General features: G+C 47.1%; 4 protein-coding genes and 1 long non-coding RNA gene across 24 annotated transcripts in view; 2 read left to right on the top strand and 3 right to left on the bottom strand.

Annotated features, from left to right (window-relative positions):
* Positions 1-10778, bottom strand: part of LOC106863656 (ferrochelatase, mitochondrial) — a 12672-nt gene extending 1894 nt beyond the window's left edge. Inside the window, exons 1-11 of the mRNA XM_014893178.2 lie at positions 10675-10778; positions 8300-8405; positions 7152-7271; positions 6697-6845; positions 3822-3956; positions 3483-3589; positions 2709-2807; positions 2507-2614; positions 2010-2174; positions 1545-1604; positions 1-1307 (exon numbers count right to left, since the gene is read on the bottom strand). The exon at positions 1-1307 is cut by the window's left edge and continues 1894 nt beyond it. Of these exons, the coding sequence (XP_014748664.1) occupies positions 1167-1307; positions 1545-1604; positions 2010-2174; positions 2507-2614; positions 2709-2807; positions 3483-3589; positions 3822-3956; positions 6697-6845; positions 7152-7271; positions 8300-8405; positions 10675-10723 (1239 nt within the window). The 5' untranslated portion in view covers positions 10724-10778 and the 3' untranslated portion in view covers positions 1-1166. The remainder of the gene's footprint in view (positions 1308-1544; positions 1605-2009; positions 2175-2506; positions 2615-2708; positions 2808-3482; positions 3590-3821; positions 3957-6696; positions 6846-7151; positions 7272-8299; positions 8406-10674) is intronic.
* Positions 10779-10821: 43 nt separating this feature from the next.
* On the top strand, positions 10822-16099 carry LOC148219995 (uncharacterized). Its single transcript, XR_015799019.1, has 2 exons — positions 10822-11053; positions 12994-16099. It is a non-coding gene; the product is annotated as an uncharacterized LOC148219995 (long non-coding RNA).
* Positions 11623-18944, bottom strand: LOC148219994 (asparagine--tRNA ligase, cytoplasmic). The gene is made up of 15 exons (XM_088155586.1): positions 18806-18944; positions 18110-18192; positions 17860-17925; positions 17661-17753; positions 17399-17488; positions 17171-17249; positions 16684-16754; positions 16350-16436; positions 15281-15502; positions 14979-15178; positions 14684-14819; positions 13968-14081; positions 13395-13526; positions 13078-13209; positions 11623-12945 (listed from the first exon to the last, which is right to left on the bottom strand). Exons 1-15 carry the CDS (start codon positions 18846-18848, stop codon positions 12814-12816), a joined length of 1680 nt encoding a protein of 559 aa, XP_088011712.1. The 5' UTR covers positions 18849-18944; the 3' UTR covers positions 11623-12813.
* Positions 18945-19221: 277 nt separating this feature from the next.
* Positions 19222-40959, bottom strand: LOC148219993 (phospholipid-transporting ATPase IC-like). 2 transcript variants are annotated; one of them, XM_088155584.1, is made up of 29 exons: positions 40802-40959; positions 38464-38565; positions 32215-32407; positions 30046-30143; positions 29641-29754; positions 29027-29125; positions 28860-28921; positions 28444-28516; positions 28279-28349; positions 27853-27935; positions 27556-27714; positions 27302-27390; positions 26858-27048; positions 26567-26775; positions 26098-26141; positions 25771-25927; positions 25107-25295; positions 24762-24874; positions 24375-24539; positions 24168-24279; positions 23889-23964; positions 23650-23782; positions 23135-23420; positions 22303-22526; positions 21835-21918; positions 21315-21560; positions 21024-21162; positions 20815-20945; positions 19222-20303 (listed from the first exon to the last, which is right to left on the bottom strand). In XM_088155584.1, the coding sequence occupies exons 3-29, from the start codon at positions 32393-32395 to the stop codon at positions 20073-20075; spliced, it is 3759 nt and encodes a 1252-aa protein (XP_088011710.1). In that variant the 5' UTR covers positions 32396-32407; positions 38464-38565; positions 40802-40959; the 3' UTR covers positions 19222-20072. The 2 variants fall into 2 exon arrangements, with proteins under 2 accessions (XP_088011710.1, XP_088011711.1); XM_088155585.1 differs by having other exon boundaries at positions 40807-40949.
* Positions 40960-53477: 12518 nt separating this feature from the next.
* Positions 53478-131335, top strand: LOC106863658 (NEDD4 like E3 ubiquitin protein ligase). Of its 19 annotated transcripts, XM_088155578.1 has the most exons (33): positions 53478-53624; positions 53714-53903; positions 76795-76868; positions 85678-85759; positions 89236-89274; positions 90202-90255; positions 105732-105782; positions 106773-106834; positions 106948-107050; positions 107283-107449; positions 108332-108464; positions 108989-109165; positions 110437-110511; positions 111963-112022; positions 114617-114748; positions 115212-115331; positions 115994-116191; positions 116570-116647; positions 117994-118048; positions 118138-118194; positions 121930-121988; positions 123250-123315; positions 123772-124001; positions 124588-124709; positions 125460-125530; positions 125661-125756; positions 126227-126300; positions 127314-127374; positions 127665-127724; positions 128161-128268; positions 128569-128665; positions 128936-129008; positions 129979-131335. In XM_088155578.1, the coding sequence occupies exons 8-33, from the start codon at positions 106788-106790 to the stop codon at positions 130079-130081; spliced, it is 2622 nt and encodes an 873-aa protein (XP_088011704.1). In that variant the 5' UTR covers positions 53478-53624; positions 53714-53903; positions 76795-76868; positions 85678-85759; positions 89236-89274; positions 90202-90255; positions 105732-105782; positions 106773-106787; the 3' UTR covers positions 130082-131335. The 19 variants fall into 19 exon arrangements, with proteins under 19 accessions (XP_088011704.1, XP_088011706.1, XP_088011708.1 ...); XM_088155580.1 differs by lacking the exon at positions 111963-112022; XM_088155570.1 differs by lacking the exons at positions 53478-53624; positions 53714-53903 and adding an exon at positions 55196-55438.
* The last annotated feature ends 8823 nt before the right edge of the window (positions 131336-140158 follow it).

Here is a 140158-nt window from a genome sequence, read left to right as displayed (position 1 = left end):
TGGCATTTCAGTGCTAAGGACATCAAGTAAACGTGTGCCCCCAAGGAGGTGCCAGCTGGGCTGCCACACGTGGGGGTCAGTGCCAGGGTCACAGCTCTGGGGGGACCCTGTGGGTACGAGGGGCACACTCAGTGCCAGGGCCCTGCTGTGGGCTGGCAGCCTTCCAGGAGAGCCCAGCACAGGGCTTCCTGTCCTCAGGCATCTGCAGTGTGAAACTGGAAATTACTCCTGACTGATCACCTCCATTGAAACAACAGCAATGAAGCCAGATCAATCCTACCTATGGCACTCCACAGGTATCCCCACAAAAACCACAGTAGAAAGCACAGAGTGGATCTATAAACCTCCTGGAGAACAAGCCTGACTTCCTAAACTTACTTCACCAAACAGAAAAAGCCCTTTTTAATAAAAATAAGAAGAATTTAAATAGCCATTCTGCTTAACAGATAAGCCAGCATGTTTCCACACGTGCTCCTGCTAGCCTTGAAACATGCAGGTTCAATGGAGTAAATTCTCCAGTATCACCCAAGCAGGCTAATTCCTTTCAATTTATCCTCTTCAAACACTTGCCTGCAGATAATGAAAATGTTTTTCCTAGAAAATGTAAACAAGTTTTGTGCGTTCTACTATCCCAGCTAAGCTTTCACTGGAAGTTTCTGGCAGGAGAAAACCAAACCAAACCAAACCAAAGCCTTATCTTTATGTCCTAAAAAAAAAAAAAAATATATATATATATATCTATAAACATTATTAAAAAGCATTAGAAGTCACCTGATCTCCAAAGTCCCTCTCAGACTGTTCTGGTCAGGCTGCACCTAAAGCAAAACCAGAATAACTGCACCTTTAACCTGGCAAGTTAATGCAGTCGTGCCCACCCTGCATACAAATCAATCCCTGCATAGAAATAGAAGCTCATTGTAAAAAAGCTGTGTGAGTTTTTCAGTGCTCACTGCTGGGCTCAGGCTAAGTCCCACGGGGTCGGGTGAGATCTCCTCACACGTTACAGGATAAATGCCCTTATTCCCCTACCTCCTACAACTCTTCTGAAACCAAGACAACAGAAGGAAAATGAAGCCCAAGTCAAGTGGTGCGTGCTGCTCGGGGGACAGCAGCACTGAGCCCAGCAGCCCCTGGCTGTGCTGGGCAGGTGCCCAGGCTGTGGCACCTCAGGGCTCGCAGGTCTGGCTGGTGAAGAACGCCTTGGTCTCCCTGCACACAGGATTGACACACAGCGGGCAGCACAGGGTCAGCTGGCGGGAGCACACCTCGTTGGACTGCAGGTGGGAGCACACCAGGTCTGCCAGGGCCTGCAGGGGGGAAGGCAAGGGTCAGAGGGAGCAAATCCAGCTGTGCAACCCCCCAGGCCAACCTGGGCACCCCGAGCCCCCTTCTGACACACGTACACACACACACACATTGTGGTACAATGAACCGTCTGTGCTACACAGGTTAGCTACAAGGGGTTCCAACTCAAAATATCTTAAAGACTACCTGGAACACAACACAACAGCAAACCTTTACAGCCACTGCAGCACAGCAGATACCTTGGAGAACAGTGGGTTTCCATTGAGAGACTCTGCTCTTCTGATGTTTTCAACGCCACACTGAATCAAAAATAAGGAGGAAAAAATTAAACCTGTTAATCTGATCCTTCAATGATCCTTCAAAATCTTCCCACTTCATTCAGAAGTTGCCTCAAAATGACAGCATTAAATGCAGTGTCATGGCTTTTAGTACAGCAAGAATTACTTTGAGGCGACACTGCATTTTGCAGCCAAAACATTTGTCCTTTTTTAGCAATATTTGTAATGATTTAAAGACCTAAATCTAGAAAAACAAACTCCCACCTGTTTTGTGGTTAAGCCAGTTCAGATTAATCTTTGATTTATAGGAAAATGAAGCTAATCCCAAATAATACTGCAAGAAGCAACTGTAAAGCAAATTGCAATTGGAGAAATAATAACAGAGCAGCCCTACCCAAAGAGGGACCAAACCCACAGAGCATTCACCTCGTTGGCTAAAACCTGGGCATACTCAATGTCCAGTTCATAGAGGGTTTCAATGTGGTCACTGGTAAATGCTATTGGCACCAGCAGCATGTTCTTCTTTCCCCGCTGGCACAGCCCTTTAATGGTCTCATCTGTCTGGGGACCGAGCCAAGGCATTGGCCCAACCTGCAACAGAAAAGTGGAAATAAAGGAAAAACACTCATTAAATCATTCTTACAAAGAACAGCCACGTTTCCTTAGGCAGGATGACAGACCAGGTTATGGATGGGACAGAAGCAGTTATTTTTATTTCCCTGCTTTTGGTTGGACTTCTTACTTTCCCCATTAAATGTTTAATGAAGACATACTTCTCACCATTACATCTCAAAGGAACAGAACTTGGGCTGGCCTGAACAAGACTGAAGAAAATAACTGAAAATGTAAATAAAGGTGTATTTCTTTTCAGTCCAGTAAGACTCTGCACAGGTTTTACCTGCTCAGCTTCCCTGAGCACATACCTTGGACTGCCACACCAGCCTGTAGGGATTGGAGTAATTGAGCTTCTCCATGACCCTCTGCACAGTGGCTCCCACCTCCTGAGGGTACGGATCACCACGGTTTACCACCTGCAGCAGAAACACAGCACCCCTCTGTCACCGGGGAAGCCTGGGGAAGGAGCAGAGTGCCTGGCACTCCCACAGCCTGCCCTGAGGGACTCACAGACATGGGCAGCGAGTGCGCTGAGAAGAGGATGACCACCTCTTTCCTTTTGTCTGGTGGGAACAGGTTCAGCTCCTTCTGGATGTGGTCAGCAAAGCACTGCTCAGGGAAACAGAGACAAAGATCTGAGCCAGGAGCACTGGGAGGCAGCTCTGCTCTCAGTGACCCCATGTTCTGTGCTGCCGTAAGAGCTCCCGAATTCCCCCAGTGTGCACAACACTCAGGCAGTGTGTCCCGGGAACATCACCCAGCACAGGCAGCTCCTCCCTGCCTGCCTTCAGTGATTTCTTCATCTGCTCAGCACACCACAGAAACTGCAAACCCACACCACAGGAAAAGCTCCCTGATAAAGCCTAAAGTGCCATTTCCTCTGCAAAGAAAGCAACAAGCAGGCTTCCCTTCATTGCTCTGCCACAGCAAGGAATGACTCTTTGCTGCCACAGGGGAATCTGACAAACCAGCATAATCTGTGTGTGTGCTGATCACAGACTTGCTCTGAGCAGGAATTTGGACTAATTCCCTGGAGAGGTTCCTTCCAGCCACCACCATTAGGTTAACATCACCCAGCTTTTAAAACAGCATGCACAGTGGGCACTGTCACACATTATCTTGCCAAAGCATGGGGCATGAAATAACCCTCCTCCTGTAATTTCAGACAAGGCCCAGCTCATCACACAACTAAAATGCACCCTCAGATTGAAGCCTTCCTGTTATCCTTCCTTTTTTCTATATTTTAAAAGACAAGAGATAAACCTCCAAGCCTTCAGATCACACCTGAATGAGAAGGGGATGTGTGGGCCACCGGTCAATTATGCTCCACTTCATCTTTGGCTTCTCCCCTTTCTCGTTATAGTAGCGATAAATGGCATTTAAACTGCTTCCTGAAACAGAGAATTACCAACAAAAGTTCAGCAAGCTGTCAGGTTGAACCAGCTTGGCAGCAAACTATTATCATATTTTCAAATGCTACATAATTAAAGCACAACCATAAATCAATGGAGCTGATAGTCTCCAAGGGGAACAGTTCTATCCCAGATCATACAGTGCACCAGTGTGGTCAGAGTCCAGATGGTTTCTCCACACTCACAGCTCCTGTGCCTGCCCAGGGCTCACCTGTGGTGGAGCAGCTGTACTGGGGGTACTGGGTGAAGGCAATGGCCCTCTGGATGCCATCCCTCTCCATCTCCTCGATGGCCTCCTCCGTCAGGGGATGCACGTACCGGAACCCGATGTAATACTTGTGAGGAGCTGCCAGCCCCAGCACCAGGGAGGAATGCAGCAACAGGTGAGAATTCACACTAACAAAGCATTACATGGCAAATAGACAGGAGCAGCTGGGTTGGAACTGCTGAAATAAACTGCTGATGATTTTCTGGGCAATTCTGTAAAGCACTGTCATATAAGCCCTTTCTTGGGCCAAGCAGTTTTCTGGTACCTCACTTGGCTGTGATTAGAATTTAGAAGTGATCTATATTATGGTTTATTTCTACAGGAACATCACTTGCCTGTTCCTCCTGCATTTAGCAGAGGCACGGTTCCCAGCCTGGACAGAGCCCCAGTGTCTCATGGGGCAAGTCCTGATTCTAACGACATAATGGTAAAAAAGTGTAAAAAGGTGTAACTGTGAGAAGCTAAATGAACAGCCCAATGCCCTCACAGCCCACAGCTCCAGCTGCCCTCCCTGCCCAGCACACCTGCTCCAATGGCACCCAAACCCCAAGCACCAGCACTGCTGTCTGGGGCAGCAGAGAGGTGAATCATGTGCTCTCCCGTTCTGAGTTTGGAGGGGATTTATAAAAAGCTTCATGGCTTAAACACCTAATTTTGGCAGCAATATGAGGACATCTTAGGTTCCTCCATTTTTTACCTCTAATCTTGTAGGTGTCAGCTTTGGGAGCATGGCTTGGTTAGGGGATGGGAGGCAGGCAGGACAGCTTTGCTGTTTTGGTATTTTAAGTGGAGGACAGAGGCTCTTAGGAGAACAAAAGCAAAGTTTCTTTTTCAGGGTTTCCGGGTCAGTGGCTCTGAAATAACATTTAGCAGGTTTCTGAAGGAGGCAGATGTCCCCTGCTTGGGCTCCCCTCCATACATTTAAGCAGGATTCAGAAAACAGGTTTAGTCAGCCCCAGCTCTCTGCAGGAGGCAGGAGAGCTCCCAGCTGGGAGCAGCAGCAAATAAAGACCCAACTTCAGGAGCCCTTGAGCCAGTAACCTCATTAACATCTTTGAATGGCATTAAAGACAAAAGTCTGACTAACCACAGCAGGGGCTGTAGGAGTTTAACCTGGGAAAGGACATTTTGGGAAGAACACGGCCAGCCTAGAAGCAATACCCTCACAGTGTCAGGTTTTGTTCAGGACCACGGGCAGCAAAAGAGAGGTGTTGGTGTCTGTACACAGACTGTTTATTAAGAGTAACATCCTGTCCTGCTCTTGGCTCAGACAGAGTCAGTTCCTCTCCTGGTAGCTGTGTCTTAATTTAGGATGTACAGTGTTGCTGACACACTGAGGCTTCACTTGCTGCCCAGACCCCAGATCAAGGCAAAATGGCCCTAAAATTATTTATTTTTTGCCACATTTCACATGGTACCAGCACCTCCTGCCAGTTCCTCATTAAGAGGGCTCAGCACTCCCGAAGTGTTACCTGTGAGCACACCATATTCCCAAATGCTGGCTGCAGGAATATCCAGGTGTTCCAAGCTATTCTGAAGGAACACAGTGCTCTGCAAGGTCACTTGGGGTGCTGAAGGAAATGGCTGGTAGTGCTCAGCACATTCTATTGTTAAACTGCAGCTGCTATCAAGTAAAAAAGGAAGCCTCCAAAGGGCTTATCAGGTGGGAGAGGTGCCCAGAGAAGGGTGTGACTGCACAGAGAGTGGTCACCAACAAAAGCAAGCGGGAGTGGGACACTGGGAAAAGCAGATAAACCTTCCAAGCCTTATCTGCAGAACCTGCTGCAAGCCTGACCCTTCAGGGGCTCCTGCTCCAAGAACACTCCTGCCTTGGATGGCACAGCAAGCCTCAGGCTCTGACTGCACCTGCAGGGACCACAGCTGGAACTGAGCTAGGGAGTCACATCTGAGGAGAAAGGACTGAACATCACCTGAATGAAGGCACCAGTGACACATCACATTCTGAATGGATGGAAATAAATTTGGTTCTAGCCTTCCAAGAACCCTTTTAGCAGTCCTTTTCCTCTAGCCCTTTTCTAGCCAAGCCTGAGGCACTGCCACAAAGAGCTACAAAACAGCCCTGCACGAAAGGGCATTGACAGAAGCATCTGCACCCATTTCCCATCACAGTCATGGGAAATGTCACACTCTACCAGGCACAGGGGCACAGGCTACCCCATACCAGCCAGCACTCCTTGCTGGGAGGCAATGAGCTCCAGAGAGGTTCTGTGACACAGAGAGGGGAGGGAGGCTCTATTCATGTCTGGCAAAGACAGCATGTCCCTCCACCCCAGCCAAACTGTCCAGCCTTATCTCCTGCTGTGTCCCCGGGTGGGGCTTGCTGCTATCGCTCAGCCATGTCCTGACTGCTCATCTACACAGCCTTGTCTTTCCTCCAGCTGTCCTTCCAGCCCTGAAACAGCTGCTGAGAACAGCACTCTGACCCCCTCCTCCCACACCTGCCTCAGCTGTTCACGTGAAGTACATTCCCCTTTCTTCCCATCTAAGCCTCAGCCACTTCCCTTCAGTGCAGGCTTCCTCAGGCTCAAGCAGGGCTTACAGGGCTAGGTGCAATGCCTGGCAGTGCCACACACCTTTGGACACCTGGAAATAGCACACTTAGTCTGTCTCAGTCATCTTCCCACGATCACAGGAGGGACAGAGGTGACTCCCCACGCCCAGCCTTCCACAACAACCTGAGCACCATGGTTTCCCAGCAGGGCTGAGATCCACCCCACAATGAAAACCAAGAAGGCAAAGGTGCTTTGCAAGCAGACAGAGAGCAGCAGCAGCCCGTGGGAGGCTGGGAGAGCAGTACCAGTACGAGGAGACATGCTGTCCAGCAGCTTCACCATGCCCTCTCCCTGCAGCGCCGTCCACTTTTTGATGGGGGAGCCCCCGCCGATCCTGCTGTACTGCTCCTGGATTTTGGGGGTGCGGCGCTTGGCGATGAGCGGGGCCAACTGACTGCAGCAGTGGAGAGGGACACGTTAACAGCACACCCCAAAACACCCTGGCAATCTGCAAACTACAGCAAAGCTGCAGGGTTTGTTTGTCTGTTCTATCCCACGACCCTTCCCGCTTCTCAGTCTGCAATCAAAACAGAACAACATGGCACATCAACTTCCAGAGAGTTCTAGCACTGCTTCCTGCACTGACTGCTCCCAGGATAGAGCAGTTTTAGGGAATGCTGCTCTCTACAGAAGGTAAATATCAGAGCCTACAGCTCAGACAGCAACACCCAACACCGCCTGTGCCCCAGGGGATCCTCACTTTTGAGCTGGAAGGGTCATCAGATCTCTGTCCAGGAAGAGACGCAACAGGAAATCGTGGACGTCATCCAGCCGCTCCGGGCCTCCCATGTTCAACATCAAGATCCCTGTTTTAGGTTTCCTATGGAAGCAAGAGAGATTTCAAATCCCAGTGACCCATGGCTTTTATTTTTATTTTGATGACAAAACAACCAGTTTATCCTCCTCCATTTGCCTTGTGCAAAGCCAGTTCCTATTCCAAGGTTCCGCCTGCTTATGTAAACACTTGCACTAGGAACAGGAATGGCCAGACACAGGAATCTACACTATCTTTGCTTTTTTAAAAAGTAACCCCTTTGTAACACAAACTTTAGCTGGAAACACACTGAGAGAGCTGTCTCCCAGCTGCTGGCTCTAAGGGAGGTTATAAAACAGGGTCTCAGCTGTGGAATCCAAACAAACCAAGCAGCAGCTTCTCCAGAAAACAGATGAGCCACTCACACAAGTCTTTGTCCTCATTACTGCGGGGACACATCTCCTCCAGCAGTGACAGCAGAAAGAAGCCTTTCTGCACATGAATTCATTGCAGGGCCAGTTGTGTTTGGGTTGGGTTTTTCCAGAATGGATTTTCTACCCTGGTGCAGGTCTGGCACACTGTTGTAAGGATAACATCCCACACAGCACAGCAGTACAGATGGTGATATCAGCATTTACAGAATGGCTGCTGACCACAACTCTCACCCAATTCCCCCATGGAACCTCTCACTTCCCCAGCAGAGGTTTAGATTGCACAGGGAGCTTTGCCCTCCTCTTGGTACAGACAAAGTCCTCCAGGCCTGCCCCAATGTTTCGGGACCTCAGCTTCCATTCCTTTTCTGCTGGAGTGTGTATCAAAGGCTGCTGAATAAAACCCAGGAGACAGGAACCAGAACTTCAAATAATAATGATAATGAATGTCCTTCCATTGCTCCCAGAGTGCCTCAGGCCTTAAGTGTGCCCTGGGCTCACGGAGCTCTGCAGGACCAAGGCTGTCCTTGCCCCTCAGCACAGAGAAGATGAGTGCAGCCAGGCAGATAAACAATCACACACACACACACATAAAGCAGACCAAGCCCCGTGGCTGCCCTGCTTCTATCAGGGAGAGGCAGCAAGCCCAGAGCCCGCACCTACCTCTCCTGGGGCTGGATGTGGGGCTTGGTGCTCTGGGTCACTGCAGCGGCCGTGGCCTGGCCCCTCCATCGCACCGGCACCCGCAGCTGGCTGCAGCTCCTGAGCCCTGCAGAGAGAGAGACAGCGCTGATAACAGCGCTGACAACCCTGCTGGGCTGAGGGGACTGCACCACCACAGCACAGATCCCTCCCCAGCACACAAACCCATCACAGCACTGAGAGCTCGGCGTTTCCTCACTCCAGCTCCAGGTCCTGGAATCACAGAAAGTCAGGAAATCTCAAGTTCTGCCTTTCTTTGAACACTACACTTACAGCTCTGCAGCAACCAAACCCCAACCCAAAGCCTTGCTAATCTGTGAGTTCTAATCATAACTGCAAAATAACAGGTGACAACAGAGCAGAAACAGGAATAAGAAACTGAGGAGTAAGTGTCAGACTGTGAACTCCTCGTGGGGTAGACACACAATGTAGGTTAGACATCTGCTCCTGTTTGTGTCAGGAACACTGAGCAGCAACTCCAGAATCCATTTACCTGGAGACCTGGGCCACCTCCTTTCTCACTGCCCAGCCAGGTGATGGCAACAAATCTGAATTTCAGCATCAGACAAAGCTTAGGCTTTTACAAGTCTGCACACATCCACTTCTCTCTCCAGCTCTCCTGGAACCTCTTTAGCTACTGGAAAGGGCTCTGAGCTCTCCCTGGATCCTTCTCCTCTCCAGGTGAACACCCCCAGCTCTCCCAGGCTGGCTCCAGAGCAGAAGGGCTCCAGCCCTGGAGCATCTCCACCTACTTATACTGGAGCCCTGCAGTTGAACACAACTAGATTATCCTTAAGGCTCCTTCCAACCCATTCCATACAATTCCATGCTGCTTACAGGCTGCCTTTTCAAAGGCACACTTCATTCTCCTCGGGAGTTCATTGTCATTACATGGTATTCGTTTAGTGCAAAAAGAGTGTGAATTGCTCACCGTGGAAAAAAAAGAAAAGGTTAAATTCTGCATGCCGGTCTCTCCGGCAATCATTCAGTGCGACATTTCCCCTGTCAGACAATGAGCAAATGCAATTGAGCCCCAATAGCACAGAGCTCCTCAGCAGCCGGCCCACCCGCTGGGAAGAGCATCTTACAGATCACAGTTCTCTAATAACCTCCTGAACAGATGATGAACGGCCTCAAAACCTGCTGAAAGCAATGGCAAAGAAACACACCCTGAAACCCAACCTCTTACTCTACGAGTGGCTGTGGATGCTGCGTCTGCATCTGCACTGACACCAAAGGCTGCAAACTAAAGAGCTTCGAGCATCGCTGATGCCTGAAAGGCTCTTTTCAAATATTTATTTTTTACTTCCAGCTCTTAGGTTATTGCTTTCTGAGGTGCTGACACTATATGCCAATTACAGAGAACAATAAAAAGGGGAGTTTCAATGGCTGCGTTGATATTTCTGCACTGTAAGAATGCATTTGGCCCAGAGGGTGCTCCCCAGGGAATGGTCACGGCCCCAAGAGCTCCAGGAGCACTGGGATAACACTCCCAGGCACAGGGTGGGATGTGCAGGGCCAGGAGGTGAATCCGTGACCAAGAGTCCCGGCCCTCTCAGGACATTCTGCTATCGCCTCACTTAAGGTGAGCTTCGTGCACATTTGCACCTGCATCCCAAAGGACACAGAGCAGAACGTGATGTGAGGATGATCCCAGCTGGACGGAACATTGGTAAAAGCGTTCTTTCATGTTTCAGAAAGGGCACGGTGGGACTCGTTTAAAACTGAATTCCACAAAGGACAAAATATATCAACCTATGGACAAGTGGCCAGAGGCTGAGGCGGGCAGGAGCAAAGGGCTCGTTGGGTGCGGAGACCCCCGAGCAGTGAGGGGCCCCTGCGGGGCGGGCGCGGAGACCCCCGAGCAGCTGAGGGGCCCCTGCGGCGTGGGCGCGGAGACCCCCGAGCAGCTGAGGGGCCCCTGCGGCGTGGGCGCGGAGACCCCCGAGCAGCTGAGGGGCCCCTGCGGCGTGGGCGCGGAGACCCCCGAGCAGCTGAGGGGCCCCTGCGGCGTGGGCGCGGAGACCCCCGACCGCGAGGCTCCCGAAGCCCCCTCAGCGCACTGGCGGGAAGCCGCCATTATCCCGCGCAGACCCTCCCGCACACCCCGGTAAGCCGGCCGGCCGCACGGCCCCGCGGCGGCAGCCGCAGCAGCCCCGCCGGCCCCGGCACGGGTCAGCGTTACGAAAGGCGCCTGTCGGTCATTGTGTAACGCGGTGCCGGCGGTGTCGGCGCGCTCCCGCGCGCGCAGCGCCCGCGGTGTCCGGGCAGCCCTCAGGCCGCCCGTCGCCCCCGGTCCCCCGTTCCCGCCATCGCGGCGGCATCCCCACACTCACAGTGACGCCCGGCAGCGGAGGCGGCAGCAGCCATCTTGGCCGCCCGCATTCCCTCAGACAGCCCCGCTACCGCCCCTCACGTTACACCGCCCCCGGCACCGCCCCGGCATGGCTCCGGCACCGCCCCGGCACAGTAAGCGGGGCGGTCCGAGGATAGCAGGCGGTGGTCCCGAGGCGGGTGGTCCCCTAAGTGAAAGTGAGGATAAGGAGAGATCCAAGTTCTGATTGCACATTTTCTTCTCTTCTGCAGGCTTGTTTTCCCTTTCTAATAAAAATAAAAATACAGGTTCTCTCGTGTTCCAAGCAGCTGGAGCATCTTTCCCGGATCCCGCCCCACCTCTCTCCACCAGCTGCCGAGGGAATTGCACAGCAGTCTCTGGTAAGTTCCACAGCATCATCCTTCATCCGGTCACCTTTTAAGCTCCTTATCTGATCTGCCTCTTCTATGAGCACTTCTTAAGTCCTCAGTCCTTCCTCTAGCAGCTCCCCTGATAAGGAAGCCTTTAACTTTGACAAAGTAGCTCAGCCCTGTCAGGTTTAAGGACTGAAAACTCATCCCAAACAAGGGATGTTTTTCTAGAAGTATATTTTCCCGACTCTTCTCCCTTCCCATCACTTCAGGCACTAAAGGGAAAGTATTCAATAAAGTCTTTACCGGTGCCAGAAGTTCCAAGCTGCTCCCCCCAGCACTGCTACCTCGGCTATCTTAGCACCACATTGACTCTCTCCAGGACGTTTCACTGGGCAGCTGAGGTGGTCCCTCCAAATCAGAAAAAATCATGCTTTAAAGTTAATGGGGATGTTGTTTAAAAGGGGGGGGGGAAATCTCATGCCAGTTCTTGGGATATGTTTACTGCACTTGAAAAATTCCCTTTTCCTGGGTTTTTGTCTACACTGTATCAGTAATAGGAACAGGTGTTAATGTCAAGTACTGTCTTGCACACCAGCTTCTGTTGCCATAATTTATTGGTTGCTGATTTAGACCAGTTTATATAACATGCAAGATGAAGAAAACCAATCACTTATTACAAAAATACGGGTATCCACAGCTCAGCAATTCCAGGAGTGAATGGCAAGTCCAGCTCAAGTCTCAGTGCAGGTGGCAAACGATACACCTACCTTTTTTCTCTCTCTGGTAAAGGAATTGCTTTGTGACTAGAAATGATACAGGTGACTCAACACATGAAGTATTTCATTATCCCTATTTGATAAGTTGATTACAGCCAGGGAAGCTGCTCTGCTGCAGTAGCACAAGGAAACAGGGAGCTGCTCCATGAACACACCTCAGTGTGACATGGGAAAGCACTGCTGGGACTACAGTCTGAAAATCCAACGTGTTTCAGTTACCATTCCTCTGGGTCCCAGTCAGCCATTTCTGGCTGCAAGCAGGGAGTAAAAAGCACCAGAACCCCCCATGGCTAGGAGCCATCAGACAAGTCCAGCTGGGTGTGCACGGGCCCACAGCAGCGCTTGGGAAAGGGAGCAAAGCCTGCCTCACCAGCAGCCTCAGCACTGCTGAGCAATAAATAATCTGAAAAAACCCCAAAGCCCCAGACCCTACCCACCTCTCTCACAGCGGAATTCTGTGTGCTGCACTACACACCTTGCTACTGAATCAACCCAGAGAACCCCCCTTAAAATCAGCAGGAACTAAAAACGTGCAGTGCTCATTTTTATCTTTTGCTCATGTCTCTCCATACCATTCTCACAGGGCACCCTTAGGGAATTTCAAGAGCTTGAACTCCTGACTTCCCCAACAAGAAACTCCAGGAGAAAAGAGATTAAAGTTAGAGCAAATTTAAAACAAAATGATCAAATGCCCAGCATATTTTAAGTCACAAAAATTAAAAGCAGAATTGTATCTTGTTTTTTAAATGACAACTTATCAGAATCTTTGTTTTGTGATGACTCAAGAGCATAAATGCACCTAAACAATTTTTCTAAGGCTTTTTCCAGTTAATGACTAGCACTTTTGTTTTAAAAAAGAGGTTTTGGTATTTTTCACATCCTAAATTGGTATTTGAATTAGCAACAGGTTGCAGGAAGTCTTGTTGTCAGACAGGCTGTAGTGTAGCAGCAAGTATCACTCTTTCCCAAGCATCAGCTGCTCAGTTTTCCAGGAATTCTTCCCAAGGATGGCTAAGGTTTGCAGCGTTGCACAAAGCGTGGATAGAGACAGACATCTCGGATATGGTGTCTGTTCAGAATCCAGGTCAGGAACCGCTCCAATCCCAAACCGTATCCTCCATGAGGGCACGTACCATATTTCCTCTGTGAAATTCAGGGAGGGGATATTACACATTTTCTTTTAATTTATAGCTGCAATAATACCAAACCAACTAGCCAAGGCCAAGAGGGGAGAAGGCCCTGCTCTAGCGTCAGCCCAGCAGCCCGTGTACTGACCTGATCCGTGTACCAGTAGTACGGCGTGGGATCGATGCCCTCCCTCTTGTAGCCCTCGAGCAGCTCCTCACTGTCCCAAATGCGCATGGAACCGCCAACGATCTCACCCACGTTTGGCATCAGCACATCCACCTGCAATGCACCACAGCACGTCCCACTCAGAGCAACACTGCAGCAGGGGAGCACTGACTGCCAGCCAGCCATGCTCAGGCACCCAGGACAAAACCTGGCAAAGATTCTCCAAGGAGCTTCCTGCAGCACTCGTTCTTTCCAAGGTCCCCATACTCCAAGCTACCCCAGCAGGTAATACAACTCACAGACTCGGTGAGGCGCGAGTCGTCGCTGCAGCGCTGCATGTAGAAAGACTTGATCTCTGCAGGGAACCGGCACAGCAGGATGGGCTCGTTAATGGTGTCTGTCATCAGCCTCTCGGGAGCTTCAGGAATATCCTACGGTTAGAGGAGGCTTTAGTAAGACTCAGCACCAAAACTACTCTATACAACAAGGCCCACATGAAGTGGGCATAAAACAAAGAGAGCACATGTCCACGCTTTCATCCTGAGTTACCTTAAATTCTTAAAGCAAACTTATTTTAGAAGATATAAAAACCCACATGTCTGGCGGAAAAAAAAAATCTGTTCAATTAAAATCTAAGTCTCCGCAGTATATGAGACAGAAAGCCGAGGAGGAAAAAAATTCTGGCTATGCTGTCAAGTTCTCCTGAGCTCCTTCAAACTGAAGCTGGAGAAGTGTGGCCAGGGAACTGATGACAGGTGACAACACAGGTCTTTATCCCAATGCTGAAGGACATCAGGTCAAATCCCAACCCACAGCTGCATTTCTACATGGATTACATGGAATACATTACCCTACCAGCCAGCAGGGCATACCTCCCCAAACTCATAGTAAGTGCCATCTTCCTTCTTCACATCATGTTCCTTCAGCCACTCGATGGCTTCAGCATAGTTCATGCGCCGGAAGGGACGTTTAGGGGGCTGGAAACCCTGTGGATAAGAGCAAAGACAAGTGGAGGAGCACCACTTTAAAAGAGATACTTTTCCAGATGATCAGCACATCCACGACCCTTTCCAGCTCACACATCATCAAATTATCACTTAAACGAACAAATCAAACTCAGCACTACAAAGCTAGAACCAAACACAACCATGTGAAGCCCAGTAAATCTCATAGATCACTTTGGAGGAAAGATAAGGAAGCATTTCCAGAGCTTTAGGGCTCCATGTGCCATGAGAGGAACTGAAACACCACTTGTTTCATTGCTCCCTCATGCTCCATCAGCAAGCACCAGCTGGTTGATATCCCATTTCTGGGATGGAGGTTTTTATTCCACGGGCACAACACCCACTTCCATAAATCCTGGCACGCTGTTGGCTTCTGGAGCACACTAGCAATGAACATCTTCCCCCACAGTTCCCTGCTTTGGTCATTACCAGTCTTGCAGATTTCTCATTCTTATGTTTAATATTCTTCTTATCATTACAAATAGTAAGTAAGCTCACTGCCATGCCCTGCATCTCCCAAAGGAAGGTGCTGAGTAGGAAAGGCTTAAGATGCTATTTTCTTGGCCGTTCCCATTGCTGCATACCGGGTTGAGGTCGTACAGTAAGTTCGCTGCAGGTGACTTCAAGACTCTGTCTACAACATCACACACCAAGTTCTCCAGACGGTCCAACAAATCCTCAAAACTTATAAAAGGACATTCAGCTTCAATGTGAGTGTACCTGAAACAGAGCCACACCATGGCAAAGTCACATACAAGCAACACATCTTTAGCTATGAAACAAACTCATTAAAAAACCACACACTTTTTGACTCCTTTTTACTCCCACACTGTAAAGGAAATCAAGCTTTTATTAAGAAACAAGGACAACTGTGCATACTCTGCCAAGTGCCTGCGGGTCCGGGACTGCTCAGCTCTGTAGGACTGCGCAATACAGAAGACATCTCCCAGAGCTGGCAGGCAGGTCTCCAGGTAGAGCTGCGAGGACTGGGTCAGGTATGCCTCTTCACCAAAGTAATCCAGCTTGAACAGGGTGGAGCCTCCCTCCACCTGTGTCTGCACTAAGGTTGGTGGTGTGACCTGTAGGAGAACAGGGCTGTCACTGCCTGAGTGAAGAACTGAGGACTTGGACAAGTCAGGGCACTAGAGCAGTCACCTGCTGACCAGGGAACACACACTTACTTCATAGTATCCGTTGGCAAAGAAGTGATCCCTGAAGGCCTGCACAGCCATGGAGCGCACCTTGAAGATTTTGGACATGTTCTCGCCTCGAATCATCATGTGCCTGTTGTTGAGCTGCACATCCACCTCCGAGTCCTCGTTGAGCAAATTGTCAGCCCCTCCTGCAGGGGCCAGGCCAATGAGCTCCCAGTAATCGCAGCTCAGCTCGTGGCCTCCCGGAGCCTGCAGTGGGAGAGAAACAAACACTGGGGGAAAGTCCACTCGATGCCCCTTGGATGTCTTTTCACAAGGGCTTGGAATGATGGGAAAAGGGGAATGACTTGTCATGGACAGAGGGCAGGGTAGATGGGATATGAGGATTAAATCCTTCCCTGAGAATGTGGTGAGGCCCTGGTACAGGCTGCTCCAAGAAGCTGTGGCTGCCTCACCCCTGGAAGTGTCCAAGGCTGGGTTGGACAGGGCTTGGAGCAACGTGGGATAGTGGGAGATGTCCCTGCCCATGGCAGGGGGTGGCACTATATGGATGAGCTATATGGTCTCCCACCCCAAATAGTCTGAGTTCTGCTCTCATCAGCTCCCCCGTGTGGGTCACAGCTGCCTTCCACCCCTGACAAATGGCATTTTTAATTCAATCACAGCGTTTTCAGGGTAGAAATGCAAATTTTCAAAGGCTAACACACAGATTTTTACCAAAATGTAATAGTGGGGGTTCACATTAGCCTCACCTTGGGTCGATCCTACAAACATATCTCAGTAAAAGAGATGTGAAAAAATTCTTAGCCTCACAAAATAAAAACTGAATAAACCTGTTAAGCAAAATGAAGCCATGTCATTTAGTTAACATGCTCTCCACGTTATACTCTAGGAATTGTCTATGGGTGGAAAATAGTTTCAGGCAGAAATGGAACAGTCACACAGTTCACCTGTCTCACACTGAACACTGGGTGACAGCACAGCTTTGGGAGCTTTGTTCTTTCCCTAGTCCTAATTCCTTGCACCTCTGCTTGTGCCCCCCTCAGCATACCAAAGACCCGTGAGGGAGGAGGAGAAGCCTGAGGAGCTCCTGTACCTGCTTGCCCTGGGGCAGGAGGTTCAGTGTGCCGTACACCACCACGCTGCTCTCTGTGGACAGCACCAGCCCATTGTAGCACTGGCACTGCAGCGAGACACAAAGGCACAGGTGAGCAAAGTTTTATTGCTACCTTTCCTATGGCATCACAGATTAGCACACAGTCACTTCTGAACAGCTCTCACACTGACAAACTGCATGGGAGGACATACAATTTAACAGTAGCACAACTGAGTCAGTAGGTTGAGAACTAAACAACATCTACTACATAAGAGAACACCAGATGAGGTATGAACTCTTATATTAATGACAGAACTGAATCATCACAACTTACCAGCTCATCAGAAAGGACACACTGAAGAAACCCTGTGCCATCTCTCAAGACAATAAACATCAGATTTTTCCCTAGTTCAAAAGAAAATGAATTTGGTTTCACTGTGAGCAGGTGCTGGTTATCTCCTCATTTGGCAGGGTTAGCTTACAACAGAACAAGTTGAGGAAATTCCGAAGGACTAGCCTCCAAACTGAAAATCCTGTAGGATTTGAACTAATAATAATAATAATAAATAATAATATACACTAATATATGATATATCTATTATATAGATATATATAATAATAATAACTAAAAATATCTGTAGGTGACCACATAAGGGGGAACTGCCAGTGTTGCAGTGACCATTGAGATCAACCAAAGAGGGCACCTAACTGGTTTAAAAAGGTGAGACCAGGTGCTGTCAGGCTCATTCTGTGTCTACATTCTGAAGGCCACTGCACTTGTTCTATCTCCCTGCATGGGCTCAGCAATGCTCGTGCTTTACCTTGCCTCCGTAACCTGTGGATCCAGCCAAAAATCTTCACCCTCTGCCCTCTGTAAGCCTCCAGAGCATCGATCTTCACCTGTGAGGCAGGGAATAAAAGGCATTCAATAGGGGAATGGTTCACCACCTCCTAGAGCTCATGCAGACCCCACCCTAGAGCAGCACAATGTCTGTGCTGACCAGATGCCCTAGCACAGACCATCTGCCAAGGCACGGGATCCTACTCACACACTTGGGCTCTGGAAGGCTGGGATCATTCTTGATAACAACCTTCTTGGCTTCCTCCAAGTTCTTCTCTCTTCTCAAGAGATCTTCTGCCTGGTTTGAAATAAATTACTTATTAAATAGCTGTAACCAGTCCAGTTGTAAATAACACATGAAACAACAGCACCAGTGAGGAAAACCTGCAGCTTTTTTGGAGGGGCAGGAATGATGATGACACTGTAATGTTTTTGGAAAGCAATGGTGTTCTGCTCCTTCTGCAGCCTACCTCCTTCTTCTCCTTAGCTTCATTTTTCATCTGCTCCCTGTGCCATAGCTTTTTGACATTCTTCATCTGTGATTTGGAAATGATGGCCCATCTCTAGAGAATTCAAGACAGAGCAAAAGACAGCAGATTACATTGTGTCCCTTCACACCAAGGAGCAGTAAAATAATTCACACTAGGAAACCCTTCAATGCCACAGCACCTCGTTTTCTTTTTGGGAATCCACATAAATTGTAGGAAATGGCTCTTTTCCTGCTGTCATCAATGCCTGAAAAGGGGGAGAAAATAAATGAAATTAACCAAAATGATCCTTACAGAGCCTGAGCAGGCACCTTGCTCCTGCTCAGGTTGCAAAAACAGGTATGAAACTCACATTTTAAAATACAAGGGCCATCACTTGCCCCAGAACACATTCCACACTGCCAACCAAAGCAGGTGTTTTCCACACTCACCTTCAACACGGTCTTGAATGGTTTCTTTTGCGTCCCATCACCAGTGGAGTCATTGCCCTCTCGTTCAGACACATACAGCTCTTCTGGGATATATGATAAATAGGGACAATTACTCAAAAAACATTATGAGGAAGAAAATGGAGACACATGGATGTGTCCCTGCTCACTGCAGAGGGCTGGATGAGGTAACCTTTAAAGGCCTGTTCCAACCCAACCCTTTCTATTATACCAAATCTTGATGGTTATCAGCAGTGATAAACCTTCGAAGGCACCGGCTGCTCAGCCGGGGAAAGAATTATTTCATACATTTCACTTTAAAAATCAATCCATGCAATGCGTTCGCTAAAATCTCAAGGGCTCCCGAGGTACCGAACCCTGGGAAGCCATACTGGCTGCACACCGGGAACCAGAAGGAGCAGCCCCTCACGGGAACAGCTTTGTGCAGGTGAGCAGGGAGATGGGGCCTGGGACCAGCCAACGCCGGAACCGAAATGACAAGCGATGGGTCCTCCCGTGCCTGGGGAGGGCCCGGCCCGGCCCAGCGCTGTGGCCGCTCCCGGTGCACCCCGCCGCCGCAGCGCTGCCGGGCCCGGCCCCGCACGGCCCCCCGGGGTACCGGCATCACCGGGGGAGTGCGGGGATGAGGGGGACACGGGGGGGGGGCCGGGGTGCGGGGGTCAGGCCCCGGGCTCTCACCGAGGGCCAGCGCCGCCGTCCTGCCCAGCACGTCCCCCGCCATGGCCGCGGCGCAGGAAGTGCATCACGGGCGGGCTGAGCCAACCCGCCGCTGCCTTGCGTCAGCCAGCCCGCCTGTTCCGCCCTTCCCTTCCCTTCCCTTCCCTTCCCTTCCCTTCCCTTCCCTTCCCTTCCCTTCCCTTCCCTTCCCTTCCCTTCCCTTCCCTTCCCTTCCCTTCCCTTCCCTTCCCTTCCCTTCCCTTCCCTTCCCTTCCCTTCCCTTCCCTTCCCTTCCCTTCCCTTCCCTTCCCTTCCCTTCCCTTCCCTTCCCTTCCCTTCCCTTCCCTTCCCCTCCCTTCCCTTCTTTCCCGCACACGGCACGGGATAGTCGGGCCGGTCCGCGGGCGAGTCTAACCCCCGGACTCATTGCAAGGAAATAGACTTTTGGATATTTATTTGCTTTACAGTTTTGAAATGTACATTCCATTGAATGAGAGCTGTAGGTCATAATTTTTACTATAAAACCATTTCAATAATTAGCTTTAGTTCAGGAGGGGGAAGTAGATAAATGTGAGACATTCAAACACCTCAACTTGAGTAAAGAATGTGCAAATGTAAAGAGACTCAAAAAAATACTTTTTACACTGTAAGAACTGAGGCACCAGCAAGTGAAATACATTCCAATGAAAGTAACTGATTTCTAGTTGTCCATCACTGTGTCCAAAACTGAAATGAATAGCTTGTGCCAGCTCCAGGGGCGGCTTCCAGAGCTGAGATCTATCCTGATCCCTAATCCAATCTGACACTGGCTGGAGTTTATCACCAAAGACACCCCAGCTCAGCCGTGACAGCTCCAATGGGAGCAGCCAGGGCTCGCTCCAGGTCTGGGCACCCCATGTGCCATCGTGTCTGAATTAATGAAATGGAGCACACAAGCGAAATCGCTTTCAATGACAAATATGAAATGTAGATACAGTTTTATACCAACATAGTATTAAGAACTGAAAAGTCTGCAATTCCAGGCATCACTAAAAACTGACACTGCTGGGTTTCCATTCCCAGCACATGGATCCTTCACTGTCATACAGAGTGGTCACACAAGGATCAGTAGCTCTACGGAGAACTCTTGGTCTTTCTGTGCTCCCAGGAACAAACCCAGAAACTTCTGTGATAAGACATAAAAATCTTAACATCCTTATGCCGGGCGGTTAAAAAATACGCTGAGTTTGTTTGGAACAGTTCTGTGCAGTCGCTGTGCTCCAGCTCCTCCCCACAGGCAGTCAGTCCATCAGCCGGTCTCCCCCGTGTGCCCGGAGCCCCTGCCACTTGCGGCCAGCACGGCGTCCAGCGGGGCGCGGCGCTTGCGGATGCTGCGGCCCGAGGAGATGAGGTCGGCGTAGCCGCGCTGATGCGAGAAGGCGTAGGCGGAGCGGCGGGCGGAGACACCGCGGCGGAACGCGCTCTGCCTCCGTTTCCAGTGCTGCTCCTCCTGCAGGTACTTCCGACGGTTCCTCTGGATCTGCAAACACACAGCGGGTCGTGCATTGGGACAACATCAACACAGCTTGAAGTGTTTTCATAACTATGTGCTAGTTCAAGGCAGAGCAGAAGCAGCCAAACCTATCGCCTACACTCTTAACATGTAACCCTGGCACTCTAGTCAAGGCTAAGTTAAACCCAAACTGGGGCCCTCAGCAGCCTCGTGGGGTCTCGGTGGCATCACCAGACATCAGCTAGGCACAGGAGGAAACAGCCCCCACTGAGCCACTACCTCTGGCCAGTCCTGTGGCCACTCCTCTGCCCACAGCACCCAAGCCAGGCTTGTGTCATTCTCCCAAGGGCACCATCACTTGTCTCTAACATTATAAAATCCCAGAATAGTTTGGGTTGGAAGGGACCTTAAAGCCCATCTCGTCCCACCCCCTGCCATGGGCAGGGACACCTTCCACTAGCCCACACCTTAGCACTGGCACCAGCCGCTGTAAACAAACACCTGCCTTATTCACGCAAATAACACAGATTTCACTCACTTTATCGCTCTCCGAAGGCCAGATTGTCATGAATAAGAAGCGCTGTGCCACTACAGGCAGTAAGCAAATAGCAATGGTTAAAATCATGGTAAGCCAAAGGTATGGCTGTCGCAGAGCGTTCGGAGCAGTTCCTGGGAATAAAAAGAGCAGTTAATTTATGACAAAGCTACATGAGACAGGACTGAGAACCACAAACGACCAGGACTGACCTGTGAACTGAAAGACAGAAGGGAAGAGAACATGGATTCCAGCACTGTGAAAGTCAAATGTGATCCCAAAGTAAAGTGCAATACTCCCAAATACTGAAAAAGCGTTAACAAAAGTCCAGTAAGATGTATCCAGGCCAATCTAAAAGCAAACAAAAGTACCCAATGAGTTTATTAATTCCAGATAATGTCAACTACTTTCTGCATCTTGTTACCTTTTTAGTAGAGAAATTTACAACAGTGAGCAGAAAGTGCTCTCAGAGCACCAGAGCTCAGGAAACCAAGCTTACTTGCCTGAAAATTGACAACAAATATCAGAGAGGATGCTGCTGTGACAGCAAAGGACTGATAATCTGCAGGGGCTTCCCCATCTTGTCCCATAGATTTCAGGTAGGCTCCATATGGGATGAAGAAGATGATCAGTGAAGTTAGAGCTCCATGGAGCAAACTTAAAAAGAACTTCTTGTAGTTGAAAAGTAAATCTCTCTGACCCAAAACATAAAGTCTGGGGAACCGAAGGCTCAGTTTGTCGCTCACATCCTTAATAAAGAGGAAAAAGAAAAAGAGAGTTGTGAATTGTTGTTCTCAGCCTAAGCTTTGAAGAGTGAGATAGACACCCAACTATATAGTGTCCCAAAGTGAATGGCAGATCCCTTTCTCTTTCCAACAGCAGGGATTTGCAGACTGGTGTAAAAGGAACACTTTCTTAAAAGCCACAAAACCAAACCCCTCTTGTTTCATGGACATTCAGTGTAACTTAAAGACCTGGTGGTAGACACCTTTGGATTCATCTGTTGTAACAACATGGGGATACCTGGTCGAACAAGCTGACAAGCAGGACCGGGAGACTGGAATACAGCACATTGTACAGCGTGATGAACCAGTCCTCGTAGGCTGTCTACAAAGAGGAGGAATTGCAGGACTTAGAGATTTCATTTTATTACATCCTTCCCCTCCAGTTCCTGAGAAAACTCACATGTGCTCTACTACAGCTTCCCTGTCTCAGTGTTCACCCAAAGGCAGCAGCACCTTGGCTCAAGGCTCTGCTGAAGCTCTTTAGCCTGTGTTAAGCTGTCCCACTCCTGTACAACAGTGATCCTGACTTTAGTCCTCTGGAACCATACCTAACTGCCTGTAACTAACTCACTCAGTATTCATCACATCTTCCTGCAGAAATCACTGGTGACAACTTCACATTCCTGACACTTCCCAGGTTCCTTCGCTGTTCCACAGTGAAAGCAGCATCTGCTTGTTGTTATCCCACATGAGCACACCCTCCTACCTGGGCAGAGAAGCCATTGAAGAACGAGTACCAGATGTGGACCAGTGTGAAAGCGAAGTTTTTGTAGAAGAAGTATCTCAGAAACTTGCACATCCTGATGTAGGACCAGCGCCCGTGGACCAGCAGCAGCCGCTGGAGGTAGCGGAACTGCCCGAAGGAGTAGTCACTCGACATGACAGCCTGCATGCCCTCCTGGCCACTGATCCCAACTCCAATGTGGGCAGCTGGGTGAAGGAGACAAACACCAAACACTGCGTTGGACAAAGGGACAGCAACATGACTGGGGCCACATTTCTACTGTCACCTGGATTCTCTCTCAGTGCTTGTTCTGTCAGAATGCACCTGGGAAATTTGTCCAAAGGAGAACCAAGCGATGAGACAGAGCAAGTAAAGTCCTGAACAAACTGGCCAGGCAGTTTACAAACACCCTTGGGACATAAAACCTATCCTAGATGTTTTTTCTCACTGGGATCTCTTGGGAAGCTGTTGAGAGTAGCAGGTACAATCTGGGATGGCTAATGCCACCAGGCAAGGGGCAGCCAAGCTACTGCTTTGGTCTCTATGTTACACTTCTGTAACACACAGCATGAGAACAGATGGGATTTGAGTCCCTGCTCAGGGAATGTCTACAGAAAAAAATAAAATAGATCAGGAAAAAACACTAACCATTTCCTAAAGTGCTTCCTCAGAAAGGGAAACTGGCACAGAAGCAAAAAGCCCCACGGCAGCAAAGCAGATGGAAGAGTCTTCTGACAGAGAGGGACAGTGGAGAGACTGCAGGAGCAGGCCAGAGGAGATCTGTCCTAGCCAGAGAGCTTGACAGCTGCCTTACTTTTGATCATGTTCACGTCATTGGCCCCGTCCCCAATGGCCAGGGTGATGGCCTTCTTGTACTTCTTCACCAGCTCCACCACCATGGCCTTCTGCTTGGGTGTCACACGGCAGCAGATCACAGCCCTGCACTCGCAGGCCAGATCAACAAAGTTCTTCTGCTGCTGCTCCTTGTAGGCCTCTGCCCTTCTCCTTTTCTCTGTTTGCTTTTTCTTCTCTTCTGCCGTTCTGGGGAGTTTCAGTTTAAGTTTCTTTTTCTTCTTTTTCTTCTCCAGCAGGATTTCATTCTGTGAAAAAAAAACAAAACACTTACTATGTTCCCTTCTGCACCATTTCCAGTCCTACTCCAGGCACTGCTTAACAACACACCTGAGGTCATTATGCTCCCAGCATCCATTTCTGGCATTTTAATGAACTGGTTGTGCAGACAAAGGAACAGAGTCCTCAAGGAGAGACACTGTAGCCCGGTGGTGTCCCAAAATCCCAAATACTCGGGAGAACTGCCTTTGTACATACCAGCCAGGAGCCAGTGATGATTAGAGCCCGATCTCTGCTGTCCTGGAAGAAGGGCTCGTTCATTCTGAGAGAAGAATGTGGACTGGATCCAGCCCTGTTCCTCTGGTTTTCCAGCCTGGTTTGAAGTAGAGTACTGGAAAGACGGAGAAACACTTACAGAAAAGTCAAGCAAAAGCTTTAAGCTAGGTCAGTCTCAGACTGAAAATCCTGAAAACAAACTGCTCTGTGTTTTCACTTGCCTGGTATCTTCTCCATAACAGATGGCCGTTTCCTCTGTTAAGAGTTCACAAGAAAATCCAATATTTTCAGCAGTTTCTACCAAAAAAAAATTAAGAGAGGAAAGTACTTACTGAAAGTTCTGTCACAAGTAATGGTTAGAAGCAGCCAGATGCACCTCAAGCGCTCCTATGTAATTTCTGATTTATGTTTCAGTATGAGAATTCCCTTTCAATGCCACAGTGTAGATGAACAGGAAAAAATCCTCCTGTTTTTAGTTGTTTGGCTGTAAGCAGCCCTACCCTTTTTGTCACCAGTAAGCACCCAGATTTTAATGTCTGCTTTGGAGAGTCTGGAGATAGTTTCTGGAACTCCATCCTGTAGTTTGTCTTCAATAGCTGTTGCACCAAGCAGCTGGAAGGGGTTTGAAATACAGGTGGTTAGTAGCATTGAAACATGTTTCTTTTAATATAAGAATTGAAATACACTAAAAATGTACAGCTCCTTACAATCAAGTTTTTTTCTATTTCCTCATACACTTTGTCCAGAGCTTCATTCCGGTGACTTGTGGCCAAACTGGCCTCCACAAACTTCTTATTCCAGACTTCAAATTCATCCTGGCTTATGTCTCTATAGCCCAGGCAGAGTGTCCTGAGAGTTTCCTTTGCAAAGACCTGATAAAGAATTAAAACCACACAGAAGAAAACTCTTCATTTGCAATCCAAACTTGAGGGTAAGAACACGAGCATTTGACAAGTTTGACAGAACAAGTCCAACTTTCAGAACCAATTGCAGGTTTCCATTTGTCTTAGTAGCTTAGGAAAAGGAAATTATAACACTATTGTCAGAAACAAACAATTTTTGTTTTGAAAAGAGCATACAAAATACAAACATACATCGAGTGCCTCTTCTGTGGCTTCTCTCTTTAGATTCCTGGGGTGCAGCCGCTGGTAAATCACCGTATCAGCTCCTTTGCAATACAGCCTGATATTGCCACTGGACTCTCTTACTGTGGAGGGAAACAGCAGAGATGGCACCCTTATATAAAGGAATAATTTCCGATTGGATTTTCAGCCTACTGCCAAGTACCAAAGTACAGGATGGCGTTTCTTTTTCAGTGGACTCAAACACACCCAGAACTGTCACACAGCTGTCAATTCTTGACCCCAGCTTCCTTTGCACATCCCTCTTCACCCCTGAAATACAAGTGACTTTCTCCACACAGGTGTCAATCAGCTTACCAATGACAGACATCCGCTTCCTGTCACTGTTGAAATCCAGGATGGCCAGGACATCGTAGGTCCTCTCCACCCCCATCTCACTTATGGTGATGGTGTTCTGTGTTCGGGACAGGAAAACGTACCCGAAGTTCCGCGCCGCCGTCACCAGAGCCCCCTCGTCCGGGGAAGCTGCCTGGTAATAGAGCTGACCTGGAGGATTGGAGCCAGGATACAGCTGAGGATACGGCTGGACACTGCTGCAGCACTGCCAGCAGAGCAAAACCTCAATATCCTACTTTCTCAATCCAAGCATATAAACATTTTCAAAAGAAGCTCCAAAAGACAAATCCTTGGCCAGAGGCACCAATACAGTGAGTGGAAACAACCCCAAAAACATTAGGAACAAGAAAGGACCAGGACACTGTTGGTTTTATGGAGATTTCACAAATACGGGAGTAAAGCAATACTAATATTCCATGTTTTAATCGAATCTTCCAACCCGTGAATTCAGTAATTCAATAGCTGATCACCTCTACATTTAGTTTTGTTTAATTCAAAAGGGCAGCCTAACACTCCTCCCTTATGCTGTCAGCATTAGTTGCAGATCTCTCCCTTGTGGATCTGGATTTGAATTATTGTTTTCTGCTACACAAGGAAACCAAACCAACCAAAAAGCCATACTCACCATCAGAAGTGTCAGCCATGACTGTGTGACAAATAGCAAGCAGAAAAAAGAACTTCTGCATTTCTGGCTCTTTTCCAGACTTTATTTGCTCTATCAGATAGTGATCATAGAATAAGAACTTTCCATCTGCATACGCATTCCAGCTGAAATCAACTTGCTGCATAGAAAAGAGGGGAAGAGAGTCTGAGTTACCAGAGATGCCATTGCTTTGTGCCCACCCACATCTCTCGGTGCTCTGCCGAGGGAGCAGGTACAGCGGTGGCTGCATGAACACACCTCTGGGTGCTCACATGGACCCACCACCTCTGGGTGCTCACATGGACCTACCTCTGGGTGGCTCTGCAGCTGCCCCACTGCATCCCGGCAGTCTCCTGCAAAAGCACCCACAGTCAGGGGGACCAGGCACAACAGAGCTTTCACAGCCACCACAAAGTAAAACATAGCTAGAACATGTATTGCCCTAGGACTGAAAGCAAAGAAAAAGGACAAACTGCTGCTCTTACTATAATTTCCTTGTCTGCTTCTTGACTTTGTCCCCAAAGCATTTCTAATGAAAGTAAATTTGTACAAAAAATTGTGCAAATTACCAATTTTCAGTTTTTCTGAAAGCTGAGAAGTTCCCACTAAAGTTCCTTAATTTCCACTTTGTAAGTGGGAAAACCCCAACAATTCAATCCTATGCTTTACCCAATGCCAGGTGTAAATTGTGGAAGTTCAGTCAGAACTTGTGTGTCTATGATCTCCAAAGAGCATTAAAATTCCTCCTCTTCTTTTGCACAGGCTTTGCACAACTTACCGTATCTTTGCCCATTTATGCAACACTTTTTAAAAGTCATGATGTTCTGTGTGAGGGTTCCAGTCTTGTCAGAGAAGATGTACTGGATTTGCCCCAGCTGCTCGTTGAGCGTGGTGGTCCTGGCCTTGGCAGCCGTGTCCTTCTCAGGGTAGTACATCTGCAGGTCCCAGTTGATGAAATAGCTTTGGCCAAAGCGAATCACTTCCACGCTAAATGAAAGAGAAGGAATGTTCTCAGTCCCAGCTGCAGCTCCCATTTCCACACAGTGACAGTTCCTCAGCTACTGCCTACCTCACATAGAGGGAAATGGGCACCATGGTGTTGAGGACAATGATGTATCCCCAGAAGTTGAGGAAGCCCCGGTAGGAGGGGCTCAAGTCCTGCGCATCGTAGAGGTACCAGGAGGAGTTGCCAATCTGCTGCTCCCAGTAGGTGTGTCCGATGGCCAGCCCAGCCGACAGCAGGATAAGGACCACGATGATCTACAGGGCACAGAGACGCCTCACACTTCAGAAACATTTGCTCCACTTAATTCTCGTGTTCCAAACAGAATATGACAGGTATTTGTGAGGAGAAATGCAGCAAACATTTCCCACAAAGACACCTTTCAGATTTCCTCCTACTCCAGCTCAGCAGGCCAGAAAAAAGTCAAAACATATTTGTTACACAGGAAGAAGCTGCCTAACTTTGCATTCACTATTCACTTAAATCTGAATTTTAAACAAAAGAGCGTACCGTATAAACCATGTAGTTCATAAGGGAGTCAATTTTTGTCCTTTTAAATCTTGTTTTTCCACTATTTTTCATTATTTTGGTGTCAGCACCTAAAAATGAAGAGTGAAAAATTAAAAAAGGAAAAGATAGGATATGCAAACACATGTTAGCATTAAAGTTTTACCAAACTGGGACATGAAATGCAGTTGGTGTCTATAGGATGACGGTTCTTTTCCACTCTACAGGTGTGCTTTTAGTGGGGAAATATCACACACCTGCAAATATGACCATTCCATGGCAGAAGTCTGTATTCCTCATCTTACAGCCACGCAACAAAATCTTATCAGCATCCAGGGAATAACTGGAGTTTCTCCAGGATAATGTTCCTGTAAACTTATCCAGTCGGTTATTGGGTTCTTCACATTCAACCAGACCTAGAAAATATGGAGGAGAATGTGTTTAATGTACAAGTTAAATCTAAATGCATTGATTTGTAGCTTTACTTTACTTTTATTGACTTACAAGCTACTTGAGCTATGTTCTAATAGTGTTAGGTGTAGAACTGTACCAACCATCAAAGTCTGCCAGGGCACTTTCTTCCTGAAGGTGTCTGTGTGTCACCTCTAGGGCCATTTTGAATTTTAAGTTAGTCTCACTAAGAAGAAAGGATAAAAAGGTGATTTTATTAAAATCGTGGATGCAGGAGAGAAGTTTAAACACAGTTAAATTAAAGTACCACTACTTCTCTGGGCAACCTATAGTAAAGTAAAAAATAAATCCATGTCCTTCCCCCTTTCTTCCTACGTCACATTCTCCAACACTTTTGATGTGTCTGTAGCACTCCAATGGACAATTTTTAATGATTCTTGAATTGTGTGAATCAGCAGCTGGATACAGTTCTCCAGGTGCGGCTTAACAAGCAGACTTACACACACAATCCTTGCTCTTTTCCTACTCAGCCCAAATTAGCTCCATTACATCCTTAAGTAGAACCTTACCCATCCAGTTCAGCTGTCTCCACATAGCACAGACTGTTTGGTTCTGAGCTGGACAGCAGCAAAATGTCAGCCTATAAAACAAATAAATAGACATCAAATAAAGCCAGGTCAAAGCTCCTACAGAGCTCTCTAGAAACATAAAACAAATGTATCTGAAGCACTTACAGGAACAAAAGTATTTTTCTTCAGACGAATGATATCACCAACTTTAATATCTTTCCATTTAGTGGCTTTGAACCTAATATCAAGATAGTTTAATAATGATTACTCTTTAATCTAGAATATGATGCACTCTATAAATCTTATAATACTGAACTTTCCTTAGAACAAAAATACCTCTTGGTGTGGTGTGGGTTTGCCTTTCAGAAACTGCAATTTACTGCAAAAAGCTTAGCACAGATTTAGTCCCAGAGAATTAACGTTGAATTACTCCTTTAAGCAATTCTCTTCCACCTTCAATTAGGTTTTCAGACAGGCAGTAGAGAATAGAACTGAACCTTTCCTACTATCTATAGCTTCAGATGTGTGGCAAAGCGGGGCAATGATGATCACTCACAGAGCTCAGAGGGGAACACACAAACCTTCCATCCTTGATGACGTCACATGTCCTGTTATTGACCTCATTGTCCATCCTGTAACGAGCCTGAAACCAGAACAAAGAATGTACTCCCTGCTCTGTGGCACAACAGGAGAAACGGGCCACACTGGGTGAGTTTTGCTTTTCATATTAACAGAACATGCTTCTTACAATGTCCTCCACCAGGTCTTTGACTGCAGTTATTCCCAGCACCAAGAGCAAGGGCACCAACGTTGTGTACCATGACAGGGTAGTTATTTGAGGAATCGACTACAAAAGACCAATAAAATCAGTGCAGTACAGGATCATCAAACATTTAAATCAGAGATATTTCATAGTGGCCTGACTAGAGAAAAAAGAACACATCAGAGAGAATTTTAAGTCAGGTTGTAAAAATGAACAAAAGTCTATGGGAAGAGTTTGGCCATTATACTACTTAGGAGTCAGTCCCTTGTTATACTACTTAGGAGTCAGTCCCTTTAACAATTGCACTGACTCATATCGTCTGTTCATGCTTCTGATTTGAGATCAACTCAAGAAACATCTTCCCCTCATGAACTTCATGAGCTCTGCAACGAGTTCATTCTAATTCTGTGCAACTAGCTCATCCCAGAACTCTGCCATAGCTCATCCAGATTTGTTGCAGGTTTCTGTTATGATGCCTTTGGTCTCTACAGCAGTTCAGATAGTGCCCCTCAATTCCCTGGCAGGACAGCACTGAATTGTGTCATAAATATTACAGAGCTCAAATTCCCTTCACAGTGAGTATTCTCCGTCTTGCTTACCTGCAATATGAGAAGAACAAGGAAATAGAAGTTGGCTGCTCTCTTGAATTGTTCAAACAGATTCAGAGGCAAAAAAGTGATGGGGTTGTACTTGTATGTCTTAATTGCATTTCCCTGTGGGAGAAACCCAAACATCAATCACAAAACATAGTTTCTACTTCTAACACAAATGTACAGTTCATATTTTTAAGCTCCTAATTCTCCATCTTACTTTCAACAGTCTCTTGATACCCTGATTTTCCATTCCAAAACCCCAACCCAGTTATTCTTCCCCTGCTCTGCTGGAAACACTGTGGAATTACGAACGGTGGCTTTTATACCACTCACCAGCCATTCCATACATCTTATCGGATTAAGGAATCATTCACCCGACAATTAGCACCTCATTGGCATAAGATAACTTACCGCATATTTGCTTTTCTTGAAGCACAGGAAGATTGTTCTCTTGAAGCTTGGCTGGTCATAGAAGCGCTGATCGTTTGCTTTAACTTGCCAGCTGCAGTCTGGAAGAGACAAAAGGGGTCGAAAAGTGCTATAAACATGAGGGGACAAATCTGCCACTTTCAAGTTTTCTCTCAAATCCATACTTTAAAGTTACTTTCGACTGAAGCAAGACTGGCACCTTCTTTATAGTACATATCCTTTAAAAAAACCTTTCCAAGACATTTCCAGGCTGTTTGGCTTTATTAGCAACTCAAGTGCATTCAGAGGTAGGAAGAAGCCTTGCTTAACATTTGAAATTTCTGTGGAAAACCTGCAGAGTAACATTTATTCATGTCAAATTCCCTTCCCGCTTTTGGTTTGCTTCTCTGATGCCCGTGAAATGCTAAGCACTCCAACCCGGGTATCTTGCTGGAAATGAAGAGGTCAGTTCACCTTTTGAAGGCAATTATTTGATTTAACCACACTGTGCCACGGTTTCCATTCATACCCATAAAAAAGTACAAATCTGAAGTCCTAATTTTATTTCTTCAGCCACTAGTTTTGTTCGATTGTGAGAAAACTGAGGAGCAGGAATTGCATCCATCAGGTAATTTTCTGTGCCCGCTCTTTCACGGGCCACCGCTTTCCCTGCCAGGTCCTTCCTCTCCCATTGCCTGCAGCCCAGCCACGCACTCAGCCCTGCCCACATCCCAGGAATTCATTCATCCCCGGTTTCGAAGCCAGCTCCCCGCAGCTCTGCCTGCCCGGGAAGGATGACGCAGGCAGCATTTTGAAATGCAGCTTTCCTGACTCACCCGCCAAGCATCTCCCCCTGTCCTCAGCCCACAGTGATTGTCCCTAATGGGAGCTCTTCCTGGTTTCATAGATCTTCACCCGTGGATGGGGTGAAACTCCCGGCGGCAGGGGCGTGGGGCCTGCAGGGCTGTGACTAACACTTCAAAACCCAAATCCAAGTGTAAAGACTTTTTTTTTTTTCCACCCACCATAGAGCAAATTCCAGACCGACATATCTGGACTTTTCCTGCGACTACACAACTTTCATTTCTAGCATCTTGGCTACAAGCCCAGAAGATAATAGAGAAATATTTATCTCGAAGAACCATGTTTTGAATTAACAGATTATATGCATGAATTGAGGAAGTTACTAAATTTTGCCAAATGACAGGGCATAAAGAAAATCACAAAGTCTACATAAGAATTTCTTTAACATATTCCAAAAACATTGCAGTGTTGAGAAAACTGATGGAAAACTGGCAAATTAGGTCTGAGGTAAAACCTGCAGGAAGGAAGCTCCTCAAAATTACTTTAAACTGTGGTACTAACACCTAATATTTAGCAAGCTGCTTTGGTAATTCATCAACTTTAAAGGATGTCATAATAAAAAAAAGTCTTAAACTAAACATGTGACAGGTGTTTGTAAAATAAAAACACATAACAGGTGGTTATGAAATGAGAGCTCATCAACTGTTCCCACACAAACAGGAAAAAATCTGTATAAATTACCCAGTCTCTGGTTACATTGAAAATACTCATGTTGCAGCATGAGAAAAGGGAATTTAGGGGAGCTACAGGTGTTTCTTGGGCAGAGGTTCAGAACAGGAACACCAGAAAGGCTCCTCCCACTGCTGTTCCTACACAGGCAGCAGCCACATGCTGTACCTGCTGGCTCCTTTGAACTCCTCCTACTCACCTTTTACCTTTCAGGAACTCATGAGGCTACAAAATGAGCAGTGAAGTGGAAATCTGCTCACACTGACTGAACACAGTGAAGTGTTTATTATGCTGGAGCCCACTTCCAGAGGACTGGGAAAACAAGTACAAGAAGGTCTGTCTGAACAGTTCCCAGAGCACATGTACATCCAGGTCCTGCCTTAATTAGGAGGAGGTCACCATGCAGCTCATTAACTTTACGCAAGGAGCAGTAGCACAGAACTGGGCTGCAGGTTGGAATGAAGCTGAGTTTCATCCTGACATTTGTTAAACTGAACTGCTATCAATTACTCCTCCAGAGTCAGATAAGCCATTCCAAACCTTACCTGAGAAATAAACACAGAATCCAATCGGTCCCTGAGGCTCAGCCTCTGCATCCAGCATCGTATTCTCCCCAAATGAAGTTCGTGATGTTGTTACCTTTTTTCCCAGGATCTCGGCTCTCCTCAGTGTCCCTGCTGGTTTGGTTTGGTCCCAGTTCAGCCCCAGGCTGCCGACTGTCCAACTCGTCCTCTGTTTCATCGTCACTGTACGGCACCACCTCATCGTTGGGCTGGGAATCCTCCTCGAAGGTGGTCTCTGAATCCCTTTCTGAGATCATGCTGCTAGCACCCTGCCAGCATTTTGGACAAGTTAGGAAAAGAGCTCGCATAGCAAGTGCTGGAAACCACATCTAATTTTACTCTGCTGGTGCTGGCCACCAAACCCCACATCTGAAACCAGCACAGGGCATGGGCTTGGTTTTCCAGCACTGCCCAGAGTCAGGGGGCAGTTCTTGTGCCAGCCAGCCCTTCCTTACTGTTCTGCTATACTGCAGCCCCAGCAACACCGTGTGCTCCCAACACAGGACGTAGGAACTGGGGAGAGCACGAACACATCTCCCAGTGGCCATTACATCATGCCCTGAGGAGCCACAGGAGCTGGAGCCCTGCTTGGCTGCAGTGGGACACAGAGCTGGGCACCGAGCTCCAGGTCAGACATCGAGGGTTTGGGTCACACAGCTGAACCTCCATCCCGGCCTGCCCAGCCTCACCCAAACCAGGGTGCTTCCTCTCTCTTCCCATGGGCTGAACATCAGTGTTTGTCACTGCAAAATCCCACATCTTGGTGTCCAAACACCCCTGGACACCATGGGATGCATTTTGGCTCAGAGCTGCATCAGAGGAGGGATGGTCTCCAGCTGAGCTGTGGCCATGCCCATGTTCCCTTCGGCTGGGCCTCCACTCTGGACATCTCCAGCCATCACTGGGTGTGATCCTAATCCTGAACTACACATCAGCTTCCCAGCGTGCCCCTTGACCTGCTTCACCACCATGGCATTGCCTTTCCTAACAAACTCAGCAACCAGCAGGGCTGGCACCAAACCTGCTGACATCCCTCTCAGCTTCTGGTTTTGCAAAGCTTAATCGTGTCCCCTCCCTAATATCTCCTATAAGAGTGAGATAAATATTCCATGAGCACTGACTGTGCTACTCCAGTGGCAGGCTGCTGGCAGGGAGCCCAAGGCAGGCCATGCTCCAGAGCCACAGCACTGCAGGGCCTGCCCAGCACAGACTGACACCCACAAAATACAACAAATCCACCCGGCTGGCTGTACAGGAATCCACATGACTTCTCCCAAGACCCACCCAAGCTGTTGGAAACTTCTCCCTGATGGAATTACCCAGGAGTATGAGAGCTGGTCACTAACACAGGTGTAGAACCTGAGACTTCTGTGACAGATCATGTTTTCCTAAATAACCTTGGAGTTAGAGAATACACCTCAAGCTCTAACTCAGGCTCCTGAATACCTCACTGTGACATTTTTGTTTTATTTCTCCTCTTTTCAGTGCTTTAGTTCTTTCTGTCCTGCTAACACCTCTTGTGGGGACTGCTGGGGAGAACAAGTTCCTCCCACACACAGTCCCTAGAACACAAAATGCCAGCAGATCTTTGACTGGCTCTCACTCTACAACAACTGAAACAAGCTCATATCCTTGGCACACAGAGATTCAGCTGTTAGTCTATTCAACTTTACTGATTAACCGCTTAATGATTAATGAACGAATTAGTCGTGCAAAGGGTTAGATGAGATATCAAAACCAAGCTGCTTTTGTTTTCCATTAGAGATGTGTGGCTACATGGCAATTCCTGCAATGCCTGTGATACTCACTGGGAATGCACTGGGAATGAATGCCAGTGAAGTGATGTGGGGTAAGTTAAATTAACTGTAGTCACTTTCCCTCCTCAGAGAACTAAACTGCCGACTGGGAAACCTCGTTAAGAGAGGAGATCTCATTAAGTGTTGCCCTGCAGGCAGCAGAAGTTCTCTGTGCTGCGGGCACACCATTAGCATGCTGCAGGAGGCAGTGAAATTGTGCCCGGGGCTGGCCGGGAGCCTGCGGAAAAGCTCCCGCAGTTGGGAGAGAGACTAGAGCTGCTGTGGGACCCAGGGCAAAGGAGTCCTCCCGTGACAGGCTGACAAATTGGTTTAGAGTTAAGTTTCTTGACACCTAGTCCGGAATAAAAGGGCTGCCTGGGAGGGCAGAGCCGTGTCAGAAGTTCAGAGGATGTGAAAGGGGAGATGGGAGGAACCAGGAACCGACAGCATGGAGCAGCAGAGATGCCAACTAATCCTGAGGCAGTAGGTAAGAGAGTGCACACCCAGCAGAAACTAAAGGGAAACAAACATGGCAAGAAGAAAGGAGGTCAGTACTGATTTTTCATGTGGTCACTATTCTGAGGACTGTGGAAACAGTTCTTGGAGGGCCTGAGATGGAACAATACTTGTTAAATACTGCTTGATAAAATACTCAGAGAACACTTTTAAAAGATGGTTCTGGGCTGCATGGCCCTCATTTTCTAGTTCCTGACTTAACAACAGGGGCTTTCACACTGTTTCAGATGAGTTTCAGATCAGAAAACCTTACATTAACCCTTTCAGCCTAAAGGAAGTGTCAGCTCACACTGCCTGGGCAGCTGGGGAGCAATGCCCAGCTCCCAGTTCTGCCTTCTAGCTTGGAAAATCCTGCTGATCCAACAGTAGTATGGACACATGGGGACATAAAGAGATCAAAATAGTATTAAACATAGGTTTAAGTACACCTGATCCAGTTTATTTACTAAAAGGGCAAATTCCAGTGCTTCAGTCACTCAGGTTTTGTGTCTGGTTCTGCCTCAGGGCAAGCACCAGATAATTCAGAATAAATTAAACCTTGTAAAAATTCCACTTACTGCATTTGTTTCAAGGCAGTAAACAACAACCCAGTCTTACTCTAAATTCTTCTCTGGAGAGTCACTGCACATACAGTGCTGCATGAACCTCCAGTGACTTCTTGCAAATCAGATCATCACTCAAAGTGCCCTGAAAGTTAAAGAATCCACCTAGAACAAGGGAGATGTATAGAAAAAGGATTAAAAGGCCACTAAAGCTGTTATTTTGTGTTTATTATGGGTATAAAGACCTACAATGTGAAGCACAAGACTCACCATTCCACACCTGCTGGCCACCACAGCCTGTGCACAGCCCACACCCTGCGTGTTCCTGTCCTTGGCACCACATTCTGCACTACCTCATACGTTCTGGCAGCTTAACAGCTGCTCAAACCTGGCCATGCACTGCTCTTTCAGAACACACTATTTTAAGCAAGAATCATAAAGCAAACTCAAATAGTACAAAAAGTAACTCAGAGAGACCCTTCTGAACTGCTTCAGGTCTCTGGAGTCCAAACAGGACAAAAAAGCTACAGCAAGATATTTTGCTGATTTAACTTGGCATTTAAAAAGTACTTTAATGCAAAGCCTGATCCTCATACAGGTAAGATTTATCTCTTTACGAGGTGTTACTGGAGCATCTGGCATTGCAAAACAAAACCTGCTTACAGAAGGCTGAATACAAACTCCCAAAACTGCAGCAGAAAGCTGTGTCTGACATCAACCTCTGGGACGAGGCTCCCACAGGAATATGCTGGCAGATGTATGATCACTCCAATTACATTTTCCCCAAGAGCCAGCAGCAATTATTCTGCCATCTTCAGCTGTCCCACGTTGCTCACCTCACTAGTAATGGGGAGTCAGAGCCAAAATGGGAACACGGACAAAGACAGCCAGGCAGGGAACAGCAACGGAGAGGACACTCACAGGGCTGCAACCCCAGCACCCAAAGGAGAAATCAGAGCCCATAGAGCACTTGGATGGCTCCACCAGAGGAGACACCTGTATTCAAGGGGCTCAAATCCATATCCCAGCTTATACCCTGAGAGGTTTCAGAATGATCTTCCATCCATGGGCACAGGATTAAGGGACAGCTCTAACAGCATGTGAGACCTGAAAATTGGAATTGCAAAGACAGCCCAGGAAACATTCTCGGGACGTGATCCACCCTCCAGCCTGATAATAACCCAACTGGTACCAGTTAATGCTCCCACAGTTATTTTTACCACCCCCTCCAAAGCCAAGCCAAGGCTTCCAAGAGCAGGATATTGTGTTTCTGCTCTCCCCTCAGGGATCCCAGCCAAAGGCTTTCACACAGTGTCAGCCTTCATTAAAAATGTATTCAGCAACTCATCTCCCTGGAACCAGAGCTGCTACAGGGAAATTGGCAAATCATAAACTGCATTTGCTTCCAATAGACGAGATATCCATCCACCCAGATGAGATATCACTGATTACTCAGAGCAGATATGGACTGTTACTGGTAACAAGTGCTTGGGCAGGCAGATAGAAGGGTCTGCTGAACAACTAAAACCTTCCAGGTAATCTTTATGACATTTTGAGAGGAAAAGAAAACAGCAGCTGAAATAGCATGAATCAGCACAAATGGGCCAAGGAAATAACCTTCACTCCAGACACTACTGAACTCCAGGTAGATTGCCATGTAAATTACATGCTTAAAGCTGATCAATTTATACCTATTTCACACACAATACTCCAGTTACTTCCCTGAATGACTACTTTACACCCCAAAATTATATCTGGAAGGGGATGATTTCCTGTAGCCATTTGTTCTGAAACACACTGGCTGTCACATGCACCCTAAGAAGGGAGAGCCCAGCTCCTGGGATGCCTTGGAGAAAGCTGAGCTCAGGAGTTCAGCTATGTACTTTGAGCCAGCTGAGGCTCGAGAGTGTAAGGTACTGAAACCCAACTCCTGGCCCTACACAGCTTCCCTGCACTGTGGTCCTGGAAACAGCTCCCACTGGAGCCTGCCAACACCTGCCCAACACGAGGTGACTCAGAATCACCCCAAAAGGTTCAAATCAGAGTGATTCCAGTATGGCTGCAGATAAAATGCTCGGGGGGAAGCCATGCACCCACACAACCCAGGACAGCACATGTCATACCCGAGACACAACGTGTCACACCCGAGATCTCCACACAACAGAGCCATCAAGGACTCCAGCTCTCCCTGGTATGTGAGAAACCCCTGGGGATCCTGTTCTGCTAGTGACAGGTCCCAGAGGAGTCAGCCTGGCTGCACCATCCATCGACTGCTGCCTCCACACAGCCCCTCATTTTACACACACCATTTTTAAATACAAAGTGTATCTGATTCACAGTAGTACTTTAACACAGGCACCTACTACTGCTCTGGAGGCTGTACAAACTCTGAGGATTAAAGACTAATTCCAGCTCCAAGAGACTTTTTAATTGCTATTGTGCACAGCCAACCTTGCAACACCCACAGATCTTTCCTTTGCAAGGAACCAACCCCAGTGCCTCCTCCAATGCCACAAGAACCCCGATTATCTGCACCATCAGGAGGCAAACACCACAGTAAAACTGTACCATCTGGCACCACCAAGCTGCTTGTGCCAAACCTGGCTGCAGGGAGGTGACAGTTCCTCCCCTGAACACACTGCAGACCTATTCAAGCAAGCTGAGACACCAAGACCCTGAAAACCTCTAGAGAGAGGAGAGAGGAACAATTCTGCGCTGCTGACAAACATTCAAGTCCCATCTTGGGGAAAAAAATAAAAATAGAAAGCAGGGGCTATTGCATACTCTCCAGTGTAGCTACTTATTAAAACTTGTATGACAATAAGTATGAAGGACATTCCAATATAATGAATTTATCCTGATGAGCCAACAGGATTTGACCCAATGAAGAGATTAACTAGACACAAAGAATTTAACTGAAAATCACTCCAAGAAAGAGACCCACAGCTTACAGGCCAGCTGCCTGAGGTTACACAAAAATGGTTGAAGATGGGCCATTGCAGAAACAAAATCATCATTTTCCCCATTATCTGCCCTAGGATTTCTCATTAACAGATCTGCAGAGTTCCATCATTTAAAGTCCAAGGCAAGGCAAACTATCTTTGCAGAAGATAAGAGGCTTGGTAACCTTTGCTCAAGCTGCAGTCTCCAGTGCATTCTGAAGGGGTTTCAACCTGCCCTTTACAGGGTGTTACCTTGGTCTCGAGGTTCACATTATACAACAGCCCATACTGAGGTTAACAGAGGAAAAAAGAATTATTTTTGTGCATGCTTAAACTGCATTGCTTGGAGTAGAAGATTTTTGGAACTTTGTCGATTTTTCCTGGCAATCATTGTCACCATCAAAACTAGCAGGTATTTTTAACTGGACTAAATAAAGGTTAATTCCTGCTATCAAGATGGGAGATTCTATTAATCCATCTTTTCTGGCAACATCTACAATGGACACTGAAGCCATTTTCCTAAACTGACCTTTACCCAATGGAGTGTGTGACTGAAGCCCAGACTGCATCACAGATGTTGGCACCAGCCACTCACAGAGAATCCCACGTTCAGCTTCAGATCAGGCTCCATCTGCAATGAAACAATGTAGAAAATGGTTTATTGCCAGATTCCTCCTTTTGTGCATGCAATAACAAAAAAATATTCTTTAGAAAAATCGTGATATTAATTTGCCTTGCAAAATTTCTTAAGAAAAAGAGAAATTTCTGCTTAGTTCTCCAGACTTTTCCATGCTGCTCCTCTCCCTCCTCTCAGGAATAGAGTCACTTTGGCAAATGGCTCTTTCCTTGATTTGTCTCCTGTTTTCCCCTACAGTGCTTCTTCTCACCCCCTTTTTTCTTTTAATGTGTTGTTCTACATCTCCTTGTGCATCACTGTACAGCATTTTGTACCCAAGGGCACCCATGAACTTGCTGAAATTGCCCATTGTGAGGAAAAATCATGCTATGAAAAGCCAGTGTCCACCAAGGAGACAGAGGAGTCCTGCAACTTCATTCAAATAAAGGGAGAGAGTCCTCTGGGGTACACCCCTGTGGAGTTTCTCCTGAACTCTCCCGAGTTTTATCCTGAACTCCTGAGTGCGTGTTGTCCTCGTCCTTTCCCCACCAGCTGAGGTGCAGCCTTTCCAAACTTCCTACCCCATAGCTCCCCTTGAACCTGGCATTTCACCTCGAAGTTGAGAAGCTCAGGCTGTCTGGTTTCTGCAATGGGCTTTGTATGAAGCCATTTGTCCTATTACCCTAAGGTTCAGGAGTCAAACTGGGCTCTGGGACAGACTTGTGGCTTGAGGTTGGTAGAGACATTTCAAAGACATTAACACTCTCACCTTGTTTGTAAAGACATAAGTGCACGTCTTTCCTATCACCATCAATTGTCAAATTGTCAAATGAAAAACATATTTCCAGTTGATATCAGAACACTGGGGAAAACATAGCACACGTTCCAGAAGGATCCTGTAAGCTGGCCAGAAAGCAGAGCTGTCACAGAGCTCAGCACCGAGCAGGACTCACAGATTCAGTCTCGAGTGAGAATCATGCCCTTCACCACGACAAGCACAGAAACAGAGAGGTTAAGTGACTTGCCCAAGGCCATTGGGTAAGTCACTGACAGAGCCAGGCTTGGGTTTCAGAAGCTCCTGGCCAGCGTCCTGCATTCAATTACAGCTGCACAAAGCATCTCATTTAACAGAGGCCTGACAAAGCCCAAGGCCAGGAAGAACATCAAAACCTCTCAGATCTGAAACACCACCAATCCCCTTTCCACATTTAAGAGCAGGCAGCGCTTCATGCTCTCAGCCCTCAAACAACAGCCACACAACAAGAGAGCAGAGAAATAAATTGCAGCTCATTTTCAAATAGCTTCAGTGCAAGTGGCTTTTAGAATTCACCATCCCAAGCTTCAAAGCAAAGGTCCAGAACAGTCACACGCCATCTTATATGGCAGAATTAAGTGAGAGCAGTTTAGAAGTTACTGAAAATAATCTCTGCAATAGCTACAAGTTAACACAGAGACAGAGGCCTGGGACAGGCACGAAAGCAACCAGACTCTAAGGTGATCACCACCAATGGAGAAGCTGACAAGGAAAACTTCAAAAATGGCCGGATACTTACTCGACTTCTAAACCAGGCTTTGAGGAGAAAGACTAATCAAACCCACAACCAAACAGGGACCTGAGCAAGCCTGATCCAGCAGAGACACTTACAGGGGGTTAATCCAGGGACTCCAGCAGCAGCCACACAGGTGGGGACTGCACAAGGCCACCCCAAAATCCCAGCGGCCCCGGCTCTCCACAGAGACCAAACACCCCTCACTGTTATTCATTACCAGCACCGCTCCCTGCCACAGCTCCCGGTGCTTTTGGCTCTTCGGTTTCAATCCGCTCCTGCTGACACCCGAGCCAGCGGTGAAATGCTCCATTAACTGCTCCATTTAGCACAGCTCCATCCCGACTCCAAGGAAGGGATGCTATTTAAGCTATAGGCACGAAGCACGAGGTAAGGACCAAAACACCGATTTATTTTAATTTTTTTCCCAAGCAAGTCCTGACCTCACAAGCAACTTGTCCAGTATTTTCTGTTTCAGAATTACTACTCCTTAATGCAGAAACCTATTGCTGCTCTGATGGCTGTATAAACACTGACTAATGAGTAATCACACCGCAGCCCTGAAGGCTGTTTTCATCATTTATAGGTATAGGGGGGAAAGCCAGGAGCAGGGCAACCAGCCCAGGGCCACGGGCTCGAGTCAGTGCCCGGGGGGCTCGGGGAGACCGCAGACAGCCGAGCTGCGCTGGCTGCCCGTGCCTTACCTCACCTCCCAGCAAACTCCTGCGCTTTCTTGAGACTTCCAGACTGGAGAGACTGTGCTAAGGTCGACGATCAGCGGCCGCACATCCCGCGGGGCGAGCGAGGGGGACGCTGATTCCCGCGGGGTTCGCGTCCGCGCTGCCCCGCCGGGCTTGAAAGCCTCCAAAACAACGTTCCGAGCAGGTGATGTTCTGGGAAGGAAAGAGAAGAGAAGGGAAGGCGTTCCAGGTACGCCCGGGGTCAGCTCCGGCCCCTCCTGTTCGGCGGGGCGGGCCGGGGGTCGGGGCAGGGCTGTGTCCCGGCCCGCCCCGAGCGAGGCACCTGCGGAAGTGGCGCTGGACGTCCTGGGGGTGATGGAGGTACCGCGCCCCCTGCCCTGCAGCCCCGAACCCCGCGGCCCCTCTCCAGCAGCCCCTGGCCCACAGGAGCCCCCCGGCCCCGGCCCCACCTGTGCCCGCGGGTCCCCGCTCAGCTCAGCGCCTCCTGAGCCCCGCCGGCCCCGCGCCCGCCCCGGCTCCCTGGGAGCCGCCGCCAGACCGGCCGGACGGGTTCCCCCGGTTCTCCGGGCGGGGAGCAGGGGAGGGGCCCCGGTCTGACACAGCGCGGCCGCTCCCACCGCCGCCTCCTCCCGCTCGGCCTCAGCGGGACCCTCCGGCCGCTGCTGGCACCCCGGGAGGTGCTGCCCCGCGGGGCCGGGGGGTCCTGGCACCCCGGGAGATACCGAGGGGCGTCTCCAGGCTGCTCCGGAGGTCCCTGCTCCAGCGCCGGCTGGATGGATGGGAAGGATGCGGTGAAGCTCTGGTGATAGCTGGGACCTCCCTCCTGGCGTTGCTCTAAATGACAGGATTGCTTTGTCGCTCATTATTCACTGGACTGTACAGCATTACAGAGGGCTTTGGAAGGGCTACAGGATTTTAACCTTTTGGCCTTTTAAAATCTCAGAATGGACTCCTGGTTCCCAAATCCTTTTGAAGAAGGACTGGAGAGTTGGGGGATGCACAGGAGTGATATTGTTAACCCATGGTTTTGCTCATTAATAAGCAGATAAATTAATTAACAGATAAGGTGGTCATATTTAGAGATGACAGTAGTGCTGTTCTGCCATATGCACATTTGTTCACAAATAATGCAATTTAGGGCAAGTGGAACGCAGATACGGTTACTGATCTGATTAAATATAAAAAACTGGAAAATTCTGTCTCTTAAAGTGATGATGGGCCGCTGCTCTGTACTAAAAGTGATCTTTGTTTTGGACTGGCAGGTATTGGAGAGATCACTTGGTTTCTTTTTCAGCAGCAACAATACTCAATTTTCCTGTGCCAGAAAAGTCTTGTTCAGACAGACTTGGTTTCCTAAACCAAAAATGTGATGCTGAGTTCCAGAGCTGTGTCTTTCAGCACTTTTCTGTTTTACTGCCTGCCTCAGATTCCTCACACCAAAATAAAACCAAAGTTTAATTCCTGGCCAGGGCTGAACATTTGGCTTCGACTTCAGAATTCACAAGGTCGCTGCATGCAAAGCCTGGTTTGTGGGACACTCTGTGAGGAAGGAGTTTACTGGAGATAAAAGGGCCCCTTAACAGTGACTAATGGCCCAGCCCAAATATTAGTTTTACACTTAGGTAGTACAGATCCATGTCTGAGGGAAACAGCAGCTGTTCCCTGTGCTGGGGCCATGAGGATGAGCATCCACCACTGCCCCTGCTCAGTTCCAGCACGTATTTCCAATTCTGCTTCGGGACCTTTCTCCTCCATCCTCTCCTTTATTCCTCAGTCTCATCTTTCACTCCTTCACCCCAAAACAGCAACATGCCCTAGTCGAAAATGCACTCCTTTCTGTCCCACTGCTCCTTCTCTCCTTCCCAACCTCTGTTCCTGTTTGTCTCATTTTGTCAGGGTTTGGGACACAACTGTGTAGAAATGCTCATACATATCAGTAATTCTGTACTTAAGTAGTTCTGAACATACCTATTTATTCACGTTCACGTTTATTCACATTTGACTCGTTTCCTGATATGCAGTAACCAGGGCATAAGGCAGATTGTCTTTCTAAGCAATCCTCTCCCTGTTCATCTCTCCATTGTTTATCAGTTAATCCAAACGGGGGGGAAAGAGTTTAGTTCTCTATACTTTCAGCTAATCTGGAATCAAAAGTAAATTAGATGGTAATATAATTTTAAAATAATTAGATGGAAATAATTTTGAAAATTATTAATTTGAGCAAAGGGCAGATGCTACAACTTACATAGTTTGTAGTCAGAAAATAAATGGTGGCAATTGTGAAAGAATTGTGCCTTTCTATGTTAAAATGTGGAGGGTTTCTTCTTTTTCCTTTTTTTCCTCCCCCATTTAAATTAAAAGCTTCCAGATGAACTTGATAGGTTAGAGGTCTTCCTAGGATAAAGCCCACTGTTTCAGTGTCAAGAAAGCTGAGCCCAGATCTTTTGGAAGTCTCAATTTCCTAACATCGATATCTAAAAGAGAAGGAAACAACAAATCAATAGCAGCCACAGCTGCAGAGATAACCCTTGGCAGAGGGATGGATACCTGTGCCTTCGTGCCTCCTCACACAGCCATGTGATTTCAGGTGGAATACTGGTCACCAAACCTCTAGAAGGGGTGGGTTCATGTTGTGCCAGAACTTTAGAAGTTCTTCTAAGAACACATCAGCAGGAGACTCTGTGTTTGTGGACAGGTTTCTCCAGGGAGCTTTTCTCTGCTCGGGTATTTTCCTGCTTCACATTCTGCACTGAGAGAGCTCAGCTTTAAATCAGGCTCCATTCCAACTGAATTGTTAATTACCATAGTTGGGGTTGGTGCAGCCCAGCAGAGAATTTCACGAAGACAGTGGAAAAAAAAAGCAGTGACTGCTAAACTGCATTTGGAGCATGCCTCGTTATTCCCTGGGTAGTTACTCCCTGGATAGATAAGGGATCCTCTTGTTCTTACAGACACACAGAAATCCTAACGCAGATTTCACAGCAAGGACATGGACAGGTGGAGACTTTTCCTACTCCAGCTATTCAAAAAATGTTTCCTGTGCATTCCTCTTTTTGGCTGTTTCTATCAAATCCATGGATTTTATACAAGTCCATGTTTCTGTAAAACCCCTCCACCAAGCATGGCAGGGACATTTCCCATGTGGAGAACAGCTCTTTTCCCCAGGCTGTGAAATCGGGGGCTGACATTTCTGAGGAACACAGAATGGGGCCCTTGACTCCATCTGAATGCAGATGAGTTTTCCTGAGGAGCTCTGGTGTTACTCCTTGCTTCTGCCAACAGATGGGGAAGCACACCGCTGAATTGCGGCGTGAGCTCTGCAGAACATGGACTGACCTGCTGCTTCCAGCTTTGCTGCAGCTCCTGACAGAGCACATTTGGCTTTGAAATAATGCTTTTACAGCATTAGATCTGCATGCTGTCACTCAGGATTACTTTAGGAAGCAGGAGGCAATGGAGTTACTGGGATCTGGGAAATGACAAATGCAGTGACACATTCAGAGCAGTAGAATATGCACATGGCCTTGCAGGGGTATTTGGAAAGGAGAAGACTGAGGAACTAAAAACCACTGAGCCGAGTTCTGTGCCTGTTTCCATTGTATTTCCTTTCTGAATTTCCTTTCCCCAGAAGAGCTGAACTGATTTAGTCCTGGAGCTGTGCAGTGTTCAAGCACTTCATTCCTCCTCAGGTTCCCACTTGGAATTTCAGTGGGAAGGTGAGTTTTGCTCACAGATTGGTCTCTGGACCCTTTTGAACACGGAAATGTTCCCATCAGAGTACACTTAGGAAGTCTTCTTTTTCTTGTTTGGTTCTTTGTTTTTTTGGGATTTTTTATTTTGTTAGTGTTTTTGGGTTGGCTTTTTTGGTTTGTTTTTACAGTAGAAAGTTTATTTTCTTTTTCTTTTCTTTTATTTTTCTTCCTAGGAGTCTGTGTTGCCACAAATCAAAATTGAGGGTTTTCTGGCTCTCACTCTTCCTTGTTGCACCCTGTCTTCTATGATTTGTAATGAGTCTTTCCTTAAGGGAGCATTATTCCTGCTTAGCTTTCACCCAGTGTATCCCATTGTTCAGCTCTGGGCAATTGTTTTGGGATATTATAGATTTTATGACTTACATTGTTGTCTGCACAAAACCAGGCCCATTTGGGGCAATTTGCTGCTTTCATACTTTCTGAGGGAAGGGAATGTATGTTGGCTTGACTAAAGCAGCAATGAAACCCTGCTATTATTTTCTGTGGTTTAAGAAGGGAATCCATCTCATGTTTCCCTGAAGGCACTTCTGTGATCAGGAATTACTACAGCATTACTCAGAGCCCTTTGTGCAGGCGTTTACTTTGGGATGTTATCCCAGATAGCACACATTGCTGTTCTCCTGATTGGCTGGCATGCAAAAAAAGATGGGAGAAGCCAGTCTGCCAGGCAATTCTAGCTGCAGTTCCATGAAAATTCAGAGCACTAGGGGAATCTTCCAGGAGAGAGCAAGGTACATAGCAATAATATTACTTACAAATTCAAAGCATTGTGCAAAGATTAAATCATCTCTGAAGCAGCTCCAAGTGATATGTCCTAGTGAAGTGATTCCAGTGACTGAAATACTTCTCACACACCAGCAGGCAGGGAATACAATTAAGGAGAAGAAAGTAAGAGCAGCAAGGACAAATTGTGGCTTCAGGGTATGCATCCAGATGCTCCTAATGGATTGTTCTGCCCTACAATTGCTCTCTGGCCACATGGGCCGCCTGTCTGGGCAGGGAAGCACAGGTTTGAGACATAAAAGGAACAATAAATAGGTTATGTGGATTGTTATTTTTTCTCTGTTCAGGGGCAGTTTGCAAGGAGGACACCCAGCTCTGTGCAGAGATTTCCAGCAATGTTCCCTGCACACAGGAACAGGTCAGGAGCCATTTGTGAGCAGCCAGGTCCTGCCATGGGACCACACAGTTCTGAAGGCAGCTATCCCCAGCATCCACAGGGATTATCCATCATGTGCAGCATCCCTGTTTTACCAGAGACATGCAGGAGTGAGTCAGTTTGTTTTTGGAGGAAGTTACTGCTTTTAGCCACCTCACAGTGTCATTTTATGCAACATATTCATGAGCGGGACTGTACCAAGAGCCATGCATGTATATATACACACATGCATGTATGTATGTATACATATATATATATGTGGCATTACAATAAAGTGGCCACATATATATTTATGTATTTATATATTTATAACTTGCCACAGCATCCTTTTCTTCTTTTCCTGGCTTATAGCTCCCATGGTTCTTTTCCAGGCTCCATATACACAGGAAAAAGAAATTCTTTTGGTCTTTGCACCAAAGAAGGTACCTTGTGGAAGTTGAAATGTTGTTCCCTACAGACGTGGCTTGAAGCCTGAAATTAAGGGGGAAGTATTCCAGAAAAGGAATCACTGAGAGAGCTCATGTGGAACTGTAGCAAAGATTGATTTGAAACAGAATGAGGGCAAGGAGAGGTTGTACTGGCCAGCTGGGAGTTGGACTTTGCTGATCCCTGTAGGTCCCTTCCAGTTCAGGGTATTTTATGATTCTATTCAAGACTTAAAATTAATATGCAGGGAAGCATGAGCTAACTAGAAATTCACTCACTCATCCTACTTTAAGCCCCCATTACTGCTTAAATGGCTAATTAATGATATTAATTATTAGTATTCGTTTGATTAAACTCCCAAAGTAAGCAGACTGGAAATGCCTAAGCACTGGATTGCTGGTAAATGTGATTCATGCTTTGTGTGTGTTGGTCTATAAAAATGTCAGCAATCTTGATGTAGGCATATCTGCATTAAATTTATGCAGCTTCTTCAAAAGTGCTGCTATTTGTTTTGACCAAAACAAATCCATAATATATTCCTGTTAGAGGTGTGTGCCCACAGGAGGATGCACCCAGCTCTGGCTGATAAGAAAAGATGCAGAGCCCCGCTGCAATCCGTGGGGACTCTGTAAGGATGTGCAGCCACCCACAGAGTTACACATGCTGCAGCTTTTGACAACACAGAATACCTTCCCTGATGTCTTTTTTCTCTCTCCACTAATCCTCCTCCCACTCAGCAAGAAAGGTAGCTGCACAGGCTCACACAGATGCCACGCTTTCAGCCTTACTCTAGAATAATTTAACACATCTCTGGAGAACTGTTCCTGACTCTGCAGTGTTCAACCTGTACCCTCGGATAAACATTCAGCTTCTGGTTGATTACTATTCCCTATTCTTGCTCTCAGAATTCCTGCAAATTGTTGTTTTGCCACCTCATTTGGGTGGATGGAGCTGTGCTGTCCCCAGTATCCCTCTGCCATGTGCTGCCATCCCCGTGAGTGTCGGCAGAAATGACTGTGCTCAGAATTTATAAACAGAAATGCAAAACATGTTTGTCTGTTACAGAAATGCCAACCTGCTGAACCTCAGGTAACCTCAGACAGTGTTTTTGACAGATCTGTACGTCTTCCTTGCTGCTGAAATTTCTCTCTGGATCTTTCTGTGTCAGAGAAGGAGTTTGCTCTTTTGGGGATGGTTTGAGTACATGAGGTTTGTGATCCCATCCCTGGAGAGCATGTTCTGCCTTTGGCATGAACTGCTACCTGGAGGGTCTTCTGGCAAGAGGAGGTGCCACTCACAGCACCCTTCTGGCTCTTCTTCCCAGCATACCAGATGGAGATGGACATGGAAGCACCAGAACAGTCTCCACATGACGTTCAGCCAGTTCTGGAGTGAATTTATGCATGGCTGCTCAAAGTTTAGAGGGTGCTATAAAGAAGTGTAACCTTACAGAAATAAATAGTGAGGCACATAAGGCTTTACAAAAAGAGAAAACATCACAAGTATAATCTGGCACTGGCCATTTTTGATTTGCCAGGGTAAGTGTCTCTACTCTGTGTGGTTGATTGAGGAAAAATGTTTGTGAGTGTAATTCAGAGGCTGGGTGGATTGAACTGATTCCTCTTCAGAGCCTAAGCTGGCTCTGTAAGTAAAAACCATGCTTTGTCAGGGTGAGGTCTTTCAAAGTAATCCTGTTTTTACTTTTTGGCACAATTCTTAATCCCTTTCTATTCTTTCCTTGTATTTTGGGAACATTTGGAACCTGTGCCACCACTTGACCCCACATATGTGCATCAGCTCCATGACTCACCTTTGAGCATCACTTACTGCACATGATGAACACTGGGTTTGTGTAACAGATCTCTGGCAGAGGGGTTAGTTCCCCAAGGTTTTGTGTGAATTAGAACAATCTGGGATACCCATTGTACACTTGTTTCATGCTTCAGTGTTTGACTCACGACTCTAATCTGGTGCCATCTTCATGGCTTTATGTACCTTTTACATGCCTACAGCTCAGATTAATTTTCCTCCTACTCACCCTTTTGCTCACTACTCCCCTCCCAGTTCTCCTCTAACTAATCCCTCGTGTTTCCCTCTGCTCTGTTTTGTTTGTTCCCTCTTCTTCTTCCCTCCTCTGTGTGCTCAGACTGCCCAGCCAGGGGATGCTGGGCCAAGGGTGCCATGTGGGCCTTACACCCAAGGGGGAAGTGCCTTGCTGGGCTCCTCAACAGACTGACACTGAGCACTTCCAGGAGTATTTTGGAATATGGATTTTCTTAACTGGCATTCCTTATCCTACACCAGAACTCTCTTGTACTGTTAATCCTATGCAATCAATTATTTAACCATTGGGAATCTGTTTTGGAGAGAGATCCTGCATTTCTCAAACCACCCTCAGTCTCTGGGGAAATGTTGGGTAGCTTGAGTTGAAGTAAGACAAACAGCATAAGAAAATAGAGGGGAAATATTCTGGCTGGTTTGCACATGGCTGATTTCATGGTATGCCCCTCAGCCTGGAATTGAACTGTTTATAAAGATAATTCCTCTAAGCACAGACAACAGATCCATTTCCCTATTGCAATCACACTCACAGAAATCCCAGTGAAACACTTGCACGTGAACATTGTGCAATTTTATTGCTGCAGTGCCCACTGTGGGCTAAGGCTCCTTAGGAAGTTCAGTCAATAACTTGTGCCATGACAGTTTGCTTTGGCTGAATGCACAGAAAGTTTAAAAAACAATACAAACCCAAAGGGAACCAAACAGCTCATTGAACAGGAATATCCAAATGCCTCAGTGTGAGCTGATGGGATGGGAGCCACATCCTGGCAAGCACTTCGTGGGCTTGGAGCCCAATCTTCCACCCCTTTAAGAGGGATGCTGTTGCTTTCTGTGCCCAAGGATCTTCCAGGGTCTCCAAGTTATTCTTCTTCTTCTTCTAATGAGCTTCTATTGTTTTACTAAAGAGCAGGTATTTCCTAAAAGATTTGATTTGAGGACATCACCTGAAGGAAACCACAAAAAGTCAATTTTCTCCCAAATCTTTATAGCCCTGTATAGAAATGGTTGAAAGCTTCTTACACCTGCTTTCAGGAACACCTGTCAGTACTGTGAAATGAAGGCACAGAAATGGCAAAGCTCATCACTGCTTTTGAGAGAGGGATATCTAATATCTCTCTTTTGTACAGGAACAAAGATGGGGGGCTGAGATTTCTTGCCAAACCCCACTGAAGTAGTTTGTCTGTTATTGTATGCCTGTCACACTTTAAAGGATCTAAAGGTGGGACTGTGAGTCTGACCTGCCTTCAATTCTACAAGAAGCAAAATCCCGAGGCTGTCTGGATTTGAGGTTAAGTGAACGAATTCTCCTTTAGAAAGATGACAGTAAAAGTAGGGATAGCCCATTGTCCTCGTGCTTCCAAAATCTCCCTGGAGGAGGAGGATTTGTCCTAACTTGGATAAACCTCTATAAACGCACTTGGCTTTTGGAATGGGAGAAGCCATTCCGTGCCCTGCAGACATAGGAGAAATGATTGTCAGCTGCAGCCCAAACACTGGGGCTTAGGAAACCCAAAGTTCAGGAGAAATCTCCACCCTGAAAGGAGATATGCATGCATGATTTGGAATTCCAGTGGGACGGGTGGGGTGGCTGTGCTGATTACAGTTTGAGGCAGGAATGATAGAGGATTTACAAAAGCTGGGCTCCTTCCCAGAGCTCTCCAGCTTGAACACAGCAGTGTCTCCTCAAGGGCCTCCAGAGAGGGATTTTAGGGCAAATTCCCTACTGATAATCCTGCATAGAATGAGCAACACAGGCAACAATCTGGAAACTTCCATGAGACACAAATTCCCGTGTCCTCTTCCCAGGGACAGGACTCCAAAGCTTGAGCCGACCTCTCCCTTCCTTCCAGAAAGCATTGGTGCAGGATTTTCACTGGGGCTGCGCCAGCCAAAAACACACTTGCAGGATCCTGGACAAGGAATTGTGTCCTCAGCAATCACATTTCAAGCTCATACAGAGTATCCCACCATGGTGTGGGGGGGTGGCGTGCTGACAGCTCCTCACGTCCACACCAGCTTTAGCAGGATGTGAGCAAAGGAAAGCCATGTTTGGTGGGGTAGCCCAATGCTGCAAATACCAAATCCACAGCCAAAAATGCTTTACAGGAAGATGCAGGTCTGCTGTCTCAGGGTTGTGTTTGTCACGGCTCTTACTCCCAAAGAGCCACCCTGTAACGGGCTGGGAGGGGGGAAAAGAGGGTGAGGATTGCAAAGGCACTGCTTAGAAATGAAATGGATTGTTGGAAATCTCACAGGTTAAGGACAGCTGTGGATCTTGGAGGGACTGAGTGTGCTACAGATTCACAGCAGGAAAGAGACTGAAGGAGAGGGTTATGGGTCTGTAAAAGCACAAATCTCTGGAGAAGATGGACAGCTGATACTTACTCCCTATGCACCGTAATATAAGAACCAGGAGAAATCAAATTACATAGAATTATAGAGAGGCCAACAGAAGGAGGTAATTTTCCACTCTGGCCAGTTGCAGAGACATGAGACCAAGCAAGATGAGCCTGAATGTTAATAACACCAGTCTTTTAGGTCTGGGGTTTTTCCTCCCTCAAGGCGTGAGCAGCCCAGGGAGCAGAGGGAGAGCTCCTGTCCCTGCAGTGGCCTGTGCTGTGGTGGAACAGGAGAGACAGCATTGCTCGGGAGATGCCCCAGAGATTAGAGGCTCTGGGCCTGACTCAGGCCCATGTGACTCACCTGAGCACCGGTATTCCCATGGAGGCTGTGGAAAGCTCCTGTGCCTGACTCTGTCCCCAGCCCTCAACCCCAGGTCTGTTGGATGCTCTCCCTCCCTGCCACTCACCCAGACAGAGACTGTCACACAGAGCTGGGACTCACACACTGCTCAGTGACACAGTGTAGATCTGAGCAAATTTACCTCCATAAGTGCTTCAGGCTTCATTTAATTTTTCCTCTTTCTCTCTTTTGCTGTCCTCCCCAGGGATGTCTGCCTGTGATTCTCAGTACCACAAGCATTCCAACAAACCCAGGGTTATTAACACAGACAGAATGTGAAATTCAAGTGAAAGAAACAGTCTGCAGAACAAATCTCATGGTATTTAGATTGCTCATGGGCTAAGCAAGGTAAAACGTCCTCAGGTTAAGTATTGAGCTGGAAAAAAAGCCCTGCTCTGTGGCAGCACTGCCCAGCTGGTCCCTGCCAGTGGCCCTGCTCCCTGGGGACCTGGCCCCTCTGCTCCCACACTATCCAGAGCACTTCCATGCTGTGGGAGATGGGGAGCTGCAAGGAATTGTCTGGAAAGCAGGCCACTGACTATATCAAAGGCCTTCCAGAACAATTAGCAGTCCCTGTCCAAAACCTTGTGGCACCACACCTCGTGCAATTCTATTATTACTCTTTAAATAGCCCCAAAATGTTGGGTTTTTCCTTTCCTGTAAACTACTGTAAATTACTGACACAAACACAGGGCTTCTCTTGACTTCTCCTTTTCCTGCTCATGCCTGCAGTGTTATATTGTCACTGGGAACTGAGCAACAATTAACAATTTATGTTTGTGGGAGCTTGATTCAACTTGGCTTCTAGCTTTGATGAGTTTTCTATGGCATTCCCAATAATACATTATAAAATACTGACATGTTCTAAAATAGTTAATCTTTTACTAGTTTTCTGTGTTCTGAACCATGCTGAGTCCCCAGCCACTTCAATAATGCTTCAAGGAAAGTATATACTGAGAACACAGGCAATTATGTTACTCCAACAGCAATCTGATAAAATATTAACATTTCTTACGACATTTTTCCAGAAGAAAGGAGAAAAATCATCACCAGACAGAAGCTTTGCAGTAGGAAAAGCCTTTTTTCAGCAAAACATTGTTAAGTAACACCATTAAATATTGAATGATGCTGAGGTGTGCCAGTACACAGCCTCATTTTGGCCCACTGTGATGCAGATTTTATTTCCTCCTCTGCAGAAATAATGAAATCCTGTTTTAAACCACGACGGAAAAACCGATCAGATAAAATTTGTACCTTGCCACTACTACTTTTATGATTTGTTAAGTCCACTGGAATGAGTAATACAGTGTGAATAGAACATGCTAAATACCCCTTGGCAGTCACTGAAGTACAATAATCATTTAAAAGACAGGAATTACCTAACTCCATGTGCAGCTGGTGCCACATCAAACCAAAGAGAGCCTTGCCTGGGTGATTTTCACCTCTGCACTCTCATTTTATATTTCACCAGAGCTGTTGAGAAAAAATAAATAATAAATTGAACAGCAAAAAGCAAGTCATTCTGGGCAGCTTCTGGCAGCAGTTTGCTCTCATAATGCTGTTTGGTGAGCTGGAAGCATCCAGCTCATTTCCTAAAGAGCATTTTCTGCTTAGGTCGGGGCTCTATTAATCTGTTCAAGCCAATTCTCTAAAATCCAAACCATCTGTATTTGGGAAGATCATGGTTTATTTGGATTCTCTTTGTGTCTGCTGTCAGTAGATGATTAAAAGTATACGGGATTTACAGTGTAAAGTCTCTCCACTGGCATGTTATAGCGACCTTCTAAGTAGCATCTCCCAGTATTTGGGTAACAGCTGGTACAGTTAAGTCCAACAGGGAAACAAAGAACAGCCACAAATACTGGAAATGGCTGAGCTTTGGCAGTGCAGAATGGCTGCAAGGAGTGGGGATAGCTGAGCTTTCAGTGTTTCACTGGCTGTTTTACCAGCAGTTCCTGAAGATTCCTTGTGAAACACACAGCAGCGTTCAGGTAACATTTTTATATCAGGAATTTCTAGGGAAGCAGTGAAGCAGTCACAGATCTGGCCCAGCAAGCCACTGCTCCCCACTGTCCTGCCCCCTGCCTGGGTGCCACCCAGCTATGAGCAGGGCATGCAGCACTCACAGGGGTGCTGCCTCCTCCCATTCCCCACTGCTTCTTGTTCTGCACAGGTGGAGGCAGCCTCAGCTCTCATGGAGAATTGCCAGCCCTAAGACATACTAAATCTATTTTCCTCAGAAAATTGTAAATAATTCATGGGCTTGGTTCGATAAAGAGGCCAGTAATAAATCATCCAAGCGGCACCTGGAGATTTCTGATGTCAGCATTATCACATGAATTACATCTCTCCAGGGCCATCTATTATTGTAAACACAATTCCAAAGAGGAATTATGCATGTAGCATGCACAGGCAAACAAACAAGTAATCTTCAGCCTGGATTCAATGCTAAAGCTTTGCAATCCAACGGAGTTATTAGTGGCACTAATTTTCTGCTCTGGCCTCAGAGATCCTTTCATTCTGCTCCTGTACAGGTGTATTTTTCCCTGGGGAGCACCTGTTGGTGAGAATGCTGGCTGACTGTACACCACCAGCAACCAAGGTGCTGTGAGGTGCAAGGAAAAAGCCATGGATATGATTCCAGAGGGACATGGCCATGTGCTGCAGAAAAGATCTGGATTCTGAGGTATCCATGTATCCATCCTTACCAAGCTGGGATTACAGTTCACTTACAGCTGTTGAATTACACTGTTTCTTTTTCATTCTGTAATTCAGAAACAGAAATATTCTTGAAAAGAAACCTGCCAAGGTCCTGATGGTTTCCAACCCTCGGTGTCAGCACAGAAAGATATGGAGACAAAGAACTGAGATGTGTTTATGGACTGAATGAAAGGACTCCTGAAATCCTGGTTTCCGTGGTATCCAGGGAGGTGGTGAAGATGCTTCTCTCAAAGCAACCAAGTAGGTGAGTGAAAAGCAGGGGGACAAAGCTACACCCAGAGCTGGGAATGATCTGCTGAGCTCAGAACAAAGAGGAATAAAACCGAATCTGTGTTGGCAAGAGGCCTGTGGAAGGAGCCTGGTGCTCCGGAGGACTCGCCATGCCAGGGTTTGGGCACACAGCCCAGTTTGGTGCTGGAGAAGCCCCTGCCCAGCCCAGCCCTGCCTGCACCACGTGTGGTTTATGGCCAGGAGGGACCCGTGGCAGTACAAAGGCTGATGTCTCCCCAGGCTGGACTTTAACAGTTCATGCTCAGCTCCGAGGCACTGCTATCTGGGCAGAGGTCACATCCTTCCAGCCCCAAAAGGGCTTTGGAAAGGCTGGAAAAACGCTTTTTGGCCTACAGACTGCTGTGCAATCTCTCCAGAAAAAGGGATCTCCTTTTTCCCTTTTTGCTGGGCTCTGTGGAACAGAAACAGGTACAAGGTACCTGAGCACACAGAGGCAGGCTGCTGAAGCCAGAGCCAGTGGCACTTGACATCAGTGCCCAGAAGAGCCTTGTGTGGTGACAGATGTGTCCCCTGCCAGCAGCCCCACGTGCCTTTGCTAACACATTGCATAAACGTGTCTAGGCACCGCTGCCATGGTACTCCCTCAATAGCCTGCACTTAAGAACCACGTACTGCCAGGAGATACCGAGAGATCATAAATGGAGATTAGCATAGGGAGGGGCACGGCTGGGGCAGAGCCAGCTCAGGGCCAGAAAACAAATCAAAAGCTCATTTAGAGCTAATGCGGGACTTGATTTTGCTCAGGAGTCACTCCAAGTGTCTACAGTGTTTTGTTTCCCTAAAACCCGTGATGGCGAGGGGAGAAATGACACACTGAGAGACCAGCTCCGACTGCTGCGGAGAGCCGCGGACAGCGGGGACTTCCCTCCTGCGCCTCCCCGGCCCGGTCCCGCGCGGGGACACACATCCCGGGACAGGCCCGGTCCCGCGCGGGGACACATCCCGGGACAGGCCCGGCCGTGCCACTCCCGCCCACTGGGGGACGCGCCTGCCACACGCGCCCGCTGCCCCCGCGCGCCCCCCGCGAGCGCACCCATCCCTCGCGCGCCCACTTCTTCCCTCCCTTTTTACCCCCTTGTCCGCGCGCCCCCTCTCGCGCCCCCTCAAGCCCGTCCCTCGCGTCCCCTCACGCCCGTCACTGAGGGCGGTGCGGGCGCGGAGCGGGGCTCCTCCCGCACATTGTGCCGCGCCCCGCCCGCCGCCGCTGGGCCGGCTCGGCGCTCTCCCCGCCCCGCCGGCGCTCCCCGTCCCTGCGGCCGTGCTCAGCCCCGGCCCGCGGCGGCGGCGGCAGCGCGGGCGGCCCCGCCCCCGGCCCCTTTCCGCCGGGCTTGGCTCCCGGCGCCTTCCGCCGCCCGCGGGCCAGCGGCGGCAGAAGCGGCAGCAGGCGGAGGAGGAGGAGAAGGTGGTGGTGGGAGGCTCGGCGGGCCCGGGAGCGGCTCCATGGCGACCGCGGCGGCGGAACCAGTGTACGGGCTCTCGGAAGACGAGGTGGGTCGGTGCGGACGGGCTAGGTTCGGGGTGTGCCGGAGCCCCGTCGGCGGTAGCCGCGGCTGAGGTTCGGGAGCTGGGCGAAGGTCGCCGGTCGGTCCGTGAGGGCAAGCGTTGGCCGCCCCTCAGGGCTCCGCGCCCCTCCCGCGGCGGTCACTTGCCCAGGGGCGGCCCGGCCCGGGGAGCGCTGTCCGCACCTCAGACAGGTGCGGCCGCCCAGAGCCCGCGGGTGCCTCGGCCGGGCCGGCGGCGAACAAAGAGCCACGGCCGGCGGTGTTGCGGGCGGGGGCGGCCGCCCCTCGCCGCCTCCTCCCCGCAGCGCTGCCCGTGTCCCCAGGGAGCGGCAGCGGGGCCGGAGCGGAGCGGCCGCCGGGCCGGTGAGCCGAATACTGTGTCAGACACAGCCTGGCCCCAATGCAGATGGAGCTGATAAGCGGGGTAGGACCCGCGATAAGTAATCACCGTGTGCCGGCTTTATCAGCCGATGTTTTCTGCAGAACCAAACAAATCATACAGGCATGAGGAGAACGGTGTGGTTTACTTTAGGTAAACGTTAAAAATCTTATTTAATGTCCTTTTTGTTTCATTGCCTTGGTCGGGTGCTTCTTTTCTTAGGAGCCAGTGTCATAGAGCATCAGCAATGGGCAAGGCTGCATTACTGGGCTGTGGTTTCAGGGTATCGCTGTTAGAGTGCACGTATTGCTTTTATTTTTACAGGAGTGAATAGTAATTGCAGCAGTATTGCTTCCGGTTTTGTGGGACTGAACACAACGGGTGATGTGTCAGTCTGTTTGTGGTGTAGAAGAAACTAACATTAAAAACATCTGCCTTGTGAAGCTGATAGACAATGTTTCTTACGTGGTGTGTTTCAGAGGCACCGAGTCTGCATGGCTGTAACGTTTCGTTCTCTTTGGGAAGGAGGTTCCTGGGCAGGCGTGGGTATTTTGGTGAGAGGGGCTGTCATTCTGTTTTTGTTAAATTGTAAAGCTGAGAGCTGAGGGATTGCAAATGCTGTGCCTGTGTGTGAAATTAGGGGAGAGGAGAGGGTGTCACAGGAGCCTTGGGTGATGTCGATGGCGAGCACAACAGCAAAGGAGAATCTTCCTGGGCTGTTTCTATAAGCCTTGGTGTAAGCACAGCGGTGCCTGGCATCTGTCCCCAAGCAGCTTTGGTCAGCTCCGGTGCATTGCCTGACCCTGCAGGTAGCCGGGCCCACTGCCGAGCCATCTGCAGGGCCCTGCTTGCCCCGGGGCTGCCAGAAGGCCTGCGGGAATCCTGCCTGCTCCTGGGCTGCTGGGGGCTTTACGCAGGCTGAGGGACGGCTGAAGGCAGTGGGCTTTGCTGTCCCAACATGGGCATTCCAAAACATTTGGTTGGAGGTGCTTTTGTGCTTATATTAGTAGGTGTGATCTGTGAGGAAAAGGGAAGCTGGAGCCACCCTGCCAGGTCTCAGGGAGGTGGCTGAGAACATCACGCTGGAGCTTGGCTGCTGCCTTTGCTGTTGTGCGTGCGCTCACTGTGTCTTTTGTCCCTGCCTCGGCATATGCTGCTACTTGCACAGAATGCTAAAGAGAAACGGATACAGGCAGAAATCTGCTGGCTGCTCTCACCTTGGCTTGGAGATGGAGGGATGTCGGGAGAGTAGGGGCTGTTCCTGCTATGATACTCTGCCCCAGCTGGTACTGGGGAGCTTGCCCGTGGAGCAGGGGGCAAGGAGATCTGTTTGTCACTCATCTCCCGAGGTAGAACTAAGCTGTTGGAAAAGGAGCGAGCTGCTGGGAAAAGAAACACTCTGGTCTCTCAGCAGTGACCAATATCACAGCTGCAGTGATGAGCACAGCCACACTGACTGAGGGACAGGAGACTGTGCTTTGTTTCCTGCTTTGCTGTGCAGTCGCTGATGCTGGACACTTCTCAGGAAGAACAGTGACCATCTAAAACTATAGCAGGAGTCCACAAATGGAAATAGGATGGAAGAAAGGGAAAGGGGACTGAGGGAGGGGTGGCATGGAGAAGGGTGCAGGTGTGATACTCACAGCCTGTTGAGCTGTAGTTTCATGACCCTGAGAGCTTGACCTGCTGTTGAATCTCTAGTAATGGGCAAAGGAGAGCATGGAGGGGGGAGGATGGTCTCTTTCAGGAAGGTGCCTGTAAGAAAGCTCTAGTAAAGCTCAAGAGGGCTGAGGAAGGTGTGTTGACAGTTCTCTGCATGCTGGCTTGTGTGGGTAACGACTTCCCACTAGCATTGGCTTGGACTTGGCTCATGATTTTTTGGAAAGCAGAGCTTTGTTAGCTGTGAGAGGCTGAGTTGCATATGTGGACATATTCAGCCTATTCATTTCCTTTGTTCCTGCCTGGGATTGAAATGCAGTTTGCAGATCTGTTGTAGAGGGGTTTTGGAGGGCTTTGAGTGGCCTTGTGCAGTGCTTCCACTCCTGGCACATTTGCTGATTGGAAAATGCAGTGATTTACATGCAAGCTGGACTTGCTGAGTGGCTCTCCAGAGAGAGAAGCAGCAGTGTGTGGTACAGAGCAGAGGCGCAGGCTTCCCTGCTGCTCGCACAGCTGATGTGTGTGGTAGGCGTGGAGCAGGCCTGGGCTGCGCGTGTGCCGGCGTGTCTGCAGCGCAGGGGCTGCCCTCATCCCTGCGGGTAGCTGTGCTTCACAGGGCTGCCCTCCACGGGGACATTGTCCCCTTTGCCCCAGGACTCTTAACAGGTCTTGGAACGCTTGGCAGGTTGGGGATTTGGGGATCACTGAGTCACAGGGGATGAGCCAACCATTGCAGCTTGCTATGGCGGACCGTATTGTGTTCATAGAGCAGCCTTCTTATAAACCTGAACTGCAAAGTGTTTTATATTAATTACTTTGAATTAGTTGTAAATCAGATTCATATCCTGCCAATTTTTCACTGGGCCAGGCTGCCCAGAGGGTGTTGGAGCTCCCTCCTTGAGGCTCTTTGGGACCATCGGGATCCAGGCCCGGGCAGCCAGCTCTGGCTTAAGCAGGGAGTGGGCCAGGTGACCTCCAGAGGCTCGTGCCAACCTTAGCCCCTTTGCAGTTCTGTGAAATAAGGCTCCTAGAAGCTTAGATGCTTTCATGCAATCTCTAAATATCAGTGTATATATAAACTTGCAGCCCTTTGTAGCGGAAAATATTTGTGAATGAAGTGTACCTCTTGTTTGTTTCAGTTTGGGTTTCTTGAGAGTCAGATATTGCCCACGCAAATCCACAAATATTTTGCTTTCTCAGTGTCCTTGGATGGAAGCAAAACTGCAGCTCCTTGGATCTTGTTTGCTTGAATAAAAAATGGAACTTCAGAAAAACGATCCTTTAAGAGTGTCTTTTTATACTTAAAAATATTAGGGGGAAAAGAGGTTAAAAATTAGAGGGGAAAAAAGCATATGTGAGGCTGCTCTCTGCAGTTCAGCATTCTTCTGTTTTCAAGTTCTATTTAACTTCTGTGACTTGTCATTGAGTCAATTGGAATTAGAAGCTTCCTACTGAGATGACATTTTGTCATGCCTTAGAAATTGTCAAAAGGATCTTATGTTCCTGAAAATATCTCAATGTGTGAGATACAATTCCATATGCCTCAAGATAAATAATTCTGCATGTAGTCACTGCAGCCTAACCTTTCATCTTAGTTTTTGTGTGCTGTGCTGGGCAAAGCCTTGTGCCTGAGGAATAAATCCTGAAGAATTTCAGGACCTCAGGAGCCTGTGTGGTGCTTCGCTTTACTGAGACACACTTTGGGGAAAGGGAAACAAGCCCAGTTCTGAGTGTGATGGAAATGGTTCCTATGGATAGGATGAATTCCTGTAAAACACAGGCTCCCCTGCACTGGATCTGACATCATGGTAAGGAATAAGCCAGGATTTGCCACAGTGGTGCTGGGGTGAAGTGCAGCTCGTGCTGTGGTGGATAAACTCCCTGTTCGTGCAAACTGTTTCAGACTGAGGCATATGGGAGCTTGGCTTTTGTGCCTCGTGTTTACATGTTCCTGCTGGATTTGTTGCTCTGGAATGATCTCCCTTGAGGGTGTCTCCTTCCCGATAGTCAGTGTCATGTTAACAGATCCATGAGATGGGGCTGCAGAGGCCTCAAGATGAAGATGGTATTGCTCATGATCAGCAGGATTTATTGGGGAGGAAAAGGGCCGTGATTTTCCTTCCCTCCCCAGACTTGGTGACAGCAGTGAAGTGGGAGTCCAGGGCTGGATTTCTCTACTTTGCATTTGAAGCAAACCATAAACTTTGGAACTAATGGCAGTGCTGAGTTGTTGTTGCAGTGTCTGTTGTAGATGGCTGCAGTTAGATTTCAGGTGACGTTTCCTTTTGTGTGGTTTCCTCAGTGGTGAGGCTGTACCCTGCTGCTCAGCCTGCTTCCACGCTGTGCTGGCATGGCCAGAGGTGTTTCCTGAGCCAGGCTGTTCCCGTGGAGCCTTTGGCAGAACTGGTGCTGGGAAGGGTTCCAGAGCCGTGTCCCTTCATCTCACTGGTTCCCAGCTCGGCTGCTGGAGCACCACTGGCTGCTGTGGCACTGGCTGAGGGAGCAGGGCACTGATGTGCTGGAGAAGCAGCTTGTGGCCACTGTGGCTCCTCAGCTGGGAGGTGGACAGGGGCAGTGTGGGGGACCAGTGTGCCCAGGGATGCACCCCTGGCCCCATGAACTCCAGCCCAGCCCACTGTGTACCTGACCCTGCAGGCTTTATGTGAAAAAGCCCTCGAGTTCCTTGAGAAGATGCACCCTTTGTCACTGCCACTGAACACAGAGCCTTTAAGTGAGAGCTCTGTTGTTTCTGCTCTGAATATTCTGGTTATGTAAAAGCCTCACTCTGCTATCTGAGTGTGAGAGGGGCCTCCCTTGGTCACAGCACTGACAGTGTCTTAGCAATAAGCAACTCAGAATAGTGAATTTTTTATTGACCCTCAATTGTTTTTATAGACTCTAAGTGCACTGGCTTCAGGGATAGCACGTAAAGCTTAAATGATGATTAAAAAGTCCAGGTAAGGAAGCATTTCATAAATGACAGGGCTTGCATATCTACTTGTGTGGCAGAATATCAAAATAGGCTGTGGTTCTCAGGAGGTCAATAGATCTTTCTAACAGCCTGCATTTTAAACCAGCTTTTGATGAGTTATTGGCATGTTTTGGTTACTAGTGCTGACACTAAGTAAATTCCAATTTTATTATAAAATGAATGTGAAGACATTTAAGGAGGCTTGTATTAACATGAGGGTGTGAGGTAGGCGAGGAATGTTAGTTTTAGCTATACCCCTATTCCGAGATGGCTCTGTGTGCCCTTTTGGGCAGGGGGAGTGAGCGTTCCTTGGGCTCCGTGGGAAGGGCTGGCCGCTGGAGGGCACTGCGAGATGGGAAATGGCAGCTCTGCTTTTCCTTCCCCGCACAGGGGCCATTTTCCTGGGAAGCAAAGATGGACTGTGAGCCCCACACCTGTTGATGAGTGGGCACCTCAGCCCGGGCACAGCTTGTGCTGGGAGTTATGGATAACAAACCTCTCACGGGACTTTTGTGTTTTGTTTTGAAAATATCACCAGACGTGGAAGGAGTGCCAATGAGCTTATCTATCAGAAGGAAGTCGCTGTTACATCTTAGGGTGTTGTGGGAACAATCCACCCCTGCAGCTTCTAGGCTGGTGCTGGTCTCCAGCCAGTGAAGGGTTCTGTGAGATACAATACTTATCCTTTCTGAACCAAACATAGCTCCTGCTCTGGATCTGCTCTGATCTGTAGGATCCAGAGCCATATCAGAGGTGGTGCTGTGGGTGCAGCCTATTGGCAGCTCACTGATTTCTGCTGGATTGGGCTCAGTTGACAACCTCAGTCCCAGAAGATGGGATGGGGCCAAGACCTTTGCTTAATTAAACTCTGTGCAATATAAGCTGGGACTTTCTGGGCAAGTTGGAAGCTTCCAGGCCTTGTAATAGCAGTGAGAGTTGGATTATCCAACATCTTCAGTCAACAGAAAGTCGTAGATGTGACAACAATGTGCAAAAGTAGCTTGATTTAATTACAATTAAATTTTGGTGTTGGTGAACAGAGAAATCTCATTAACTTCCATAAATTTCTCCATCTTTTGCTTTCACTGCTACTTCCTCTTAAATGTTCATTGTGTTGAATAGAGGGTTTCACTGTAGCAGTAGAAGTCTGTCCCCTTTTGGGAAGAAGTGCAGTGTAATTTTGTGTACACTGTTATTTTGGGTAAGCTGCCTAGGAATGTGGCACGGGCTGGGTCACTCCTACCTCCAGCACTGGGAGGAAGGAATGTTGTTTTACTGCTGCTAGGCAGTACTAACACCTGGCAGGGTTTACCTGAGACTGCAGCTGTGCCTTTCAGAGGTATTTAACACAGTCATGCCAACTTATTCCAGCATGGGGTTCTTAAGCTGCCCAGTTTCTAGCGCTGGAGTGTTCCTTTCCCCTGCCAGAAAGAAGGAAGAAAACCAAATCCTTAGGAAAGGGATTGTTTTCTGTAGAAAACTAGTAATTAATTTTAATATAAGAGATGTGGCTAAATTGCACAGGCCTTGGAAGCTAATTGCAGTTAAAATAGTTAAAAATAAACCAGCCTATAAAAACAACTCAAAGCCCCAACAAAACAAATCTAGACACTTGATTTCTGAGATGGATTATGGAATTAATTGAGATGTATTATGTCTGCCAGGTCATGTCTGCCAGGGCAACAGACTCGGTATGTGTATTTGTAATTGTTCATTTTTTCCCTCCTTCCATTTGACCATAATTCCTGTGTGCTGGCAGGCTGTAGGTGTTTGTCAGAATCCTGATTTCTAGGATTTAGGAACTTTGCCTGTAACCAAAATAAATATCTCCAGTTGTGAGAACACTGGCTATTCTGAGGAATCACTCCATGAATGAGTTGGGCTTTGCCATTAAGCCACAGCACCTTATTTTTGTGCCTCACTGCACGGGTCAGTGTGGCTGTATCGCTGTCCTGCCAGCTCGAGTCAGGCTTTCCTGTTTCCATGTAGTTTTATCTGCTGGAGAGGAGCAGAACGATTTGGAACAGGGAGCACAACTGTGGAGTGTGCTGTCCTTTGGCAGATCCTAGCTTGAGGGTGGAAAGTATGTTCTGTAATCTGTGTTGGTTTTAATTGAAAGCAGTTCAAAGTCTGACTCTCCTTAAGCATCTTTATGTTATGTAGATGATCACACTGAATTCATGGTGGCTTTTTGTAGGGATGGGAGCGATGAGTAGTGTGCAGGAGAAGGTGTCCTGGGATGACTCCTCATGGATGATCTGTGTGGAAACTGGTGTGGTGGGGAAAATCTGCTTTTGGCCTCTTCCTGGTGGCACTAGATGTAAGGTTTGGAGCATGCTGCTCTGGAAGCCATGTGGACAAAAATATCTCCCCACAGAAATGCTGGGATTTGGGGTGGGGAAGAAGGCGGCCAAGCTGAGACCATGTGTGATGGAGACAGCCCAGGTGCCTGGAAATGAGGCTGTACTGGCTGCTCCCATCAGAGGTACTTTAGCCTAATTTATTAAAATTAACCAAATGTGGATTTGCGGATTTATGGATTTATGGGTTGCCTGTTGTGGCTGCCTCCTTAGCAGTGGGCATTTGTGGCACAGATGGGTGTGTGTGATGTGCTAAGGACCTTCAGCTGGTGCTGGTGTTGGATATGTACTTAGGCTGAAAGAACTTGAAAATGCTCTGTCTTGGACAGATCTTGCTTACATGCAACTCCATTTTATAGCTGTGGTAATGGTGTCACTGATTAGAGTTCAGGGTTGCAGGGACACCTCCCTACCTCACTACATACGTGCCTTTCCCCTCTCCCTTTGTTAAAATGCAGTCTAAGTGCTGAAGTTTGCCCCCACTCCAGTGGATGGGAGGGCACTTGAGGTGCAGAACTGCTGGGTCCAAGGAATGGGACTTGGGCAGCTCAGGTGCTGTGTGCCACAGTGAGGGGCACGTTCTTTGTTTCAGGTAAGTGGTGGAGGCACATGTTTGGGTATTTATCCTTGCTGGCTGTTTGGTTTGTTTCAGTTCCATCTGCTCAAGTTTGGTAATTTACAATTTCATTTCTTATTTCCAGTGTCCGTAGAAAAGCATTCAGTCCCAGGGCCAGGGAATTCTTGTGCATGCCTGGCCTGGAGTGTGTGTGAATAACACCACTCCTGCTACCATGGCCCCAGGAGGCACTCCTCCTCTCTGTTCGCTGTGGGAGGGGGCCTTGCTGTGTGCTTTTCCCTGGCAGAGTAGGCTGGTCCCAGCAATGCTGTGACACACCTGGGTCCTGACAGCGTCAGTGCTGGCTGAAGGTCTGCAAACCAGGGCTGGATGCGGGCCTTTAGGAGAGATAATGGGCAGTGAAACTGAATGGATTGTTCTCTTTTTAAGGTAGCACTACAGATATTTTTTTCCAAATTTTGTTTTTTGTACAAAGTGGATTATCCTGATGCTTCTGTTGCCTCTCTTAGCTAGAAGTTACATTCTCATTCTGTGCTCTAATTAGCATGATAAAGAACGTTGCATTTTCCTCCCCTGTGTTAAGGCTGAGATTTCACTTATCCCTGTTTAGGGGTCAGCTGCATCCCAAGGGGGGTGGCTGTGACACTCTGGAATCCGAGAATGGGAGAGGTGGGTGCAGCAAAGGCCAGCAGACCCCCTGTCCTGCAGGTCTGGCCTGGCTCTCTGGGAGCAAGGTGAGTTGTTTTTTACGGGGACGTCCTGCAGCTGGACTAGAGGTTGTGCCAAAGCAAGTCACGCAGTCAGGTTTTGGTTTTGTCCTAACTAGTTTCTGTTGTAGTTTGGAAGTCAAACATTATAAACCAGACTGTGCTAAGTGGTTACAGGCCGGGCGTGGATTACCTGCCAGGTCATTTGTCACTATGTTCCTGCGTGTTCCTAATGCAGGATCCTGACAGAACCCCTTTGGAAGCTGTTGAAACCATGGGCCCTTCACAACTGTTAGAGACTGGCCTCAAATCTGCAGAGTTAAGATGCTGGAGTTTGTAGCTAATGTGTGTTTAAGTCTTATGGTGACCTACTCATATCATGTGCCTATCTGGGTCACTTTTTTCCTTGGAATGTTGTCCAAAATTTGGCTTGGAACCAGTGCGTATTTTAAAATACTTCAGTCACAGCTTTAGTCGCTGTTTCAATTGACATTGTTACTAAAGAAATGCCTCTTAACACTGCTGGAATTGATTTAGCAAAGCCCTGAGTGGTTTTTTCAGCCTGCTGACATCATGAGAATTTACCTTTGATGCCTTGTGCTGCTGTCATTTCATTTTGGGTCTGGTCTGTTCAGTTCTGAGCTACTTGTACGTGCATTTGTGTTATTTCATTTCGCTCCAGGGAGAGGTGATCAGCTGTAACTCGGTACAGGTACCTGTACCCTGGGCCGGGCATGCTGCACAGCTCCCAGCGGCTCTGAGTGTCTGTGCTCTATAGGGGGTGAAGTTGTTCTTTCAAATTCCCAAAACTTGGACAGGAAATAGATTCTGGGTGAGAGGGAGGTAGAGGTGAGTGCTGAGATGGCTGCTGCAGCTGTACCTGGTGAGGCAAGTCGCTAAGCACTCACCACTTTTGGTCACCCCTGTGTGCTGGATACCACAGCTGTGGCATTTGGGAAATGAAGTTGGGGTCCCCAGCCCAGTGTCCCTGCAGGCTGGAGCACACATGCCCATAGATAGATAGCCTTTGATGAGCTGCAATGTGCTACAGAAGCTCTGAGTGTCATTGCTCACTGTTGCTGTGGAAACGGGCTGCTTGTGGTGGTTTAGCACTCGTCTCCTGATGTTTACTGGGAAGGTGAGGCAGTGCAGTAGCTCATCCCCCAGCCCGGAATCGCCCGCCAGGACGACTGGAGCAGATTTTGCTGTGTTCAGTACAAGCAGCTGGGGTATGGGTTTGCATTCAGGACAGATACCATCCCATGGAATGTCTTAGGTTGTGTGTTGGTGTGGAACCCAGCCCATCTCCCGTGGGAGCCTGTTAAAGGAGGCAGTTCTGTGCCACTGCAGTTTGGGCTCTGCAGCTCCAAGCTGGTTTTCTCCCTTTGCTTTGTACAAAAATTGTATAGATCATCTTGTTATTTCTGGAAGGAGATGTGACTTCATTTAAACCTGCCTGGAGGAAATGGAGTTTGTTCTTCAGACTTGTGTTAATTTGTGTGACCCCAAGAGCTTTTCACTGCTGTACTTCAGTCACTGTAATATGCATTTGTGCTCTTGGAAGAAAAATCCTGTTCTTTATTCCATAGGTTGTTGACTGAGCTCTCTGAAAGTCCTTGTGGTGTCGGGAGCAAACTGCCCTGTGTGTACCTCATCATCTCTGCAGGTAGCAATGTGATACAGAGGCAGGAATAAGCAGGTGGAAGTAATCATTTTCTTGCACAACTGGTTGCTGTGGAAGCTGATGCACTGCCTGTAGCTTGCCCGAGGAATTCAGCACTGCTGTGCCCTCTGCTCCCTTCCTTTTGCGCCTCTTTGAGGAACGTGCATCTGTGCTTCCCTGGGCCAAGGTCCTGCTCTGGGATGCTGAATGACTGACCCTATTGCAGCGCTTCTGCAAAACATGGGTTCTGAATGTGCCTTTTGTCTGGGGCATAGAGCCCCAGTTTGCATCCAGAATGCCTGGCAAGACACAAAGTGCAGCCTTTGTTTTAGATAATGAGTGGTGAATATTTTAATGAGTGTTTCTTAGTCTAGTCAGTGTCAAGTACCATTTTGGGAACAAGTGACTGAGCTAACCTCTGAGCTTGTCTGGCAACAATCTATTTATTGATAGAATTTCACTAATTTTGAAGGAATTCCCCGTAAACAATTAATACAACTAAAAACCAAAACAAACTGCCACCCCAAATCCAACAACCAATGCAAGCAACACTCCAACCCCCGCTAAAACCCTTCCAAGCCTTCCATCATCAATATATATGCAGAAATTACTGATACAAACCAAAAAAGCACTCAGTATCACTATCGCTGTATTTGTTTTTCTTTAGAGTCTGTTCTTCTACACTGTGTAAAAGCCTATTCCATTAAAAGAAAAAAATGCCTTTAACTCAAGATGGTGCCTACTTTATTCCTCTTCAGAAGCACCTTCAGTGCATGTATGCATAGGAGAACTTCTGCAGCTGAATTACTCTGTCTCCTGCATTGGGCATGTTCTTTTACTCCAGTTATTTTTCATATCACCTTAAATTCTGTTCTCATCTTTGGCTGTTCATAGCATATCCCAGTATGTCAGTGGATGCACTGGAGAAGTGAGGAATTCGACTGTGGGATATGTCCTTCCAGCCAGGAGGGGCTGTGTTTGCTCCTGCTCAGTTGCCCAAATCTAGTCAGCCTTTAGCCTAGATTAGTAAATGAACAGTTTTCTGGTTCTTTGTGAGACACCACAGTTCTCAGGTGGAAGAGCCTGCTAGCCCTAGGCTATCCATTTATATGACAAATAAATACTCATAATGAACAAAAAGAGTCAAACCTTTGTCAAGAGCTGCTGTGTTTGTAAAGCGAGCAGGAAAGGAACGGGGAGAAGGAGGTGGAACATGGTGTGCCAGTAGGTTGGAAACAGCAGGCCTACAGGCAGGATCCAAAAGCCTGGCACGAGGTGTTTCTGGTGAGAGCAGATCCCATCCCATTGACTTGACTTTTTTTGTTTGTCTGTTTGTTTTTCTTCCCTGCTCTGGGCAGAGGCTGTAATGGAGTGATTCTTCCCCCACATGAGAAATTCTTGGGGAGCAAAGCCTTAATGGATAAGAGGTACTGCTAGAGGCTATGACTTGTTATTCTTTAAAAAAAGAAATTTGATCAAGATGGAGAAGCTAAAGGAGTGAACTGCTGGAGTGACTGACAACACCACTCACTGAAATGTTAATGTGTTTGGAAGAATTTTTTCACCAGGGGAGGTTAGAAACTCATACAGTAACATTAATTATTAACTGCAGCCAAGAGCTGGAAGATCTAATTTAATTTCTGGTTGGATAATGGGATGATTCATGCAACAAATCAAACTGTGTCAGAAAATGAAGTGTCTCTGTGAAAACAGACATTCCCAGCTTCTGCTCTGATTTAAAACTACTGCAGGTAAGCTGTTACAACAGGTACAAAGTGGAAAGTACAGGCTGAATTCCCTGCAGATGTCAGGCTGCGATCCACAGGAATTAGGAGTTATTGCCTTCTTAGTCTGAGCAAACTCACCTCCCTCAGCCTCTCTGCTCCTGCCCCCAGCACCCTTTGCCCGTTGAGGCACAAGTAAATCCATTTTCCAGCCTCTGCAGAGCAGTAACAGGAGCAGTGCCATGGGCTGTTGGGAGAGGTGACTTGTGGGTTCTGGTATCCCAAAGTAATTAATTACAGTGTAACCAACAGCTCTTCCCTCTGGCAAACACCTCTGCCAGGCTGGCTGAGTGTCCCACACCCAGGGTACCTGAGCCTTGTGTCTTTCTGGAGCTGAAGAAGTTCAGAGCTGTTCCAGGTCTTAAGGATCCCACTGGCATTTCCTTGTCAGTTGGTGTAGCTTTGCTGCTCTCAAGGCTTTTCCAGCAAAGCCTGTTTAAGCAGCTCCCTGTCCCACCTTCCTCCAGGTGGAGCAGCCAGCGGTGCAGCTCTGGGCTGTGGGTGTGTGCTGTGGAATCGATCCCTGGATTATCTGCGTTAGAAATGAGCCTCCAATCACAGTTTATTGTTGGATTACGCTTTTATTGAATGTGTGTTTTGTCATTAAACAGTGCAGCCACTGCTGGTTTATGGCCTGGAATCATTAAATATCTAACAAGAATATAGATTGTGGTTACATAAATATGTTTGTGCGATCTGTTGGCAACTAGCTGGGCTGCTGGAGTGAATGCAGCTCAGCCTCCCCTGTGTGATATAGGATCTTTGCTTGCTCTGTGACACCTTCCTCTAGCTCAGGTTGCTCTGAGCCCTCCCCAGCCTGGCCTCATTAACCGGAGTAACATTGCTGCTGGATTCGGGCAGGGAGTGGCTATATCTGCTGCATTCTGATGGAGGCTTTTGGATAAATCAGTGGATTTTTGTGGGAACTGATAGTCTAAAATCCAGTGTTCCACTGGATTTGTATGCCATTTCACATAAGAAAAATGAAGATGATTGTGTTAAGTGTGGGGTATAATTTTTCACTTTTTAAAAGTTTGAATGTTAAGGGCCTCGTGCATTTCATGAGATCAAAAACACCAAGGTGTTTAATGTCCTTTTAGAAAAAGAATTAAAATATAAGTGTATCAGAGGTTGATTTAGTGAAAGGTAAAAACTTTTGTGATGTGCTAGAGCAGCTGCTTTGAGAGCAAGTCCTCCTGTCAGGTCCTTCTGTGAGTTCTCACTGAAGGCTGCTAATTGGGAATTCAGACCCTTGCTAGTTACTGGATGGAGTTGTCAGACATCCACTGAGGACGTGGGTTTTTAGTGATTCCCTTTTGCCTAGTCAGTTTTGAAGTACTGCTGGACCCTGACCTGAGGATAATGAGGATTTGAAATTAAACTAACTTGCCTTGTTCTTTTGCCAGCGTTCTACTCTGAGAACCATCATTCCTTTGCTTTATGGTAGTTTGTGCATGTCAGAAACTGTGGTACTTGTTTAAATAAAACCTCGAGGTTTTAATTAATCAATCAGATTGGTTTCTGTATCTCCAGAGGGAAGGAAAAGAAGTTCTGTCAGACTTTTCTTTAGGAATTTTCTGTTGAAATTCACAGTAGATGTTCAGCTTGGATGCAGATGTTCTTGATGCTGATCTGTCACGCAATATCAAGATTGGCTGTGGTCTTGGGGTGATTTTCTTGGGTCTTTTTCATTTTTAAAGCTAAGTCCATATAGGAGAGTCACTGTCAGGTCACAGTTTGCTGCAAATGCACCAGTTATTCCCAGTCAAAGCTTTGTCGGGTTTTTAATATCAACAGGTACCAAAGGCTTTTCTTTTTCTCTGCTCCCACCAAAGATTAAACACTTCTCTTGTCCGGAGAAAAGCAGATCAAGGTTTCCTTTGGAAAGAGAATTTCCTAGACTGTACATGCGTGGGATGTACAGATGATTCAGCAAATTCACCCTCCTGCCCTTAGGCTGCTAGTGGGCATTGTGGTATCGGGTTGAAGGTTGGACTTGCTTATCTTGGAGGTCTCACCCAACTGTAATGATTCTCTGATTGCTGCATGGAACTGGAGAGCTCAGTCAATGAGATTGTGCAGAAAACAGTGTTTTACTTACATTCATTCTTTTAATGATATAAAAGGTCTGAAAGTTAAACAAGGAGAAAAAGGTCTTGTGCTGTACAAGAGGTCCATTCAATGGAAGTTCTTTTGCATCCTCTAGGTATTTCCAAAGCTTACAGGTGGCATGGTTCAACACACTTGCTAAAATTGCTCAGGTATATCTAACTGCATGGAGTGCAGTGGGTTTCTATAAAAACAGATCACAATTCACTCGGAACACTTAGTTTTTTAAAACATGTAGTACAAATACCTTGTGAGCGCATTTCCAGGAGGGCAGCACTGTGATTTGATTGTTTGTTGTTAATTGTGAGTTTTCAGCACTGGGCTGGGTTCCTGGACTCCTGGTCCCACACACTGTCACTGATGTGCAGGTGCCTTTGATTCCCCATGCTCCACTCCTGGTGTCTGTGTTCTCACTTGCTCATTCCAGTTCTGTGTGCTCTTTTCTGCTGCTTTGTCCCTGTGGAAGAGTGACATCATTATTGTGTCCCTCTAAGACAAACTTATGCCTTGATGAAATTCTGTCTGGTGTTTTTTTCTGCTGAGTGTGTCACTGCAGCCAAGGAAAACATGAATATAGCTCCTCTTCTTTAAAGGTCTGAAACAGGACCTGAATCACTACTGTAAAACATTTGCCATTTTTCTGTTGTATGAGTTTATGAATACCATAGTTCTCCAAGCTCTGCAGTTCTTTTAGTGCTTACTGGTGTTTGCTTCATCTTGATTCCTGCTTTGTGAGAATCCTTGCTCAGCCAGGAGTGCTCTGGAGGGCCAGGTATGCTCCATGAACTGACCAATGCACTGTAGCCAGGAGGGTCTTTATGATCCAAGCTGCATAGCCTTCTTTTCTCCAAGAGCTTTTAGGTGTAGTTGCTCTAATTTTGTGATCTGTGGCGAAAATAATGGGGTTTTTACAAACACATTGCATCCTGCAGCGAAGAACTCTGTGGGTAAGAAAAGGCACAGTTTGATTTACTCTTGGATTTGGTGAGGAGTGTGATGAACACATGCAAGGACAAAGTTCTGAGCTGGCTTCCTAGGCTGCTTGTGGTGAAGCTGAAAGGAGATTTTAATGTCCCTGCTTGAGCCAGATGAATTGTAACCAAGTGACCTTTTAAGTTTGTTTTCTGTGCTGAACTTGCAGAGGAGAGTGGAGATTTGGGTCATAGCCCTGGTGCATGGTTTTGTTTGCATTGCACAACTGAGATTTTATCAAACACTGTTGGCAAAATTGCCACTGACGATTTCAAGATTAGTAAGATATTGCAAGAATTATAGTGAGATTTACCACGTTCTGTTGCTATGGCTTTCAGAAAGTCACTGTGATGTCCTCATAGCTTTAGCTGTTTCCTTGGGGTGCTCTCAGCTGCCTTCCCTGAGGGTGATGGTGACAGCCCAGCATGCAGGGCACCCCACTTGGATTCTCCCTCTTGGGCTGCCCAACATTGTTTGATGTTAGGGGACAGAATAGGCAAATTTGGGAATTACTCTCTGCAGGAGGGTGGTGTGGGATAGCTCCCTAAAACACGTTTTTTTCCACTCAGCCATATGTGGATTGCTTTAATCCACCAAATCGAAGTAGGAATCAGCTCAACTCTTCTGCCATTGAACTTGGTTTCAGTTACTGGGAGATTCAGGAGAAGCCTAACATGGTTATTAGGCTTGCTATGGCCAACGCTGGCCCTTAAGTAGATGACACATACTTGATTTTGCTTTGGAACTGCAGATCCTGATAGATGTTCCCCCTGCAAATGGGGAGAATTAGGAGCAGTGTGTGTTTGGGGAACTGTGTGTGTGTAGCACACCGAGTTCTGTGTCTGAGTTTTCATTCAGGAAACCAGAAGTGCCACAGTTAAAACATTGAATTAAAGGTTTGTTGTCTTTTCCATTTGGATTTGTTTTGCCACCAAAACACTGAGTTAAAGATCTGTTATCTTTTTTAGTACGTTATGTTTTGCAAACTTGGAGATATAATAAAACTAGAGCTGAGGTGCTCAGTGGATGAAACCGGATTCACAGAGTCTCTACGTGCAGGTAACATTCCAGTGGGATCTGGTTTCTCTCCTCGCAGTCAGTGGAAATTTACCTCGCTGGCGCCTATCGTGGGTTGGAATCAAAAATGTCTCAACACAGAGGGCAGGGGAAAAAAGCCAAACTGAACCCAAGCAGCACTCCCCCACCGTGGCTCAGGTGAAGCTCTCTCCAGGTGAAACCCAAGCTCGCTGGCCTTTCCCCTCGTTGCCTTGGTGATGGTCATTGATTGCCTGTTTGTGGCTGAACTTCCGCGTGTGCGGGCGGAGGCGGCAGCTGAGCAGCGGTGCCTGGCGGAGCTCTCGGCGCGGGGTCTGCGGTAAGTGCAGCTCCCGGTGTGACTGCGGGGTGTGCTGCGGGTCCAGGGGACAGCCCGGCATCCCACACGGGCTGCGTGCAGCTCAGGAAACAGGCGAGTCCTAAACCTGTCCGTCCCGGGCTGTTCCACTCAGACATGGTGTATATACCTTTGGAAAAACATGTTAAATGCTTAATCTTCCTGCTCTGCATGACAGCTGTTCAAATATTGGTTCGTATTGATCCAGCCGTTGTGCCTTTCACACTTGTCTGTTCATTTAAACGAGTCAGCCTTTTAATTTTATACCCCCATCGATTGTTATTTCAGGCTGCTCTCAGTGTGTACACTACATGTGTCATGGGATTTCTGTCCTGGTGGGAGCTGACATCTGCAGCCTTCCTTCTTACACTAGGCTGCATTGGCTTCCTTTCAGTGCATTCACAACAGACACGTGTGTTCCAGAGCTTGTTGGGGTTGGTTTTACAGCACTTGTGTGTGGGTGTAGCTGCTGCTGCCTGAGCTGTGTCTCCTGGATCACCCTTTGAAGGGGCAGCATTTCACCCTGCCTGTGGGGGAGAAGGCAGCTCAGGACACTGCTTGACCCGTGTTCCTTCTCTTCTGCTGTCACAACTCTTCTCTAAACTCCCTGGCTCCAGGGTATTTTATAATCCAAGGGCAGGACTTAGTAAGTTTTCTTTATGTGAGTGCTTTAATGGGTCTTAGAAATTACTTGGCTTTCCAGAGCAACTGGATAAAGTTAATGTGGAGTGTGTTTAACAAAGAATTAACAGAATGTGAATCATACAGATAAATATATATACAAAAGTCTCCTAAATCTGGAAATACATCTGTTTTCTTTCATCTCTTTTGAGGTGAGTTGAGGTTTGTCCACTGTTGATGAAGTTTTGATCTATAATAGGTTTCCAGTTCCACCTAAATACACCGAGTCCTCTGAAATGGCACTGTGAATTCCAGCTAAGAGAACACAACCTGTGTAAAGGTTATCCTTCAGCAAAGAGGAGAACTCTGTAACCTTTGACATGTTTTGGGAAGGCAGGAGTATGTAAACTCCATGTTAATGATTGGACAAAGCAGGAGTCGGTGTGGACGTGAGGCGCAGTGGAGCTCAGCACTAATAGGTAACCAGGCCCTGGAGGGCACGTGCTGCAGCTGGGGGGGGCTGTGTCTGGGGGCAGGGACAGCTGCTGGAATGCTCACAGCTCCACAGCCATCCCCACTGCACACACAGCCTCCCATTCCCAGCAGCCTCACCACTGGATTGATTGGCAGTGCTCAGGACAGGCTGCTCAGAATTCCCACCTGTGTTCTGCACCGTGGGTGCTGGAATGGAACTGCAGCATCAGCTCTGGGGCTGCACAGAGCACAGCCTGGCCTCTGGAAGCCACCCAGGGTAGGGAGTGACAGCACCTGAGCCCCTTCCAGGCTCAGTATGCTCCAGGCGAGGTTGAAATAGGATAGAAAAATGTCTTTGTGGAGTGAGCTGAACTATGCTTCAAAAAGCAGCTTAGGATATGTGCTTTACAAAATAGGGAATTCAGTGGAATACAAAAAATGCAGTCAGGTGTTCACTTCCTGCACAGAAGGTGAATACAGTTTAATCTCATCACCAGACAAGTATTTCTTTCTGCTGTATAATTTGAGCTCCTAGCAGAACCAAAGATTCTTCCTTGGCAAAAGGCAACTCAAGTGGCAAGTGACTTCTGAAGCCTTGTCTCCCCTCAACTGTTCCCAGCTTGCCATTTCCTGCCTCCCGATCTCTCTGTTGTTGCAAGGAGGAATATTTGGCTGCTCATGGAAGGATGGGGGTGGGATGATAAGCAGATGAGGGTGGGTGCTGGCCTCTGGAGTGCAGGAGAAGGGAAGGAGTGTCCCAAGATTGGGTCCTGTAGTGTGCAGTTGCCTCCATTGCTTGCCGACTCAAAGGGGTATCGGATACTCTTGCCAGAAAATGGGAGTTTGTGTTGGGAAATTGCTCTTTAAGAATATGTTAGGTGGTTGATCACTGATGGAAGTCTGAGTGTGTGCTCAGCACTGTCAGCCCATGTGGGACCTGGAGCTGTTCAGCTGAGAGAACTCAGGGTTACACCACTGCTTCTGGCATCTCTTTGCTGTTTAAGGTACAGCCAGACTAATTAAACAAGTGCTTTTTTCGAGTCCCACAGAAGAGCCATCTTGCTCCAGGGAGGGACCTGTCCCTTATGCATTCCATTTGATGCTCGGGGAAGGGTGTCCGTGGTGGCTCAGCGTGCCCGGAGGTTTCCCTGCGTGTGGCTCCTCCCCAGGAGCCTCGCTCCTGCAGTGTGTGTACCTGGTTCCTGCCTGGAGTCCCACAGGGCTGTGCTGTGTCTGATCAGCCCTGGTACCCTGCTTTGCTTGCTCTTGGTTGTTTACTTGTGAAGTAGGACTCCAGCTGGATGTTTGTTATCCTTCATTCAGCCTCACGGTCTGCTGTGTCAGATCCCCACTTCTCCTGAATCCTCCTCATCTGTCTGCTTATTCCACTCTGCTTGTGCTGGGGATCACTTTATTATTTGGGGTTTGGATGCTGGCTCTTCTCCTGCAGAATTTTTCTGTGGTTAGTGATCTCTGTCATTGGGTTTACAACAAAAATTAACCAAAATTCTAATTTTCTTGTACAGTCTGTTCAGAGAGAGCTGGGTGGAAACCTGCATCAGGTAATTGGTACTCTGTGAGTTTCAGGCTGTGCCCAGCCAAGCAGTCCTCTATCTGATTTTTTGGTGGACAATGAGGTGAGATCACTTCGTTATTGCTGAAATAATTTACCTCTTTTATTTACCTGGACACAGCACACTTGGAGATAAAGGAAGAAATTGCCATACAAGGAGTCAGCAAAAGTTAATACATATGGCATACCTCATCACTAATTGAGGAGATGGTTTAACTATTTTTTTTAAACATTACATATATATGTATATGTATTTCGTGCATATGAAAATTGGAACAAACATTTGCAAAAACACTTGTTCTGCTTGTTAAATTGGAATATTGAGAGGCTGAGAGCCTCCTCACAGGAGGGAACAGGGTCATAGCTTTTGGGATATTTAAACTGGATATGACCCTTCAGGTATGTTTTTGAGAATCGATTTAAATCATCTGGAGCATCATCTTTTGTATCTTGCAAAACTCAGTTAGGGAACCTCCAGTAGTGGGAGCTCCTCTTGCCTTTTTTTCTCTTTTAAAGATGGTGGGAGGGATTGTTTGTGTTTTTCTTTGATTTCTTTTGAATCAGTTAACATGCAGAGTGCAGGAAGAAGATGCCACTCTAGCAAGGTTGATGTTGGACTTTGCTAGAGGGAATCTGAGTAGTATTGATAATATAGAAACAGCTATTGCAACTTCTCCTCTAGTTCTACTTCAGTGAGGTCTGAACAGTCTGAGTTTCTGCTTGGATTTTTCTGTGCTGTCTTCTCTTATTGAAGGAATTCTCTTGATCACAGTTTGCAAGTTTATTGCCTTTTGTATATTAAAACTGCTCCAGAAAACCAGGCACATGGTACGTAGGAAAAAGCTTCAATATCCACTAATGTGAGTCCATTGAATCGTTCCTTTTCACATGCTGTTTTGTCCACCTCTCAGGTAAGCTTTGGCCTCTTTTGGTGAAAAAAATCCAGTTCCCTAATTAGAAAGTGCTGCTGGGGAGAACAGCACATGGCAGGTTTACAGGAAGGATTTGTGTCTCCAGTGTTGTTTTACTGCAGCCCAGTTCCTCGGGCAGGACGTGTGGGACCTGCCCTGCAGACAGGCTCAGTGGGACTGTTGTTTTCTGATCCCGTGTCCGTGTGTCCGTCCAGAGGGATGAGTTGGGCTGCCCAGCTATGGCTTTACTTTGGGACTGGTCCTGACCTTCCTCACAGTCAGAAAATCTGTGCCAAGACAGCTGACAAAGCTGTGTCTGGCTTTCAGCTGCCTAAAGCAAACAGACTGGGAGAAACCTGTGGGAAAGTGTAATTGTTTTCTGACCAGGCTTCAAGGAACGGAGTGTCAAGTTACTGTAATTGAATCCAGTATCTTGCAGCTCTGGGAGCCTTATCAGAGCAGAGAACGGATCACTGATACGGGGACTGCAGAACCTGTTTCTGCTGAAGACTTTCCAGCTTTCATTCTGGTGGCCTCTTTGTGTTGCTCAAACAGGGTAAAAAAAAAAAGGAAAATAAAAAAAGGCCATTTTTACTGATGTTCCTCAGGCACTTCATATAATGAAGTGATAAACTGAGCATCAGGCTGATGCTCCGGTGATGTGCATCTGCAGGACTTGCCATCTGTCAGTGAACGCTGATTTGGAGCTCTCCACGTACACCAAGGTGGTGAGACAGGCTTAAAAAAATGATTCTAAGGATTTGTTTTTAACTGTGCACCCTGAATTTTTACACCACAGACATCTCTCATTACTAAAATGTTATTAATAATTTCCCTCGTGTTTGAAGAACTTTAGTGTCAATGCAGAATGAATTTGTGGCATATGGATTGCTTAAGATGTGAAATGGCCCTGTTCAGCAAATACTCTTCTGCTTTTATTGCTATTATGGTTACAGTATTATTGCTGTGATGTTATTACTGTTATCTACTCGTACTCTGTCTTTATTGAACTCTTAACAGCTCTGACTGGACTCAAATAGTCCTCATGGCTGCATTCAGATAAGCCTTCCAAGAGGAGGTTCTTTTCCAGATCCTCCCTAGGAGAGACTCCTGCTCTCTGCTATCCTCTTGTTGCTCCTGAAAATTCTCTACAGCATGAACACTAAAGCCACTTTCTTTTTTGTCACAGGAGGAGTCTCGCATCCTCAGGGTGAAGGTGGTTTCTGGCATTGATCTGGCAAAGAAGGACATCTTTGGAGCCAGGTGGGTGTTGTGCAGTGCCTGGATCCTTGGAACAGGATCAGCTTGGCAGGGCAGGGGCCCTGTGAGGGCTGCAGCCCCCGCAGGTGCTGGGTGTGCGTTGGCACAGCAGCCCTGCCCGCCCCTGCCCCCTCTCTGTGGGCACAGGAAGCAGCTCAGAGCCCAGGCTGCAGAACCCGACCAGGTAATAGCTGGGGACAAGCTGCTTCTGAAGATAAAATGAACCCCAGCCCAGTAATTTTCTGTTTCTGAAGGTTAATTCAGGCTTGACACTGCTGCTCTCTTAAGCCTAAGCATGACAAAATGCTCTACTGCAAGTGTTCCAATCTACTTAGAAGGGTTTTATCAGTTTGAAATTAGTGGTATCCAATTTTAGCTTTTATTGAAGTGACTAATTTCTTAATGTATAAATGAGCTTCCCTGTGGGTTTTCCTGTATTTCTTTAATGATGCTTACAAATTGTTCATTAACTTGTGTATCCAGCTTAAAACTACATGAAAGCAGCAATTAAAAGGTTTTATCAGCTTCAGTATTTTGGGTGAAATTTGCAACAAGCGTTCCTTTGGTAGCTGTGTGCAGAATGTGGTATGCCGAAGCTTTGTTATTTTCTTTCTCCAAATGTGTTGTTTTGAAGAACAGGTTTTGATGCTGACCATAAGCAACATAACTTTTATCTTTCAAAATGCATGAAGCTAAATCCGAGTGTAATTTGTTCTGAATCCTATTGATGTGGTCCTTAACGTATTTTAAGGAAATTGATTTCGAGTCAGTAGGATTTCCATAAAAGCAGAGTTAAAAACATATTCCCTACGTGTATTTTAAAATTTGTTTTAATCTTTCAACTGAGTTAATGTACAGGTGTTTGAAAACCCGTGTGTATTGACTGCAGACCTGCAGTTCCTGTGCCTCCGTGTGGTGGAACTGTGCAGGGCTTCAGACTGGGGCAGAGCAGTTGCTTGTTCCACAACTGTGGAAGATGAACTACGGGGCATAAGTTGTGTTTTGCATCTCGGTGGGTTGTCCTGACCCTTTTTAATCAACTTTACCATTATAAAACACTGCCTGTGGGCTTGCAGAGTCTCAAAGCCATTTCCTTCTTGATTAAATCTAAGGAAAGTCTCTTACCAGTGTAGAGCACTGGAGAGACTGTAAAGAAATCTCGGTACTCTTGAGTTTGCTTTTTTGGGATTCTTTTTGACCTAGGAAATCATTTTAATAGCAAGTAAAGGTACCCTGGGACACTCAGTGCTGTAGGATACCCTGGGTGCCTTCACTGCTGTATTTTGCCTTTTAAGTCAGAAGGTAAGTGAAAATTGTGGCTGTCTGGAAGTTGAAAATGTAAAGTGCTTTTCAGTTAAAATTGCAGCTGTTTTTCAATGTCAGGGAGCTGTGCTTCTAGTGGTGTAAGAGTTTGTTATGGGTTTATTGCTTTTACCTGCTCTTTTCTGAAAAGCACTTTTCTGGTTTGATTTCATGTGTCCAGGATCTGTGATGGAGCTGGGGAAGGCAGGCTCCAGGCAGCTGATAGGATTGTAAGTCGTGCTGTATAGTCCTGTTGTGAACAAGGTTGCTTGAAATGTGGCTGAATTCTTTAATTCATGTGTGTCCTGTCACTGTGGTTCGTGATGGGAGGAGAGCTCATGTGGCTGTGGCTTTGCAGATGACAAAGATGGCAGGTGTTTACCTTGTGCCTATTCTTTAAAGTCCTCTGTCACTGCTTCTAGTTAAAGTTCACTTTGAGTTAGGGTATATCTGGTTTGAACTACTGGAAACAGTGTGGAGATAGCTGTACCTCTGGAACTATCTCCTCCAGCACCGCACTGCCTTGGAGCTTCATTGGCTAACAGCCTGTTCCCCTTCTGGTAATGATGGCTTCCCTGATGAGCAGAGACAAATCCATTGAAGGCAGTTGCTTTCATAAATTATTCACACCATTAAAAAAAATAATCTGGCTCCTGAGTGCCTCTTCAAATGAGCTGCCTCTTCAGCACTTGCATGTGTGCCAGAGGGAGAGTGCTCTGTGCCTCCTGGCCCAGGGAGGCCCCGAGGTGGAACAGAGCTGTGACTGAGTTCCCAGAGCCACCCAGACTCCGGGGCAGTTGCTCAAGTAGGAGAGAGTTCATACTCTGTTGTTGCTTTTTCCTTATTCTAGCTGATTGGCAATTGAGGTTTTTCCAGAGTAGTGGAAATGGGATGTTATTAACAGTGTGGGAAAGGAAAGAAACAAGATGAGATCTTCCTCTAGCCCTAGCTGGACTTGGGAATGCAGAAGCAGCATCTGCACTGCTCAGCAAGCACCCGTGGCTCGTGGTTTGGCTGTGGAATGAAGTGTGGGGTGCAGGTGTTGAGGGGAGCACAGTCACTGCTGGTGCAGCCAGCTGTGTGCGTGCCTGCCTGGGTGGGAGGGGAGCGGCCCCGCACAGGCAGAGCCCGCGGGTTCCAAAAGCTGCTGTTGTCAGTGGCAGCACAGCCCAGGGCACTCGGTGAGCAGCCCCGGAATGGCACGGGCAGAGCTGTCTGCTTTCCGTGGAAAATGCTCCGAGATCACCCAGCCCTCTTGTCTGAGGTGTGCGGCCAGTGCACGAGAGGGTGCTGGCATAGAAGAGATGAAAGGCTGCTCAGCAGAAATATGCTGGGTAACGGATAGTTTTATTTGTGAAACCCTGATGTCGGTGCTCGTACAAGTGTGTGAGATGAATTTTGGGCTGCCGGGTACGGGCGCGGGGTACCGGTGTACCCATGCCGTTGGTGCGGGGCTGTGCCTGGCAGCAGAGGGCATCAGAGAGTTTCTGCAGCTTCCCCCGATGGCTTTCGAGCAAATGAGGCCGCAGGTTCTTCACCAAAATTAGCGGGTTTTTACCCTTTTTACATGTTGTGTTCTTTAGGATGCACTGGGTATATATTTCAGGAGCTGTACATGGAGAAATGCTGTTTATTTGAGGATGTGGTCCTGCTACTTAGTAAGAGGACTTGGTAATAATTCCTGATGGTTATAATATCATAGTAAAAAATAATTCTCATCAGATAATTGCTCAGTTGAAAAATTTCTTTGTACAAATACAGAAAAATAAAATGTTCCTTGTTACTTGAAGAAAGGAATCTTCTGTATTCAGCTCCTCAGCTTTCCTGCCTGCCTGCTATCTGCTGTGATCTGTGAGTTTACCTGGATCTGGTATCTTTAAAAGAAAAAAGTGGCATGTCAATAAAATCATCTAAAGAAAACCTTTTGATCTTTAATATTTAAGGCAGAACTACTGTGCTGACCTTTTCTCTTCCTCAAGCCATGTGTCATGGAGTTCTCTCGCTCCTTCCCCAGCCTGGTGGATTTTGGAACTTGTTAAGATAATTTGGGAGTGTGAAATGGCATAGAAAGATCTATGTGTACATCAGCCCCTCAGCTTCAGAGGCTGATGTGTGCATATTCTGTTAGGGCATTCATTTAACCTTTGCAAAAAAAAATGGCCTCAGGGAGGAAAAACCCCCATATTTACACTTCCATCTGTTTTGGAAGATTAAAATATTCTTTTTGCTCTGGGAGACTTCCAAGAGAGCAAGAACACAAAAGGAATCCATCTTGCTACCCTTTATTAGAGCATACCATGGTAAAGGAAGGTGGAGACACTGGAGGTGGGGTTTTAGGTATCATTTTTATCTCCTTTTTTCACCCACAGGCACTTTGCAGCTTCTATGATGTGAGTCATTATCTCTAGCAGCTCTTTGGTAAAGCCTTGCTACATTTCTTGTACAGTCAGAAGAAGTGTGAGCCTTCCTTTGCAAAATAAAACACTAGCAGGGAAATGGGAGGTGTGTAAGATGACTCTGGGATTTGGTATGGAGGAGTGAGATTTGGGATGCTTAGGCACAATGGATTGCAAGTTTGGCTTTGCGGTGAAGGGTAAGGTAAGGTTTTGTTTTCTTTGCAGAAGCTGATGTTCCTTTATCCTTGTGTGATTGGACATTTTGGGCTTTGCTTTAGTCATAGGACACGAGACTTGTGTGACAGTGAGGTCAAAATCTTGCTTCTCTTTGAGGAAAAACTCTTAATGGATGTTAGTACAGGCAGAAAGGTGAAACCCAGAAGGCTCGTGCTAAAATAAAGCCAGGGAGCAAACACAGCCAGGGTGTTCTGGAGCATTCCTTGTATTTGCTGTGCATTCTTATTGTACTTCTCCCTTCTTACTGTGCAGGGATGGGGAAAGTCACCGGGGGAATGGTTGTTGGGATAAAATGACAGTGCCTGTAAGAGCTTCTGCCTTAGAACATTGTTTTTACTGCTCTCCATAAAACTTGGTTAGAAGTATCTCTTTATTATTCTAATCTTCTTTATCTTCTTTAATGATGCATATTTTGGCAGTTTGTTTCCATTTTGAATCTGAAAGTGACTAAGCAAAACACTGGAATTTTAAAAAAAATTTGGAACTTTTTAAGCTCTGCTAAGTGCATGCACAGACAGTTTCTCTTAAGTGTTTAAATGATTCTGAAAAAACATTTTCACGTTCACAGAATTTCCCCTTGTCAAGCATAACCTTCTTTTCAGCCCTGAGGCTCCCATAATTTTGTGGAGACTCCTTTAGATGAGTGTTTTTGAGGATGATGTGTTACTGATGTGAGTTTGTACATGGTGGTTTTGCAGGCATGTTGTCTGTAAAAGCACTGTATTTCCACCAGAACAGCCTGCAGATTTCCCAGAGTGTCTGTGCAGAGCAGGTCAGTTCCCACAGCACTGAGTACCTGGGCACGTTCCTCTGTACCTGCCCACAGGTGGAGGGACCCCAGAGCAGGCAAACCCAGAGCCTCAGCCCTCCCAGACCCCAAGGCAGGCAAACCCAGAGCCCCAGCCCTGCCAGACCCCTGGGGAGGAGGGGGCCTGAGGTCTTGCACTGTTCTGGCAGCAATGTGAAGGGGTCGTTTGGGGGGTTGTTGGAACATTGAGCTTGTCTGACTCCGGAGCACAGGGAGGCAGTGCCTGCAGGGCTCATTTAGGATGCTGTTCCAGGTACACCTGCCCTGAGGAGAGTGCAGGCAGGCTGGATGGAGTGAGGGGGTGGGAAAAGGGCATGGATGTAGATTAACTGATAGCCGAATAGTGGTGCCCTCAAGAGCAGGGGAGGAACCAGATTGGGATGTGGCTTTGAGGGAGAGGCTTCTCTGCTTTCATGTTGGAGTGTGCTGGTATTTCTGTAGCCAGAATTACAGGGGCTGTTGATCAGTTCTCTCACGTATGTGAGGCAGAAAAGTGGCAGCACAAAGGGAATGGTTCTGTGTTTCTTACAGAAGCAAAATTATCTTGTGCAAGACTGTTCCAAAGAGATCCAGTCGGGCTATTTTGAAATGCAAAGTTTGCCTGCATGTGACAAGCCTGGCATTCACGCACTTGCATAACAAGTGTTACTAAATTTTATATGTGGGGAGGCGGTTTCAGCTTTTAAAATAAAAATAGAGCCATGTAGGCCTTAGTAGTTCCATTGTTCTTCCACGTGTGCCTGTGCTCTCCACCCCCTTCTTTTGGAGCTTAAAATAAGTAAATAATACATCACATCACTGGCAGAAGCTAGTTTGAGACCTGCTTTCAAAACTGTTTCAAAAGTATAGAGCAAATGTGATTCCAGACTCAAGTGAACAAATGGGGCACTCCTCCTGAGCCCCAGTTTCACAGTGCTCTAAAGTAAAGTGATTTTAAAAGGAGGCTGATCTTCCTTGAGATTTTTTGCTGGAGTTTTTAGTCATCAGAGCTTTTGTTGTCCTCCAGAAGAAGATCTGGAAGCTTGCCTTTTCATACTGAGATTCAAATGAAAGATGATAATTATATATCTACAGTTGCTTGAGCTTTAAGAAAATGACAAATACTGCAAGTTGGCAACACCATGGCAAATAACTAATTCTGGATGTCTGAGGGATTCCAGAGGTCAGGAAAAGGATTTCTTAAGCCTCAGATTGTTTTGATGGCTGTTGTTCTGCCAAACTGTCTTTGTACTAACTTGTGATTATTATAACTTTGATTATTAGCATAATTTTCTTAGGAGTCCCTTTTTTTTCTCCAGAGATCAGTTATGAGCTTCAAAGTTCTCCTGATCTTGGCAGGTGCTGATGTTTTCTTTAGGTTTTGGCCAGTCACGTTTGGCTAGATGAGATTTGGTGCTTTTAGTCATTTTTGATTTTGTAGCAAGGAGCATTTTAGATAGGTGTTCACTTCCCTTCACCCCCAGGCACTGGTATGATGATGGGCTCATTTCCCTTTTAAGCGCTACTTGGTCCTTTGAAATTTCCCATTTTTGCCCTAAATGTAGGTTTCTTATGCCCTGCAGCTGCCGTTGGATCCCCTCTTGGGCACAGCAGCCTTGCTGCATTGGGCAGCTCTCTGTCAGTCTGTCGTGTCCCTGTGTTGGTGTCCCTGTGCATGCAACACTGTTGGAGTTCTCCTCCTTTTAGTCAGCCCATTTCAGGGTGAGAATATCTGGCAGGTACAACTCCAGACTGATCTGAGTCTGCTTTCTGTGCTCAAAAGTTAGAATCATAGAACCATAGAATATGATGAGCTGGAATGGAGCCATCAGGATCATCGAGTCCCAGCTCCTGACCCTGCAAAGAACATCCCAAGAATCTCACCATGTGCCTGAGAGCATTGTCCAAACTCGCCTGATTGATTTGCTGGGGGGTTTTTGTGCTTTCAGTAGTGTCTCATTTATTATCGTCTTCTGTCACCTGAATCATCAGGATTTCCTTTCTTTAACCCATCTGCAGACACTGCTGTGAGACAGGAATCTGGTATTTTACTGCTTGTCTTAGTGTCTGTTTCATTCCAATTTGTGGTTAGGTTTTCCAGTGACTTTTAATGTATTCCATTCTTGTGCAAGTTTTCCTCAGTTTTACTGATTTTCATGTTTTGGTCTACTAGGTCTTCCTGTGTGACTTGTTTCATTCTCCCAGCAGCTGTATGGACTCCAGGAGTGCTGGCTGTGTTACCTGATCCCAGAGCAGAATCCAACAACTGAGGCTCTCCAGACCCCTGGGGTTCATCTGGAGCTGCTCACAGATTAGACTGCTTATTTGGTTGTTGGCATCTGAGCCCGATTCTAAGTAATAAGTTGTTAAAAGCTTTACAATACTTTTTATTTATTGACTTCCAACGATAAGAGCTGTAATATCAATCAGGTGCATTCTAGTCCCTCAGAGCTGCTGTCAGTGCAGTGTGAAGTGTCTGAGCCTCCTGTGCAGGCTCCATGCAGGGCTGTTCTGGGGCTGGCCACCCCCAGGGCTGTGTGAGACAGCTCCACTGGGCCGGTGTCAGCTTTCCCTGGGCTCCAGTCTCCCTCCAGCTACGTGTTTGTTTTAAGTAAACAAATGCATGGAAGTAAACAGTCTCAAATATCCAGTCATTTGGGTAAACTCCAGCTTCACCTTCAGCACAAGAGCTTGGCTGCATAGCTCAGTCTGACTCACTCTGTCCCGCTTTAAGAGCAGGCAGAGATGGCAGTAATTTCTTCAGTAAAGGCAGAATTTCCTTACTGAAACTAGTAATAAACGTAATTATTCTCTAGTTTTTAAAAATAGAAATAGATTTTAAAGAAATAATCTGTGCCACTTTCGCAGTTTTCGTTTTCTGTAGACAGAAGGTTCATCCAGGGTATTTCAGCACTAAAAAATTGTAGTATTTCTAAGGGTTCCTGAAAACAACATTGCCCAGGTGTGGGTTGATAACCCAAATCTGGGAGGATACCTGTAAATATTAGCGTGGTACATCAAGCAATTTAAAGTAGCATCAGCATTTCTTTGAAATCACAATGATGCTTTGCTTTCTTCTAAATCTTGGTGCTTAATTCTGAACATAACTGCAGTTGAAGTAAATGCACTTATGTGCATCTACTGATAGGAATAATCAGTCCAACAAGATGTCTTGTTTCCACCTTTGTGGCATTTTATACTCGATACATGGAGCAGCCAGTATAATAAATGTGCAATGCTGATTTTTCTGTAGTGATGCTGTCCCAAATAGTTCCTTAAATTCAAGAAGTATCAGCATTTGAATGACTTGGTTGGTAAATCTGGGTGTCTGGTGGTTTTGTGAGTGCCTCTTGTTGATGCTTTCAAGAAGTCTTGGATCATTGTCCAGCTGAGTGTGCTGCAGCCTTGAGAGGGAAGCACCAGAGCAGGTCAGGGTCCTGGTTTTACTCAGTCACTCATTTCCTCCCTTCAAGCAGAGACTTGGCTCCTGTTCCACTTCTGACATTGTACCTGTGTGAAGTTCACCTGTTCTGCAGGATGCTCTTTGTCCCAGTCTAGAACACAGAGCCATGGAATGGTTTGTGTTGGAAGGGGCCTTAAAGACCACCCAGTTCCACCCTGTGCTGTGGGCAGGAGCAGCTTCCACTGGAGCAGGTTCCTCTCTGCCCTGTGTGTCTGAATCACTGCTGGTACTGTGCAGCTTGATTTTATGGTTCAAAACAGTTATAACCACTGCTTCAGAATACTTGCTGTCAGCCTCCAGGGGTGAGTGGTGGCCAAGCCCCACAGCTCCCATTTTCCCCTGACTTCTTTCAGTGGAGTGCTGTGGGCAGGAGCTGTGTGGGAGCAGGAGTTCTTGGCCCAGCAGGGACAGAGCTGCAGGGAGTGATCTCTGCTCTTATGGGCAGGGTTTAACTGAGCTCATTGTTAATGTGTCAGTAGCTTGCTAGAGTTCTGAGCTTTCACTGAAGACAATTCCCCTAGAAGTATTTGGAGGTGCTGTTGTTACCCAGTTCCATGACAAATTCCTTCTGCAGTGCTTTCTGGCTGTACAATTGTAGGCCATTAAATCTGATGTTTTCTTTTGCAGTGACCCATATGTGAAACTTTCCTTGTATGTAGCAGATGAGAACAGAGAACTTGCTCTTGTGCAGACAAAAACCATCAAAAAGGTATGTATATACTCTTCAATTCGTTGGCTTTGGAAGGATTAAGAACACTGGAACACTACTGTATAACATAGTGCAGCACTAATTAAAATCATTACATGCATGTGTAGCAACTGGATAATGTGGTTTTCTCCACACCAAAATCAGAGAACAGGTGCCTGCACCTCAGTGTGTCTGGCCTGGAGACAGCACCTAACGTGTTGCATGTTGTTCCCTAGAGCTTGGCTTATCAAATCCCACTGCATCATCCACAGGTTCTTTTTTCAAATTCATATTTCTTTGAAAGACATGACTGAAATAAAGGACTGAGAAATTCTGCTTTAATTATCATTTATCTGACTTTTAGAAAAAATGATCATTCTCTTCAAAGTTTCCATTTTCAAAATATTTTCCTAATATGGGAATTTAAAACAACCCGATGACAGAAGATGTGCTGTAAGAAAAGCCTGGGACTTCTTACATTTTTAATGAAAACCAAAAGTTTTATTTGAGTTTTTTTATTTACTTTGAGTTTTATTTCATTTCTCTATTTTAGTTCACACAAATTTCCACTGAGGGATATTTGTCATTATCAGGATCCTAAGATTTTGTAAGGATAGTTTTTTTTATTTTGCTGGCTTTGGTGGCAGAGAGGAAAGTAGTCATAAACTGTATGAAAAGTAAGGGAAAATAATGAGTTGTCATTCTTTACGGAGGTATTTAGAATCAACAGGGGTTCAGTTGAAATCGTTGCTGAAAAACAAAATAATGAGGAGAATTTTGTTCTTGAAAACACGAACTGGAATGATGCAGTTCTAAAATCAGGACATCGGGTGTCATGAGAAAGCCAATGTGCAATCCTGGAGGTGTGGAAGATCCAAGCAGAGCTGTCCCAGAACCAGGGCATGTTTGATGTGGTAAAGGGATTTTTCAAAGACTTCCTGGTGAGCTGTTGGTGCTTGTTTCATTCCCAGGACTGCATCTGCTGATTTGCACTGTTTCTTCTTTCTCACTGTCAGTTAAAGCCCAGACGTTCTCAGTCATTTCTGTAACAGTGCTATTAACTCATATGTTGAAAAGTTCTAGTTGGTAATTTCTGCTTGGAATTTTTGAATTTCATCTCAAGGCAGAGTTCTCCCTGTGCAAGTTGCAATCCTCTCTCTGTTTTGTAAACAGCAAATATCATTAGCATATCTCAATTTTGAGTTAAAATCATTAATAAAAAATACTGAGTACAGCGAATCCAAGGAATGAATGACTGGCAGTTACCTCCCTCAGCTCCGTATCTAACCCTTCACAAGTTTCTCATTTTTCTCCTCAGTTTTGTGTTCCTCAGTTGAATGGGTACCTTTGTGCAGCACTGCTTTTGGGAAAGCAGAAGGAGCTGCAGTGTCCCCTTTTTATTCTCTTTTTCCATGAGCTGTGCCATTGTGTGATGTGTGTCCTGCTGCCCAGCTGGACTGTGCCTCTGGAAGTGCTTCATGGCAGCCAAAGGGGTTAAATGCACATCGTTTGTTTACTCTGAAAAACAAAGTTTCCAGGAGAATGTCAGCTTCATGTGCCATGACCTACCCTAGCTGAGCTTGGGAGGCTTTTTGTTTCAGTTTATCTCCCTCCATAGTTAATCCAGCTGGAAGGTTTGATGAATGCTTTGTGCTTTGTTTTGGAGCTCTCTTTGGAATGACCTGCTGAAAAGGTTCTCTCTGAAGCAGGGAAAGCTGCATTTGCTGTTTGCTGGCTTCTGATTCTGTAACATGGTCAGTGTGTTTTTTACATTCCTGCTGGAATTTAAAAGTTCAGATGAAGATTATCCACTTCCTTCAGTTTCTTCACCTTGACTGCACTGAACTCCAAAGTCTTCTACCTTTCCCATATGGAATATTAAAAATCATTTTCAGTCTCTGAGAATGCCCAGTCTCCCCATCGAGCTCCAGTGTTCAGCAGCATCATTTCTCTCCGTGTCCTCCTTTTCTGTGTAGTGTTGAAAACCCTTTCTCAATACCTGAGGAAGGTCTTGCTCAGCTTGACTCCTGGCAGTCCTTTGTGTGTGCAACACTTGCCCTTTTTTTAGGATGTAGCTGTTTTTGGGGTTGTTTTGTAATTGTTTCCCTGCTCATGTCCTGTTCGGAGCTATTGCTGCAATTCCTTCTTTGCTGGCACTCAGATGTTTGCACTGCTTGACTTGGCCCACTAAGAGTGAGACCTGTAAAGGTGGAAGAAATTTCTGTGAGTTACCAGGCATTTACCAAAGATTCTGCAGCCTCATCCATCAGATTTCCTCGAGCTCTGTGGTTAAGCAGCATTGGGAATTAATGGAATGTCAATGGGCAGTAGTGCCTCAAAACAAATGTTAGGCCCGTTCTTTGTTTGGTCAATTGTGTGTGCCCTCTCTAGCCAACAGCAGTAGCATTTGATGAATACAAATGTTAAAAGGTAACATTGTTTTCCTTACTGCTTCACTTTAATGTATTTTTTACTGAATACATTGTACTCCTTCAGGGAAAAAAGCTGAGAGTTTCTCAGCGCCCACAAGCCCATCCCTGCCCTTGCCCTCGTTGATTCACCTGCCCTTGACAGTGGTCTTTTCTTTCAGGAAGCATTTCCTGCTCTGCCATGAGCTCCTGTATTGCCACTTTGTAGAGGGATGCAGTGTAGTCAGCCCCCATGTCCTGCACATGAGGAATCTGTTGCATCTCTAGCAAGGAGTAAGATGAACAGCCAAGATTCCCCTTCTCTGCTAGAACAGAATTCTTGTGGGTGTAAAGGCAATTTTTCCTGTCAGCTCTGCCCATAAATCTCTGCTGTGTGAGAGCATGAGGGAATGATTTGGCAAGAGCACAAAAACATTGGACATATTGTCCAATTGTTTTTATCCTTACCCAAGCTTGAATTGTCTAAATTACTGTTTGTAGTTCTCATCTCTTTTATCAGTTTATTATGTCACGCTTGAGCTCACTTCAGCTTGCAGTCCAGATGCACGTTTATTCTATGCATTTTAGTCAGGTTGTTAAAATTACAATCCTTGAGCTGGGAGAAGATTGGAAGAATATCTTAACCTATTCCAAGGAATAACCTTTTCTTTTTGTTTTTGGGGGATATTTTATTTTTCTGTTTATTTCACAGTATAAATCTGAGCATATTTTGTAGCCCTAAAGTTATTACCTTTGTGTTTAAAAAATACTTTTATTTTCACCTGGGTTTAAATGAGTCTTGAGAAGGAAATATCTTGAAGTTTTATTTCTATAGATTCTCAATGATTTGTCTTTTAATCATCAAATTCTATTTATATTTAATGTCTATTTTAGGATTATCTGACTCAATTGTCCTCCCACATTTGGTTTACTCAATAGAGAATTTTTGGATGGATAATATATTTTTCAGTAACATTTATTACATGCTTTTCTTTCTAGAAAACTGTCACTTGCATGATTGTTTTTATAATTGCATACCAGAATACTTAAAGAAACGTTAGTATGTAAATATTGTTATTTCTTTTACAGACACTGAACCCTAAATGGAATGAAGAGTTTTACTTTAGAGTAAGTTTCTCTTTATTTGCAGTCTTTAGCCTCAGCTTCATGGGGAATGCTGACTGGGACACATGCACCAAACAGCTCTTCTGGGGTTTGCAGCTGAGTAATACAGGCCTAAAATCTCAGGAAAAGGAAATTCACAACACTGCTGCAAAACCTCTGGTGTAGTTCATAGATGCTCTGTTAAAACATCTTGAAAGTTCTCAGCAATTATGGGGCCTATTAAGTAATTTACACCCTATTTTATGTGTCCCAGTTCTCTGATTTTCTCAGAACTGGTAAGTCCATCTCCAGCCCACAGAATTATCAATGCATTGTGGTATATTATTTCTAAATTTCCTTAATTAAACGTGCTGGTCATAGTAACGTGGCTTGCAAAGCTTTTCTGAATGTATCAACTAGATTAAACGCTATAAAACTTGTTAACAGCAGTTGTTTTGTCTTTCTGACAGAGTTTTTTTTATGTTTGATTTTGTCCTTTTAAATGTTGGCAGTCTTTCTGCTTCAATTTAAGTAAATCATTTTCTGGAGGTGTATTTGCTGCTTTCAGGTGTTGGGTGTTCCAAGGTTGTGTATGCTAAATGGGCTAGAGATGGTGAGAGCTGGACAGTCAGAAACATATCTGAATGTGAAATGCTGAGGAAATGCAGCAAAACTCTTGGTCCTCATAAATCAGTCAGTCTGTCAGGGAGCCCTGACAGTCTGTCCAGGCTGGAACAGGAGTCCTGGGAGGGAAATGCAGTAACTGCACATAAAAGCTTTCATGTCAACTGCCAGGCTCTTCCCACTTGCAGGAAGGTTCTGGTGCTCCAGTTTAAGTAAAGATTTCCATTAGACCTGTTAGTGCTGTCCTGCTTACCTTGGGTTGATTGCTGCCTGAGCTAGTACCCAGACACTGTTGTTGTCCAGCTGCTGAACTTGTATTTCCCACAGGTGAACCCGAGCAACCATCGGCTCCTGTTCGAGGTGTTTGATGAGAACAGACTGGTGAGTGCCTGTCTTGGTTGTGTTACACTGCTCACAAGGCTCTGTGTGCCTGACAGAAATCCAGCACAGCTTAAAGGTGCCTTTAGTCTGTTGTTTCGGTGAGTGTGCCGAGAAACACAAATAGATGTGTAAAAACCATTTGAGTTTGGGACTAATAGGACACTGAAGTGTGGCCCCTCTGGGTCCTCATCCAGTCCTCTGACAGTGAAACCCTCACTCGGTCCCTCTGTAGGTCTCTCCACTTCAAACCAATAAAGTCCTGACCTTTTAAATCCCTGATTAAGCAGCTGCTTCAGTCCCTGATCATTTCAATGTCCCTTTCCAGCCCTTTAATGCTTCTGCATCTTGCTCTGGGAGGTGGTTCCCAGAGCTGCACCTTGTGCACACAGTGCCTGTGTGAAGGTTTGAGGTCATGGCAGAATGATGCTCTGTTGGCTTTCAGCTCTCTGCCTCACAGTGCTCACATGTTGGGTTTGGTCTTTGGCTGATGCAGTAGCTCTTCTGGAGGAGGCTCTCACCATCTGACTGCTGCTAGCTTCTGTTGTAGTTATGATCCATGGAAAAGTGACAGCGTCCCTCTGTACATGCAGGGCTAAATGTGCCAGTGCAGTGGCACACTGGTGGGTGGCTCTTGGGGGTTTGCTTTTTGAACACTGTAACACCATCGCTCTGTTCATGAGATCAGGAATTAACATTTTCTGGGCTGGGGACAGTACAGCCTTTACCAAACTTGTTTAATTTGTGAAAATTAGGAACAGAGTTGCAAAGATACTTTCATTTAAAAAAAGACAGTGTAGAAGCATCTGTCTTCAACAAATAGGTTCTTTCCTTCTATCTTCCTAATAAATAAAGAGCAAAGGAAACCACAGAAGCTGTAGTCTGGAGAGAAAGAGGACTTGGCAGCTGAATGACTGGATCTTTCCTCAGGAGGAAGTAAATATGTGAACCAGTGGCACTGTGCCTCTCCAGTGTGCTGACCAGGAGCATGTTTATTTGTATATAATGATCATAATGACCACTTGCACTTTTCAACAGCCATGTGCCATTGGAATGCAAAGATGCCACAGGAACAGAGAGGTAGGTTAGAGAAGAAACTCATATGCAGTGACAGCTAGGAAATGACAGGTTTGGAATACTCATTTCAGACACATTGCTTTGGATTTTCAAGTTTGGGTGTGCAGGACTGGCCTTACCCTGGCAGTTTCAGCACTTTTTATTGTGGAATCAATTTTTGTGTATTCTCCTTCTGGTCCTACCTCCGAAGTCAGTCTGTCCTTGAGCTTGGAACCTCCTGCCAAGGCAGCAGCTGGGGTTAGGAGCCATGGCTTTCCTTGCAGGAGGTCTATGGCAAGGTGACTATTTTCGGAGTTTTGGAGTGGCAGGTTTTCCTCAGGTTGTGAGGAGAACACTGAACTGATTATTTTGGCTTTTTTCTCACATATTTATTGTCAATACTTAAAATGGCCTTTATTGGAAGGACTTTGTTCCTTCTTAGTCCCAAATTGCCAAAGTGCATTCTGTCTCTGCAGGTGTCCTTGCCTTTCTATTCCCCAATCTCAACAGAGTAAATGTGATGCAGCTTCATTTTGGGTGCAGAGACCACGTTCTTGAGTAATGTGTTTTAGCTGAAAGATAAGATAAAATAATACCAACACCTGTGCTTCTACAAGGCAGTCTCTAGGACCATTGCTGTGTGGAAGCTGTTCACATTTTTGTTGTGTCTATAATCCACATAAACAATGTGGGGCTATGCTGGCTGCTGGCAGTTTGATCAGTTGGAGCTGCCATTGCTCTTGGGATTGGTAATCTTCTGGCTTTTGAAAGCAAGCTGCTTGCAAGCAGAGTTCAGATGTGTAGGCAGAGGACTGACCCGCCACACACAGGTTTTCAGAGCTGTTGACAAGATTTAGCCTTTCCAGTTCTCCCAGGGAACAGCTGTCCAGGCCCTGAGATGGAGCTGCACTTCTGCTTAACCAGAGTTTCTTTTCTGGTGTGTGCACCCTTCACTGAGAGTGCCCCCAGGGCACTGAGTATCTTTGTTGCAGCAAAGCCGATTGAGGGTGCTTGGTTCCCGTTCTGGTGTATCCTGCCTGCTTGTCCTGTTCTTGTGGCTCTTAGAGGGTGTAACTGTACTCCTGCTGGCAGTGCCACGTGTGCTGGCATTGCTGACTCCCTGCTGCAGGCAGCCAGGAGCAGGCAGTTCTGTGCAGGCTCTGGGACAAATCAGTACAAACGGACATGCAACACCCAGCTCTGCTTTTCCCTCACCTGTACTGCCTGGTAAATCTGGAAAAGGAGCTTTGTGTCTTGCTGTCCTGCCTATTTCTGCTGCTTTTACTGTGTGAGAGATCTCTGCCATATGTGCAATTGTTTTGTTTGTAATTTGTACTTACTCAAAGGGGAGTGCAGCTTATATTGCTGTTGGGGTTTTTAAAGGCAAAAGTTTGTTGCTTAATTGTGTTATGAGCATGGTTAAAATAGAAAGCGTAACCATGTTATATTTATTTCTGTTCTGCCATGACAGCCCAGAGCTGTAACACACCAAAATGTTATGCTTGAAAGAATTTTCCTCATTTGCATGTGGTGTTGACTTAAACTTTTAACACAAAATGGAAGTGGTTTTGTCGTAGTTACATTTTTCTGCGAGCGCTTTCTCCAAGCGTGCCCTGTGAGTCTGATGTGCTTTAGATTTATGGCAGTGCTGAGTGTATTCGCTGCCTCAGTCAGCTGCGAGAGCTCTCCCGCTGGGGCCACTCCTCCCTGATGGAAAAGGAGCAGCTGGGAAGGTGCTGTTTCAGGCTCTTGCTGGCATTAAAAAAAAAAAAAAAAGGAAAAAACAAACTCCTCACACACTTACATTGGAGAGGGGGAACCAGGCCACGTGACTCCCACCATCCTACCCTATGTCACCGTGTGTGTAGGAGCGCTGACTGCTCCTGCCCAATCATGCCTGGAATGCTGCTTGCCACTTGGGCTATTTCTGCTATCTGTCGCTCCCAGGGCTGCAGTGCTAACCGTTTGGCACATGGGACACTTTTTCTCGGAGTTTATGTCTTTGGTTTTTAACTTCTGGCAGTGCCTGAATTGTTGCTGTTCTCCCTCTCCTTTTCTCCTCTCTGTAAAACCATGGCCCATCGGCTGCGGTTTCACTTTGGCTCTGGGAGAAGCAACACAGCCCCCGAGTCGGGGATCCTTTCCCAGGAGAGAGAAGATGACTTTTTCATGGCGTTCCACACGTTGCCAAGGAGAAGCAGCCCTCACGCGTTGTCGCGGCGCGGGGCGGATTGTGGCGCCGATGGAGACTTGCCCCAGGAGGGCTCCCTGAAGAGGAGCACATCCATGTTCATCCCGCAGCTGCTGAGCGGCCTCGCCCCGCGCCCCACCAGGAGCTCGTCCATGCAGATCTCGCTGCAGCGCAAAGCTGCCGACGGCTGCGCGGCCCTGGAGTGTCCGCAGGAGACACCCTCCTGTCAGCTCTCTGACTTCGGGGAGCCTTGTGCAGCCTCTGTTGAAAACCACTCTTCTCCACAGGTCACTCCTGAGCTCTCTTCGCCCCGGCTGACCGAAGAGTTAGGGCAGCAGGCGGATGGAACTGTTTGCTGTAACCATAGAGTATATTGTAGTGTTCCTACCAATAACCAGAGTGAGGAGGCTCTGCTGACTGCCCAGCGAGAAGAGGCGGCCAAAGCTTCAGGTTTAAACATAAGTGGTGTGAGGATTCAGCATCGGGCCTCGAGTGCAGATGTGCCTCAAGTTACTCTACTTCCCTTTGGTCCTGAGGCTCCAGATAGTGCTCCCAGCCCTGAACCCCGGCGCTGGTCCTTGCAGCATGTGCCAGACCTGGCGGCAAACTCAGGGAAAAAGTTCTTTGTTCTCCAGTTACAGCAGCCACAGACGAGTGGTACAGGCGCAGGAGGTGGAGGTAACTTTGGCTTTACTGGAACCAAAGGGGACAGGTTGGTCAGGTACCCTCGGATACGGCTGGAAAGGAGTACTTCCTACCCTGTCCAGCCACCAGCAGAAGGAATTAGCCCCACAGGTGATGGGCTGAATTCGGAACTGCCTGGAAACAGCAGGAACAGGGCAGAAATACCTAGAAGCAATTCAGTAGAGCGGATGCCTCAAGGGCAAGGATGCTTGTTTAAGATCAGACCAGATCAAAACATGAGGCAGCAGCACTTCAGGATCCTTGTGACACGTGGGCCTGAAGAACAAAGTCAGGGTGTTGGTAAGGAGGGTCGTGGCAGCCCTGGCCCTACAGCAGCCGGCCCCGCAGTAAGTACGATGCTGAGTGTGCTGTGCTGGGAACGTGTGTGTGCTGGTAAAACACAGATTGCCTTACAAAGGCTGCCACCCTGGAGCCAACTGCAGCACGTCCATTGTCTGTGCTGGAATGTTCTGCATTGCTGTGGAGCAAGCCACGAATCATCATCTTTATTTCTAGTCTAATGTAACTTCTCTCTCAGTTATGATTACATCCAGTGTAATATTTTCAGATCTTACTGTCACATGTTTCTTAATTCGCTCTTACGTCAGCTGGAAAGATTTTTTAAAATCAGAGCATTCAAATAGCAAATTAAGCGTTCCTGTTAGTTTAGTTGGCTGAGACCTTGCTGCATGAAGAACTCTTCATGCACTCTGGTATTAAAAACAAATACTTTGGCACTTTCTAAGTGTAATGGACACGTGTACCTCTACACACTTTAAAAATGCGTATTGTAATGAAGTCATTGTTAAGACTGTGGGAATCAGGGTAGTTTCAATCAAAATACTGGCTTAGTTAAGGTACCAGGAAGTCTGGGGAAAAAATAATCTTCGTTATAGTAATTTTTCTTTCCTACTTCTGGAAGTGAAAAACATGTCATGCTTTTTGTATACCATAAGTCCTGTGCAAGTGCACAGCTCAGTTAACAGTCTCATTGTTTGGATTTGCCTTGATTTGGCTTTAGGATGGCAAAATCAATCTTTTGGGTTTGCTTGGTTACAGTGGGTGAGGATTGATGGTTGATGCTTTTCAGGCACTTTTTCAAAGCCCAAAGTAGGAAGGAAACCGAAGGGTTTAGATTAGTCATTTGCTTAAATTGCTTTGCTGTGCAATCCAACACGGCCCACTCGAGTTCCCAGCTCATGGATGCTGTATTTAGCATAGCGAGCTCTGCCTCCAGCTGTGGCATGGTGGCTGAGGAGATCTCAGGCTCCACAGCTCCTGGGCTCTCAGGCACTGAAATGCAGCACAGGGACAGCTGCTCCCTGCAGCAAGGCCAGGGGTTACTCTGCAGCTTTCCCCTGGAACAGCTTATAGGCTCTGTGTTTTCCAACCTTCTTTAGAGCTCTTCAAAGAGTAAAATAAAAAGAAATCCTTTTCTGGTACAGGTTTGGTTCCAGGACACGTAAGGGAGCAGAAAAAAGTATGTCTGATTTTTCCTTTCTTCTTTATTATCCGTTCCTCCTTTCCAAGATCAGCTGTTGATGGAGATCCACCACAGCCAGGTCCAAAAGTAGCTGTGGGATGTCAGACCTAGCACAGAGGCAGCAGAGGTTGGCAGAGATGTGCCCTGGGGTCTGTGCAGCAGTTCTGTTCTCGTTTTCCTAAAGGATCTCCCCCTGAAGTAACAATTCCCATCCCAAAGACGTGCTTCGGTGTTCCAGAGGGGAAGGAGGAAATCTGTTGCTCTGTGTTCTTGGTTTGAGTGACCATGAGGAATGGGCTGAGACAGCCATGCAGCGTTTCAGGCACAGAGGCTCTCAGCCCCCATGGCACTGCATCCTGCAGGGCAGAAACTCTCAAAGGAAAAGAACTCACTGAAACTTAAACCTTTTTTTGTGGTGTTTCTCGTCTTTGTAGTAAATCCAGGAATACTGTGGGTAGAGGTGATGGACTGGGCAGGATGCCATGCGAAGTGTGGAGAATGGAAGTGTTTTGGTGCAAGTATTTTGTTGCATTTTTTGACCACAGAACATTCTTTGTTAAGGTGCCATTTTAAATCTGTACCACAGAAATTTGTTTGAAAGATCTATGATGTGAGTGAGGGAGTGCCCGACATATCTGATCTCTTAAACTGAGGGGAGAGGTTGATAGTGTGAAAAAAAAATAATTGTGGTGTGTCCCAGTGCAAGAAGTTTGTGTGCATGTGATTGATATAGGGCCGGGGCTGGAGCAGCAGCTGCTGCAGCCTGATTTATCTCAGTGCAAACATCCGAGCGGGCGTCTGCAGTCCTGCTGCTCCGAGTGCTCGTGACCTTCCAAATATCTGCTCTTCTACACAAGTGCTTTGCGACAGGCAGGATGTCTTTCATTACCAGACACACTAAAATATTAAGTGAAGGCTGAGCTTATGTCAAACTGTGAAAAATTTTATTTGGAAGCCTTGTTGCAAATTCTTTTGCCTGCTCTGACACTTTATATGCCATGCAATAGAATGTCTGTGCACTGTGCATATCCCACATACTGCTGTTGTTTATCATTGGGGGTGTGAGTGCAGAGCTGGATTTGTGGGAAACACTTCAAAAATGTATTGGACAACTGTTGGAGAGAGCTGACAAAGGCATCTTTGTGAGCAAAATACAACGTGCCCTAACAAAGTGTTGCAGGAGTAGGACTGAATTATATTTAGTAAACAAACAGAAGCAGCACCTCTGGGTTCTGCAAGCCTGCATTTCTCACAGCTCAGCTCTTCCTCTCCTTTCTTAGAAATCATTTTAGAATAAATTTTGTTATGAAAGCACAGAGCTCCGTGGCCTCCTCTGGACCCACTCCAACAGGTGCACATCTCTCTTTCCCTAAGAGCCCTAACCTGGATGCAGTCCTCCATCTCTTCCTTCTGTCAATGTGTCCCTTCCAGGCCAGCTGGATTGGCACAGCTCACCCGCACTCTGGCGTTATGGGGAGGCAGGTGTGTGCCAGGTACTGGACACCTTCCAGGGGAGTTTCCTCCTCAGAGCTGCACAGGACTGATGCAGCTCAAGGCCTTTTCCTTCTGCACTGTACATCTGAGCTTACAGTCCTGCTTCAGGGGGTGCTGCCTGGACTCTAACGGCATTTCTAGAGAATAATTCATGTGGCCTTAGTTGGAGGTTTAAATGGCTCAAATGAATAGTGCTGTGAATTTCCTGGCTCTCCACTTGCTCTGCAAGGAGTGCCCATGGCCATCTGGGAAGCCTCTGCTCTTTGCAGATAAGGGCTTTGTTGACAGCTGCAGGTAGAGGACGATGAATTCCATTTCTTGGATCTCTTTAGCTTTTATGCTAAGGTCAAAATCAGTTCTCTCTTCAACAAGAAATCATCTGCCCCCCTTTTTAATTCTAGTGTCCATCAGCTTGCAGGTCTGTTCTGAAGCACTCTGGCTGTTGGGGAGGGGGCAGATGGGCACGCTCAAACCTGGGCAGAACAGGAGCTGGTTTTCAAGGCAGGAAGTACCCAGGACCTGAATAAATTTTTTTTCTTCCCCCCCCGTGGGTGGAGGACAAATGGCAAATGGTATAAATTAGCTTGCAGAATTAAGAAACTCATCTGTAATTTTTAGTCAAGGTTTCAGAGAGTCAAGAACTGGCAGTGCTGTCTTTTAACCTCATCCCTCCACATTCCCAGAGCTCCCTGGGATTCAGAATTTTGTGTCAGGGATTTTTCTTTTTCTCCCTGAAAACTGTATCTTATTGGTATTTCTCTGTGAAGAAATCAGAATAAAACTTCGAGCAGCAGAGATGGAAATAGTATCACTTTTTAAAATAGCAGTAATAAACTCTTTGCTCCTGCATGGAAAATGTGCATGTGAGTTTGGGTACACAGCAATCTCTAAAGTGGAGAATTTATAATGGAAATGCTGACACGGGTTGAATGCTGCAGGTGTCAGCCAGAGCTGCCTTGGTGCAGATCTAACCACAGAAAATTACAGATAAGAAGCCAGGGAGGGCTGATTGCTTTTTGTGCTGCTCAGCTGCTTTTCTGTTTGAGAAAAGCTGTCAAGTAATGATGAGTTTCAGAATGTGCATGTTTTGTACACATAAACAGAACAGAAGTTCTGCACGTAGACTGAAGTTTTTAGTTCAGCAGCTATTCCAAAATGAAATCTACCCTGTTTAGTTAGTTTCCGGATTAAATCTCATTGTAAAATATATTACTGCATCTCTTCATCTGAAGTCCCATGCTTTTATCCGTCTTTTCCTCTACCAGGATGGCACTGTGAGCTCCCAAAAGTCAGCAGTTATGTGCAGAAAAATAAATTAATTAAATCAGCATGTTTTTTTGTCTCAAAAAGGAATGAAAAAGTTAAAAGGGTGTGTAGGAGAAGCTTCCAGAGCTGAAGGCAAAGGAGTGAGATGTGTTGTTCAAATAAAATAAAAATTGCACTATGTGCTGTGGCGTGAGTCCAGAGCTGTCAGTGCTTTGGTGGAAAGCTGCAGCTTCCCTTTCAGCCTGGGTTGGAAATAAATTTCCAGGCTGTATTTTATGGATTGTAGAAAATAATTTTTACAACTTTGTTGTAAGTTGGGAGTTTATCTTCAGTGAGAGAGATTCAGCTCTGCATGTCCGTGGCCTGAGATGATTGTCAGCTTTGTCTCAAGTGCTGTCATTCATCCCTTGGAAAAAGGGGAAAGGAAGACCCAGACCCCTGTGAGCTGCAAGCTGAGCTTTGTGTGACCATGCTGTGTGGGAAGGGGTTGTGCAGGAGTGCTGCCAAAGGAAGGGGATGTGCTCAGGGTGCTTGTGCCTCTGGAAGGACAGTGTGTGCTTCCAAAGGCTTGTTTCTATTTGCATGGCAGCCACGGGGGAAGGAAAACCTGCAGATCCATCTGTGTTTTCCTGGTGTTCCTGGGGCTGGTACCCCTTTGCAAAGGCAGGCTTTATTGCTTCTGTACTGAGTGTCTGCTTGATCCTTTGAATTGCATTGGGAAGAGTGCTGAGGATTTTCTCCTGATTCCAGGATGAACAGTACTGTGAGATTATTGTTCAGCAAGCACCACCTCAAAGATCTTTTAAGACTAACCTTCTGATCATTAATTTTAGAAAACAAATCTGATGCTGACTCTTATTGCTTCTGTCTTTTACCATGTGTCCATCGAATAGTCAGTGTCTCCTCCTTTCTGTCCTTTTTGCTCACCAGTCAGTCGTGCAGTCACACCTACAGCATTAAAAAAGAACAGGTAAAGTGAGAAATATTAGGAATTACACTGCAAGTAGTTTAAAATGTAATTAATTATTAGCTTGGGTGTTATCCAGGGCCTAAATATACTTTTGTGAGTCAGCTCTGTGCATAAAAATTGCATAATGAAATAAATTATATTTCCATTTTCGAGCAGTTGCCTTGTCTCTGATGTGAGGCTGGGTACCAGCAATTTCTGAAAGGGTTTAGTAACGCATGAAGTATGAAAAACAGGTTTTCAGTCATCAGTTAATTTTTGGTGACGTTATTTGAGGTCTATTATATGTTTTTAATTTACTGTGTAAAAATACCTGATCTTAACTGAGCAAGTGAAATACAGGGAGGTTTTTTTTGTTGTTTGCAAATGTGGGGAATGGCATGCTGGCTGAGTAGGGAAAACCTTCCAGGAACCATTTCACTGTGGGAACTGGTCTTAATAGATTTGTTTTGGTCTGATGTCACCATTTTTAATATCTTTTTGGCCTTGCAGCAGCGCCTTAATGCACATGTCTTAAAGGAAAGCAAACCTTATCTGCTTTATATTTAGTGAGAGAATTGAAATCAGTCTACTCTTGCTCTTGCTGATCCTTGGGTTTTAGCTTTTTTCATTGCCATCCCCCCAGTAAGCCTCGAAGTGCTTTTTCCCTTCGGGAATTAGCATTGCATTTTGCTGGGGTTTGGGGTATTTTGTTGTCCCTTAACTAAAGTTCGGTTAAAAAGAGGAGGGAGAGAAGGGTTTCTGTAAGGGCTTGTCCCTGTCTAAGCTTCTAAATCCTGTGAACTCAGGCTAATTAACCAACTGCCCAACTTTCACCAGCCTGTATGTAAGAATGTGAAATACTTTGCTGTGCCATTGAATAGATGCATCTTTATCCCCCGTAGGACCCAGTCTGTCTGAAATGCCTGACCTGTTGCTTGGCACTGCTCTGCAGCAGCAATGGCTGGGACAGTCCCTCGTGGCCCCAGGTGCCAAGCTGGCTGTGCTGGGCACTGTTTGTGTCTCCAGTGAGCTCCAGAGGGCCTGGCTGGGCAGGTGACATCACTTGGGTTCCTTGTGCCAGGTGCAGCCAAAACAGATGCGGGAAGAGGAGGGAGGAAGGAATGCGGAGCTGCCGGTCGGCAGTGCCAGCTCCATTCTCCACGGGGCTTCTGTGGGACTTGGCACCGTGTGTTCCCCTCCCAGCACAGGCAGCCTCCTGCCCCGGCTTCCTGGCAGCTTGGAGCTGGCCACAGCTTTTCCTTGCCTTTTGTTCTGCTCCCACATTTAATGGGGATTGGCAGTTCTGACCAGACGTTTGCGGCCAATAGTGCTGGAGTTCTGGCCGTTCTGGTTTTTGCTCTAATCAAATCATTGTGCAGAATTCCTGAATACAAACAAAATTTAAAAAAAAAAAAAAAATGTGTGCAACAAACTTTCCAAGCTTTTTTCTGTGGTCTTGATTTTTCACCCAGAGAGTTCATATTACCAGTTACCCACTGGATTTTCAGCTGACTGCAATTTAAATTATGCACCATAAAAAATCTGGCACTAAATATTAGTGACTGATCCCCATGAACTAGTCAATATAATCTTGGCTCTCCTTTCTGTTACAAACAAATGTGTTTTTTCTATCCTTGAAAATTGAGCAAGTGTGAAGGTTCTTGGTCTCAGCAAGGAACAAGTGCTTGAAGATGTGTAGGTGTAAATGCTGATTAATTTACAGAAGTTAGGAGTAGTTATGTCCACTAATTAGCATGTTGGGAGCCTAAGCGTGAAGTACCTTAGTGTTCCCTCTGGTCAGTGCACAGCCATGTTTCCACCCAGGATTCTGATTATTACCCTGCAGAATGCAGTTTTGTGTCACAGAAAAGTGACCTTTAGAACTCTTACAGTGGATCTTGCTTTTTTCCATAACATTGGGAAAATCATTAAAGCAGAAATATGATGTTATGCATTTCCAGGCCTAATGCCTTCTTGAGTGTAAGTGCTGCTGGGATCAGGCAGTTGAAAGAACGCACTTAGTACCTTTGGAAGATTCAGGCTGAATAAATGTCAGCGTGCCTTCCCTGATTCCACTCCAGCAATCTCATTTCCCTGCCTGCAGAGCCTTTCACGACTTTGATTTCCCTGCCACCACTTCTCTGTTGTTTAACCTGATCCCACATAGCTAAAGCACTGCATCATGATCCAGAAAAACCTGGTGATGCTCCTGATGTAACAGAGCTGGACAAAGCTTGGCAAAGCTGCTGCCTGGGGCTGCAGCTCCCACTTATCCCTGGCAATTCATGGGGCACTCACTCACTGCTGGGGAGAGCAGAGCTTTCACAGTACTGCTGCACTCTTAGGATGGTATTTTTAAACATTATTACTGAGCAGAACTTAAAGTGCAGCATTCTGGACTGTTGCTAATAAAGATGGGCACCCTCAGCTTCCCCAGAGAGAGAAGTTCAGCTCAGCACAGTGGGAGCTGTGACTTGAGGAGCTGGACACAACCACCACGCTGGCACGGGAATCACAGCGTGCACAAATGTGAGTTGGTGTGCCCACAGGGTTTATCAGGGTTCATCAGGGGTCAGATAAACATTTGGTTCCAAACTGTCCCTGGTCCCCCGAGCTTGGGTTGTCATGCTCAGGTTACAGAGGGGATTATTGCAGGTTTGAAGCTGCTCTGGACTGTCGGGAGTGGCTGATGCCCCCGTGCATGGTGTGGGTAAGGGGAGGGTGGAATGGCAAAAATGAGTGTCTCTGCTGATTGGTAAACTGGGGACTTTTACTTGGCCATGAGTCATTTTATATTATTTTAGTGCTGCTTTGCAATGAGCAGTGTGCATATCAAGGAGGGCAAACTCGGGTATAGTGCTCAGTAATGAAGTATGTTTCGTCAATGTGATGGGAGTGACAGATGACTAAAATTTCATTGTTCTTCAAGAGCAGCTCTTTGCTTTGAGACGTGTGAGTTCCTGTATCTCTCTGGGAAGGCAGCGGTGTTTTCTCTTCCTGTATGTGTGCAGTTTTATTGTATTTGTGCTGGAAATGTGGTGCTGTCTGAGCCAGTCTGGACCACTCTAGAGCAGTTTTCCAGGACTTGACAGCCATGGCACGTCACATCTCAAGTGCAAGGTTAAAGTACTACATCAGGAAAATTGGTTTAATTCTTAACTTTTCACTTTTGTTCTACCAGGGTGGCTGCTGAGTGCTCAGTGGAGGTGAAAATGCCCTTTTGAGGGCCTGGGATTTGGCTTTGCCAGGCGGGTTTATCCCATCTTGCCCGGTGCCTTTGGCTGTCAGGATCAGCAGGTTAAAGGCAGCTGCCGTGTCCTCCACTGCTGGCACATGTGCCACATGGTGTTCCCATGAGCGTCCTTCACAGCCACTCTCATCACATTTGTGTTACCCACCAGGGCTGCAGTGACTTGAAAAGTTTGGAAATAACATGGCTGTAGTATATTTAGAAGAAATGTCAAGGGAAGATGGGCTCTGAACCTCAGCAGGCTGTTTCCACCTGGATCATAATTTAGGCACATAGCTGTGTGCTGAAGCATGGCACAGGGTGGTTGTGGTCTGAGAAAGGTGTGAACTCTGGTTTACTTTAAGGCATTTAAAAAAGAGTTAAATTTACTGTAGGGATCATGTCTGCCTGCTCTGAAATTAAGCAATATCTGGGTTGGAATGCAGCATCTCTTTAAATAGTGCCCAGAAATAGTACACAACAATTTTCAGGTCAGGAAGCTGGGAACATCCTGATCATCTCAAAATGCCAAGGGAGCTGTAGGTGGGTGGAGTGTCATTACCCAGCCTGGTGTGTGGCCAGGGAAGCACAGCACCTCTGAGAGCTCTGCACCCACAGAGCTCCAGACTCAGCTCCACATCCCTCTCTGGCAGCTGGCAGCAGCTCTGGGGGACCTTTTAGTTCTTCTTTTCACATCTTGTCCCTGTCTCTGTCCAGTGCTTCACTTTGGATGAGCCGTGGCTCTGTGGGTGTTACTGGTTGCCAGGCCAAGGTGATCACATTTTCACACAGGGGGGTTCCATGGGAGCCCCTTGGGATCGTTGCCAACCTTAGGAAATTCTCAGGCACTTTGAGGAGTTTGTTCTGCACTCTCAGTTGTAACAGCGTGGTGTATTGGTCCAGGTTAGGAATCGGGCAGGAAAAGTCCAGGACCAGGGCTGCTGGGAGAGCTGTCCTGCTGATGTTGGTGTTGGGAACCTGCAGATAAGCACAGGATTGATTGCAGCTTGGCCTGGTCCTGCATGGCTGCAGTGGAACCTTTCCCTGGGAGAGCTGCATGTGCTGGGGGTGTCAGCTTGTGTACACATTGCAGGGGTTGAACAGTATTTTGCACATAGCCGAGTGTCTTATTCCCTGTGAGACTGCAGATCCTTCACGTTGTTTGTGTGACCTTTTGGTCAAAGTCCTGACTAACCTGTTGTACCTCTGCTGTTTCTAACTTCTGATTTCTATTCAGGCTGGAATAAAGCTAAGTGGGGTTGAGTTGCCTGTTGTACTTGCTCGTGTGCTCAGCCATTACCCAGCTGTAATGTCTGGTTTACCTTCTGGTGAATAGTACATTTCAGCACTCTTAGAGGTCAGGGTAAAGAAAGGATGCACATCTGAGGCAATATTTCCCTTTTATTCCAGAGCTGAAATGAGCAAATGTCTAACTGCTGAGCTCTTAGCTACTGACACTTTGCCTTCTGGAAAACAACTTCAGTGTTTGAAATGAACATCAATACCACAGTTTATTCAGACTTTTGTGCAGTTCCAAGTAAAGCTGAGGTGTGTGTATGCAATCCTGAGGCTCAGCTAAACGTTCTGTTTTGTACTGAAGTGTCAAGGGATGCTTTTCCTTTCTCTGCTGTTTTGGAGACTAAGGGCATTTAGGGCTCTGCAACTTTAATCCCAGGCTTTTCCTCCTGGCTCGTAGCTTGGATAGGCACCAAATTGGAATTTTTACATGCATTTGGCTTGGCAGTGTCACCTTGGGTGGCTCTGTGGATTTTAGTGGCAGAGAGTTTCTCCAAACAGACATTGTTATTGTTGCCTTTTCCCCAACCTGGAAATGAAACTCGAGATCATTTTAGTAAGGAGGTAATGTAAAAGGGGGTCTTTATTTGAATTAGATGAGGAAGTAATTCTGCTTACAGAGCTGGCTGGGACTGAGAGATTTCCTGTTCCACTGTAAGATACAAACATATTTTGTTGGTTCAGCTTCTTTAAGGCTGTTCCTAACCTACCTGAACATTTTCTGTATTCATGAGTTGTGTTTTTCTTGAGCTGAAAGCTGCAGGAAGAGATGTAGCAATAGGTGTGTATTTTCTTCAGAGTAGTTGTTATTGGAGTGACTGTACTGAAAGCAGGAAGTGGCAAGTACTTGGGATTTGCCAGTATTAAGGGAAAAGTGTGTTAATTCCCTAAAAACAGGGCATGTTACCAGGTTTTTCTAGTATTTGGTAGGAAGAAGATTAATAGTCGAAATTCTGTAATGAAAAATCTACCCACTGTTTGTACTTAAAATTGGAAAAACCACAATCTCCTTTTGTGGTGTTCCATATCATCCAGCCCAGCAGGATGAGTCCATTCCGTGGGGATCACGAAACGTCATCCTATCTTTGTAGTAGAAACAGAACTCTTATGATGTTATCATATAAAATATGAATTTTAATATTAAACTTAATGCTCTGCTATGATAAGTATGTAAACTTGGCTGTGCAGCAGCAGCATGCACTTCCTGGAATTCCATGCATAGCGTGGTTATAAATAGGCAGCAGGTTATTTGGGAATCACTGGGGCTGAGATCTGGTGTCACAAACAGGATCTGGGAGAGGCTGTGTGCCCTGCTAGGTGCTTGGCTTTGGAAGAACACAACTGCTTGATGGTGAAAGTTCCTGTCTGAGTGAGTCCCAAGTGTCCCTGGAGCACAGGGCCCAGGTCTCAGCTGCTGCCAGGGTTTCCATGCCTTGCCTCTTGTGGGTAACACTGCCAGTCTAGACCCAAGTGCTGGAATCCACCCTGCTCCGTGAGCTGCTCCCACAGTGGGCAAATGAAGGACTGTCAGTCCATGAAGGAAGTCTTGCACCTGTCCCCCTTCAACAGGAAACTACCTGGGGCTTCTCAGTGCTTTGGGAGGGCGGGGTCTGGGTTGGTTTTAGTGCTTTCCCCACAGGCAGAATTGTGTCAGCACCACCACAAGTGTCATGGGCTACTATGCTGAGATAAATGAATTAGAACAACAAACAATGGGCAACAATAGGGGTAGACACCAGGGTTTCCTAAAATAATGGTACTCAACCATCGTTATTTTTGTCTCACTGCGACTAGGTTGATATTTCTTGTTTTTTGCTTTTCTGTGTGACAGACCAGAGACGACTTCCTGGGCCAGGTGGATGTGCCCCTCAGTCACCTCCCGGTAAGCAGCAGATCTCTGGGAGCCCTGGGGCTGGACTTCATTGCACACACCACTCCCATTCCCCTAAAGCAAGTGCTCCCAGCAGAGCTTCAAGGCAACTCGCGGACAACCGAGCCTCAGCTGCACAGGGACAGGAACATCATCAGCTGTGCATGGAAGGGATGCACTTGCTGTGCAAAAAAAGCTTCATGGTAGCAGATTTGCTTCAGCAAATGCATGAAGAACCAAAAGGCTGCCACAACTAGGTCATCTGTTCATTATTTTAGCTGAAATTGAATTCTTTGCCAGCAGTAAGAGTTCAATAGCAATCAATTGAAGTAATTGACACAGGGTTTGAATAATTTTATTGTCAACAGACATTTGAGGTGTTTGGTTTGAGGGTGGTAATGTTTGCTTCTGTTTCTTAATTAATGGAGGAATTCAGTGTAAAGCTGGTTCTGTAATTCTGTAAAGCTCCAGTTGTCTGGGTTCCCCCCAGCAGCCAGGATTCTGCATGGGCTGCAAAATTAGATGCTAAATTAAGTGCAATTTCTATTTGTAGATTTATAAATAGGAATAAATATAAATGTGTATGTATATACAGTGATTGCTTTAGCCTTGGTACAAACATTTCTGATCTTATATACTGTTTTGGGTGGCTAACATTGGCTGGATATAATTAATATTTTTTAAATGTTGTGCATGTTATTCTTAACGTCTATGACCTTGCAGGGCTTTTTATGTGTGAATGGGTGAAGTTATTGCAGTGTTTACATCAAAGTAAGGTGTCAGTTGAGCATAACTGGCTTTTTGTGTCTGATTGTGACTTCTTGCTGTTGATGGATGTTATTGTAGAAGAAATTCTCAGGAAGTAGAAAGTTTCCAAGATTCCAGGCTTTAGATAATTTAGGATTCAGTGGAAATCAGAGATGTAATCTGTCAGCCTGATGTGTGAATGTTCTTTATGTGGCTGGAAGCCCTTCAATTTGCCATTTTCTCCACTGCTTACAGACTGAAGACCCAACCATGGAGAGGCCGTACACATTTAAGGATTTCCTCCTCAGACCAAGAAGGTGAGAGCAAGGACCTTTAAAACATTTGAGGACTTCAAAACATTTCTTACTTCATGATTTTATTTGCAGTTATTTAAGAGTTATTAAATGCTGTATACCTCCTTGTCTCGTAGCCACAAATCTCGTGTGAAGGGTTTCTTGAGACTGAAGATGGCGTATATGCCCAAAAATGGTGGCCAAGAGGAAGACAACAGTGATCAGAGGGATGACTCTGAGGTAAGGCTGAATTCTCATGGAAGGATTCAAGAAAACTTGTAGAGTCAGCTTCACTTGAAGGATAAAGCCCTAGAAACAGAGTTGCCAGTTGGTTCTCTTTGGCACCACGCCATCAGGAGAGCACCCAGCCACCTTTGGAGATCCCTCTTTAATTAACCGATGGGGCCTGAGCTCTCTTGTCACTGCAGTGAGGTGCACGCTGTAACCAGAGTCTTTTTCCTTCATTCCTAAGCATGGCTGGGACGTGGTGGATTCCAGCGACGCCGCATCTCAACGTCAGGAGGAGCTGCCGCCCCCTCCGCTGCCCCCTGGCTGGGAAGAGAAGGTGGACAACCTGGGCCGCACCTACTACGTGAACCACAACAACAGGAGCACGCAGTGGCACCGGCCCAGCCTCGTGTGAGCAGCCTGGCCTGGGGGCTGGGTGCATTGGGGCAGCCTGGGGCTCCAGGCAGAAAGGAAACGTGCGTGCTTTGTGCCTGAAAGACACTTGCTCGCCCCCAGCAGATCACAGAGACACAGTTCTCTGTCTGGGAGTTCTGAGACACTCCAGGAAATCTGGGATGGCAGGGAAGGCAGTGCATTAACAATGCACCTTAGAGTATTAGGAGACAGAGAAGGAATTTTTCATTAAGTAATTTAACAGGAATAAATTACTTGGTTTATAGACACTGTTGAAGAGGTAAGGAGAAGAGTCAACTCTGTTAAATTTTAATGAAGTTGAACAGATCAGCTTTGAGGAGATCCTGGTTATTATTCTGTGAATAGGCTTCATTCCCTGGATGTGCTATCTGAGAGGTCTGCAAGCCACAGTGATATCTTCTCAAGATTAGATTCAGAAAGCTGTGGCAAGCTCACATTTTACAGAGTGTGAATAATTTACAGTTAAGAGCTATACTGAGATCATAACTTTAACCCAGCACTGCCAAGGCCACCATTAAACCATGTCCACAGAAGTGCTGGATCCCCCAGCACTGGACACGTTCAAGGCTGGGCTCCACAGAGTGCTGGGCCATCTTGTCTAGGCCAAAGAGAGGCTGAACCAGATGACCCCTGAGGTCTTTCCCAACCTGTTATTCTGTGATATTTGTGAAGCGCTTCCAGTTCTATTTTCTTTCAACTGAGGGATTAAACAGTCTCCTAATTATGAAGCTTGATTCATGCATGAATAACGATTTCTATAACTGAGGTTTTGAAGGCAATGGACAAAGTGGGGACTTAGTTTAACTTGGGTTATTTTCTTGTTCTTTTGTCCTTGCCATGCTGGGTTTCCCCCTGCAGTGATGTGGGATCTGAGTCAGATAACAATATCAGACAGATCAACCAGGAGGCAGCTCACAGGCGCTTCCGCTCGCGGCGCCACATCAGCGAGGATCTGGAGCCAGAGCCTATGGAGAGTGGAGACATTCCTGAGGTATGGCCAAGCCTGGGCTTAGGCAGCGTTTCTCACGTGTCAGCTCATGACCACACAACACAGGGAATCGTGGTTTACACGGTGTTTGTGGAAGCTGCCTTGGGACAATGCCAGCAGCACAATGACAGGGCAGCCAGAGCCACACTGCCAGGGTCCCCTGCAGCTGCCTGGTGGCCTAGGGACAGCACTGAGTCCTGTGTGAATGCTGGGGGAAACATTTATCATTCCAAATTGCTTATCTTGTATACAGTGATAGAGTGTGTATATATATACACATATATACTGTAGATAGTATTGATATGATACTTTCATATTCTTCTCTGAACAGCAGTGGAATAAATGATAAAAAGAAGGGAAGTGGACTGGCTGGAACTGCCCTATGCCTCAGTTTCCTGTCGTGCTTTGATTTAGGGTGCAGAGAAACTGTTTGTGTGTTGGGCACAGTGAGATGATCACACAGAGGGCAAAGGGAAAGAAGACTTGGTCTGTATAAAACCTGAACTTAGTTTCTTCTCTCTCATTAGCCTTGGGAAACCATTTCAGAGGAGGCAAGTGCCAGTGGGGATTCCTTAAGCTTGTCACTGCCACCTCCTCCTGCATCTCCAGTGTCCCGGACCAGTCCTCAGGAGCTGTCTGAGGAGCTGAGCAGAAGGCTCCAGGTCACTCCTGACTCCAATGGGGAACAGCTCGGCTCTTTGATCGTACGTAGTGTGTGATCTGTAAACCTCTCAGGCAGAAATGTGCTCTTCTTTGGCATTAGCTGAATCACTTCATGCATGGGGAGAGATTGCTGGGCTCAGGAAAACTGAGCATGCAGTGAAATTTCCCTTCCAAAAAATGCACCACAGCTTCACCATCAAGCAGACTGCCTCAGACAACAGAATTCCTCAGTTCAGATTTCAAGAGTTCTGTGTGAGTTTAACTTCACACTCTGCTACTCTTAGTGAGACAAAATATATGAGAGTAGAGGATGTCAAGCTAGGAATTTCCAAAGGAAAGGGAAAAACAGAAAAATGATCTCATTATTGGTGTTATCCATTAGTTAGATACTATAAAAAATCAGGATAATGCACATAAAAGTGGGGAAATGTTTTATGTCTCTTTGATTACAAAAATAATTGTAAATACTACACAGTCCTGTTTATTTTTTTTTTCTTAGTATGATGATGCTATCAAGGTACCTCTGCAGTTCAAGAGATAAGAAATGCTCTTGTTCTCATCAAACAGAATCTTGATTAGTGCGTTTTTCCCAAAGAGCCCATGCAGTTGGTCTCTGACTGATGGCAATGTCACCTGGAGCTTGGTCAGCAAGTGGCAGCTCTGATGCTCTGCTGGATCTGCATGCAGAGGCATTTGGGCTTGTGTTAGAACTGCAGTTTTAGTAACCCCCAGTGGTTTTACTGCAGCTGTTTCAGTGCTGTGTTTTCCTAAGCACTGCTCAGCCCTGGAGTGCCCAGCTGCACTGGTGGGGTGGAATCACATGGTAGAGTCCATCAGACATGATGTGTGTCTGCTTTTTTAGGGGGCTTTTGTTTCATGAAGGATGTGTCTTGGGAAAAGACACTACTAATTCAAAAGTTAACAGCAAAGAGGAAATTGGAAATGGTGTTTGGTCTTTTTTTTTAGGAAATACCATAAATTTTTAAGTAAATGAATTTTTAAGACTTTGAGCTCTCATCCATAGTATTTGATTTTGGATATATTTCTTAATGCCCTATTTTTTTCAATAATTCATGAGTTTGTTCATGTTGATACTTCTCCTTTAGGAAAATGGATGGGTCCTTTTTTTTTGTAGTATGTAGGGAGTAGAGAAATGGGATACACCACTCTGTGGTAAAACAGAAGTAGGTAATTGTTTACAGGAGATTTGCTACAAATAGGCTAGTACCTGTAATTACTGAACTTTCTGAATAAGCCTCATGTTTTAAGACACCCTAACTTGGAGACAACTTCCTTTTTGTCTTCCTTGCAGCAAAGAGAACCTTCCTCACGACTGAGGTCCTGCAGTGTGACAGACACAGTCGCTGAACAGTCCCAGTTATCCCTGGTAAGCCAGAGCTCCCTCCTACTCCTTCCTTTTCGAGTGGCCATTCTCTGATTCTGAGTAACACCTTGCCTTGGGCCAACTGTGGTCAGGCACAGATCAGTGACCGGGGTGGACATCTGATTGTCCCAAACAGTAATGGAGACCAAATTCACGTGAACTAAAAAAGGAGGACATTCCTGAGACAGGAAAATGTTTGGAGACTGAGCAAGCCACCCTCTCCTCAGTTGTTTACCACGGAAATTGCAGTGCTGTGGAGTGAGTGGAGAAACTCCTCCAAGGGGTGTTCCCAGCTGGGGAGGAGAGGGCAGGAGAAGCAGCCCTGCCTGGAGCTGGAGCAGCCACAGGACTCTTAGAGCTCATGTATTGCTGTGGCACATGAGGTAGTTTTACTTGCAATATATAAATCTGTCTAAAATCTCAAAGGATTGGTGTTTTGCCTGGTTGGAGTGAAAAGGAAGCAACTTCTGCAGGTTTATTTAAGGAGATTGTTCCCACAGATAAAGATACAAAGATGTTTTGTAAACAAAGCTTCTCTCTGCCATCAGAGCCATGCACACTGCTGCAGCTGACAGAAAGTGTGCCTCTCCTCCAGGACACGTGCAGGGCTTGCAGAGGTGGCAGCTGAGTTCTCTCTGCCACCTCCCAGCAGTGCTACAGAGAGACCATTTAAAATAGGAGTGTGCAAGGTGTCCTTTTGACTAAAACTGCTCAGATTGCAAAGAATATTTCAAAAGATTATGCTTTTCTTCAAGAGTTTTTTCTTTGTTTTTAGAAGTTACAAATGTGTCCTTTGTGAATCTGCAAATAGAACACCTGTGCATACCCATAGTTTGTTCCCAAAGCTGCTGTCTCTGCCTTGCTTGTTCTCTCTTGCTGCCCTTGGGCAAACATTTGCAGAAAGCACAGAGGTTTTCTCCTGGCTGGATTGTTCTGTGCTGTAGCAGTTATTTAGTGTAGCTGGAGCATGTCCCTGGCTCTGGGGGTGAGCAGGGGGTGGGTGCTGTGCAGTGGTGCCTCAGCTGGTGCTCTCTGTGCTGCTTTATTGCTGTGTTCAGCACTGCTGGAGCCAGGGGCTGTGTGGGGGCTGGCAGGGGGTGCTGGGGAGAGGCCTCTCTCCTGCTCCTTGAGGGACGCTCATTTCCTGAGCACATGTTCAAATGACAGCACTGAGAGCATTGCTCTAACACCTCATCTTACCTGATCTTAACCACCTTTCCTCCTTCCTGAGCTAATGATCATTTCCCTTCTGGCAAGTAAGTACATGTTCTTCCTAAATCCAGCACTCCTCTGGGATTCTGGCTTGGTTACCAGCAACTGCTGGCTTTTCAGATTTGCTGTTATCCATCTAACTGCTCTCTCTTGGTAAATATGCCTGATGCCTTGCTCCTAAAGATGTGCCAGTAACCTGTGACCTTCAGTAAATATGTGTAACATGAATTGTCATTTAACAGCAGAATGGTCCCTCTAGGAGAGCTCGTTCTTCAACTGTCACAGGGGGAGAGGAGCCAACGGTAATAAAACGCTTTCTTAAGCACTATCTCTGAATAAAGTGGGGGGACATTTAGGTCTTGTACAATGAGGAGCTTTTTTTTTTTAAAACAGCCATGCGTTGAATGAAATACAGCTATTGAATGAAAACCTGCATGTTTTTGTCTCAGTTTTCTCAAAATTTCTCAAAACACTGCAATTGCACTCAAATATTGGCATGGTTTAGGGATATGGATGTGACATTGAATTATGATGAAGCTGTGCACTAAGGAAATGCCATGGGCTCCTGAAAAATGAAAGCTACAACAGCTAATTCTTTAAAAAGGGATACTGGAAGCACCAGTGATTAGAGACATCAAATCATTGTACATGTAGCTATGTTTGCATCTTGTATCTGTCTTTCCTTACTCTCCATTAGACTAATTAATTTTAATTCTTAAAGTTGGTCTTAATTTGAGAGCCTTGGGGGTACAGTGATACAGCACAGAGTTCTTAATGGCCTTACTGAATGCCCGTTTCATTTTCCAGCAGTTCCTCAGCAGTCCAAGACTGTAGTTTGATCATCCCATAAAATTCTTGATGTGCTTTGCTGAAAATGTAATACAAGCAAAGTGGGTTTACTCTATATTGAATTTTATCTAAATTATATATATATTGAACCTTTAACCTAATTAACTGCCAGTCTGAAGCGAGTTATTTCATGGAAATCATTTACAGTAACTATCATAAATGGCTTTCATGAATTTATGCCCTCCTAGAGAATTTGTTTCAGAGAAAGAAATTAAATTTATACTTGGTATAAATTGCTATTTACATCTGGGAAATAGATAAATCTTGCTTTGGGTGTTAATACATCATTCTGTAATACTATCTATATTCACTGTTTTTTAATTTTAGAACCAGAGGAGCACACTTGCAAATAGCAAAGTCTAAATAAAATGCCTGACTCATTAGTAGTTAGTTGTGCTAGATGAACCTGCACTGCAGTGGTAGTCCTTAGCAGAGCATCTTGTCTTGGTTAGACTTTTTAGAGCAAAATATTAATATTTTCATGGAAATAACTGAGTTCAAACATCAGTGACTCCTCATTAGTGTAGCTGTACCAAGGTGTTTTACCTCACCATGCTGCAGTCACTAATCCCCCCAGCTTTGTTCAGCATTTACACCCAGAGTCCCAGATCTGAGGAGGAACTGGGACTTACACAGGATTCATGGTCTAAATCCTTTGTCTTCAAAGGCTGCATTCTCTTGGGTCTTTGGGCACCTGGGGCTTGCAGACAAACAACCTGTCAGCAGTAAAAGTCTCTGGTCACCTTGGTTTTGCCTTCAGAACCCCTCCAAACCCCCTCCTTGAGCACCCCAGGCTCAGGCCCAGTGTCCTCCTCCCCGTATGTGGGTTGTGAGTGAGACACTGGAGTGCTTGCAGCCCTCACTGTGCCCTTCCTGACCCCTGACTGTGGCATTGGCAGCCACTGGCACACTCCAAGGTGTTTTCCTCATAGGGAAAATAGCCCTTGGCTCTTCAGGAGAGGAAGAAATGACTCTGAACTTGGATTCTTCATCTGTTTGCCTCTGTTTTCTGTTCCCTATTGGAGTGTGTCAGCTTCCTGGCCCGTGCAGTATATTTTCTCCTTTCCTTTCTTGATTGTCCCTGCAGTCTTCCAGTTCCTTGTGGCAGCTGTGCTCTGCTCTTGAACAGCCTTTGGCATTGCTCTGGGAAAGGTCTGACAGACATGAACAAGAGCAAGTTCCTTGTCTTGCTGGAATAAGGAATATAGAGGGTAGGAAGAGAATGTGTCCTGGATTCCAGCAGGAGCCTTTACTGTTTCAGACCCCAGAGCTTGTAGTGCATCAGCCTCTGAATTGTGCAGGTCCTTCACTTGGTTCCAGTTCCTAGCTCAGGTGTAGGAGCTCGTGCTTGGGTATTTTGGGGACAGGAAGGACACAAGAGAACGTCGGCCACACACAGGACACAGCTCCTGTGGGCAGCAGGACACGACTCTTCCATTACCTGTGTGCTTCTCTTGAAAAGTGTCTGACTTGTGGAGCTTTTACTAAAAGTTTTTGTCATGCTGAAATTGAGGCTCCAATCTGGGGTTGTGTTGTCGGGACACTGAGCCCTGAGTGCAGCATTTGTGACAGAGCAAAATGGTTACAATTAGTTTTCTAAACCCACAGTAGTTTCTGGCAACTGATTCAAGACACCCTGGGATAAAGAAGAGAACAGGACTTGGGAGATCTTGACTGCATGGTTATTCAACTCTTACTTATCCATCCTGATAAAAGGAAGAAACTTCAGTCTTTTAAGGATAACTCATTAAAACACAGAGTTCCTTTTTGTCATTATGTGTAACAAAATAGAGTGTTTGAGGGCATATAAACTTGTCTGTTTGCTGAATCCGTGTCAAATTGACCCAAAAGATCTCTTGGGAGAAAAAACTTACAAAGGCACAAAGAGCTTGAATTAAGTTAAATTAGAAACTGGATTTTTCCATATGGTTGTTGTGATTTAAGAAGAGTGTAAGTTAACAAGTTGGTTTTCTTTTACGAACGACAGACTTTGAAATGGTTTTTAGCTATTATAAAATAAGAATTGAGTGATTTCTTGCCTGAGCAGCCTTCCGTGGCTTACGTGCACACCACGCCTGGCTTGCCTTCGGGCTGGGAGGAGCGCAAGGATGCCAAGGGCCGCACCTACTACGTGAACCACAACAACCGCACCACGACGTGGACACGGCCCATCATGCAGGTAACCCTGCTGCACCAGGGACAAAGCTCCTGGCTGGCCTGAGACTCAGTTCAATTGAAGCAGCTCCCACAAATCTGACATTTACAGGAAAAATCCTGAGCATTGTCATGACAATACAGATGAATCGTAAAAAAAAGCTGCAACAGTTTGGGATGGTTTTGGTTACTTCTTTTAATTATGTCAAGGCACAGGTTAAGGTGATTGCTGCTAGAGAAGGAATTTCCAGAGGTGCAGAAGAGCTCTTAAAAGGAGGCAGATGTGTTCTTTGGATTTGAACGTTGGCTGGAGCCATTAATAGAACCATATGTTCTTGGCCCTCCAGTGGAATTACATCAATTACCTGGCCTTTAAGGAAATAGGGTTAAGAAGAACAGTAGCGATGAGAACACTGACATTGGTTGTAACATGTCCTACGCATGGGCAGTGTCTGTGACATTTGTGACCTGGCTTTGTTCTGGCACAGCTCGCCGAGGACGGGATGGTGGGGCCGGGCACGAGCAGCAGCAACCACCTGAGTGAGCCCCAGATCCGGCGGCCCCGCAGCCTCAGCTCCCCCACGGTGACCCTGTCAGCACCGCTCGAGGTGAGCCACTCCCCACTGCTCCTGACTCCACTCCTCAGCCCCTGCCTTCAAACTGGGGCTGCATTTCCTTTAAGTGGCCTTCAGAGTACTTCCAGATGCTGTGGACTGGTGTTCACTGTGACGTGGCTAAAGAATAGCTGAAGTGGCTCCTTACACAATCAAAGCCTGTGTGTATTTGACTTCTGATAGTGTGGTTCAAACTCTTGCCTCAGCTACTCATGGCTGTGCTGAAGAGAGACAGTTCTTCAGACTTCCTCTTCACACTTAAATGTTTGAAGAGCTGTGGCTCACACAGCCTTGCACTTAAAGGCTGTTTTGTAAATTAGATACATTGTCCCTGAAGCACAAAGCACTGCTTTTGTCTTTTCCTTGGTAAAATGAAATATGGACGCATCCAGGGCAGCTGCAGGGGAAGGGACAATCAGGTGTAAATACTGCGTACATTGTCATTGCAGAGGAAGGCACAGAACACCATGTCCTTCACAGCAAAAGACTGGGCATGTGAGAAGGCACAGGTAGAGCTAATTAAGTTGTAGAAATCAGTCGCAGCATTTAATGGTGGTATTAATTACATCTGGAATGAGGAGCCGTTTGCTGTGGAGCCAAGCGGGATTGGTTTCACAGGTGCCGGGTGAGCAATGGTGCTGTTTGCTGCTCCGCAGGGCATGAAGGACTCTCCGGTGCGCAGGGCGGTGAAGGACACCCTGTCCAACCCTCAGTCCCCACAGCCGTCTCCCTACAACTCCCCCAAGCCCCAGCACAAGGGGGCCCAGAGCTTCCTGCCCCCGGGCTGGGAGATGCGCATCGCCCCGAACGGCCGCCCCTTCTTCATCGACCACAACACCAAGACCACCACGTGGGTAAGAGGCCATGGGCCATCTCTGTCTTCCTGCCTGCAGGCACCCCGTTGCAGCACGCCACTTGTCTTTGTGCTTTTGAGAGCCAAAAACGTGCATGTGGCTGTAAAAGCCTTTGTGGAGTTCAGGCAGCCTAAGAACAGGCCTGTGGTTTTTGAAGCATATTCCTGGACATAGCACACATTTCATGGAGTCAGGTCCTGCATCAACCTAACTCACTCAGCACGGGAAAACTCATTGCACTGTAGGAATCCTAATAAGCTTTTGTTTTATTATTCAAAAATAAAAGAATAATGAAGGAGGATTTCCAGATAAGTCTGTGCTTTACTTTGTAGATCTGCCTTGATCTGTTGGATTTACAGTTGCATGTCTGTGTTCCAGGAGGATCCCCGACTGAAGTTTCCAGTGCATTTGAGATCCAAAGCATCTCTGAACCCAAATGACTTGGGCCCTCTTCCTGTAAGTGGTGCTGTGCCTGTGTTCTGACCTACCCCTGCTGTCCCAGGGCTCTTCTCTGTTCTGGGCACAGGCTGCTGCAGTCCTTGGAAGCTCCGGAGCCCTGCTGTGTGCTGGGGCTTGCTCAGGCCCTCCAGAGCCAGCCCAGGATGCTCTAACTCATGGCCTCTCTCTGTGCTACTGAAGTGTTGAGCTTTGCACACACTTATCTGGGCTGTGTCTCTGACTGTGCTTTTAGGTAATCATTTACTGCTTAGGAAAACCAGAGCAGATTGTGCCAAGCAAACTCTATCAGTGCACCAGCATATTCTAGCATTTAGAAATATGAAAAAAAATTTACTTTTCAATGAAACCTCCATATTTTGCAGAGCAAATCATCAATTTCATGTCAGAAGTTTTGTCATACTTGTTATCAAAGTATAATGGGGATTTACAAACGTGTCAAGTGCAGAGCTTTGCTTTGTTTTTAAAGTACTCTCTCACTTTAAAGGCAGTGAGTAATATGTGAAAGCTGACACATTCCTGGTCACAGCAGCAGGAATGTTCTTTGGCTTTAGGAGACAGCTGTGCTTTTGCAGTTGTCCAGGTACGTGGGGGTGTTAACCTTGGAGGCACTGAAGGGCCAATTACAATTTGTTCTGTTAACTGCAAGGGCTGAAACATGCAGTGAAACCAGGGTAGCCTGACTTGTCACGAGCAGCAGATCGTTAGTAACAGATTTCACCTCAGTTCAGCCTCCTGCTTGGGATGACTACAGAATTTAACATGGGTTTCTCCGACAAGATTGAAATGAAATAATTTCTCTTCTGGCAGCCCAGGCTGGCCAACATTGCCTGTCCCTACAGCCTGCCTTCTGCTCTCCTTTCTGCACTACAGGCACTGGGACATGAGAAAAGGGAATGGATGAAAAGGGAAGCACTGACACTAGGTTAGGACATTCTTGTCCCACTGTACAGGGAGCCTGGGTTACACATTTACAGTACATAACCCACATGGCTTTCAGAAGTAGGAGCAGAAACTTTCAAAGTAAGCCACGAGGGACCATCTGTTCTCTGTGATTGTTTGCTCACAGCAGGAAATGGGTGGGAATCCTGAGGCAAGAGGTTTCTATGTCCAAGCTTTAAAAAATATTCCCTGCGTGGGATGCAGTCACCTATAGAAGATCTGTGTCTGAGTCTGCCTGGATTTGTGGCCTTGCCATTATGCATCTGGTCACTTGGGGTTTCCTTCCTCATCAGCACCTTTGAGACAAGTCCAGTAGGTGTGGGCAGTGCACTGCCTCAGGCTGTGTGAGACTGGTACTATTTCACTTACTCTCTCTTTTCTTTGTTTTTATTTCCCATTTCCAGCCTGGCTGGGAGGAAAGAATACACCTGGATGGAAGAACGTTTTATATAGACCATAGTAAGTAAGCACTCAGGTACTAGAGCAAATAGACAAAGGGAGGTACTAAGTATTGAAGTGAAAGCTTTGTGATTTTACTCTTCATTTAGGAAGCCAGGTGTTGATATGTGGAGACATTGATACCAGAGACTTAGTGCCCTCCTACGGTACTGTACATTCACTGGAAGCTTGCTTTAATTGGCTCATCAAGCTTTGTCCCTCTCTGACTTGTGAAGCATTAACATTTCCTCTCTGTGGTTTCTTTTGTTCTTGTTGATATTTTGGATTTGTTGTTGTTGTTGTTGATGATCCCATGGCTTATTTGCACTTAATAAATTAAAATATACACTAGGAATAGAAAATAAGATGAGAAAAGATCCTGTAGCCACAGCTCCACATATAGGCAGTGGAGCAATTAGCACTGAGAAGTACTTTCCTCTGCTTTCAGGTCTGTGGCAGTGCTGATTCTGATCTTATTTCCTATTTAGAGCATGTGAAACTGCACCAGCCCATTAATATTCTCCAGTTCTGTTAGTGGAGTTTTAGTGTAAGTGATGTTTCATTGTAGATTTGTCTTCCTAGAGCATCTCAGAACTGCTGTGTGAGTTTTGTTGGTGTTTGAAAACAAAGCAGCCCACAAAGGCTGGGCTGGGTCTTCTTATATTTTCTTTGGTTGTTCTTTTCAAGATTTTAAGACTTCTATTTAGGCATTTCTTCATATACTGTCATAACCATCAGAGGAGGGTGCACAGAGAGTTAAAACCTAAACTTAGCCATGTTTGACAGAATTAGGTTTGTCCCTCAGTATCACTGACACCCACACTCATCCACAGAAATGAGAGTATTAAGTCATTAAAAGACTACCTTTAAAGTAATACCAATTTTGAAATGGTATAAATACTTTTAACGAAACATTAGAAATAATACACTTGTCAAGCACCCGTTAAACCTCTTCTAAACTTCAGTACAGAGTTATTATCCTTTATCCCTTCTGTAATTGTTTTCCCCAACAGAGATCTGGAAATGTAACTATGGCAAATGATTCTAAACTGCTGCCACTAAGGAGTTACAGGATAAAACTGTCCCATTTAAAGCACCTGTGTAACTGCTGAGCCTCCCAATCTCTCTTAAAACTCTTTAATGTTTCAGTCTCCTAAAGCTATTTGAGCATCTGGTAGTTCCTAAAATGGAATGTTAAAGTCATACATTAATTAGAATTTCTGGAATAATTTGTAACTGTTAGGAAGCAAAATTTATGTGCATCTGAATTCTCTCTAGCTCTTTTGATCTGAGTGGATTTAGCTTCTTATATAGCATTTTTCACAAAAGTTTAAGGAAGATTTAGATAATGCTCCCTGTTTGTAGCAAATGTCCCTTTGGTCCCAGCCACGTGCCCGAGCACTGCCGTGGTGGCTGGGCTGGGGGGCCTGGAGGGCCAGGGGCTGTGCCACTGCCAGGACACAAAAGCAGCAGGACAAGTGTGGCAGAGTCAGCTGCTGGTCTTGTCCTGATTCCCTGCTGCATTTTGTAATTCTGCTGCATTTGTAACTCCAGTGCTGTTTGTCCTGTTCTTGAAATGTTTTTCTCATCCTTGGGGGAAACTGCACATGTCTCCTGCAGCCAGCACAGCCCCTGTGCTGTTACACAGGGACCAGAATCACTGAGTGCTGGTGCAGCACACACGTGATGTTGGTACCAGAGGCTGTGTGTGACAGTGACCCCTTCCCTGGCTCTCTGGGCCCTCAGCTGCCCCAGTCTCCTCACCTCCATGGACACACTGGTGTTCCCTGCAGCACACACACACTGCTGCCACTAGCTACGTGCTGGAAGGGATCAGAAGGGAAAACAACCATTCTGCAACCGTTTTCTGGGCAGGTACCAGTGATTCACAGACGAGGGGGATGGATACCTTGAATGGGTTCCCCTCAAAGTCTGTTCACATCCAGCAGCACATGGTGATGCTCACAATCTGCATCAGTGATACACACAAGGAATTAGGGAGAAGCACTCCTTAGTTCATCAGGAGAGGGCAGAGGGGCTCACTGGAATGGGATGGGAAGTCACAGTGAGTCTGGCAAATGGCCACTGCAGTGTGCAGGAAGAGGCTGTCTAAGGGGAATTGCAAAGTGTTACTCAGAATGGGAATAATTAGTAGAGTTTTGGTTGAAAAGGGGCATGAAAAATACCATCACCTGGTCCATGAGTTATTTCACCCTGTGATGTATTGACAGGAGTGCCTAAATCCAAGCTGGAGTTAACCCTTCTGATGCCATCAGCATTGGGAATGTCTGGCTATGAGAGTTCTGTATCTGGCAGGGGGTCCCAAACTTCAGGGAAATAGTGGGCCCCTTGGAATGGCAGGGAGAAGAGAGAATCCTCAAAGGCCTGAGAGCCTGGTTTATGACAGAGAATTGTGTTGGTGGGAAGACTCAAATTTCTGAAATCTTTGAAAATGTTGAGACTTTTGAAAATGTTCTTCAAAAAGAATGGGTTTGTTATCCGTGTCCACTTGGGATGAGACAGAGAATCCTGAGCTACAGTTCCAGGTGGAGTGGTTCATGCCACACCCTTGTAGCCCTGAAACAGCATTTTTAATATGAAGTCCCTGTAAGACTCTGCAAAGAAACTTACACTGAGATTCGTTGGTGTCATTGCACACTCTGAAGTACAGAGAGCAAAGAGTTGACACACTGTCAGTCATTTCCAGCTCTGTTACCTCTGATTTCACAGAAAGCTGGCACTGTGGTTTGTGGCTGCTGGTGTCAAGAAGGTGACCAGAGAACTTTGTAGAAGGTGATTCCAGTGTAGGGGTTGAAAATGGAAAGGGCTGGGCTGGGGGTCCTGCCTTGGCAGCAGCTCTGCTCCATGCATCTCTGGGGTCTCAGGCTGGCAGCCCTCCTCAGCATTTCCATAAGTGATCAATAACTTTAATGTTTGAAGGGAAATAAAGTAGTATTTTACTGTTAAATTAACTAATAGATCAAATGTCTTGAAATGTGCTTGCAATCCTTTAGAATTTTCTCCAGTTAACATTTGCTGAATGACACCTTTCAGATCCCAATCCCTCTTAAACCAGCTTGGGATGCTCAAAACTTAGAGGGCTTTTCCAGTTCTAGAAACATGGAAAATGCAATTTTGATTCCTGGTACCCAGTTCCTGACGCAGAGGAGTGTCTGGCCATGGGTGACCAGCACCTCACCATTGCAGGTGGCACCTGGCATGGGGTTTGGAGCCTTGTCTTATTGTTGCAACACCATTGTTTTGTTGTGATTCTGTCGTGTTCAGAATCTTGGGAGGAGCAGCTGTCTGGAGGCAGGGAAGGGGAGTCCCACCATGGTCCTGTAGAACCTTTCCTGTCATCCTGGTGCTCTTCAAAGCTATAAATGGAAAGAACTGGGCTGTGTTGTGCCACTGCCAGCATCTCCATTGCTCATAACTGGGTGATTCTCTCACACCAGAACAGGACAGTTCTGCCTCCTTTACCTTCTGACTAAATCAGAGCCTAGGAAAAATGTTATTCCCTCCAAATTTAGAAGTATGATAATTCAGCTGTCTATGCAAAATTTCCAAACAGTAACCTAGGGTGTCATTGCCAAAAAAGTTGGGTTCCTTTACCTGTCAGGCTGTGTATCTCCAATCCCAGCCCACGTTCAAATGAACATGTTCATTCACTCCTGCAGACGTTGCCATCAAAGCAGTGCAAATTCCCTGGGTTCTGGGGTAGTTCTGTGTTTTTGAGTGAATGTTTTCAACTAAACAGTGTGTTGGGGCTGGGGAGGGTGGGGAGACACAAGCCTTTGCTAACCCTGACAGAGCTGAGCAGTGCTAGGGAGAAAAAAACCAACGGAAATTTCAGTGTGGTACCAGAGAAGCCATGGGATCATTTCTTTTGTTATTTGCAGATAATAAAATTACCCAGTGGGAAGACCCCAGGCTGCAGAACCCAGCCATCACGGGCCCTGTAAGTACTGCTGTGGGATCCTCCATGAAATGCCCTGGCTTGGGCACAGCTGGAATAGCAGCAGGCCCTGCCTGCTCCCCAGATCAGGGATGGGCAGCCTGGGAAACAGGAGCTCTGCTGGCCCAGAAGAAGCTGGGAATGTCACAGCACCCTGGTTGGTCAGGGTTTGGGGATGCCTATGGAGAAGTGCTCCTGTTTACCGTAACGTGGGTCATTACTGACAGTAGATTTCACTGGGCTGACACATTGTTCTATTTATTTGGAAATCTCTGGACAATAAAAAGTTTGCACTTGGGAGGAGAGAGGTGGGCCTACGTGGATTCAAAGTGGGGAAAAAAAAGACAAAAAATGGGTCTGTCAGTTTAAGAGACATAAAACTTCCTGCAAGTAAACAGAAGTTTCAGAATATCAGCCTTAGAAAAAAATAAACACAGAATTTTACTTCAGTATCAGATTTTGAAAACATCAGAGAGTGATTCTTTGACTTTTGATGCTGAATTATGCCAGTTTATGCCATTGTATGATATTCTGAGTGATCAGACTTCCAATCTCAAGATGTTTCCTGGTTCCAAGAGTACCTTTTTATTCTGGATAAATCCTTGGGACCTTTAAGAGTTTCAGGACATGGCAGATGAGCCTGCTTCACGGTGTAATTCCAATTGCTTAGTAATAATATCAATAATAGTCACTTGTTTGACCATAGTTGCTTTTGGAGGGATTTACCCATTTATCAGGCATTTAAAACTGGAGATCCTCAAACACAGCACTGTGCAAATTCCTAATTGGCCTCTCTCCAGAAATGCTGAGCATAAATGAGACTATTGGAGAAAGTTTGTTTGAAGGAAATGAAATGATCGTGGTCCCTTGAGTGACTGACAGTGGTTTGTTTGTTGGTTTTTAAGGGAAAGCAGGAGCTAATCCATTTCACAGAAGCACTAAGGGATCATCTTAATCCTGAAATTCTGAAAGCATCTGAATGCTTTCAATACTAATATTTCTGGTGCCATGACAAACAGAATTACTTCAATTGCATTTCACATTGTGTTTTTAAATGAAGGAAACATGTAGAAAGATTACTTAATAGCTGTAGTAAAGTCATGTTATCATCAGAGTAAAATGATCTTTAAATCTCTCCTGGGTGGGTTGAGGGGGGCTGGTAGCACAATGTGTGTGGCTAGCAGGGCTGTCCAGTCCCTGTCAATGCTGTGGGGTATCCAGGTGCTGAGTGGCTGCAGTGACACATCCTCCCTGCTCCCCACAGGCCGTGCCCTACTCCAGGGAGTTCAAGCAGAAATACGATTACTTTCGCAAGAAGTTAAAGAAACCTGTGAGTACAACCAGCAGGGGACTGTGAGATCGCTGCACCTTCCTCCACGGTGCTGCTCCTCGGGGGCTCAGGGAGGAAGCAAAGTTTCGATTTGAGGGCTTTCTCAACAAAACACTTCTCTAAGTCTTTAAGACTCACGTTTTTTCTACATAAATGCAAATGCCCTTGAAAATAGAGCACAGTCCATCTTCCTCCTCTTTATTTTTTTGTTTTGTTTGATACTTTTCTTGTCGAATTCATCAGATATTTACCATAGAAGTCTGCATCACTGTTTTGGAACTGGCCCGGTTCCCCCCATGCTCTCAACAAGTGCACTGAGAGAGCACTGGGAAATAAAAACGTGAGGAACTGCAACACAAGGTGTCTGATCTGTCACTGAGCTGTTCCCAGTCAGTAATTTGCCCAAAGGCTTATTTCCTGAGACTAACAAGGATAATCTAATCTTCTTTGACACAGGCTGACATACCCAACAGATTTGAGATGAAATTACACAGAAATAATATTTTTGAGGAGTCCTACAGAAGAATCATGTCTGTGAAGAGACCTGATGTACTAAAAGCCAGGCTCTGGATTGAATTTGAGTCAGAAAAAGGACTTGACTATGGAGGTGTGGCCAGAGAATGGTTTTTTCTCTTGTCCAAGGAGATGTTTAACCCTTACTATGGTCTCTTTGAATACTCAGCAACGTAAGTGTCCATTAAATATTTCTATTCTCAAGGGATATACATTACATTTTGCATAAGAGGCAAAGTTGCTCTGGGCAGAAGTAGCTCCTTCCTTACCAGGCTGCCCTGGGGAGCCCCCCTGCCCTGTTCCTGCTGCCCTTCAGAGAGCCTCTGGAATTGTCCTTGAGAGCCCAGAAAACATTTCCATTGCTCAGACCATATCCAGGGCAGCGAACGTGCAGTTTTTGAGGACCAATGTCAGAGAAAAGCTGCTTTCCTCTGCTGCCCAGAGCTGCTGCGCTGCTGTAGAGCGAGCTCAGAACGCAGCTGCTCGTTCACGCTGCAGTGGCCTCCCAGAACTTTCAACTGGGAGCTGCCCAGCTTTAAAATCTTGGAGCAATCCATAAGTGCAAGGGAGAGAGGGCGTTCTTGCTCACACTGGGTTTTGGTTTGCTGCCGTGCCAGCCCCTCAGCGGCTCTGTGGTGGGACAGACTGGAAAGGACTTGGACACAGCCCCCTAGGCACAAGCTGTTTATTAACATATCTGAGTGTCTGCTTATTTCAAGACTTGGTTCTTCAGCTGTTTTTTTTCTTTCCCCAAAAAAGGGACAACTATACACTTCAGATTAATCCTAATTCAGGTCTCTGTAACGAAGACCATCTGTCGTACTTCACGTTCATTGGCCGGGTGGCCGGCCTGGCCGTGTACCACGGGAAGCTGCTGGACGGTGAGTGCTGCTCCTGCTCTGCTGCTGCCACTGGGCTTTGGGGAAGGAAATGCACCTGCCTGAGAGCCCCAGCTTCTGGGGACAGGCTGGGACTGGCACCGTTGAGATTTGAATGGTGATTCATTAAATTACAGTGTCTTATTCAACAAGTGAGTTTTAATACCAAGTTTTGCTCCTTTCTCTGCTCAAGTTAAAACTCCAGCATGAGCACTGTCCCTAGAGGAAAAGCATGGAATTTTTATCAGTCATTTCCATGCAAACCTGCAGCAAAACTAGGGGGGGGTCAACTGCAGCATATTTCCATATGTTAAATTATTGCTGAATTATTCAATTACAAATTCTGCTGCATTGTGAAATCTCACACCAGGCAGACATTACTGAGCAGATTTTCCTGAGCCTTGGTGCAGCAGAGGAAGCTCACCAGCCTGGTTTTCAGGCAGCTCCTTGGAGAGAGGAGTAGTGATTTTAAATGGGATAGAGTGCCCTGAGCTCAATTGCCCAGCTTTGGCACTCTCTGAAGTTAATGTTAGGGTGGTCAGTGGAGTGTGGTAGTTAGTGGATAACGGTTGAAACTGAAAAATTGGACTTTCTGTGCTTAAATAAACCTGAGCTGCTATGATGCTGTTGCAGTTGCAGGACTGTTACAGTCAGGAGGTAACAGTAAATGCCAGGGGTGTGCCCTCAAGCATTCCACCTGTATGGAATGTGCAGGTGCAGAGCAGGGCAGGTAACGCTGTCCTTCTCTCACAGGCTTCTTCATCAGACCTTTCTACAAGATGATGCTGGGGAAGCCCATAACTCTGAAGGACATGGAGTCAGTGGTAAGAGCCCATTTAACCAATTTCACACAATTTCTAATGACAATGTGAGCCCGTGCTCACAGGCCCCTGGGTTTCTACAGGTCTGCACTAATTTCCTATTTTCAAACTGTCTAATTGTGATCTGCCCTAGGATAGCGAATACTACAACTCTCTGAAGTGGATCCTGGAAAATGACCCTACAGAACTGGATCTCATGTTTTGCATAGACGAGGAAAACTTTGGACAGGTGTGTAAAGGGTATTTACATCTGATCCACTTTCCAGTGCATACTGCCTTTTTCCTGAAGCAACATAAGGTTATGGATTACATGGAGAACTAGGGAGGTTATTGAAGCCACAGAATAGAGAGGTTTTATAATACACCGGTTGGCTTTGAGCAGTTTCAATATGTGATTTAACTTCTTTTATTATAAATAATAACTATTAGAATTTTGTGTTTATAAAGTATGTATTTTGTGGTTATATTTTACATAAATATATCATTTTATTATTAGAAATAATAATGATAGTAAAATTATTAGTAAATAGGCAGCCTCTCTCCACCAGTTTTCTCTTCTGTCAGTGCAAGTTTGTTCAAAAGGGGTAAATCGATTTACTCATGATTTCCTGATACTGCCTGTAAAACGCTGCTCAGGGAGAGTGGGTTCTGGGAGAAAGATGTCCTCAAATAACAGGGTTTTGGTCTTTTGAAATACAGACATATCAAGTAGACCTGAAGCCCAATGGGTCTGAAATCATGGTAACAAATGAAAACAAGCGGGAATACATTGAGTAAGTACCATTAGGGAACATGCCTGGGGGGAAGAAAGAGCAGTTGTACTTAAGAATTGACTCTGCTGCCATTCCTGTCGTTTGTACTGCACAAGAGCATCAGGGGTCGTTGGGAAAAAAAAAAAAATCTTACTGTTAACATTGGTTATATCCAGTCAGATATAAGAACAAAGAGTAAATGAAATTATGTGTTTTGTTCTCCTGAAATTCCCCCCCCACCTATGGAAACATGCTTCTCCAGCATCTGGCTCAAGTTCAGAGGAGCCAGGTGGTGCTCTCTAGCCTGGCTCTCATGCCATTGTCCTCCTCTGCCAGTCACAGACCAGAGCCAGGATTCCAGTGCCAGTGTTCCTACCAAAACTGGCCAAATCTGAAATTAGGTTTCATTTTCAGATTTCTCAGTTCTTCTGCCTACCGGGACGTAAAATGCTAAATTCACTTAGACCTGCTGGCATTTTAAATCAGGGCCTTTTCCAAAGTGAAAGACATTATAATTGCTACATTCATGCAAATTGGGAATTCATTTCCAGTACCTGGACCAATTCCATGCCTGGAATTGATTTTTTATGCCTGCACCTGTGAGGTGTTTGTGCTGTGGGTGGCTGGTACTGAAAGCAAGGTGTCCCTTTGATGCTGCAGTTTATTTCTTTATTTATAGGCGAGGTGCTGTGTCCTGACAGCTCTCCTCAGAGCTTGCAGACTTTGCTGGGAATTTTTAATTACTCAGTGCTCTGGAAGAATAAAATGTCTGCTCACGTAGGTACCTACAGGAGTGAAAATATTCCCACTGTGATTTGGTCATAGTCACTGGGGTTTTTGGTTTGTTTCCTCAAAATTCCATCAGTCACCAGCCAATAAATTGGAACAACTGGTGAAAGCTGTTTAGCTACCTGAACTTGCTGAAGTTGTAAATGACAAACTGAAAGCATTTGGGGTTCCTGAAACCTCTGAACACTTGGCTGAGATCTGCTAATAAGTTTGTTTTTCTGATGGGGTTTTGTTTCTTTCTGCAGCCTGGTCATCCAGTGGCGGTTTGTCAACAGAGTGCAGAAACAAATGAATGCCTTTCTGGAGGTGAGGCTCTTTAGCTCCTTCCTTTCACAAAAATAGGGATTTTTTTTTTTTTTTAACACAGATTTCTTACCCACTGGTGTCTTTGTAAAGCTTGGCAGGGAATGCAAATAGAATACTTATGTTTTATGATTTTACAGTTCTGTCTTGTGTAAGAATATATCATTTTTCTCTTATGAGAACAAGGTCATTCTCTTTCAAGTTTAATTATTTGAGCTTGAAGTAATTTAGTCATTGATTTTTTAATTAGGATTTATGTGGGATGAGAGTTTTAACTTTGCTCTTCTTTTTAGGGATTCACAGAACTGCTTCCTATTGATCTGATCAAAATTTTTGATGAAAATGAACTGGAGGTGAGTCAGTTTGGTGCCCCAAGCTGACAGTTCTCTGACAGATGTGCCATGTTCTGGGCTCTTGAATCATCTGTCTCTCTCCCTAAGGGAATGTGCAGACACAGATGCCTTGCTCAGAGTCGGAAATTAGATGTTTCTTCCTAATTAATAAATCTATTCGTGACATGCACTTACTCGGGAAGGTGGCTGGGGGTGTGCCTCTGAAGCCTGGCAGTAGCTTAGTGGATCAGTGCCATCATGCCCGTGCCAGTCACATTTGAGGCAAACACGTGGAAGTTGCTGTCACACTGTGGCAGTGTGCAGCCATTCTCCAGTAACTGCAATACTCTGGGAATCCTCTGACTCTCCCCTGTGTGTGCATGAATGACTGAGGGGCAGTGCCACCTTGTTACCCTGTGAGTTCAGGGAAACATCCCACCCTTCTGCTTCCCTGCAGTTACTGATGTGTGGCCTTGGTGACGTCGATGTCAATGACTGGAGACAACACACCATCTACAAAAATGGTTACTGCCCAAATCATCCCGTTATCCAGTGGTTCTGGAAGGTAAGACTGGCCACCACCTCAAACTGGTCCTGAATGATTTTTTTGCAATCATTTTTCTTTATGAAAACTGCTATAAGAGTTGGGGGGGGGTGTTGTGCTGGGGGCAGGACCTGCTCCCACCTCACTCAGGTGAGGGCAAGTGTAGCTCCTGCCACAGCAGCCCAAAGATGGGACCTGGAGCAGAGACAATCCATTGTGTGCTGAGGGTTGGCTTCTCATGCTGGCTCTGGGCTGCTCTTAAGGCCTGCCTGCGCAGGCCAGGGCAGGAGGCTGAGGCTGATGGGGGCCGTTTGCCAACAGGCTGTTCTGCTGATGGATGCTGAGAAACGGATCCGGCTCCTGCAGTTTGTCACCGGGACGTCACGTGTGCCTATGAACGGATTTGCTGAACTTTATGGTGAGCTGCTCGTGGCACGATGGGAATCCAGCCAAGCTCTGACCTCCACGTAGCACTAAGTTTTAAATGCTGATGTCTGAGCTCACTTCCTTGGTATTACACAGGCTCTGAACCCAACTCACTGGGCTTGGAAAGAAAGAATCTCATTAGTGTTGCTTTAATGAAAAATCTGGCCCACAATTGATGCCAGCATTTCATGTTAAAAATAATGTTTAGGCAGTCTGTAGTATCCAGCAATTTCTGTTTCATATGGTTTTCATTTTCATCCAGGTTCAAATGGTCCTCAGCTGTTTACAATAGAGCAGTGGGGAAGTCCTGATAAGCTGCCCCGAGCTCACACCTGGTAAGTCACCAAAGCACAAATTCCAGAGCTGCTCCTGCCAGAAGGGCCACACTGCTGAGCATGCTCAGCTCTGCATCAAACAGCCTTTGATCCTGTGGGTCCCCAGTGCCTTCACAGACTGAGAAACTGAAGGATATTATTTTATTTCCCACGTCCTAGTAAGTGGATGTAATGAAGTAATGTAATGAAGTCAGACATCACCAAACAGCCATAGAAAGCACATGAACCATGGGAGAATTCAAAACAAATGTAAGGTTCTAAGATAATCTAACCCTGGTTCATGGATTTTGCAGATATTGAAAGCATTCAGTGCTAATTTGTCTTGCTCTGTTACATTTCAGGAATGTGGCTTTTTAAGGAAAGTTGTCCTGAATTGGAAAACTACTTTATAGATAATGAGTGCAGGCTGGGAATCTTTCCAGTGAAACGAATTCTATAGAATAGTGAACTTTAATAAAAAAAACAAACCTGAAAACAAAAGCACAAAACCCACCAAACACAAGCACAACAAAAACACACTCCAAAATCAACCCATCCTCTTTAGTTCCAATTCTCTGATAGCTTTTACCTTTGTAAGATTTTTCTCTTGGAAAATTTTGGTTTAATTTCCCCCCCCCCCTCCAGAGAGCAAAGGGTCTGTCCTCTTAATCTAGAATATCTTTGCTGAATCTCAAGAAATCTTTTTGTGTTTTGACAAAGATTGTTTTCCATCATCTAGGTACAGTGAGGGGCTTTCTGTTGGATTTTTTCCTCTTCTAAGCAATTCTTAGCAATTTCCTGCTCCCAGCTTTGCAAAGGAAGGCAGCACAGTTACTGGCGAGCTCACCTTGGGCAGGTGTGAGGTGTACAGGGAACAGTGTGGACCACAAGCTGCATTCTTAATCAAGACCCCAAATTATTTCATCTTTTCTAGTTCTTTAAAACTCTTTTTCCATGGATTATTCAGTGACTCTTTCCTTGTCCCTTCCAGCTTTAACCGCCTAGACTTACCTCTGTATGAATCTTTTGAGGACCTGCGGGAGAAGCTCCTCATGGCCGTGGAGAATGCCCAAGGGTTTGAAGGGGTGGATTAATTTTGCAGCACCCGTTCCCTCTCCAAGCACGTTCTGCTGGCTTTGGCACCTGCCCAAGGGACTCCAAGGGACTGTGGCATAGCAGTTGCCCAGCTCTGGGGGGCCAAGCCCCGAGGCTGGGACTGTCACCTGGGGTGGCCTTGCTGATGTTCCTGCAGCAGCTGCGAACTGATAACATTTCAGCAGGACTTACTCTATTTATGTTGTGCCTCTGTAGGCAAAGCCCTTAATAAATATTTTACACAATTTCTAATGACAATGAATGGAATTAATCATTTTACAGGTATAGTATTACAACTCATGTTTACTTCTTAATTGATTTAGACATTTTCAGATTTTATTTCATTACAATTAAATATCATATACTTGGAAAAATGAGCATTTTTCTTAATTTCATACCAGACTTTTTTTTTCAAAGCACGTTGAGCCTTGTGTTCCTAAACCATGAGGAGAATAGGAGAAAGCTCTGTCAGAAGCTTTCTCTCCACGAGCTGTCTATCAAAAGCAACTCTCTTCAGTAAGCACATCACTATTGTTGTGTATCCAGAAGTATGGGCTGGATGTTGCATTTTTGTGTAAGTACTAGAAGAGTGTCAAGGCACAGCAGAGCCCTGACACAGCATGTCCAGATCTCTGTTCTACCAAAACTGCCTCGTTACTGCCAAGCTGTACATGTGCTACAAAGCATCTGGGCTGGGGTTGGCATTAAGCCTTTGAGGAGAACGTGTTGAACCCTGTCATTCTCTCTGTACAGTGATTTGTTTTCCATCCTTTCCTCATTCCTGTTTGCAGTGGAGGCGTTCCAAATGAAATCTGGCACTCTGGAACACAGGTCTGTTCATGCTCCTGTTTGTGTGCACTTGCTAATGAACCTAATTAACACTGGGGTTGTTCATTTCTAACGGCACCGACTCTGAAGGCACTTTCTGTACCACTGGGAGGGCAGACGTGGTTTGAGCATAAACATTAATGGGATTATACTCCTTCCCACTGCACATGACCTTCTGGTGCAAGATCTGTCCATGGTGGATTTGGTTGCTATGTAAGAGAAAACCCATCCAGCTCTAGACTTGAGCCTGCAGACATGTTCCTCAGCAATTGTTTCTGTGATTTCTTTTTTACTTACAAAGACTTATTTAATATACACTGCTATCTAATCCATTTTGTTACCTATGACATGTTGCATGCCTAATCTATAATGTCTGAGTTGCATCTGTTTTGTGGCGGATTAAAGGTGACAGATTTGTGCTTGCACCAGTGCAGTGACATGGTGACAGCACTGCTGGAGCAGGGCTGGTTCTGCTGACCTGTGCCTCTGCCCCGGCCTGTTCTCCAGCATCCAAGCAAGGTGACACCACTTCCCAGAACAAACTTGTACCTCATTGCCAACAGATTTTGAGCCCTAGCCTTATCTGTGTGTTCAGCCACACTGCAGAGCCTGGGATACAGGATCACCCAACTGGGAAGAAGCCTTACTGCCAGTAACACTTAGCAGTTATGGTCCCAATCCTAAGGAAGATTAGGGTAGTACTTGAATGCAGTTCAAGATTCCTTCTCCATTAAATATGCTGATGCTGAATTCCTGACATTCCTGCCTGACCTTTTTCATCTGAGGAGCAAGCTGGAACACAAGACACTGGCTGGCATCAGAGTAGATAGGAATGTTAGACTGATGGCTCAGCTCTTGCGATAGAATAGATAAATCCAGGTATTCCCACTTACCTCAGCATTAAACACTTCTGATTCTAACACAGAATGCCTTTGAGAGAAGTGTCATACTCCAAAACTTATTTTCTCTGTCTTCTCATGGAGGATTTTTGAAGTCTGATGCATCCATTAGAACATAGCCGGGCCTGTTCTGGCTATGAAGCTGCAGTGCCATGTCAGGCACAGAGGAAGGCTGGCACCAGCTGAGGCACATTATGTTTAACAACCCACCGTTCCTCCTGGAGTGTCTGACCATCCCTCTCCTACTAATTGTCTGCCGACGCCAGACTAAAAATTCTCCGAGCTCTACTAAAACCGGTGGCGTGTGGGGGTCCGGGGCCGTGGCAGGGCAGCGCCCGGAGCCCCGGCGGAGTCGCAAGAGGGGCAGCGCCGGAATGAGCCGCTGCCAGTGCCGCTCCAGATCCCCCCTCGGTCCTGCAGCCGGGGGTCGGTGTGGGGCCGGGACTCTGGGGCGGGGGCCCGGCGGGTCCGGGGCAGTCCCAGAAGGCAGAGCCCGGGCGGAACCAGGGGCGGGGCCGGGGCCCGACTCAGGTGCGCGGTGCCCCAGGGCGGCTGCGCGGGGCGGGGCCGAGGTGATTTAAGCCCTAGAAATCACCTGGCTGCCATTTGTTCAGTCTGAGCACGCCGAGAGCAGGAGATCCTTGTCCGTGCTACCCCGGTGAGGCGTGGGGGCTTCGGCTTCCCTACGTCTCCCCCCGTTTACGCCTCCTTCGTTCTCCCCGCACTCCTCTTTTTTCTTCCCCTTCTGTCTCCCAAACCTGACCCGATACCACCCCCCCCACTCCGTCCTCTCCCGCTAGGCCCCTTCTATTCCTCTTCTCCCTACCCCTCCATCATCCCTGCTATCTCTCCCGTCTCCCGGTTCTCCTCTCTCCTTTCCCCCTCAGCCGCGGGGCTTGGGGCGCCGGAGAATAAAGTCCAGAGGGCCGGAGCCCGGCGCCCCTCGCCCCTCGCAGGGGCTGGGCCCGCTCGGCGGGTCTCCCCTGCTGTTCAAAACAGGGCCCGACACCGCTGGATCACAGGGAGCTCCATTCCAAGGATTGTATGTTTGGGATAAAAAATATAAAAATAATTGTATAAATATAAAACAAATATAAGAAATATACAGTATACAATAAAAATAATGCAACTATATGTATAAATATAAAAGATAAATATGAAAATAAAAATATAAAAATATTTGATATACTTTAAAATAAATGTTTTATGAGTTTTCATTTGGTTGGAGGCAGGGCTTTTTTAGTTTTGGTCGGGGTTGTTTTGGGGTATTCACTTGGGAGGATTTTGTGAAGGGTGGCGAGTCCCGGGCTGGGCTGTGCGGCAGGGCTGCCACCTTGTGGGGACAGAGCGGAACTGCAGCCGCCCCCCCCCCGAGCCAACGCCATGGCAGGGCTGCCACCTTGTGGACACAGACCGGTACTGCAGGGTGCCCCTCTCAGGACGGCAGAAGGGACCGCATGACGGGACCCTGCCTGGTGGGACTGCGGCAACGCTCAAGAGAGCGGCACGGTGAGACCCCCGGCAGAGAAAGGCGGACATGCTGCTGCCGATCGGCGCCCGCCAGCTCCCTCACGCCCGCGGCGCCGCCGAGCCCACGGCCCGTATCCATACGCTGGGAAAAGCCGCAAAAAAAATGGCACAGGGGAGATCAGTGTTAGTGCGTCACTCTGCAGCGTGAACAGACACAAAAAACCCGCCAGACCTTCTCCCCCCTCCCCTTCCTCCCCCCTATAAAGGATCGTGGAACCAACTCCCCCCCCCTTCCCCCCCGCTTCCCCGCGCATGCGTTCTGCAGCCCCGCCCGCCCCTGCAGGCCCCGCCCCGAGCCTGCACGCTGCCGCCACGCACACCTGTGCAGGCCCCGCCCCCTGAGCCCCGTCCGCGGCCTTCAAGTGCGGCCGGGCCCCTCGCGCCCCGCTCCGTTCGTGGATGCCTCTCTTGGGATGCCCCGGGACCATCGCGCGGCGAGCCCAACGCGGGGGCTGCTCCCGGTGCTGCGCGGAGCCCCAGGTGCTCAGGTACGTCCAGGGCTCAGTTCTGGGTCTTTGTCGGTGTCCGCTGGGGGCTCCGAGCGGTGCCGCCTCTCCCCGGGCCGGCCGGGTGCGGTTCGCGGGACCGGGCCGGCACCGGCGTCGCCGCGGGCAGCGGGAGCCTCTCGCGGGTGCGGTTCGCGGGACCGGGCCGGCACCGGCGTCGCCGCGGGCAGCGGGAGCCTCTCCCGGGTGCGGTTCGCGGGACCGGGTCGGCACCGGCGTCGCCGCGGGCAGCGGGAGCCTCTCCCCTGAACGGGTGCTGGGGCCGAGCCCGGCGCTGCCGCTCCTGCTCCGTTTGGGGTCCGGGCGCGATCCCGCTGCGGCCGCAGGGGACCGGGGCTCTGTCGGTAACCGTACCCAGGAGAACAGCGGCCGAATCTCCGCGTGCAGACGCTGGATCGCCGCTGGAACCGCCCGGGGCACCAGGAACGCCGTACCGACCCTAGAGCCCCAAATCTCGCCGCTCTCGGTGCCCTCGTGCCGCGGGTGTGCGAAGCCCCCGCAGCTTTCAGCGGAGAGCAGCGCCTGGCTCAACCGTGGGGCTCCCTGTGGAACGAGCGGGGCTGGAGCACCGTGGGTGGGGCCAGGCACTGAGTTCCACTCAGGCTGCTTCTCCAACAGCCGCAGGTGAGATGCTCCCCCCTCCCCTTGCTTTGTAACTCAAAAAAGCTTTGCAGCGGTAAAAAAAATTTAGCTGAGAGTTTTCCCCTTTACTTCCAGGTTACAGGATACATTGGGGTTGAGAGGATTCCTAAAACCTGACTCTGAAGTAAATAGGACGTTTCCTGCAGATGAGTATTACCAAAATGATGGCAGCTGCTGAAGCTGAGGCTGCTTTTGTGGCCCGGAGTGCACAGAGGTCTCCGTGTCTCCTGCTCACTGCCAGCAACGTTCCTTGGTGTTTCTGTGTGTCTCAGCTGGCTGGGAATGCAGGGCAGGAGGAGGCCAGGAGCTTTAAGAACTTGAAATAACTTGGAAGCAAAAAAAAAAAAAAAAATTCATCTTTTTCTTCTGTGTTTTTTTTTTTTTTTTTTTCCTTTCAGATGCTGGACTTGCCTCTGTGGATGTGTGCTGAGCTCTCGCTGCAGGGGACTGTCAGGCCTGAATGGCTGTGAGTTTGTGGTGTTCTCACTGGGCAATCAGAAATTATTTTTAATTAGACCACAAAAATGCTTCCTGAAACCTTTCCCCTTTCCTGCCCCTTGCCGGGACTTCTGAATTTATAGCTGTTCCCTGATGTCACTTCCCCTGCCTGACTTCTGTGCAGCTCCTAGCTGGGAAAAACTGGGATAACTTAGGATAACTGGGATAACAGAGGTGAGAAAGTTAGCTGGATTTTTCTACAATTTCTAATTCCATACTGAAATTATTTCCAATTCCCCAGGGAGAAGAGCACAAACTCACAGCCGTTCAGGCCTGACGGTCACCGAGGGAAATCTGACACAGTATTAATAAGTACCCTTTCCTCGGAGCAGTCAGCACCCCAGTCCCTCCAGCCTTGGCAAGTTTTTGCAGTGAATGGAATGCAGCCGTTCAGCCCTTGCACCCCTGAACACCAGGAGAGCTGGAGTTTCACCCAGATCCCACATTCCCGTGGCAGTTAACCCCAGCAGGGAGGCAAAGAGGAACCCTGCATCCTCTGACTCACCGCACAGCACGGGCAGCACCAGGAGCCCCGCACCGGCGGGACAGGCGGGGCCCGGGGTCCCCGGGTCCGCACGGGCAGTCCCCGCGTCCCGGCCGGTCCCGGGCGCCCCGAGGAAACCGAGCGTGCCCGGAGGCGCGGCAGGACGGCAGCGCAGCGCCGCCTGGCGGCGGAGCAGGAGAGCAGCGCCGGGCCCCATGGCAGTATCCGTACCCGTGCGCCCCCTGCTGTCCGCGGCGATGCAGCGCCCGATGCCGAGTTCCACGCCCGTGTCGCCGAGGGAGAGGGGCACCGCTGGCTGGGGACTCCCTGCCGACACGGACAGAAGCCGAAGCAAAAGCCCCGGTGCCATTGGCGGCCCCTCCCCAGCGGGCCGGGCTCCGCATGGGCCCACGGCCCCGCGCGGTATCGGGTCAGCCCGCTCCCCCGTCTTCGTCGCGCCCGCCCCCGACTTCGGCACCCGGGCCCGGCTCCTGGCATCAGCGCGTCATTACCCCGCGCCGTCCCGCCCCCCGCGCATCATCGCGGGGGTGCGGCGGCCCGTCCCGGGGGCGGTGCCCGGGGCGGATCCTGGGGCCGTGCCGGGGTGGTGCCGGGGGCGTTCCCGGGCGCGGTGCCGGGGCAGTTCCGGGGGCGGGACACGATGGCGGCGTGCCCGGTGCTGGAGCGGTCCGTGCTGGAGCCAGGCGCCGGCCGGGCTGAGCAGCGGTGGGCGGGCGCGCGCGGCCCCCGAACCCCGGTGTTCCTGTGCGCGGGCTGTGGCGGCCCGGGCGTGACACCTCGAGGTGGGCGTGCAGTGCCATGGAGGGCAGCTGAATCCTGCGACCCCGGCACGTCCCCGCGGTCAGTGCCGCCATCCCTCCCTCCCTCCCTCCCGCTGCAGGTGCGGCTGCCAGCGTCGCCATGCACACAGAGCACAAGGTCTCTGAGCTCCTCGGCGAGTGCAGATGGTGAGGGCCAGTCCTGGCTGAGCACAGTCCCGGGACAGCCGGGCATTCCCAGGGAAGGCGCTGAGGACAAGCCCAGTAAAGGGCCCAGCCAGAGTGCTTGTGTGCCCCCCCGGAGGCCCTGGAACACATTCCGCATATGGGATAAGGCGGAGGGGTTTCTCACAAGGACATGTCCTGATAGACAAGGGGAATGGCCTTAGGATGAAGGAAAACAGGTTTAGATTAAATATCAGGAAGGAATTGTTCTCTGGGAGGGTGGGCAGGCCCTGGCACAGGGTGCCCAGAGAAGCTCTGGCTGCTCCTGGATCCCTGGAAGTGTGCAAGGCCGGGCTGGACACTAGTGCTTGGAGCAATCTGGGATAGTGGAAGGTGTCCCTGCCCAGGGCAGGGGGTGGCACTGGATGAGCTGTAAGGTCCCTTCTGCAGATTCTGAAGTTATTGCTGAGATCCATCAGCCTGAGGAGCTCATAATTTACACTGTGTAAAGCAAGAATGAATGCTTAGAAGAACTCTAATGCCTGATTTTTTTTTTATTTTATTTTTTTTTTTTTTTTTTTTTAGAAAAGGGTTGGGGAGGGGTGCTTCCTTTTATTTTCTTCTGAATAAATGTTATTTCTTACTTGCAGCATGGTAGAAACCTTATTCTGCTCTGGCTGCTCGAGGACACTTGGCAGGATCTACAAGTGTACCTCAAGGCATCTCGACTAGAGGAGAGATTTGTTCTGTTTCAGTGTTGACTCTGTTGAAAGGTAAATGCAGACTGTTTCTGGGTCAGGCTACTTCCCATAGTGGCAATAAAGGGTCAAAGCAGTGACGGAACTGCTTCTGCTGTGTGTCCAGTACTTGCACTGGGAAAACTGGGAGCACTGGCAGGGACACTGGAAGAACTGTGAGGGAAGTGGGAAGGTTGGAAGGCACGCTGGGAAGAAACTAGGGGCACAGGGAGGACACTGGGACTCCTGGGAGTGGTCCTGCCATTGAGAAGGACACAAAAATGTCAAAGTCATCCCAGTGCTACAGGACACTCCAGAAGCCATGAAGACACGAAACAGGGCCCCCGGGGCCATCCAGGACCACTCCAAGGGCAAGCAGAGTTCTAGGTGGTGCCAGCTTTGGTCTGGGAGAAATCCTGCGCCAATTGGAATTTTAGCAGGCAGAAGCCCAGTTCCTGGAACAGGGACCTGTACACAAACTGTGGTCCTTTTCCCTGAAAAACAAAATTGACCCTCCCAGTTTCCTGATGGCAGTTTGGAGGAGGCAGTTGGCACTCAAAGAGCAGGCTAGGTTTGTAAACGGTGGCAGGATCCTGATCCATCTCTCGGTGCTCAATTGCTCCTGCATTCATCCCTTACTTGGCGTTCGATTGCTATTGCCTGCCGATCAGTTCGATCGGTGATCGAGCGTGGTTGTCAATCGATTAGATCGGCGGTCGATTGCTAATGCACACTGTTTGCACGCTCGTTGCACACCCTTTGCACTCATACAGAGGCAGGAGGTTTCTCAGTTTTGGTCGGGGTTTTTTGGGGCGTTCATTCAGGGGGATTTTTGGAAGGATTGGGACGCTCCTTTATTCCATCCGTTGCCTGTCTCCCAAGCTCCACCTTGTGGGCAGCGCGCGGTACTGCGCGCGTGCCTCTCCCAAGATGGCGGCTCAGGTGCCGCTCCCCCGACCTTCTAACTCTGGCTGCAAAAGAAGGGTGGCACAGCAAGGAGCTCTAGTGGGATGCCGACACCGATCCCACGGGTGCGATTTTCGGTGGCGTTTCCAACCGTGTGGACATCTCCTTCAGCCCGGTGCAGCCTGGGGAAGAGGGACGGGGCCGCCAGCGAAGGTCCCAGCCCAGCTCAGGCAGGGCGGGGTGCCGGGGCAGGCTTGGGGCGGAGCCGGGGCTTGGCGAGGCAGGACACAGAGGTACCGGGGACGGGACCGGGCGGGACTGCTCTCTCCTTCTGTGATCCCATGCCTCAGGGTGTCAAAGGCTGGAAAGAAGGAAGATTTGACAAAGAGCTCAATATCACGCTTGAAATTTTTGGGAAAACTGGAGGAAACTTTTCCGTGGAGTAATTGTGTAAGTCACGAGTGAACATTGAGAACTGTAGTTTTGAAGATGTGATTTTGGGTTCAGTCCATTTCTGTAGGAGAATAGTTTGTAAGGATAGTGCAGAAGGCACTAGTTCCCAATGAGTTACAGCTGTACTGATTACCAAGGAGTGGAAACAGCCTTGCCTGCCCAGTGAGGTTGGTTGTTATAAAAGAGTGGGTCAGCTGGCTGCCAGTTTCACTAAGCACAGCTCCGGTTGGAGGTGGAGAGCCTGCTGCAGTGTGGGATGGAGTCTGCTGGCTGTGCTGTGAGGAGGAAGGGACATGTGGCCCTGCAAGGGACGGGCAAGCTGGGTGGGGGGGACCCGGGCCGGGCAAGCCCGGGGGGGGGGCCCAGGCCAGGCGGGCCGGGCAAGCTGGCGGGGGCGGCCCCGGGCAAGTCGTGGGAGTGGCCGCGATCCTGCTGGGGATGGCGCACATGGGCATGGCCCGGCCCCTCAGGGTCCTACCCGGAGCCGGCCCCCGGGTGACACTGTGGCTTTGCAGGGCTGGAGAACTTGGTGTCCGCCGCCAAGACGCTGCCGTTGCCCCACGTGTACGATGTCGTGGAGGGACACGTGAAAATTTCCGTGGAATGTGCTGAGATATTCAAACTTCTCAATGCAGAAAGGAAGCCTGAAAGTGAAATAAGTTGCATATGGGGGTTGTAATTCAGGGACTAGCAGCTGCAATCCCAACAATCTCACGCTGGAGAAGAACCAAGAAAAGGTCGCCAAGGAATGGGCACAGCCCCCAAGGCTGCCAGAGCTCCAGGAGCGTTTGGACAATACCCTCAGGGGTGCCCAGGGTGGGATTGTTGGGGTGTCTGTGCAGGGCCGATTGTTGGACTGGATGATCTTTGTGGGTCCTTTCCAGCTCAGGAAATTCAGCGGTTCTGTGAATAAATGCTTTGTGGTGGGAGATCAATAGAAGCAGTTAAAAAAGCAAAACTAAAGTAAGCTAGTGAAAGTAAATGTTTTTAGATACCTCTCTTATACATCAGTATTCCTCAGATGCCATTGGTAAAGTTGACCTCATTTTTCTCATTTCAGCTGGGCACGATTAGTCCTCATCAGAATATGATGAATGAACAAAGAGTTCAACAGCTTTTCACTGTGAATGCTGGTGCAGCATTGCTAACTGCTTGCAATGTAGTATGGCATTGCATGTCTTTTTAACCATCACTTGCTGTTCTTTGCCTTTCAGTATTGTTTTTGTCTGTGTCATGTTCAGTGACAGCCTTTGCTCAATATCCTATTGCTGACAGGGGCTGATGTTTGTAATGGGCACAGCCCCGGTGCTGTACGGCTTCTGGATTCTTCTGGAAGGAATTAATTATGAGACTGGAACAGCCCCAATGTTTTCTTCCAGCATATTTCATTTTTTGTTCTCCACTTGGGAGCAACCATCACTTGAAGCATTGGTTTCTTGAAACTACATGCTCTCAGAAGTGATCTTTTCCAAGAGGAAGCATTAATTTGGGAGAGAATCTAGAAGTTAATGTCACTTTCATATGTGGAAGCTTTCCTCTTGGAGGGGGGTTATTCTTTTTCTTAATGGCGGTTGTTACTGTTTGCTCAGGTAATAATTTCAAGTCAGATATTAACTTACTTTTCTGTCCTGCAGATGCTGTTAATCTTT

The sequence above is a fragment of the Sturnus vulgaris genome, chromosome W (genome assembly GCF_052056855.1).
Source record: "Sturnus vulgaris isolate bStuVul1 chromosome W, bStuVul1.hap1, whole genome shotgun sequence".
Lineage (NCBI taxonomy): Eukaryota > Metazoa > Chordata > Aves > Passeriformes > Sturnidae > Sturnus > Sturnus vulgaris.
Note: the sequence above shows the minus strand (reverse complement) of the source record. Positions and strands in the feature narration are given on the sequence as shown.

Excerpts from the sequence above, each read along its gene's own strand:
- LOC148219993 (XM_088155584.1), bottom strand. The coding sequence starts at position 32,395 with ATGATCTCAGAAAGGGATTCAGAGACCACCTTCGAGGAGGATTCCCAG. Across the intron at positions 27,391-27,555 it reads TGGAATGGTCATATTTGCAG|GTGCTGACACCAAAATAATG; the intron begins GTGTGTGATATT and ends CTTCATTTTTAG. Across the intron at positions 20,946-21,023 it reads TTCTGTCTTTCAGTTCACAG|GAACTGCTCCGAACGCTCTG; the intron begins GTCAGTCCTGGT and ends TTTTATTCCCAG.
- LOC106863658 (XM_088155566.1), top strand. The coding sequence starts at position 93,382 with ATGGCCCATCGGCTGCGGTTTCACTTTGGCTCTGGGAGAAGCAACACA. Across the intron at positions 109,166-110,436 it reads AACAGCTCGGCTCTTTGATC|CAAAGAGAACCTTCCTCACG; the intron begins GTACGTAGTGTG and ends TCTTCCTTGCAG. Across the intron at positions 118,049-118,137 it reads AACGTTTTATATAGACCATA|GAAGCCAGGTGTTGATATGT; the intron begins GTAAGTAAGCAC and ends CTCTTCATTTAG.
- LOC148219994 (XM_088155586.1), bottom strand. The coding sequence starts at position 18,848 with ATGGCGGGGGACGTGCTGGGCAGGACGGCGGCGCTGGCCCTCG. Across the intron at positions 17,926-18,109 it reads CATTCAAGACCGTGTTGAAG|GCATTGATGACAGCAGGAAA; the intron begins GTGAGTGTGGAA and ends CCCCCTTTTCAG. Across the intron at positions 17,250-17,398 it reads GCCTTCCAGAGCCCAAGTGT|GTGAAGATCGATGCTCTGGA; the intron begins GTGAGTAGGATC and ends CCTGCCTCACAG.